Source organism: Leuresthes tenuis, unplaced genomic scaffold, assembly GCF_036924035.1.
Source record: "Leuresthes tenuis unplaced genomic scaffold, fLeuTen1.0.hap1 SCAF_7, whole genome shotgun sequence".
Taxonomy (NCBI): domain Eukaryota; kingdom Metazoa; phylum Chordata; class Actinopteri; order Atheriniformes; family Atherinopsidae; genus Leuresthes; species Leuresthes tenuis.
Window position 1 is genome coordinate 32,114,610 of NW_027325361.1, and position 144,179 is coordinate 32,258,788.

Below are 144,179 nucleotides of genomic sequence, written 5' to 3' on the forward strand. Positions count from 1 at the left end.
GCGCCTCCCTGGGGAGGTGTTCCGGGCACGTCCCACTGGGAGGAGACCCCGGGGGAGACCCAGGACACGTTGGAGAGACTATGTCTCTCGGCTGGCCTGGGAACGCCTCGGGGTCCCCCCGGAAGAGCTGGAGGAAGTGGCTGGGGACAGAGACGTCTGGGTTTCTCTGCTCAAGCTGCTGCCCCCGCGACCCGACCCCCGGATAAGAGGCAGATGATGGATGGATATATCCTCCACCAACCAGACTTACAACCCCCGACTAGGGTAGCAGAATTTCTAAGCATCTGTACCCCAAAACTACTATCAAAAATATATAAATTATTGTCTAAGATAGATGACACAATGTCTCTTCCATCCTCAAAATGGGAGGCAGATTTATCCATCAGTTCTGGTCATAGCTTCTAACCACAAATATGTTTGAACACCTTCATAAAGACTCGAAATCCTAATTTACAGCTCATACAATACAAAATCCTTCATAGAACACACTATACAGGACAAAGGATGTTCAGGATGGGTCTAACACACTCAAACATCTGCTCACATTGCACAGATAACACAGCTGATGATTATGCACACGCTTTGTGGTTTTCTGCGCCTGTCCAGAAGTTCTGGCTTGAAGTCTGTGAGGACCTATCAACATGGCTAAAGTGTAGCATCCCTGCATGCCCCACACTGTGCATACTGGGTGACTTAGACAACATCAACATGGAAATTAACTCAGCACACGTGGTTGTCACAGTGTTATGTATCGCAAAGAAAACTATTCTCATGAACTGGAAAGCGAAGAACAATCTGTGTATTAACCAGTTTAGAAATTTTCTTTTAGATTATATTAGCATGGAAACAATGTCTGCCTCCTCAAAACATCAATTGTCTGAATTTCATTCTCTCTGGTCCCCTCTGATTAGTTTTATCACATAGTGGTGGTGGTGGTGGGTTGCTGGGTGATGGTGGGTCTCAGGCCCGGGCTGCTGCGACTGGTGTGACCGGGTGGTTTGTTTGTTTGTTTTTTGATGTTGTTTGTTTGGTTTTTGTAGAGGTCCTCCTGGGTGGGGTTGGGTTGAGTGGGGTGGGGCGGGATGGGTACCTTCTGGGGGTACAGTAGCTCCCGGAATATGGTCGCTGCAGGCCCCGAGCCTGGTGGACATCAGGCCCTCCTGCCCATTGTTGGCTCCCAGGTAGCGGGGATGCCTATTGCAGCCAGTCCCTGGCTGCCCTCTCTGGGGGAGAGTAGCTCCCCCGGTATATATCCCCATACCCCTCTCCCTTCTGGCTCCTGTACACAGCACACACTCACACATGAAGGGTTTTGGGGGCGTGTGTGTTCGGTGGGGTGTAGTGGATGGGGCCACGTAGGTGGTCCCCTTTGGTTGCACTCTGCAGTTCCCTGCCCCTGTTTTAATTACACCTTAGACATTACTACTTATCAAACACACTCACACACACACATTAGGTCTTGGGGGGTGGTTACACTGAGTGGCATCTGGTGGGCGGGGCTCTTTGGGTATGTAGGCTGCCCAGAGTGCCGCGCTCCCAGTTCTACAAGTTTGGCTGTCCCTCAATTTTAATTGCTCACTATTAGAAAATATTGAAGAGCCAGAAGGGTGAGGGGAGGGGTCTTCTTCGCACACCCCTGCTTCCTGGTGTCTGCTCGGGGCAGGAGGGGCCAGGAGGATTAATTAATTGTTCTGCTGGTTCGGGGTCTGTGGTGGCTGGGGGGTTGCTGGCCTCCTGGTGTGCCCGCTGCACTACGCCCCAGCAGAGTCGAGGGAGGTAGGATGTGTGGATGTGTGGATGTATGGGACGTGAAAGTGTGTGTTTGATTGGGCCTGGATCTGGGACTTGCTGTCGCCTGGCCTGCCTGTGTTTCTCCCGATGGGGCATCAGCGTTGCCTCTCCACACTGCTCGCGACTTCACCCACTTGTGGGCACGTCTTGACTCCCAGGGCACTTGGCCAGGGGCGCTGGGGCAGGCGCTGACCCACTTTGTGGCTGTCTGGGGCGCTTGGCCCTCCTGGGTATTGGGTGGGGCCTCTGCCGGGGGGTTTGGGGGCGCTCGGGCTCCTGGGGCCCAGGTCCAGTGCACGGCCCATGTCTGGGCGGCTGGGGCCTGGCGGGGTCGGTGGGCTGTTACCCCTGGTTCCCGGAGTGCCTCTGCCTTATGATTATGGGGGCTCTTTCCGGGGGCTTCCTCTGCAGTCTTCTGGGTGGATGCGTGGTTTCCCCTGCGGTGGGCTGCCTGGGTTCTGTGCTCTGTGGGGGCTGCTGGTGGCCTGGGTCTTGTGGCCCTCTCTGCCTGCTTCTGATTGCTTGGGGGGGGGGCTGTGGATTGTGGCCCTGTACGCTTATACACTCATAACTAAGCACGGTTATCATGTAGGTCCTGTGCCATGGGTGTTGCATGTTCTCACACACACACACACACATTCATTAGTCCAGTAGCATGGTCACTAAGCAGTTGATGTATTATCATGTCGTCTCAGGTCATCTATATCCACAGCTGTGTTGTATGCGATTGCCGCTTCTTGTGCTTGTTTTTGTTTGTTTGTGTGTTTGTTTTTTCTCTGCTTGTCTGCTTTCAGGTGCTCCTGGTGGCGCTAAGGCTGGATTCCCCTCATAGGCCATGGATTGTTGTCTGTTTTGTTTTTTACAGGTGTAGCAGCTGGTTGTCTGGTTTTTGTTTCTATTTTTGTTCTGTTTCCTCTTCTTTCCTCTTCTTCTTTCCTTGTCCCCCGGTCCGGTTCAGTTCAGTTCATGTCATATATTGTAAACAGAAATAAATAAATGGGCATCAAGGGGAGCTTTACATTTATAAAACTTCCCTTGGCAAAACAAATCTGTTTGGCATCAAAGGTATTCAGACTACAATTCTTCTGACATAATGCTGAACAGGACAAGGGGAAAAAAAAGTAAAGAAGACAGTTCTGCCGAAAGCCAGGGATAGACCTGTTCTAAGTTCTATACTTTTTAAAAGGGGCGTGTTTATCAACTATGGAATTAGTAGATTTACAAAAATGGTCAAGTGCTAGATCTTCATCTGGGATTTTAACAGTGTCATATAACTATTCAACAGATCAGTTAAAAAAAAGCCTGCTCATGGAGATGTTTCAGGATCTGGATACCAAGCGTGGACATAATGTTTTCATTTTTGCAATTCTGATACAGGCTATTGAGCAGTGATAACTAACACCAAGTTCAGATACTGCGGATTTTCTACCTTTGATTTGTTAAGATTGAGCCAATCAGGGACAACCTTGAAGGATCTCTTTGGTTTTGTAGGATCTGTAATTACCTGAGAAAGGTTGATATTGGTACACACCTTTTTTAAATGATCAGAGGCAGAGTTCAACTTGTTTAAATTAAAATTGCCACACAGAGATTGGGTTTAGGCCACATGCACACAGAATGACATCAACAAATATAAGAAATATTAAACATTTACACATAGATTTTTGAATATATGTCGAGGAATGATACTTTGAAATGTGCTCATTGCGGAGTTATGATCAGTTGAGTAATGAAGGTTGAACTATTCTGGGAAAGAGGTTCTATTCCCAGCATCATGATGGACACTCCTTATATAGAAGGTTTCTCTAACGCATTGGAATTGTTTTACTATTTTCATATGCATGTGCAATGAAGAATTGCTTGCTGCTGATAAATGCAAAGAAGAACAGCTTACACATAGATGCTCACATATAGGCTGCTGAATGCAATGAAGACCTGCTTATCAAGTAAAGTTCAATGTCAATGTGTAATATTCAATTAGGATTTGCAAAACAGTGAAGTTAAACAATGAATGGGTCCATAGTCGGTATGAGAAGACTACAGGAATATTTACCTGGGTGTACGTTCAAACAGAGATGAGAAAATTGCGATAAATAATTGTTTGTTTGTTTGTTAGTATGTATAGGAATGTTATGTGTATAAACTGTGTTGAGTTATAGTTACTCAGTAGTGTCTCAGTGAAACAACCGACGGGGGAAGCCTTGCGGTGACAACAAAAGCAGTGTTTTACTGATCAGTCAAGTTGCTCCAGTGTACTCCATACAAACTGGTTGGCTACTGAAGGGATAGAAAATGGGGAATACTTGTTTTAAAGCAAACAAGGAATTAGATGGGAAAAATACATGTTTTAACGGGACCCAGACAATATTAAATACTCAGACAGATGGGAGAAGAAGTGTAGTTTTGTAGGAAATCACAAAATTATTACATAGAATTAGTGAAATCAATTGAAGAATGCCTTTCTGAAGAGCTGTTTACCACAGATGAGCAGCTTTGCGACCAAGCACATTGTAGATCGCTTTACTGCCAAAATGATCTAATTTAATGGATTGGTTTAGACATGCATAACAGCATTTTAAGAACAAAGAGAGAAACAAAAAGGGACAATGCTTCATGGTGGAAGGTGATGTATAAATAACTGTGTATATGATGAAGGGGGTGGTAACACCCATTCCGAAATCCCGCCATTCCGACATCCCGCTATTCCGACATCCCACCATTCCGACATCCCACCATTCCGACATACCACCATTCCGACATGCAAACGTCCCACCATTGCGACATCCCGCTATTCTGACGTTCAAATGTCCCACCATTCCGACAAGGCTTTCCGTATAAGGAAATGTGTGTTACTCAACAGGTGAGTCCCTGAAACGAAAGTTAACTAAAAGAAAGCAAATAAACAGTATGAAGTGGTCAAAATTGGTTTTACGCATGCCTATGTGCGTCTGGCACATGCGTCTTCGGGCTCTCCCACGTTGGTTTGTGGATGAAAGCTATATGTTCAGCTGTAATGTCATGTAAAAACAATCTCTACATGACATTTACTCCCAGGTGTGACCAGTTAGGTCCTTAAGATATCAACAGGCTGTATAAAGCTACAACCGTTGCGGCTGTGTGTTTGTGCCAAATGCGCAAAGCCCATCCGCGCTTCCCAAAATTGGAGTGAGTACTCATAAATCACGTGAATAACATGAATAAACGTTTTTACTGAATTTTGTTGTGTTTTATACGTTCTATGCTGTCATTTTTCTCTTCTCCTATTGGCAAGGCAAGGCAGAGTGCTCGCAACTGTGTCCTGTGCAGTAGCCGTGATATCTGTAATTGCAATTATTACTTTTGCATATGATGACAGCGTGCAAAAGACGCATGGGCTCTGTGGAGAGCTCCGCTCCAGCTGGCTGCTGTGACAGCTCACTGACACTGTATTTCTGCTTAATCAGTTTCAGTCTCGCCAGAGTTACATTAATATCTGTATTTTTATATTTGAAATTCAGGGGATTTTGATAATAGATTATTAAAGTTTGTTTGCGAGGCTGTGGCCTCTGCATGTGCAAAGCTTGTGCGCCAAACTTTAGGGCGTATTTGCGCCAGCATATCATTAGTTCAAAATGTTTTGGGTAAAAAATAGGCTATTAAAAGGAACTGTCGGAATGGCGGTATGTTAAAAAAAACAAAAAACATACCGCCATTCCGACCATAGGAGGAAAAAAGTGTCGGAATGGTGGGACGTTTGATAAAAAATTAAGTGTCGCCATTCCGACAATTGGAGACCCATGTCGGAATGGCGAGATGTCGGAATGGCAGCATGTAACCATGATGAAGGAGAGACCATTTGAGCAGCACAGCCATTTCGCAGCACAGGGACAGCAGTCCAAGTTACAGGATCTCCCACGTGGTATCACCTGTCACATTGTGTCAAGGCATCAAAAGAAGAAAAAATCACCAAACTCAAGGACAAAAAGACAAAGACTCCGGTGAACGAAGACAGAGGACTGACAAACCAGAAATACAAAAGGATTCTCGATATCAAGATCCAGAAGAAGAGGCTAACAATGCCACGAACACTTACGATGCTGGGAATGATGCCAGCAATGAACAGAGAAGAAGATTCAGTGTCATCAATCTGCATTACGTGCCTCTAATGAGGGGGTGAATATAGAATCCTCAACGATTACAACGTCTCTGGGAACTGTGACAACAACAAGGTTTAAACCATTTTGATATATATTGTAACCTATTGTCTAAGGAATAGTGCTGAAAATGAGGTAAATCTAATCCACCACTGTCCTTGGTCTTCTGTAGGGTTTTTAAACTAATACGTGGTGGTTTGTTTTTCCACAGAAATTTGGAGATGCATGAATCTAGTGACTTAAACCAAGTAGCAGATGGTTTTATGGGGATCATTGAGAACAAATAGTTAACTTTTGGTAGTATCATCATTTTAATGGATGTAACTCTCCCCATAAGTGATATAGGTAAGGACTTCCAACGAGAGATCGTCCTCTACTGTCTTTAATAATTGCACATAATTTAGCTTTGTTAGCTCTGAGAGCCTGGAGGAAATGTTTATGCCTAAATATCTAATATTTCCTGACTGTAAAGTGATCGCAGGTATATTATGGACCCTACAGTTAATGGGCAGAACTGTGGTCTTAGACCAGTTGATAGAGTAGTCAGAAAGTGCTGAGAATTTATTTATGAGTGTGATCGTGTGAGTGAGAGACGTCTGTGAGTTCTGAAGGAAAAGTAATACATCATCAGCATAAAGACTTATTTTATGCTCAATATTTTGGGATTAATTACTCACAAACGGGTAAGAAAAGGTAGTATTGCCAGACCATACATGATCAAAACAGGGAGCGGAGGTGGTTCAGCTGCAAGGTGTGAATGTCTGACTATAGTTTGTAAAAAGCGGGTAAGATAAGGTGCGAATGCCCGACAATGTATGATCAAAAGAGGGAGCGGAGGTTTTCGGCTGCAAGAAGGTCTGAATGTCCACCCATAATTCCTGAAAAATGGGTAAAAAAAGGGTGCGAATGCCAAACCATACATCATCAAAAGCAGGAGTGGATGTGTTCGGCTAGAAGAAGGTTTGAATGTCCGACCATAGTTTGTAAAAAGCGGGTAAGAAAAGGTTCGAATGCCCGAACATAGACCATCAAAAGAGGGAGCGGAGGTGTTCCGCTGTAAGAAGGTGTAAATGTCCGACCATAGTTGGTAAAAAGCGGGTAAGAAAAGGTTAAAATACCCGACTGTACACAATCAATAGCGGGAGCGGAGTTGTTCGGCTACAAGAAGGTGTGAAAGTCCGACCACGGTTTGTAAAAAGCGGGTAAGAAAAGGTTCGAATGCCCGAATATATACCATCAAAAGTGGAAGTGGAGGTGTTCGGCTGCATGAAGGTGTGAACGTCCGACCAAAGTTTGTAAAAAGCAGTTAAGAAAAGGTTCGAATATCCAACCAAACATAATCAAAAGCGAGAGCAGAGCTGTTCGACTGCAAGTAGGTGTGAATGTCAGATCATAATTTGCAAAAAGCTGATGAGAAAGGGTGAGAATGCCCGGCTATACACCATCAAATGCGGGAGCGGAAGTGTTCGGCTGTGAGTAGGTGTGAATGTCCGACCATAATTGCTGAAAAATGTGTTAGAAGAGACTAGAATGCCGGACAATACATCATCAAAAGCGGGAGAGGTGGTGTTCGGCTGCAAGTAGGTGTGAATGTCCAGCCATAATTACTCACAAATGGGTAAGAAAAGGTAGTATTGCCAGACCATACATGATCAAAACAGGGAGCGGAGGTGGTTCAGCTGCAAGGTGTGAATGTCTGACTAAAGTTTGTAAAAAGCGGGTAAGACAAGGTGCAAATGCCCGACAATGTATGATCAAAAGAGGGAGCAGAGGTGTTCAGCTGCAAGAAGGTCTGAATGTCCACCAATAATTACTGAAAAATGGGTAAGTAAAGGTGCGAATGCCCAACCATACATCATCAAAAGCAGGAGTGGATGTGTTCGGCTACAAGAAGGTTTGAATGTCCGACCAAAGTTTGTAAAAAGCAGGTAAGAAAAGGTGAAAATACCCGACTGTACACAATCAAAAGAGGGAGCGGAGTTGTTCAGCAACAAAGAGTGAAAGTCTGACCATGGTTTGTAAAAAGTGGGTAAGAAAAGGTTTGTATGCCCGAATATACAACATCAAAAGCAGAAGCGGAGGTGTTCGGCTGCTTGAAAGTTTGAACGTCCTACCAAAGTTTGTAAAAAGCAGTTAAGAAAAGTTTCGAATATCCAACCAAACATAATCAAAAGCGGGAGCAGAGCTGTTCGACTGCAAGTAGGTGTGAATGTCAGATCATAATTTGCAAAAAGCTGATGAGAAAGGGTGAGAATGCCCGACTATACACCATCAAATGCGGGAGCGGAGTTGTTCGGCTGTGAGTAGGTGTGAATCTCCGAGCATATTTTGTAAAAAGGGGGTAAGAATAGATTCGAATGCCCGAACATACACTATCAAAAGAGGGAGCGGAGGTGTTCCGCTGTAAGAAGGTGTGAATGTCCGACCGTAGTTGGTAAAAAACGGGTAAGAAAAGGTTAAAATACCCGACTGTACACAATCAATAGGGGGAGCGGATGTGTTTGGCTACAAGAATGTGTGACAGTCCGACCATGGTTTGTAAAAAATGGGTAAGAAAAGGTGCGAATGCCCGACAATGTATGATCAAAAGAGGGAGCGGAGGTTTTCGGCTACAAGAAGGTTTGAATGTCCGACCATAGTTTGTAAAAAGCGGGTAAGAAAAGGTTCAAATGCCTGACTATACACCATCAAAAGCGGGAGCGGAGGGGTTCCGCTGTAAGACGGTGTGAATGTCCGACCATAGTTGGTAAAAAGCGGGTAAGAAAAGGTTAAAATACCTGACTGTACACAATCAATAGCGGGAGCGGAGTTGTTCGGCTACAAGAAGGTGTGAAAGTTCAACCATGGTTTGTAAAAAGCTGCTAAGAAAAGGTTCGAATGCCCGAATATATACCATCAAAAGCGGAAGCGGAGGTGTTCGGCTGCAAGAAGGTGTGAACGTCCGACCAAAGTTTGTAAAAAGCAGTTAAGAAAAGTTTCGAATATCCAACCAAACATAATCAAATGCGGGAGCAGAGCTTTTCGACTGCAAGTAGGTGTGAATGTCCAGCCATAATTACTCACAAACGGGTAAGAAAAGGTAGTATTGACAGACCATACATGATCAAAACAGGGAGCTGAGGTTGTTCAGCTGCAAGGTGTGAATGTCTGACTATAGTTTGTAAAAAGCGGGTAAGATAAGGTGTGAATGCCCAACATTGTATAATCAAAAGAGAGAGCGGAGGTTTTCGGCTACAAGAAGGTTTGAATGTCCGACCATAGTTTGTAAAAAGCGGGTAAGAAAAGGTTCAAATGCTTGACTATACACCATCAAAAGCGCGGAACGGAGGTGTTCCGCTGTAAGACGGTGTGAATGTCCGACCATAGTTGGTAAAAAGCAGGTAAGAAAAGGTTAAAATACCCGACTGTACACAATCAATAGCGGGAACGGAGTTGTTCGGCTACAAGAAGGTGTGAAACTCCAACCATGGTTTGTAAAAAGCTGGTAAGAAAAGGTTCGAATGCCAGACAATGTATGATCAAAAGAGGGAGCGGAGGTGTTCGGCTGCAAGAAGGTCTGAATGTCCAACCATAATTTGTAAAAACCGGGAAGGAAAGGCTCGAAAGCCCGACTATACACCATCAAAAGCGGGAGCAGAGTGTGAAGAAGGTCTGAATGTCCATCAATAATTGCTTTAAAACATGAAAGAAAATTTTCGAATATCATCCGCACATGATCATAAGAAGGAGAGGTGTTCAGCTGCAAGAAGGTGTGAATGTCCACCCATAATTCCTGAAAAATGGGTAAAAAAAAGGTGCGAATGCCCAACCATACATCATCAAAAGCAGGAGTGGATGTGTTCGGCTACAAGAAGGTGTGAACGTCCAACCAAAGTTTGTAAAAAGCTTGTTTTGATCATGTATGGTCTGGCAATACTACCTTTTCTTACCCGTTTGTGAGTAATTATGGCTGGACATTCACACCTACTTGCAGTCGAACAGCTCTGCTCCCGCTTTTGATGGTATATATTCGGGCATTCGAACCTTTTCTTAACTGCTTTTTGCAAACTTTGGTCGGACGTTCACACCTTCTTGCAGCCGAACACCTCCGCTTCCGCTTTTGATGGTATATATTCGGGCATTCGAACCTTTTCTTAGCAGCTTTTTACAAACCATGGTTGAACTTACAGTGGAACACCTCCGCTCCCGCTTTTGATGGTGTATAGTCAGGCATTTGAACCTTTTCTTACCCGCTTTTTACAAACTATGGTCGGACATTCAAACCTTCTTGTAGCCAAAAACCTCCGCTCCCTCTTTTGATCATACATTGTCGGGCATTCGCACCTTTTCTTACCCGTTTTTTACAAACCATGGTCGGACTGTCACACATTCTTGTAGCCAAACACATCCGCTCCCGCTATTGATTGTGTACAGTCGGGTATTTTAACCTTTTCTTACCCGTTTTTTACCAACTATGGTCGGACATTCAGACCTTCTTACAGCGGAACACCTCCGCTCCCTCTTTTGATGGTGTATGTTTGGGCATTCGAACCTTTTCTTACCCGCTTTTTACAAACTATGCTCGGACATTCAAACCTTGTAGCCGAACACATCCACTCCTGCTTTTGATGATGTATGGTTGGGCATTCAAACCTACTTGTTGCCCGCTTTTCATTAATTTTGGGTGGACATTCACACCTTGTCACAGCCAAACACCTCCGCTCCCTGTTTTGATCATGTATGGTTGGACATTCGCACCTTTTCTCACCCGCTTTTTGCCAACTATGGTCGGCTGCTCACAGCTTCCTCTCCACCATACTTGTATGGTGGGATATTCACACCCACTTGCATCCGAAGACCTTTTGTTGATATTTAGTCGGTCATTCGCAGCTTACCCGCTTTTGGCAAACTATGGCCTTCATGCAGCCAAACACCTCTGATCTCGCTTTTGATGACGTAAGGTTGGGCATTCAGACCTTGCTTCACCTGCTTTTCACCAAATATAGTCGGGCATTCACACCTTCTTGCAGCCGAACACTTCCGCTCCACCTTTTAGTGTTCTATCACACCTTTTTTATCACCGCAATTTATAGATTATGGTTGGAAATTCTCAACCACTCTCATCCGAAGACCTCTCCTCCCGCTTTTGTTAATATATTTGAACTTTAGTCGGACATTCACACCTTCTTGCAGCTGAACCACCTCCGCTCCCTGTTTTGATCATGTATGGTCTGGCAATACTACCTTTTCTTACCCGTTTGTTAGTAATTATGGCTGGACATTCACACCTACTTGCAGCCGAACACCACCTCTCCCGCTTTTGATGATGTATGGACCGGCATTCTTACCTTTTCTAACACATTTTTCAGCAATTATGGTCGGAGATTCACACTTACTCACAGCCGAACAACTCCGCTCCCGCATTTGATGGTGTATAGCTGGGCATTCTCACCCTTTCTCATCAGCTTTTTGCAAATTATGATCTGACATTCACACCTGCTTTTGATAATGTATGGTTGGGCATTCGCACCTTTTCTTACCCATTTTTCAGGAATTATGGGTGGACATTCACACCTTCTTGCAGCTGAACACCTCCTCTCCCGCTATTGATTGTGTACAGTCGGGTATTTTAACCTTTTCTTACCCGCTTTTTACCAAATATGGTCGGACATTCACACCGTCTTACAGCGGAACACCTCTGCTCCCGCTTTTGATGGTGTATAGTCAGGCATTTGAACCTTTTCTTACCCGCTTTTTACAAACTATGGTCGGACATTCAAACCTTCTTGTAGCCGAAAACCTCCGCTCCCTCTTTTGATTATACATTGTTGGGCATTCGCACCTTATTTACAAACTATAGTCAGACATTCACACCTTGCAGCTGAGCCACCTCAGCTCCCTGTTTTGATAGTGTATGTTCGGGCATTCGAACCTATTCTTACCCCCTTTTTACAAACTATGCTCGGAGAATCACACCTACTCACAGCCGAACAACTATGCTCCCGCATTTGATGATGTATTGTCCGGCATTCTAGTCTCTTCTAACACATTTTTCAGCAATTATGGTCGGACATTCACACCTACTCACAGCCGAACACTTCCGCTCCCGCATTTGATGGTGTATAGCCGGGCATTCTCACCCTTTCTCATCAGCTTTTTGCAAATTATGATCTGACATTCACACCTACTTGCAGTCGAACAGCTCTGCTCCCGCTTTTGATTATGTTTGGTTGGATTTTCGAACCTTTTCTTAACTGCTTTTTACAAACTTTGGTCGGACGATCACACCTTCTTGCAGCCGAACCCATCCACTTCCACTTTTGATGGTATATATTCGGGCATTCGAACCTTTTCTTACCTGCTTTTTACAAACCGTGGTCGGACTTTCACACCTTCTTGTAGCCGAACACATCCACTCCTGCTTTTGATGATGTATGGTTGGGCATTTTCACCTTTTCTTACCCATTTTTAAGTAATTATGGGTGGACATTCACACCTTCTTGCAGCTGAAGAACTCCTCTCCCGCTTATGATCATGTGCGGTTTGATATTCGAAAATTTTCTTTCATGTTTTAAAGCAATTATTGATGGACATTCAAATCTTCTTGTAGCCGAACACATCCACTCCTGCTTTTGATGATGTATGGTTTGGCATTCGCACCCTTTTTTTACCCATTTTTCAGGAATTTTGGGTGGACATTCAGACCTTCTTGCAGCCGAAAACCTCCGCTCCCTCTTTTGATCATACATTGTCGGGCATTCGCACCTTATCTTACCCGCTTTTTACAAACTATAGTCAGACATTCACACCTTGCAGCTGAACCACCTCCGCTCCCTGTTTTGATCATGTATGGTCTGGCAATACTACCTTTTCTTACCCGTTTGTGAGTAATTAATCCCAAAATATTGAGCATAAAATAAGTCTTTATGCTGATGATGTATTACTTTTCCTTCAGAACTCACAGACGTCTCTTACTCACACCATCACACTCATAAATAAATTCTCAGCACTTTCTGACTAATCTATCAACTGGTCTAAGACCACAGTTCTGCCCATTAACTGTAGGGTCCATAATATACCTGCGATCACTTTACAGTCAGGAAATATTAGATATTTAGGCATAAACATTTCCTCCAGGCTCTCAGAGCTAACAAAGCTAAATTATGTGCAATTATTAAAGACAGTAGAGGACGATCTCTCGTTGGAAGTCCTTACCTATATCACTTATGGGGAGAGTTACATCCATTAAAATGATGATACTACCAAAAGTTAACTATTTGTTCTCAATGATCCCCATAAAACCATCTGCTACTTGGTTTAAGTCACTAGATTCATGCATCTCCAAATTTCTGTGGAAAAACAAACCACCACGTATTAGTTTAAAAACCCTACAGAAGACCAAGGACAATGGTGGATTAGATTTACCTCATTTTCAGCACTATTCCTTAGACAATAGGTTACAATATATATCAAAATGGTTTAAACCTTGTTGTTGTCACAGTTCCCAGAGACGTTGTAATCGTTGAGGATTCTATATTCACCCCCTCATTAGAGGCACGTAATGCAGATTGATGACACTGAATCTTCTTCTCTGTTCATTGCTGGCATCATTCCCAGCATCGTAAGTGTTCGTGGCATTGTTAGCCTCTTCTTCTGGATCTTGATATCGAGAATCCTTTTGTATTTCTGGTTTGTCAGTCCTCTGTCTTCGTTCACCGGAGTCTTTGTCTTTTTGTCCTTGAGTTTGGTGATTTTTTCTTCTTTTGATGCCTTGACACAATGTGACAGGTGATACCACGTGGGAGATCCTATAACTTGGACTCCTGTCCCTGTGCTGCGAAATGGCTGTGCTGCTCAAATGGTCTCTCCTTCATCATGGTTACATGCTGCCATTCCGACATCTCGCCATTCCGACATGGGTCTCCAATTGTCGGAATGGCGACACTTAATTTTTTATCAAACGTCCCACCATTCCGACACTTTTTTCCTCCTATGGTCGGAATGGCGGTATGTTTTTTCTTTTTTTTAACATACCGCCATTCCGACAGTTCCTTTTAATAGCCTATTTTTTACCCAAAACATTTTGCACTAATGATATGCCGGCGCAAATACGCCCTAAAGTTTGGCGCACAAGCTTTGCACATGCAGAGGCCACAGCCTCGCAAACAAACTTTAATAATCTATTATCAAAATCCCCTGAATTTCAAATATAAAAATACAGATATTAATGTAACTCTGGCGAGACTGAAACTGATTAAGCAGAAATACAGTGTCAGTGAGCTGTCACAGCAGCCAGCTGGAGCGGAGCTCTCCACAGAGCCCATGCGTCTTTTGCACGCTGTCATCATATGCAAAAGTAATAATTGCAATTACAGATATCACGGCTACTGCACAGGACACAGTTGCGAGCACTCTGCCTTGCCTTGCCAATAGGAGAAGAGAGAAATGACAGCAAAGAACGTATAAAACACAACAAAATTCAGTAAAAACGTTTATTCATGTTATTCACGTGATTTATGAGTACTCACTCCAATTTTGGGAAGCGCGGATGGGCTTTGCGCATTTGGCACAAACACACAGCCGCAACGGTTGTAGCTTTATACAGCCTGTTGATATCTTAAGGACCTAACTGGTCACACCTGGGAGTAAATGTCATGTAGAGATTGTTTTTACATGACATTACAGCTGAACATATAGCTTTCATCCACAAACCAACGTGGGAGAGCCCGAAGACGCATGTGCCAGACGCACATAGGCATGCGTAAAACCAATTTTGACCACTTCATACGGTTTATTTGCTTTCTTTTAGTTAACTTTCGTTTCTTTTGGATTCTTGTGCGTGTTATGGAGCCGTTTTGGTCCATGTTTGTAAGCCTTTTTTTCCTGGATTAAATTTTCGGAAGTTAAAACAAGTGGCATTGGAGTGTGTGATTGAAAACCACCGCGGACTGCTTCTCCTCCTCCAGTTGCCGAGACTTTGTGTTTTTAATAACGCTTGTCTATAAACATGTGTTAAACATATAAATTGCATGAACACAAAGAAGGGACTCACCTGTTGAGTAACACACATTTCCTTATACGGAAAGCCTTGTCGGAATGGTGGGACATTTGAACGTCAGAATAGCGGGATGTCGCAATGGTGGGATGTCGGAATGGTGGGACGTTTGCATGTCGGAATGGTGGTATGTCGGAATGGTGGTATGTCGGAATGGTGGGATGTCGGAATAGCGGGATGTCGGAATGGCGGGATTTCGGAATGGGTGTTGCCACCCCCTTCATCATATACACAGTTATTTATACATCACCTTCCACCATGAAGCGTTGTCCCTTTTTGTTTCTCTCGTTGTTCTTAAAATGCTGTTATGCATGTCTAAACCAATCCATTAAATTAGATCATTTTGGCAGTAAAGCGATCTACAATGTGCTTGGTCGCAAAGCTGCTCATCTGTGGTAAACAGCTCTTCAGAAAGGCATTCTTCAATTGATTTCACTAATTCTATGTAATAATTTTGTGATTTCCTACAAAACTACACTTCTTCTCCCATCTGTCTGAGTATTTAATATTGTCTGGGTCCCGTTAAAACATGTATTTTTCCCATCTAATTCCTTTTTTGCTTTAAAACAGGTATTCCCCATTTTCTATCCCTTCAGTAGCCAACCAGTTTGTATGGAGTACACTGGAGCAACTTGACTGATCAGTAAAACACTGCTTTTGTTGTCACCGCAAGGCTTCCCCCGTCGGTTGTTTCACTGAGACACTACTGAGTAACTATAACTCAACACAGTTTATACACATAACATTCCTATACATACTAACAAACAAACAAACAATTATTTATCGCAATTTTCTCATCTCTGTTTGAACGTACACCCAGGTAAATATTCCTGTAGTCTTCTCATACCGACTATGGACCCATTCATTGTTTAACTTCACTGTTTTGCAAATCCTAATTGAATATTACACATTGACATTGAACTTTACTTGATAAGCAGGTCTTCATTGCATTCAGCAGCCTATATGTGAGCATCTATGTGTAAGCTGTTCTTCTTTGCATTTATCAGCAGCAAGCAATTCTTCATTGCACATGCATATGAAAATAGTAAAACAATTCCAATGCGTTAGCGAAACCTTCTATATCAGGAGTGTCCATCATGATGCTGGGAATAGAACCTCTTTCCCAGAATAGTTCAACCTTCATTATTCAACTGATCATAACTCCGCAATGAGCACATTTCAAAGTATCATTCCTCTACATATATTCAAAAATCTATGTGTAAATGTTTAATATTTCTTATATTTGTTGATGTCATTCTGTGTGCATGTGGCCTAAACCCAATCTCTGTGTGGCAATTTTAATTTAAACAAGTTGAACTCTGCCTCTGATTTAAAAAAGGTGTGTACCAATATCAACCTTTCTCAGGTAATTACTGATCCTACAAAACCAAAGAGATCCTTCAAGGTTGTCCCTGATTGGCTCAATCTTAACAAATCAAAGGTAGAAAATCCGCAGTATCTGAACTTGGTGTTAGTTATCACTGCTCAATAGCCTGTATCAGAATTGCAAAAATGAAAACATTAGGTCCACGCTTGGTATCCAGATCCTGAAACATCTCCATGAGCAGGCTTTTTTTTAACTGATCTGTTGAATAGTTATATGACACTGTTAAAATCCCAGATGAAGATCTAGCACTTGACCATTTTTGTAAATCTTCTAATTCCATAGTTGATAAACACGCCCCTTTTAAAAAGTATAGAACTTAGAACAGGTCTATCCCTGGCTTTCGGCAGAACTGTCTTCTTTACTTTTTTTCCCCTTGTCCTGTTCAGCATTATGTCAGAAGAATTGTAGTCTGAATACCTTTGATGCCAAACAGATTTGTTTTGCCAAGGGAAGTTTTATAAATGTAAAGCTCCCCTTGATGCCCATTTATTTATTTCTGTTTACAATATATGACATGAACTGAACTGAACCGGACCAGGGGACAAATAAAGAAGAAGAGGAAAGAAGAGGAAACAGAACAAAAATAGAAACAAAAACCAGACAACCAGCTGCTACACCTGTAAAAAACAAAACAGACAACAATCCATGGCCTATGAGGGGAATCCAGCCTTAGCGCCACCAGGAGCACCTGAAAGCAGACAAGCAGAGAAAAAACAAACACACAAACAAACAAAAACAAGCACAAGAAGCGGCAATCGCATACAACACAGCTGTGGATATAGATGACCTGAGACGACATGATAATACATCAACTGCTTAGTGACCATGCTACTGGACTAATGAATGTGTGTGTGTGTGTGTGAGAACATGCAACACCCATGGCACAGGACCTACATGATAACCGTGCTTAGTTATGAGTGTATAAGCGTACAGGGCCACAATCCACAGCCCCCCCCCCCCCCAAGCAATCAGAAGCAGGCAGAGAGGGCCACAAGACCCAGGCCACCAGCAGCCCCCACAGAGCACAGAACCCAGGCAGCCCACCGCAGGGGCAACCACGCATCCACCCAGAAGACTGCAGAGGAAGCCCCCGGAAAGAGCCCCCATAAGCATAGGGCAGAGGCACTCCGGGAACCAGGGGTAACAGCCCACCGACCCCGCCAGGCCCCAGCCGCCCAGACATGGGCCGTGCACTGGACCTGGGCCCCAGGAGCCCGAGCGCCCCCAAACCCCCCGACAGAGGCCCCACCCAATACCCAGGAGGGCCAAGCACCCCAGACAGCCACAAAGTGGGTCAGCGCCTGCCCCAGCGCCCCTGGCCAAGTGCCCTGGGAGTCAAGACGTGCCCACAGGTGGGTGAAGTCGCGAGCAGTGGGGAGAGGCAACGCTGATGCCCCATCGGGAGAAACACAGGCAGGCCAGGCGACAGCAAGTCCCAGATCCAGGCCCAATCATTACCACACACACTTTCACGTCCCATACATCCACACATCCTACCTCCCTCGACTCTGCTGGGGTGTAGTGCAGCGGGCACACCAGGAGGCCAGCAACCCCCCAGCCACCACAGACCCCAAACCAGCAGAACAATTAATTAATCCTCCTGGCCCCTCCTGCCCCGAGCAGACACCAGGAAGCAGGGGTGTGCGAAGAAGACCCCTCCCCTCACCCTTCTGGCTCTTCAATATTTTCTAATAGTGAGCAATTAAAATTGAGGGACAGCCAAACTTGTAGAACTGGGAGCGCGGCACTCTGGGCAGCCTACATACCCAAAGAGCCCCGCCCACCAGATGCCACTCAGTGTAACCACCCCCCAAGACCTAATGTATGTGTGTGAGTGTGTTTGATAAGTAGTAATGTCTAAGGTGTAATTAAAACAGGGGCAGGGAACTGCAGAGTGCAACCAAAGGGGACCACCTACGTGGCCCCATCCACTACACCCCACCGAACACACACGCCCCCAAAACCCTTCATGTGTGAGTGTGTGCTGTGTACAGGAGCCAGAAGGGAGAGGGGTATGGGGATATATACCGGGGGAGCTACTCTCCCCCAGAGAGGGCAGCCAGGGACTGGCTGCAATAGGCATCCCCGCTACCTGGGAGCCAACAATGGGCAGGAGGGCCTGATGTCCACCAGATTCGGGGCCTGCAGCGACCATATTCCGGGAGCTACTGTACCCCCAGAAGGTACCCATCCCGCCCCACCCCACTCAACCCAACCCCACCCAGGAGGACTTCTACAAAAAACAAACAAACAAACCACCCGGTCACACCAGTCGCAGCAGCCCGGGCCTGAGACCCACCATCACCCAGCAACCCACCACCACCACTATGTGATAAAACTAATCAGAGGGGACCAGAGAGAATGAAATTCAGCCAATTGATGTTTTGAGGAGGCAGACATTGTTTCCATGCTCATATAATCTAAAAGAAAATTTCTAAACTGGTTAATACACAGATTGTTCTTCGCTTTCCAGTTCATGAGAATAGTTTTCTTTGCGATACATAACACTGTGACAACCATGTGTGCTGAGTTAATTTCCATGTTGATGTTGTCTAAGTCACCCAGTATGCACAGTGTGGGGCATGCAGGGATGCTACACTTTAGCCATGTTGATAGGTCCTCACAGACTTCAAGCCAGAACTTCTGGACAGGCGCAGAAAACCACAAAGCGTGTGCATAATCATCAGGTGTATTATCTGTGCAATGTGAGCAGATGCTTGAGTGTGTTAGACCCATCCTGAACATCCTTTATCCTGTATAGTGTGTTCTATGAAGGATTTTGTATTGTATGAGCTGTAAATTAGGATTTCGAGTCTTTATGAAGGTGTTCAAACATATTTGTGGTTAGAAGCTATGACCAGAACTGATGGATAAATCTGCCTCCCATTTTGAGGATGGAAGAGACATTGTGTCATCTATCTTAGACAATAATTTATATATTTTTGATAGTAGTTTTGGGGTACAGATGCTTAGAAATTCTGCTACCCTAGTCGGGGGTTGTAAGTCTGGTTGGTGGAGGATATATCCATCCATCCATCCATCCATCCATCATCTGCCTCTTATCCGGGGGTCGGGTCGCGGGGGCAGCAGCTTGAGCAGAGAAACCCAGACGTCTCTGTCCCCAGCCACTTCCTCCAGCTCTTCCGGGGGGACCCCGAGGCGTTCCCAGGCCAGCCGAGAGACATAGTCTCTCCAACGTGTCCTGGGTCTCCCCCGGGGTCTCCTCCCAGTGGGACGTGCCCGGAACACCTCCCCAGGGAGGCGGCCAGGGGGCATCCTAACCAGATGCCCGAGCCACCTCATCTGACTCCTCTCAATGCGGAGGAGCAGCGGTTCTACTCCGAGCCCCTCCCGGATGACTGAGCTTCTCACCCTATCTCTAAGGGAGAGCCCAGACACCCAGCGGAGGAAACCCATTTCGGCTGCTTGTATTCGCGATCTTGTTCTTTCGGTCACTACCCACAACTCGTGACCATAGGTGAGGATGGGAACGTAGATTGACCAGTAATTAGAGAGCTTCGCCTTCTGGCTCAGCTCCCTCTTCACAACGACGGGTCGGTGCAGAGCCTGCAACACTGCAGGCGCCGCACCGATCCGCCCGTCAATCTCCCGCTCCATTCGTCCGTCACTCGTGAACAAGACCCCGAGATACTTGAACTCCTCCTCTTGGGGAAGGATCTCATTCCCGACCCGGAGAGAGCATTCCACCCTTTTCCGGCTGAGAACCATAGTCTCGGATTTGGAGGTGCTGATTCTCATCCCAGCCGCTTCACACTCGGCTGCGAATCACTCCAGTGAGAGCTGAAGGTCACGGCCTGACGACGCTAACAGAACCACATCATCTGCAAAAAAGCAGAGACCCGATTCTGAGGTCGCCAAATGGGACACCCTCAACGCCCTGGCTCCGCCTAGAAATTCTGTCCATAAAAGTTAGGAACAGAATCGGTGACAAAGGGCAGCCCTGACGGAGTCCAACTCTCACCGGAAACGTATCCGACTTACTGCCGGCAATGCGGACCAAACTCTGGCACCGGTCATACAGAGACCGAACGGCCCCTATCAAGGGGTCCGGCACTCCATATTCCCGGAGCACCCCCCACAGGACTCCACGAGGGACACGGTCGAAAGCTTTCTCCAAGTCCACAAAACACATGTAGACTGGTTGGGCGAACTCCCATGCACCCTCCAGGATCCTGCCGAGGGTATAGAGCTGGTCCACTGTTCCACGGCCAGGACGAAAGCCACACTGCATCTCCTGAATCCGAGGCTCGATTATCCGACGGATCCTCCTCTCCAATACCCCCGAATAGACCTTACCAGGGAGGCTGAGGAGTGTGATACCCCTATAGTTGGAACACACCCTCCGGTCCCCCTTTTTAAAGAGGGGGACCACCACCCCAATCTGCCAGTCCAGAGGCACTGTCCCCGATGTCCACGCGATACTGCAGAGGCGTGTCAGCCAAGACAGCCCTACAACATCCAGAGCCTTGAAAAACTCAGGACGTACCTCATCCACCCCCAGGGCCTTGCCACCGAGGAGCTTTTTAACCACCTCGGCAACCTCAGCCCCAGAAATGGGAGGCCCCGTCTCCGAGCTCTCCGACTCTGCCTCTTCCGAGCACGTGTTGGTAGGATTGAGGAATTCCTCGAAGTACTCCCCCCACCGACTCACAACATCCCTAGTTGAGGTCAGCAAAGCCCCGTCCCCACTGTAAACAGTGTTGACTGTGAGCCGCTTCCCCCCCCTGAGACGCCGGATGGTGGACCAGAATCTTTTCGAGGCCGTCCGGAAATCGTTCTCCATGGTCTCACCGAACTCCTCCCAGGCCCGAGTTTTTGCCTCAGCAACCGCCGAAGCCGTGGCCCGTCTGGCCCGTCGGTATCTATCAGCTTCTTCCAGGGTCCCACTGGCCAAAAAGGCCCGATAGGACTCCTTCTTCAGCTTGACGGCTTCCCTCACCACTGGTGTCCACCAGCAGGTTGGAGGGTTGCCGCCACGACAGGCACCAACCACCTTACGGCCACAACTCCGACCAGCTGCCTCGGCAATGGAGTCACGGAACATGGCCCATTCGGACTCAATGTCCCCCACCTCAAATATGGTTGAAGCTCTGCCGGAGGTGGGAGTTAAAGCTCCTTCTGACGGGGGATTCTGACAAACGCTCCCAGCAGACCCTCACAATACGTTTGGGCCTGCCAGGTCTGATCGGCATCCTCCCCCACCAGCGGAGCCAACTCACCACCAGGTGGTGATCAATTGACAGCTCCGCCCCTCTCTTCACCCGAGTGTCCAGGACATACGGCCGCAAGTCCGATGATACAACCACAAAGTCGATCATCGAACTGCGGCCAAGGGTGTCCTGGTTCCAAGTGCACATATGGACACCCTTATGCCTGAACATGGTGTTCGTTATGGACAGTCTATGACTGGCACAGAAGTCCAACAACATAACACCACTCTGATTCAGATCGGGGGGGCCGTTCCTCCCAATCACACCCCTCCAGGTCTCACTGTCATTGCCCACGTGAGCATTGAAGTCCCCCAGCAGAATGAGGGAGTCTCCGGTAGGAGCATTCTCCAGTGCCTCCCCCAGAGACTCCAAAAAGGGTAGGTACTCTGAACTGCTGTTTGGCGCATAGGCACAAACAACAGTCAGGACTCGTCCCCCCACCCAAAGGCGGAGGGAGGCTACCCTCTCGTTCACTGGGGTAAACCCCAATGTACTGGCACACAGCCGGGGGGGAATAAGTATGCCCACACCTGCTCTGCGCCTCTCACCACGGGCAACTCCAGAGTGGAAGAGAGTCCAACCCCTCTCAAGAGTACTGGTTCCAGATCCCAAGCCGTGCGTCGAGGTAAGTCCGACTATATCTAACGGTCTGATGAAGTTTCAACAATAAACAACAAACTTTGTATTATGAGAAAGAACCAGACTCATTCTTCAGGAATCCGAAAATAAGCTCTATTTTACGAGTTATGCACGAATTCGGATTCTCCTATAAAATGAATTCCTTAACTCAAACCAAGTTAAGACTGCTTTGTCCTTCATATTTATTCATGTCTAATCAAGTTTCAATGATAAACAACGTTGTACTTTGTAGAATGAGAAAGAACTTCTTCAGCAATAAGCATCTCTCGACAAATGACGAAATACAGATTTTGCTATAAAATTAATTGCTATCAGCCTGACTTAAAACTGTTTGTCTTCCTTATTTATCCACTTCAAATCAAGTTTCAACAATTAAAAAAATTTTGTAGTTTGAGAAAGAACAACTTAATCTTGAGCAATCAGTATAAAAAGAGGGTAAGCAAAGGTGCGAATGTCAAACCATACATGATCAAAACAGGGAGCGGAGGTGTTTGGCTGAGACAAGGTGTGAATGTCCACCCATAATTAATGAAAAGCGGGCAACAAGTAGGTTCGAATGCCCAACCATACATCATCAAAAGCAGGAGTGGATGTGTTCGGCTAGAAGAAGGTTTGAATGTCCGACCATAGTTTGTAAAAAGCGGGTAAGAAAAGGTTCGAATGCCCGAACATACACCATCAAAGGAGGGAGCGGAGGTGTTCCGCTGTAAGAAGGTGTGAATGTCCGACCATAGTTGGTAAAAAACGGGTAAGAAAAGGTTAAAATACCCGACTGTACACAATCAGTAGCGGGTGCGGAGTTGTTCGGCTACTAAAAGGTGTGAAAGTCCGACCGTGGTTTGTAAAAAGCGGGTAAGAAAAGGTTCGAATATCCAACCAAACATAATCAAAAGCGGGAGCAGAGCTGTTCGACTGCAAGTAGGTTTGAATGTCCAGCCATAATTACTCACAAACGGGTAAGAAAAGGTAGTATTGCCAGACCATACATGATCAAAACAGGGAGCTGAGGTGGTTCAGCACCAAGGTGTGAATGTCTGACTATAATTTGTAAAAAGCGGGTACGATAAGGTGCGAATGCCCGACAATGTATAATCAAAAGAGGGAGCAGAGGTTTTCGGCTACAAGAAGGTTTGAATGTCCGACCATAGTTTGTAAAAAGCGGGTAAGAAAAGGTTCAAATGCCTGACTATACACCATCAAAAGCGGGAGCGGAGATGTTCCACTGTAAGACGGTGTGAATGTCCGACCAGAGTTGGTAAAAAGCGGGTAAGAAAAGGTTAAAATACCCGACTGTACACAATCAATAGCGGGAGCGGAGTTGTTCGGCTACAAGAAGGTGTGAAAGTCCAACCATCGTTTGTAAAAAGCTGGTAAGAAAAGGTTCGAATGCCCGAATATATACCATCAAAAGCGGAAGCGGAGGTGTTCGGCTGCAAGAAGGTGTGAACGTCCGACCAAAGTTGGCAAAAAGCAGTAAAGAAAAGGTTCGAATATCCAAACATAATTAAAAGCGAGAGAGATTGTGTTCAGCTGCAAGTAGGTGTGAATATCCAGCCATAATTACTCACAAACGGGTAAGAAAATGTAGTATTGCCAGACCATACATGATCAAAACAGGGAGCGGAGGTGGTTTAGCTGCAAAAAGGGGTGAATGTCCAACTAAAGTTCAAATATATTAACAAAAGCGGGAGGAGAGGTCTTCGGATTAGAGTGGTTGAAATTTCCAACCATAATCTATAAAATGCGGTGAAAAAAAAAGGTGTGAAAGAATGAATTTTATAGCAACATCCGAAATCATGCATAACTCCGCAAAAGGAACGTATTGCTCAACCAAAGGGATGCTTCTTTCTCATTCAGGGTAATATGAGGAACTTTATGCTTGATACATTTTAGACATGGATAACTATGAAGGACAAAGCAATTTTAACTTGGTTTGAGCAAAGCAATTCATTTTATAGGAAAATCCGAAATCATGCAGGACTCATGAAAGTAAGCTTATTCTCGGATTCCTGATCCTCCAGTGTTGCTCTTTCCTATACTGCAAAATACAGCCTTGTTCTTTGTTGAAATCGATATAGACATTGATAAATATGAAGGACAAAGCAGTTTCCACTTTGTTTGAGTGAAGGAATTCATTTTATACATAAAATCCCAAATCATGCAGAACGTATGAAAATAAGCTTATTCTCGGATTCCTGATCCTTCAGTGTTGCTCTTTCTACTACTGCAAAATACAATGTTGTTCTTTGTTGAAGTAAATCTAGACATTGATAAATATTAAGGACAAAGCAGTTTTAACATAGTTTGAGTAAAGGAATTCATTTTATATATAAAATCCCAAATCATTCAAAACGTATGAAAAGAAGCTTATTCTCGGATTCCTGATCCTTCAGTGTTGCTTTTTCTTCTACTGCAAAATACAATGTTGTTCTTTGTTGAAGTCGATCTAGACATTGATAAATATGAAGGACAAAGCAGTTTTAACTTGGTTTGAGTGAAGGAATTCATTTTATACATAAAATCCCAAATCATGCAGAACGTATGAAAATAAGCTTATTCTCGGATTACTGATCCTTCAGTGTTGCTCTTTCTTCTACTGCAAAATCCAGTGTTGTTCTTTGTTGAAATCAATCTAGACATTGATAAATATGAAGGACAAAGCAGTTTTAACATAGTTTGAGTGAAGGCATTCATTTATAGTAAAATCAATAATCGTGCAGAACTCATGAAAATAAGCTTATTCTCGGATTCCTAAAACTTTTGATTTGCTCTTTCTTTACTGCAAAGTACAATGCTGTTCTTTGTTGAAGTCGATCTAGACATTGATAAATATGAAGGACAAAGCAGTTTTCACTTGGTTTGAGTGAAGGATTTGCAGCTGAAAACCTCCCGCTCCCGCTTTTGATTGTGTATAGTCGGGCTTTCGAGCCTTTTCTTACCCGGTTTTTAGAAATTATGGTTGGACATTCAGACCTTGCAGCCGAAGACCTCCACTCCCTCTTTTGATCATACATTGTCGGGCATTCGCACCTTGTCTTACCCGCTTTTTACAAACTATAGTCAGACATTCACACCTTGCAGCTGAACCACCTCAGCTCCCTGTTTTGATCATGTATGGTCTGGCAATACTACCTTTTCTTACCCGTTTGTGAGTAATTATGGCTGGACATTCACACCTACTTGCAGTCGAACAGCTCTGCTCCCGCTTTTGATGGTATATATTCGGGCATTCGAACCTTTTCTTAACTGCTTTTTGCAAACTTTGGTCGGACGTTCACACCTTCTTGCAGCCGAACACCTCCGCTTCCGCTTTTGATGGTATATATTCGGGCATTCGAACCTTTTCTTAGCAGCTTTTTACAAACCATGGTTGAACTTTCACACCTTCTTGTAGCCGAACACCTCCGCTCCCGCTTTTGATGGTGTATAGTCAGGCATTTGAACCTTTTCTTACCCGCTTTTTACAAACTATGGTCGGACATTCAAACCTTCTTGTAGCCGAAAACCTCCGCTCCCTCTTTTGATCATACATTGTCGGGCATTCGCACCTTTTCTTACCCGTTTTTTTACAAACCATGGTCGGACTGTCACACATTCTTGTAGCCAAACACATCCGCTCCCGCTATTGATTGTGTAAGGTTGGGCATTCAGACCTTGCTTCACCTGCTTTTCACCAAATATAGTCGGACATTCACACCTTCTTGCAGCCGAACACTTCCGCTCCACCTTTTAGTGTTCTATCACACCTTTTTTTTCACCGCATTTTATAGATTATGGTTGGAAATTCTCAACCACTCTCATCCGAAGACCTCTCCTCCCGCTTTTGTTAATATATTTGAACTTTAGTCGGACATAATCACCTTCTTGCAGCTGAACCACCTCCGCTCCCTGTTTTGATCATGTATGGTCTGGCAATACTACTTTTTCTTACCCGTTTGTTAGTAATTATGGCTGGACATTCACACCTACTTGCAGCCGAACACCACCTCTCCCGCTTTTGATGATGTATGGACCGGCATTCTTACCTTTTCTAACACATTTTTCAGCAATTATGGTCGGAGATTCACACTTACTCACAGCCGAACAACTCCGCTCCCGCATTTGATGGTGTATAGTCGGGCATTCTCACCCTTTCTCATCAGCTTTTTGCAAATTATGATCTGACATTCACACCTGCTTTTGATAATGTATGGTTTGGCATTCGCACCTTTTCTTACCCATTTTTCAGTAATTATGGGTGGACATTCACACCTTCTTGCAGCTGAACACCTCCTCTCCCGCTATTGATTGTGTACAGTCGGGTATTTTAACCTTTTCTTACCCGCTTTTTACCAAATATGGTCGGACATTCACACCGTCTTACAGCGGAACACCTCTGCTCCCGCTTTTGATGGTGTATAGTCAGGCATTTGAAACTTTTCTTACCCGCTTTTTACAAACTATGGTCGGACATTCAAACCTTCTTGTAGCCGAAAACCTCCGCTCCCTCTTTTGATTATACATTGTTGGGCATTCGCACCTTATTTACAAACTATAGTCAGACATTCACACCTTGCAGCTGAGCCACCTCAGCTCCCTGTTTTGATAGTGTATGTTCGGGCATTCGAACCTATTCTTACCCCCTTTTTATAAACTATGCTCTGAGATTCACACCTACTCACAGCCGAACAACTCCGCTCCCGCATTTGATGATGTCTTGTCCGGCATTCTAGTCTCTTCTAACACATTTTTCACCAATTATGGTTGGACATTCACACCTACTCACAGCCGAACACTCCCGCTCCCGCATTTGATGGTGTATAGCCGGGCATTCTCACCCTTTCTCATCAGCTTTTTGCAAATTATGATCTGACATTCACACCTACTTGCAGTCGAACAGCTCTGCTCCCGCTTTTGATTATGTTTGGTTGGATATTCGAACCTTTTCTTAACTGCTTTTTACAAACTTTGGTCGGATGTTCACACCTTCTTGCAGCCGAACACATCCACTTCCACTTTTGATGGTATATATTCGGGCATTCGAACCTTTTCTTACCCGCTTTTTACAAACCGTGGTCGGACTTTCACACCTTCTTGTAGCCAAACAACTCCGCTCCCGCTATTGATTGTGTACAGTCGGGTATTTTAACCTTTTCTTACCCGCTTTTTACCAACTATGGTCGGACATTTACACCTTCTTACAGCGGAACACCTCCGCTCCCTCTTTTGATGGTCTATGTTCGGGCATTCGAACCTTTTCTTACCCGCTTTTTACAAACTATGGTCGGACATTCAAACCTTCTTGTAGCCGAACACATCCACTCCTGCTTTTGATGATGTATGGTTGGGCATTTTCACCTTTTCTTACCCATTTTTCAGTAATTATGGGTGGACATTCACACCTTCTTGCAGCTGAAGAACTCCTCTCCCGCTTATGATCATGTGCGGTTTGATATTCGAAAATTTTCTTTCATGTTTTAAAGCAATTATTGATGGACATTCAAATCTTCTTGTAGCCGAACACATCCACTCCTGCTTTTGATGATGTATGGTAACCCTTTCTTACCCGCTTTTTACAAACTATGGTCGGACATTCAAACCTTCTTGTAGCCAAAAACCTCCGCTCCCTCTTTTGATCATACATGGTCGGGCATTCGCACCTTATCTTACCCGCTTTTTACAAACTATAGTCAGACATTCACACCTTGCAGCTGAACCACCTCCGCTCCCTGTTTTGATCATGTATGGTCTGGCAATACTACCTTTTCTTACCCGTTTGTGAGTAATTAATCCCAAAATATTGAGCATAAAATAAGTCTTTATGCTGATGATGTATTACTTTTCCTTCAGAACTCACAGACGTCTCTCACTCACACGATCACACTCATAAATAAATTCTCAGCACTTTCTGACTACTCTATCAACTGGTCTAAGACCACAGTTCTGCCCATTAACTGTAGGGTCCATAATATACCTGCGATCACTTTACAGTCAGGAAATATTAGATATTTAGGCATAAACATTTCCTCCAGGCTCTCAGAGTTAACAAAGCTAAATTATGTGCAATTATTAAAGACAGTAGAGGACGATCTCTTGTTGGAAGTCCTTACCTATATCACTTATGGGGAGAGTTACATCCATTAAAATGATGATACTACCAAAAGTTAACTATTTGTTCTCAATGATCCCCATAAAACCATCTGCTACTTGGTTTAAGTCACTAGATTCATGCATCTCCAAATTTCTGTGGAAAAACAAACCACCACGTATTAGTTTAAAAACCCTACAGAAGACCAAGGACAGTGGTGGATTAGATTTACCTCATTTTCAGCACTATTCCTTAGACAATAGGTTACAATATATATCAAAATGGTTTAAACCTTGTTGTTGTCACAGTTCCCAGAGACGTTGTAATCGTTGAGGATTCTATATTCACCCCCTCATTAGAGGCACGTAATGCAGATTGATGACACTGAATCTTCTTCTCTGTTCATTGCTGGCATCATTCCCAGCATCGTAAGTGTTCGTGGCATTGTTAGCCTCTTCTTCTGGATCTTGATATCGAGAATCCTTTTGTATTTCTGGTTTGTCAGTCCTCTGTCTTCGTTCACCGGAGTCTTTGTCTTTTTGTCCTTGAGTTTGGTGATTTTTTCTTCTTTTGATGCCTTGACACAATGTGACAGGTGATACCACGTGGGAGATCCTGTAACTTGGATTGCTGTCCCTGTGCTGCGAAATGGCTGTGCTGCTCAAATGGTCTCTCCTTCATCATGGTTACATGCTGCCATTCCGACATCTCGCCATTCCGACATGGGTCTCCAATTGTCGGAATGGCGACACTTAATTTTTTATCAAACGTCCCACCATTCCGACACTTTTTTCCTCCTATGGTCGGAATGGCGGTATGTTTTTTGTTTTTTTTAACATACCGCCATTCCGACAGTTCCTTTTAATAGCCTATTTTTTACCCAAAACATTTTGCACTAATGATATGCCGGCGCAAATACGCCCTAAAGTTTGGCGCACAAGCTTTGCACATGCAGAGGCCACAGCCTCGCAAACAAACTTTAATAATCTATTATCAAAATCCGCTGAATTTCAAATATAAAAATACAGATATTAATGTAACTCTGGCGAGACTGAAACTGATTAAGCAGAAATACAGTGTCAGTGAGCTGTCACAGCAGCCAGCTGGAGCGGAGCTCTCCACAGAGCCCATGCGTCTTTTGCACGCTGTCATCATATGCAAAAGTAATAATTGCAATTACAGATATCACGGCTACTGCACAGGACACAGTTGCGAGCACTCTGCCTTGCCTTGCCAATAGGAGAAGGGAGAAATGACAGCATAGAACGTATAAAACACAACAAAATGCAGTAAAAACGTTTATTCATGTTATTCACGTGATTTATGAGTACTCACTCCAATTTTGGGAAGCGCGGATGGGTTTTGCGCATTTGGCACAAACACACAGCCGCAACGGTTGTAGCTTTATACAGCCTGTTGATATCTTAAGGACCTAACTGGTCACACCTGGGACTAAATGTCATGTAGAGATTGTTTTTACATGACATTACAGCTGAACATATAGCTTTCATCCACAAACCAACGTGGGAGAGCCCGAAGACGCATGTGCCAGACGCACATAGGCATGCGTAAAACCAATTTTGACCACTTCATACTGTTTATTTGCTTTCTTTTAGTTAACTTTCGTTTCTTTTGGATTCTTGTGCGTGTTATGGAGCCGTTTTGGTCCATGTTTGTAAGCCTTTTTTTCCTGGATTAAATTTTCGGAAGTTGAAACAAGTGGCATTGGAGTGTGTGATTGAAAACCACCGCGGACTGCTTCTCCTCTTCCAGTTGCCGAGACATTGTGTTTTTAATAACGCTTGTCTATAAACATGTGTTAAACATATAAATTGCATGAACAGAAAGAAGGGACTCACCTGTTGAGTAACACACATTTCCTTATACGGAAAGCCTTGTCGGAATGGTGGGACATTTGAACGTCAGAATAGCGGGATGTCGCAATGGTGGGATGTCGGAATGGTGGGACGTTTGCATGTCGGAATGGTGGTATGTCGGAATGGTGGTATGTCGGAATGGTGGGATGTCGGAATAGCGGGATGTCGGAATGGCGGGATTTCGGAATGGGTGTTGCTACCCCCTTCATCATATACACAGTTATTTATACATCACCTTCCACCATGAAGCGTTGTCCCTTTTTGTTTCTCTCTTTGTTCTTAAAATGCTGTTATGCATGTCTAAACCAATCCATTAAATTAGATCATTTTGGCAGTAAAGCGATCTACAATGTGCTTGGTCACAAAGCTGCTCATCTGTGGTAAACAGCTCTTCAGAAAGGCATTCTTCAATTGATTTCACTAATTCTATGTAATAATTTTGTGATTTCCTACAAAACTACACTTCTTCTCCCATCTGTCTGAGTATTTAATATTGTCTGGGTCCCGTTAAAACATGTATTTTTCCCATCTAATTCCTTGTTTGCTTTAAAACAAGTATTCCCCATTTTCTATCCCTTCAGTAGCCAACCAGTTTGTATGGAGTACACTGGAGCAACTTGACTGATCAGTAAAACACTGCTTTTGTTGTCACCGCAAGGCTTCCCCCGTCGGTTGTTTCACTGAGACACTACTGAGTAACTATAACTCAACACAGTTTATACACATAACATTCATATACATACTAACAAACAAACAAACAATTATTTATCGCAATTTTCTCATCTCTGTTTGAACGTACACCCAGGTAAATATTCCTGTAGTCTTTTCATACCGACTATGGACCCATTCATTGTTTAACTTCACTGTTTTGCAAATCCTAATTGAATATTACACATTGACATTGAACTTTACTTGATAAGCAGGTCTTCATTGCATTCAGCAGCCTATATGTGAGCATCTATGTGTAAGATGTTCTTCTTTGCATTTATCAGCAGCAAGCAATTCTTCATTGCACATGCATATGAAAATAGTAAAACAATTCCAATGCGTTAGCGAAACCTTCTATATCAGGAGTGTCCATCATGATGCTGGGAATAGAACCTCTTTCCCAGAATAGTTCAACCTTCATTACTCAACTGATCATAACTCCGCAATGAGCACATTTCAAAGTATCATTCCTCTACATATATTCAAAAATCTATGTGTAAATGTTTAATATTTCTTATATTTGTTGATGTCATTCTGTGTGCATGTGGCCTAAACCCAATCTCTGTGTGGCAATTTTAATTTAAACAAGTTGAACTCTGCCTCTGATCATTTAAAAAAGGTGTGTACCAATATCAACATTTCTCAGGTAATTACAGATCCTACAAAACCAAAGAGATCCTTCAAGGTTGTCCCTGATTGGCTCAATCTTAACAAATCAAAGGTAGAAAATCCGCAGTATCTGAACTTGGTGTTAGTTATCACTGCTCAATAGCCTGTATCAGAATTGCAAAAATGAAAACATTAGGTCCACGCTTGGTATCCAGATCCTGAAACATCTCAATGAGCAGGCTTTTTTTTAACTGATCTGTTGAATAGTTATATGACACTGTTAAAATCCCAGATGAAGATCTAGCACTTGACCATTTTTGTAAATCTTCTAATTCCATAGTTGATAAACACGCCCCTTTTAAAAAGTATAGAACTTAGAACAGGTCTATCCCTGGCTTTCGGCAGAACTGTCTTCTTTACTTTTTTTCCCCTTGTCCTGTTCAGCATTATGTCAGAAGAATTGTAGTCTGAATACCTTTGATGCCAAACAGATTTGTTTTGCCAAGGGAAGTTTTATAAATGTAAAGCTCCCCTTGATGCCCATTTATTTATTTCTGTTTACAATATATGACATGAACTGAACTGAACCGGACCGGGGGACAAGGAAAGAAGAAGAGGAAAGAAGAGGAAACAGAACAAAAATAGAAACAAAAACCAGACAACCAGCTGCTACACCTGTAAAAAACAAAACAGACAACAATCCATGGCCTATGAGGGGAATCCAGCCTTAGCGCCACCAGGAGCACCTGAAAGCAGACAAGCAGAGAAAAAACAAACACACAAACAAACAAAAACAAGCACAAGAAGCGGCAATCGCATACAACACAGCTGTGGATATAGATGACCTGAGACGACATGATAATACATCAACTGCTTAGTGACCATGCTACTGGACTAATGAATGTGTGTGTGTGTGTGTGAGAACATGCAACACCCATGGCACAGGACCTACATGATAACCGTGCTTAGTTATGAGTGTATAAGCGTACAGGGCCACAATCCACAGCCCCCCCCCCAAGCAATCAGAAGCAGGCAGAGAGGGCCACAAGACCCAGGCCACCAGCAGCCCCCACAGAGCACAGAACCCAGGCAGCCCACCGCAGGGGCAACCACGCATCCACCCAGAAGACTGCAGAGGAAGCCCCCGGAAAGAGCCCCCATAAGCATAGGGCAGAGGCACTCCGGGAACCAGGGGCAACAGCCCACCGACCCCGCCAGGCCCCAGCCGCCCAGACATGGGCCGTGCACTGGACCTGGGCCCCAGGAGCCCGAGCGCCCCCAAACCCCCCGGCAGAGGCCCCACCCAATACCCAGGAGGGCCAAGCGCCCCAGACAGCCACAAAGTGGGTCAGCGCCTGCCCCAGCGCCCCTGGCCAAGTGCCCTGGGAGTCAAGACGTGCCCACAGGTGGGTGAAGTCGCGAGCAGTGGGGAGAGGCAACGCTGATGCCCCATCGGGAGAAACACAGGCAGGCCAGGCGACAGCAAGTCCCAGATCCAGGCCCAATCATTACCACACACACTTTCACGTCCCATACATCCACACATCCACACATCCTACCTCCCTCGACTCTGCTGGGGTGTAGTGCAGCGGGCACACCAGGAGGCCAGCAACCCCCCAGCCACCACAGACCCCGAACCAGCAGAACAATTAATTAATCCTCCTGGCCCCTCCTGCCCCGAGCAGACACCAGGAAGCAGGGGTGTGCGAAGAAGACCCCTCCCCTCACCCTTCTGGCTCTTCAATATTTTCTAATAGTGAGCAATTAAAATTGAGGGGCAGCCAAACTTGTAGAACTGGGAGCGCGGCACTCTGGGCAGCCTACATACCCAAAGAGCCCCACCCACCAGATGCCACTCAGTGTAACCACCCCCCAAGACCTAATGTATGTGTGTGAGTGTGTTTGATAAGTAGTAATGTCTAAGGTGTAATTAAAACAGGGGCAGGGAACTGCAGAGTGCAACCAAAGGGGACCACCTACGTGGCCCCATCCACTACACCCCACCGAACACACACGCCCCCAAAACCCTTCATGTGTGAGTGTGTGCTGTGTACAGGAGCCAGAAGGGAGAGGGGTATGGGGATATATACCGGGGGAGCTACTCTCCCCCAGAGAGGGCAGCCAGGGACTGGCTGCAATAGGCATCCCTGCTACCTGGGAGCCAACAATGGGCAGGAGGGCCTGATGTCCACCAGGCTCGGGGCCTGCAGCAACCATATTCCGGGAGCTACTGTACCCCCAGAAGGTACCCATCCCGCCCCACCCCACTCAACCCAACCCCACCCAGGAGGACCTCTACAAAAAACAAACAAACAAACCACCCGGTCACACCAGTCGCAGCAGCCCGGGCCTGAGACCCACCATCACCCAGCAACCCACCACCACCACTATGTGATAAAACTAATCAGAGGGGACCAGAGAGAATGAAATTCAGCCAATTGATGTTTTGAGGAGGCAGACAGAGCTAATATAATCTAAAAGAAAATTTCTAAACTGGTTAATACACAGATTGTTCTTCGCTTTCCAGTTCATGAGAATAGTTTTCTTTGCGATACATAACACTGTGACAACTATGTGTGCTGAGTTAATTTCCATGTTGATGTTGTCTAAGTCACCCAGTATGCACAGTGTGGGGCATGCAGGGATGCTACACTTTAGCCATGTTGATAGGTCCTCACAGACTTCAAGCCAGAACTTCTGGACAGGCGCAGAAAACCACAAAGCGTGTGCATAATCATCAGGTGTGTTATCTGTGCAATGTGAGCAGATGTTTGAGTGTGTTAGACCCATCCTGAACATCCTTTGTCCTGTATAGTGTGTTCTATGAAGGATTTTGTATTGTATGAGCTGTAAATTAGGATTTCGAGTCTTTATGAAGGTGTTCAAACATATTTGTGGTTAGAAGCTATGACCAGAACTGATGGATAAATCTGCCTCCCATTTTGAGGATGGAAGAGACATTGTGTCATCTATCTTAGACAATAATTTATATATTTTTGATAGTAGTTTTGGGGTACAGCTGCTTAGAAATTCTGCTACCCTAGTCGGGGGTTGTAAGTCTGGTTGGTGGAGGATATATCCATCCATCCATCCATCATCTGCCGCTTATCCGGGGGTCGGGTCGCGGGTGCAGCAGCTTGAGCAGAGAAACCCAGACGTCTCTGTCCCCGGCCACTTCCTCCAGCTCTTCCGGGGGGACCCCGAGGCGTTCCCAGGCCAGCCGAGAGACATAGTCTCTCCAACGTGTCCTGGGTCTCCCCCGGGGTCTCCTCCCAGTGGGACGTGCCCGGAACACCTCCCCAGGGAGGCGCCCAGGGGGCATCCTAACCAGATGCCCGAGCCACCTCATCTGACTCCTCTCAATGCGGAGGAGCAGCGGTTCTACTCCGAGCCCCTCCCGGATGACTGAGCTTCTCACCCTATCTCTAAGGGAGAGCCCAGACACCCTGCGGAGGAAACCCATTTCGGCCGCTTGTATTCGCGATCTTGTTCTTTCGGTCACTACCCACAACTCGTGACCATAGGTGAGGATGGGAACGTAGATTGACCAGTAAGTAGAGAGCTTCGCCTTCTGGCTCAGCTCCCTCTTCACAACGACGGGTCGGTGCAGAGCCTGCAACACTGCAGGCGCCGCACCGATCCGCCCGTCAATCTCCCGCTCCATTCGTCCGTCACTCGTGAACAAGACCCCGAGATACTTGAACTCCTCCTCTTGGGGAAGGATCTCATTCCCGACCCGGAGAGAGCATTCCACCCTTTTCCGGCTGAGAACCATAGTCTCGGATTTGGAGGTGATGATTCTCATCCCAGCCGCTTCACACTCGGCTGCGAATCGCTCCAGTAAGAGCTGAAGGTCACGGCCTGACGACGCTAACAGAACCACATCATCTGCAAAAAGCAGAGACCCGATTCTGAGGTCGCCAAATGGGACACCCTCAACGCCCTGGCTCCGCCTAGAAATTCTGTCCATAAAAGTTAGGAACAGAATCGGTGACAAAGGGCAGCCCTGACGGAGTCCAACTCTCACCGGAAACATATCCGACTTACTGCCGGCAATGCGGACCAAACTCTGGCACCGGTCATACAGAGACCGAACGGCCCCTATCAAGGGGTCCGGCACTCCATATTCCCGGAGCACCCCCCACAGGACTCCACGAGGGACACGGTCGAACGCTTTCTCCAAGTCCACAAAACACATGTAGACTGGTTGGGCGAACTCCCATGCACCCTCCAGGATCCTGCCGAGGGTATAGAGCTGGTCCACTGTTCCACGGCCAGGACGAAAGCCACACTGCATCTCTTGAATCCGAGGCTCGATTATCCGACGGATCCTCCTCTCCAATACCCCCGAATAGACCTTACCAGGGAGGCTGAGGAGTGTGATACCCCTATAGTTGGAACACACCCTCCGGTCCCCCTTTTTAAAGAGGGGGACCACCACCCCAATCTGCCAGTCCAGAGGCACTGTCCCCGATGTCCACGCGATACTGCAGAGGCGTGTCAGCCAAGACAGCCCTACAACATCCAGAGCCTTGAGAAACTCAGGACGGACCTCATCCACCCCCGGGGCCTTGCCACCGAGGAACTTTTTAACCACCTCGGCAACCTCAGCCCCAGAAATGGGAGGCCCCGTCTCCGAGCTCTCCAACTCTGCCTCTTCCGAGCACGTGTTGGTAGGATTGAGGAGTTCCTCGAAGTACTCCCCCCACCGACTCACAACATCCCTAGTTGAGGTCAGCAAAGCCCCGTCCGCACTGTAAACAGTGTTGACTGTGAGCCGCTTCCCCCCCCTGAGACGCCGGATGGTGGACCAGAATCTTTTCGAGGCCGTCCGGAAATCGTTCTCCATGGTCTCACCGAACTCCTCCCAGGCCCGAGTTTTTGCCTCAGCAACCGCCGAAGCCGCGGCCCGTCTGGCCCGTCGGTACCTATCAGCTTCTTCCAGGGTCCCACTGGCCAAAAAGGCCCGATAGGACTCCTTCTTCAGCTTGACGGCTTCCCTCACCACTGGTGTCCACCAGCAGGTTGGAGGGTTGCCGCCACGACAGGCACCGACTACCTTACGGCCACAACTCCGACCAGCTTCCTCGGCAATGGAGTCACGGAACATTCAATGTCCCCCACCTCAAATATGGTTGAAGCTCTGCCGGAGGTGGGAGTTAAAGCTCCTTCTGACGGGGGATTCTGACAAACGCTCCCAGCAGACCCTCACAATACGTTTGGGCCTGCCAGGTCTGATCGGCATCCTCCCCCACCAGCGGAGCCAACTCACCACCAGGTGGTGATCAGTTGACAGCTCCGCCCCTCTCTTCACCCGAGTGTCCAGGACATACGGCCGCAAGTCCGATGATACAACCACAAAGTCGATCATCGAACTGCGGCCAAGGGTGTCCTGGTGCCAAGTGCACATATGGACACCCTTATGCCTGAACATGGTGTTCGTTATGGACAGTCTAAGACTGGCACAGAAGTCCAACAACATAACACCACTCTGATTCAGATCGGGGGGGCCGTTCCTCCCAATCACACCCCTCCAGGTCTCACTGTCATTGCCCACGTGAGCATTGAAGTCCCCCAGCAGAATGAGGGAGTCTCCGGTAGGAGCATTCTCCAGTGCCTCCCCCAGAGACTCCAAAAAGGGTAGGTACTCTGAACTGCTGTTTGGCGCATAGGCACAAACAACAGTCAGGACTCGTCCCCCCACCCAAGGCGGAGGGAGGCTACCCTCTCGTTCACTGGGGTAAACCCCAATGTACTGGCACACAGCCGGGAGGCAATAAGTATGCCCATACCTGCTCTTCGCCTCTCACCACGGGCAACTCCAGAGTGGAAGAGAGTCCAACCCCTCTCAAGAGTACTGGTTCCAGATCCCAAGCCGTGCGTCGAGGTGAGTCCGACTATATCTAACGGTCTGATGAAGTTTCAACAATAAACAACAAACTTTGTATTATGAGAAAGAACCAGACTCATTCTTTAGGAATCCGAAAATAAGCTCTATTTTACGAGTTATGCACGAATTCGGATTCTCCTATAAAACGAATTCCTTAACTCAAACCAAGTTAAGACTGCTTTGTCCTTCATACATCATCAAAAGCAGGAGTGGATATGTTCGGCTACAAGAAGGTTTGAACGTCTGACCATAGTTTGTAAAAAGCGGGTAAGAAAAGGTTCGAATGCCCGAACATACACCATCAAAGGAGGGAGCGGAGGTGTTCCGCTGTAAGAAGGTGTGAATGTCCGACCATAGTTGGTAAAAAACGGGTAAGAAAAGGTTAAAATACCCGACTGTACACAATCAGTAGCGGGTGCGGAGTTGTTCGGCTACAAGAAGGTGTGAAAGTCCAACCATGGTTTGTAAAAAGCTGCTAAGAAAAGGTTTGAATGCCCGAATATATACCATCAAAAGCGGAAGCGGAGGTGTTCGGCTGCAAGAAGGTGTGAACGTCCGACCAAAGTTTGTAAAAAGCAGTTAAGAAAAGGTTCGAATATCCAACCAAACATAATCAAAAGCGGGAGCAGAGCTGTTCGACTGCAAGTAGGTGTGAATGTCCAGCCATAATTACTCACAAACGGGTAAGAAAAGGTAGTATTGCCAGACCATACATGATCAAAATAGGGAGCTGAGGTTGTTCAGCACCAAGGTGTGAATGTCTGACTATAGTTTGTAAAAAGCGGGTAAGATAAGGTGCGAATGCCCGACAATGTATGATCAAAAGAGGGAGCGGAGGTTTTTGGCTACAAGAAGGTTTGAATGTCCGACCATAGTTTGTAAAAAGCGGGTAAGAAAAGGTTCAAATGCCTGACTATACACCATCAAAAGCGGGAGCGGAGGTGTTCCGCTGTAAGACGGTGTGAATGTCCGACCATAGTTGATAAAAAGCGGGTAAGAAAAGGTTAAAATACCCGACTGTACACAATAAATAGGGGGAGCGGAGTGGTTCGGCTACAAGAAGGTGTGAACGTCCGACCAAAGTTTGTAAAAAGCAGTTAAGAAAAGGTTCAAATATCCAACCAAACATAATCAAAAGCGGGAGCAGAGCTGTTCGACTGCAAGTAGGTGTGAATGTCCAGCCATAATTACTCACAAACGGGTAAGAAAAGGTAGTATTGCCAGACCATACATGATCAAAACAGGGAGCGGAGGTGGTTCAGCTGCAAGGTGTGAATGTCTGACTATAGTTTGTAAAAAGCGGGTAAGATAAGGTGCGAATGCCCGACAATGTATCATGAAAAGAGGGAGCACAGGTTTTCGGCTGCAAGAAGGTCTGAATGTCCACCCAAAATTCCTGAAAAATGGGTAAAAAATAGGTGCAAATGCCAAACCATACATCATCATAAGCAGGAGTGGATGTGTTCGGCTACAAGAAGATTTGAATGTCCATCAATAATTGCTTTAATACATGAAAGAAAATTTTCGAATATCAAACCGCACATGATCATAAGCGGGAGAGGAGTTGTTCAGCTGCAAGAAGGTGTGAATGTCCACCCATAATTACTGAAAAATGGGTAAGAAAAGTTGAAAATGCCCAACCATACATCATCAAAAGCAGGAGTGGATGTGTTCGGCTACAAGAAGGTTTGAATGTCCGACCATAGTTTGTAAAAAGCGGGTAAGAAAAGGTTCGAATGCCCGAACATAGACCATCAAAAGAGGGAGCGGAGGTGTTCCGCTGTAAGAAGGTGTAAATGTCCGACCATAGTTGGTAAAAAGCGGGTAAGAAAAGGTTAAAATACCCGACTGTACACAATCAATAGCGGGAGCGGAGTTGTTTGGCTACAAGAAGGTGTGAAAGTCCGACCACGGTTTGTAAAAAGCGGGTAAGAAAAGGTTCGAATGCCCGAATATATACCATCAAAAGTGGAAGTGGATGTGTTCGGCTGCAAGAAGGTGTGAACGTCCGACCAAAGTTTGTAAAAAGCACTTAAGAAAAGGTTCGAATATCCAACCAAACATAATCAAAAGCGGGAGCAGAGCTGTTCGACTGCAAGTAGGTGTGAATTTCAGATCATAATTTGCAAAAAGCTGATGAGAAAGGGTGAGAATGCCCGGCTATACACCATCAAATGCGGGAGCGGAAGTGTTCGGCTGTGAGTAGGTGTGAATGTCCGACCATAATTGCTGAAAAATGTGTTAGAAGAGACTAGAATGCCGGACAAGACATCATCAAATGCGGGAGCGGAGTTGTTCGGCTGTGAGTAGGTGTGAATCTCTGAGCATAGTTTGTAAAAAGGGGGTAAGAATAGGTTCGAATGCCCGAACATACACTATCAAAACAGGGAGCTGAGGTGGCTCAGCTGCAAGGTGCGAATGTCTGACTATAGTTTGTAAATAAGGTGCGAATGCCCAACAATGTATAATCAAAAGAGGGAGCGGAGGTTTTCGGCTACAAGAAGGTTTGAATGTCCGACCATAGTTTGTAAAAAGCGGGTAAGAAAAGGTTCAAGCGCCTGACTATACACCATCAAAAGCGGGAGCAGAGGTGTTCCGCTGTAAGACGGTGTGAATGTCCGACCATATTTGGTAAAAAGCGGGTAAGAAAAGGTTAAAATACCCCACTGTACACAATCAATAGCGGGAGAGGAGGTGTTCAGCTGCAAGAAGGTGTGAATGTCCACCCATAATTACTGAAAAATGGGTAAGAAAAGGTGCGAATGCCCAACCATACATTATCAAAAGCAGGTGTGAATGTCAGATCATAATTTGCAAAAAGCTGATGAGAAAGGGTGAGAATGCCCGACTATACACCATCAAATGCGGGAGCGGAGTTGTTCGGCTGTGAGTAAGTGTGAATCTCCGACCATAATTGTTGAAAAATGTGTTAGAAAAGGTAAGAATGCCGGTCCATACATCATCAAAAGCGGGAGAGGTGGTGTTCGGCTGCAAGTAGGTGTGAATGTCCAGCCATAATTACTAACAAACGGGTAAGAAAAGGTAGTATTGCCATACCATACTACCTTTCCTTACCCGTTTGTGAGTAATTATGGCTGGACATTCACACCTACTTGCAGTCGAACAGCTCTGCTCCCGCTTTTGATGGTATATATTCGGGCATTCGAACCTTTTCTTAACTGCTTTTTGCAAACTTTGGTTGAACTTTCACACCTTCTTGTAGCCGAACAACTCCGCTCCCGCTATTGATTGTGTACAGTCAGGTATTTTAACCTTTTCTTACCCGCTTTTTACCAACTATGGTCGGACATTCACACCGTCTTACAGCGGAACATCTCCGCTCCCACTTTTGATGGTGTATAGTCAGGCATTTGAACCTTTTCTTACCCGCTTTTTACAAACTATGGTCGGACATTCAAACCTTCTTGTAGCCGAAAACCTCTGCTCCCTCTTTTGATTATACATTGTCGGGCATTCGCACCTTATCTTACCCGCTTTTTACAAACTATAGTCAGACATTCACACCTTGGTGCTGAACCACCTCAGCTCCCTGTTTTGATCATGTATGGTCTTGCAATACTACCTTTTCTTACCCGTTTGTGAGTAATTATTGCTGGACATTCACACCTACTTGCAGTCGAACAGCTCTGCTCCCGCTTTTGATTATGTTTGGTTGGATATTCGAACCTTTTCTTAACTGCTTTTTACAAACTTTGGTCGGACGTTCACACCTTCTTGCAGCCGAACACTTCCGCTTCCGCTTTTGATGGTATATATTCGGGCATTCGAACGTTTTCTTACCAGCTTTTTACAAACCATGGTTGGACTTTCACACCTTCTTGTAGCCGAACAACTCCGCTCCCCCTATTGATTGTGTACAGTCGGGTATTTTAACCTTTTCTTACCCGCTTTTTACCAACTATGGTCGGACATTCACACCGTCTTACAGCGGAACACCTCCGCTCCCGCTTTTGATGGTGTATAGTCAGGCATTTGAACCTTTTCTTACCCGCTTTTTACAAACTATGGTCGGACATTCAAACCTTCTTGTAGCCGAACACATCCACTCCTTCTTTTGATGATGTATGCTTGGGCATTCAAACCTAATTTTTTGCCCGCTTTTCCTTAAGTTTGGGTGGACATTCACACCTTGTCACAGCCAAACACCTCCGCTCCCTGTTTTGATCATGTATGGTTGGACATTCGCACCTTGCTTCACCTGCTTTTCACCAAATATAGTCGGACATTCACACCTTCTTGCAGCCGAACACTTCCGCTCCACCTTTTAGTGTTCTATCACACCTTTTTTTCACCGAATTTTATAGATTATGGTTGGAAATTCTCAACCACTCTCATCCGAAGACCTCTCCTCCCGCTTTTGTTAATATATTTGAACTTTAGTCGGACATTCACACCTTCTTGCAGCTGAACCACCTCCGCTCCCTGTTTTGATCATGTATGGTCTGGCAATACTACCTTTTCTTACCCGTTTGTGAGTAATTATGGCTGGACATTCACACTTACTTGCAGCCGAACACCACCTCTCTCGCTTTTGATGATGTATGGACCGGCATTCTTACCTTTTCTAACACATTTTTCAGAAATTACAGTCGGAGATTCACACCTACTCACAGCCGAACAACTCCGCTCCCGCATTTGATGGTGTGCAGTCGGACATTCTCACCCTTTCTCATCAGCTTGTTGCAAATTATGATCTGACATTCACACCTACTTGCAGTCGAAAAGCTATGCTCCCGCTTTTGATTATGTTTGGTTGGATATTCAAACCTTTTCTTAACTGCTTTTTACAAACTTTGGTTGGACGTTCACACCTTCTTGTAGCCGAACACATCCACTCCTGCTTTTGATGATGTATGGTTGGGCATTCGCACCTTTTTTTTACCCATTTGTCAGGAATAATGGGTGGACATTCACACCTTCTTGCAGCTGAACACCTCCTCTCCCAGTTATGATCATGTGCGGTTTGATTTTCGAAAATTTTCTTTCATGTTTTCTAGCAATTATTGATGGACATTTAGACCTTCTTGCAGCTGAACACCTCCGCTCCTGCTTTTGATCATACCTTGTCAGGCATTCGCACCATGTCTTACCCGCTTTTTACAAACTTTAGTCGAACATTTACACCTTTTTGCAGCCGAACACCACCTCTCTCGCTTTTGATGATGTATGGTCCGGCATTCTTTCCTTTTCTAACACATTTTTCAGCAATTATGGTCGGACATTCACACCTACTCAGAGCCGAACACCTCCGCTCCCGCATTTGATGGTGTATAGTCGGGCATTCTCACCCTTTCTCATCAGCTTTTTGCAAATTATGATCTGACATTCACACCTGCTTTTGATAATGTATGGTTGGGCATTCGCACCTTTTTTTACCCATTTTTCAGGAATTATGGGTGGACATTCACACCTTCTTGCAGCTGAACACCTCCGCTCCTTCTTATGATCATGTGCGGATGATATTCGAAAATTTTCTTTCATGTTTTAAAGCAATTATTGATGGACATTCAGACCTTCTTGCAGCTGAACCACTCTGCTCCCGCTTTTGATGGTGTATAGTCGGGCTTTCGAGCCTTTCCTTCCCGGTTTTTACAAATTATGGTTGGACATTCAGACCTTCTTGCAGCCGAACACCTCCGCTCCCTCTTTTGATCATACATTGTCGGGCATTAGCACCTTTTCTTACCCGCTTTTTACAAACCATAGTCGGACTTTCACATCTTTTAGTAGCCGAACAACTCCGCTCCCGCTATTGATTGTGTACAGTCGGGTATTTTAACCTTTTCTTACCCGCTTTTTACCAACTATGGTCGGACATTCACACCTTCTTACAGCGGAACACCTCCGCTCCCTCTTTTGATGGTGTATGTTCGGGCAGTCAAACCTTTTCTTACCTGCTTTTTACAAACTATGGTCAGACATTCAACCCTTCTTGGAGCCGAACACATCCACTCCTGCTTTTGATTATGTATAGTTGGGCATTCGCACCTTTTCTTACCCATTTTTCAGTAATTATGGGTGTACATTCACACCTTCTTGCAGCCGAACACCTCCGCTCCCTCTTTTGATCATACATTTTCGGGCATTCGCACCTTTTCTTACCCGCTTTTTAGAAACCATGGTCGGACTTTCACACCTTTTAGTAACCGAACAACTCCGCACTCGCTACTGATTGTGTACAGTCGGGTATTTTAACCTTTTCTTACCCGTTTTTTACCAACTATGGTCGGACATTCACACCTTCTTACAGCGGAACACCTCCGCTCCCTCCTTTGATGGTGTATGTTCGGGCATTCGAACCTTTTCTTACCCGCTTTTTACAAACTATGGTCAGACGTTCAAACCTTCTTGTAGCCGAACATATCCACTCCTGCTTTTGATGATGTATGGTTGGGCATTCGAACCTACTTGTTGCCCGCTTTTCATTAATTATGGGTGGACATTCACACCTTGTCTCAGCCAAACACCTCCGCTCCCTGTTTTGATCATGTATGGTTTGACATTCGCACCTTTGCTTACCCTCTTTTTATACTGATTGGTCAAGATTAAGTTGTTCTTTCTCAAACTACAAATTTTTTCTAATTGTTGAAACTTGATTTGAAGTGGATAAATAAGGAAGACAAACAGTTTTAAGTCAGGCTGATAGCAATTAATTTTATAGGAAAATCTGTATTTCGTCATTTGTCGAGAGATGCTTATTGCTGAAGAAGTTCTTTCTCATTCTACAAAGTACAACGTTGTTTATCATTGAAACTTGATTAGACATGAATAAATATGAAGGACAAAGCAGTCTTAACTTGGTTTGAGTTAAGGAATTCGTTTTATAGGAGAATCCGAATTCGTGCATAACTCGTAAAATAGAGCTTATTTTCGGATTCCTGAAGAATGAGTCTGGTTCTTTCTCATAATACAAAGTTTGTTGTTTATTGTTGAAACTTCATCAGACCGTTAGATATAGTCGGACTCATCTCGACGCACGGCTTGGGATCTGGAACCAGTACTCTTGAGAGGGGTTGGACTCTCTTCCACTCTGGAGTTGCCCGTGGTGAGAGGCGCAGAGCAGGTGTGGGCATACTTATTGCCCCCCGGCTGTGTGCCAGTACATTGGGGTTTACCCCAGTGAACGAGAGGGTAGCCTCCCTCCGCCTTGGGTGGGGGGACGAGTCCTGACTGTTGTTTGTGCCTATGCGCCAAACAGCAGTTCAGAGTACCTACCCTTTTTGGAGTCTCTGGGGGAGGCACTGGAGAATGCTCCTACCGGAGACTCCCTCATTCTGCTGGGGGACTTCAATGCTCACGTGGGCAATGACAGTGAGACCTGGAGGGGTGTGATTGGGAGGAACGGCCCCCCCGATCTGAATCAGAGTGGTGTTATGTTGTTGGACTTCTGTGCCAGTCATAGAGTGTCCATAACGAACACCATGTTCAGGCATAAGGGTGTCCATATGTGCACTTGGCACCAGGACACCCTTGGCCGCAGTTCGATGATCGACTTTGTGGTTGTATCATCGGACTTGCGGCCGTATGTCCTGGACACTCGGGTGAAGAGAGGGGCGGAGCTGTCAACTGATCACCACCTGGTGGTGAGTTGGCTCCGCTGGTGGGGGAGGATGCCGATCAGACCTGGCAGGCCCAAACGTATTGTGAGGGTCTGCTGGGAGCGTTTGTCAGAATCCCCCGTCAGACGGAGCTTTAACTCCCACCTCCTGCAGAGCTTCAACCATATTTGAGGTGGGGGACATTGAATGGGCCATGTTCCGTGACTCCATTGCCGAGGCAGCTGGTCGGAGTTGTGGCTGTAAGGTGGTCGGTGCCTGTCGTGGCGGCAACCCTCCAACCTGCTGGTGGACACCAGTGGTGAGGGAAGCCGTCAAGCTGAAGAAGGAGTCCTATCGGGCCTTTTTGGCCAGTGGGACCCTGGAAGAAGCTGATAGGTACCGACGGGCCAGACGGGCCGCGGCTTCGGCGGTTGCTGAGGCAAAAACTCGGGCCTGGGAGGAGTTCGGTGAGACCATGGAGAACGATTTCCGGACGGCCTCGAAAAGATTCTGGTCCACCATCCGGCGTCTCAGGGGGGGGAAGCGGCTCACAGTCAACACTGTTTACAGTGGGGACGGGGCTTTGCTGACCTCAACTCGGGATGTTGTGAGTCGGTGGGGGGAGTACTTCGAGGAACTCCTCAATCCTACCAACACATGCTCGGAAGAGGCAGAGTCGGAGAGCTCGGAGACGGGGCCTCCCATTTCTGGGGCTGAGGTTGCCGAGGTGGTTAAAAAGCTCCTCGGTGGCAAGGCCCCGGGGGTGGATGAGGTCCGTCCTGAGTTTCTCAAGGCTCTGGATGTTGTAGGGCTGTCTTGGCTGACACGCCTCTGCAGTATCGCGTGGACATCGGGGACAGTGCCTCTGGACTGGCAGATTGGGGTGGTGGTCCCCCTCTTTAAAAAGGGGGACCGGAGGGTGTGTTCCAACTATAGGGGTATCACACTCCTCAGCCTCCCTGGTAAGGTCTATTCGGGGGTATTGGAGAGGAGGATCCGTCGGATAATCGAGCCTCGGATTCAGGAGATGCAGTGTGGCTTTCGTCCTGGCCGTGGAACAGTGGACCAGCTCTATAACCTCGGCAGGATCCTGGAGGGTGCATGGGAGTTCGCCCAACCAGTCTACATGTGTTTTGTGGACTTGGAGAAAGCGTTCGACCGTGTCCCTCGTGGAGTCCTGTGGGGGGTGCTCCGGGAATATGGAGTGCCGGACCCCTTGATAGGGGCCGTTCGGTCTCTGTATGACCGGTGCCAGAGTTTGGTCCGCATTGCCGGCAGTAAGTCGGATACGTTTCCGGTGAGAGTTGGACTCCGTCAGGGCTGCCCTTTGTCACCGATTCTGTTCCTAACTTTTATGGACAGAATTTCTAGGCGGAGCCAGGGCGTTGAGGGTGTCCCATTTGGCGACCTCAGAATCGGGTCTCTGCTTTTTGCAGATGATGTGGTTCTGTTAGCGTCGTCAGGCCGTGACCTTCAGCTCTCACTGGAGTGATTCGCAGCCGAGTGTGAAGCGGCTGGGATGAGAATCAGCACCTCCAAATCCGAGACTATGGTTCTCAGCCGGAAAAGGGTGGAATGCTCTCTCCGGGTCGGGAATGAGATCCTTCCCCAAGAGGAGGAGTTCAAGTATCTCGGGGTCTTGTTCACGAGTGCCGGACGAATGGAGCGGGAGATTGACGGGCGGATCGGTGCGGCGCCTGCAGTGTTGCAGGCTGTGCACCGACCCGTCGTTGTGAAGAGGGAGCTGAGCCAGAAGGCGAAGCTCTCTACTTACTGGTCAATCTACGTTCCCATCCTCACCTATGGTCACGAGTTGTTGGTAGTGACCGAAAGAACAAGATCGCGAATACAAGCGGCCGAAATGGGTTTCCTCCGCAGGGTGTCTGGGCTCTCCCTTAGATATAGGGTGAGAAGCTCAGTCATCCGGGAGGGGCTCGGAGTAGAACCGCTGCTCCTCCGCATTGAGAGGAGTCAGATGAGGTGGCTCGGGCATCTGGTTAGGATGCCCCCTGGGCGCCTCCCTGGGGAGGTGTTCCGGGCACGTCCCACTGGGAGGAGACCCCGGGGGAGACCCAGGACACGTTGGAGAGACTATGTCTCTCGGCTGGCCTGGGAACGCCTCGGGGTCCCCCCGGAAGAGCTGGAGGAAGTGGCCGGGGACAGAGACGTCTGGGTTTCTCTGCTCAAGCTGCTGCCCCCGCGACCCGACCCCCGGATAAGCGGCAGATGATGGATGGATGGATATATCCTCCACCAACCAGACTTACAACCCCCGACTAGGGTAGCAGAATTTCTAAGCATCTGTACCCCAAAACTACTATCAAAAATATATAAATTATTGTCTAAGATAGATGACGTGATGTAGTGGATGGGGCCACGTAGGTGGTCCCCTTTGGTTGCACTCTGCAGTTCCCTGCCCCTGTTTTAATTACACCTTAGACATTACTACTTATCAAACACACTCACACACACACATTAGGTCTTGGGGGGTGGTTACACTGAGTGGCATCTGGTGGGCGGGGCTCTTTGGGTATGTAGGCTGCCCAGAGTGCCGCGCTCCCAGTTCTACAAGTTTGGCTGCCCCTCAATTTTAATTGCTCACTATTAGAAAATATTGAAGAGCCAGAAGGGTGAGGGGAGGGGTCTTCATCGCACACCCCTGCTTCCTGGTGTCTGCTCGGGGCAGGAGGGGCCAGGAGGATTAATTAATTTTTCTGCTGGTTCGGGGTCTGTGGTGGCTGGGGGGTTGCTGGCCTCCTGGTGTTCCCGCTGCACTACACCCCAGCAGAGTCGAGGGAGGTAGGATGTGTGGATGTGTGGATGTATGGGACGTGAAAGTGTGTGTGGTAATGATTGGGCCTGGATCTGGGACTTGCTGTCGCCTGGCCTGCCTGTGTTTCTCCCGATGGGGCATCAGCGTTGCCTCTCCCCACTGCTCGCGACTTCACCCACCTGTGGGCACGTCTTGACTCCCAGGGCACTTGGCCAGGGGCGCTGGGGCAGGCGCTGACCCACTTTGTGGCTGTCTGGGGCGCTTGGCCCTCCTGGGTATTGGGTGGGGCCTCTGCCGGGGGGTTTGGGGGCGCTCGGGCTCCTGGGGCCCAGGTCCAGTGCACGGCCCATGTCTGGGCGGCTGGGGCCTGGCGGGGTCGGTGGGCTGTTGCCCCTGGTTCCCGGAGTGCCTCTGCCCTATGCTTATGGGGGCTCTTTCCGGGGGCTTCCTCTGCAGTCTTCTGGGTGGATGCGTGGTTGCCCCTGCGGTGGGCTGCCTGGGTTCTGTGCTCTGTGGGGGCTGCTGGTGGCCTGGGTCTTGTGGCCCTCTCTGCCTGCTTCTGATTGCTTGGGGGGGGGCTGTGGATTGTGGCCCTGTACGCTTATACACTCATAACTAAGCACGGTTATCATGTAGGTCCTGTGCCATGGGTGTTGCATGTTCTCACACACACACATTCATTAGTCCAGTAGCATGGTCACTAAGCAGTTGATGTATTATCATGTCGTCTCAGGTCATCTATATCCACAGCTGTGTTGTATGCGATTGCCGCTTCTTGTGCTTGTTTTTGTTTGTTTGTGTGTTTGTTTTTTCTCTGCTTGTCTGCTTTCAGGTGCTCCTGGTGGCGCTAAGGCTGGATTCCCCTCATAGGCCATGGATTGTTGTCTGTTTTGTTTTTTACAGGTGTAGCAGCTGGTTGTCTGGTTTTTGTTTCTACTTTTGTTCTGTTTCCTCTTCTTTCCTCTTCTTCTTTCCTTGTCCCCCGGTCCGGTTCAGTTCAGTTCATGTCATATATTGTAAACAGAAATAAATAAATGGGCATCAAGGGGAGCTTTACATTTATAAAACTTCCCTTGGCAAAACAAATCTGTTTGGCATCAAAGGTATTCAGACTACAATTCTTCTGACATAATGCTGAACAGGACAAGGGGAAAAAAAAGTAAAGAAGACAGTTCTGCCGAAAGCCAGGGACTAGACCTGTTCTAAGTTCTATACTTTTTAAAAGGGGCGTGTTTATAAACTATGGAATTAGAAGATTTACAAAAATGGTCAAGTGCTAGATCTTCATCTGGGATTTTAACAGTGTCATATAACTATTCAACAGATCAGTTAAAAAAAAGCCTGCTCATGGAGATGTTTCAGGATCTGGATACCAAGCGTGGACCTAATGTTTTCATTTTTGCAATTCTGATACAGGCTATTGAGCAGTGATAACTAACACCAAGTTCAGATACTGCGGATTTTCTACCTTTGATTTGTTAAGATTGAGCCAATCAGGGACAACCTTGAAGGATCTCTTTGGTTTTGTAGGATCAGTAATTACCTGAGAAATGTTGATATTGGTACACACCTTTTTTAAATGATCAGAGGCAGAGTTCAACTTGTTTAAATTAAAATTGCCACACAGAGATTGGGTTTAGGCCACATGCACACAGAATGACATCAACAAATATAAGAAATATTAAACATTTACACGGATTTTTGAATATATGTAGAGGAATGATACTTTGAAATGTGCTCATTGCGGATTTATGATCAGTTGAGTAATGAAGGTTGAACTATTCTGGGAAAGAGGTTCTATTCCCAGCATCATGATGGACACTCCTGATATAGAAGGTTTCGCTAACGCATTGGAATTGTTTTACTATTTTCATATGCATGTGCAATGAAGAATTGCTTGCTGCTGATAAATGCAAAGAAGAACAGCTTACACATAGATGCTCACATATAGGCTGCTAAATGCAATAAAGACCTGCTTATCAAGTAAAGTTCAATGTCAATGTGTAATATTCAATTAGGATTTGCAAAACAGTGAAGTTAAACAATGAATGGGTCCATAGTCGGTATGAGAAGACTACAGGAATATTTACCTGGGTGTACGTTCAAACAGAGATGAGAAAATTGCGATAAATAATTGTTTGTTTGTTTGTTAGTATGTATATGAATGTTATGTGTATAAACTGTGTTGAGTTATAGTTACTCAGTAGTGTCTCAGTGAAACAACCGACGGGGGAAGCCTTGCGGTGACAACAAAAGCAGTGTTTTACTGATCAGTCAAGTTGCTCCAGTGTACTCCATACAAACTGGTTGGCTACTGAAGGGATAGAAAATGGGGAATACTTGTTTTAAAGCAAACAAGGAATTAGATGGGAAAAATACATGTTTTAACGGGACCCAGACAATATTAAATACTCAGACAGATGGGAGAAGAAGTGTAGTTTTGTAGGAAATCACAAAATTATTACATAGAATTAGTGAAATCAATTGAAGAATGCCTTTCTGAAGAGCTGTTTACCACAGATGAGCAGCTTTGCGACCAAGCACATTGTAGATCGCTTTACTGCCAAAATGATCTAAATTAATGGATTGGTTTAGACATGCATAACAACATTTTAAGAACAAAGAGAGAAACAAAAAGGGACAACGCTTCATGGTGGAAGGTGATGTATAAATAACTGTGTATATGATGAAGGGGGTGGCAACACCCATTCCGAAATCCCGCCATTCCGACATCCCGCTATTCCGACATCCCACCATTCCGACATCCCACCATTCCGACATACCACCATTCCGACATGCAAACGTCCCACCATTCCGACATCCCACCATTGCGACATCCCGCCATTCTGACGTTCAAATGTCCCACCATTCCGACAAGGCTTTCCGTATAAGGAAATGTGTGTTACTCAACAGGTGAGTCCCTTCTTTCTGTTCATGCAATTTATATGTTTAACACATGTTTATAGACAAGCGTTATTAAAAACACAAAGTCTCGGCAACTGGAGGAGGAGAAGCAGTCCGCGGTGGTTTTCAATCACACACTCCAATGCCACTTGTTTCAACTTCCGAAAATTTAATCCAGGAAAAAAAGGCTTACAAACATGGACCAAAACGGCTCCATAACACGCACAAGAATCCAAAAGAAACGAAAGTTAACTAAAAGAAAGCAAATAAACAGTATGAAGTGGTCAAAATTGGTTTTACGCATGCCTATGTGCGTCTGGCACATGCGTCTTCGGGCTCTCCCACGTTGGTTTGTGGATGAAAGCTATATGTTCAGCTGTAATGTCATGTAAAAACAATCTCTACATGACATTTGCTCCCAGGTGTGACCAGTTAGGTCCTTAAGATATCAACAGGCTGTATAAAGCTACAACCGTTGCGGCTGTGTGTTTGTGCCAAATGCGCAAAACCCATCCGCGCTTCCCAAAATTGGAGTGAGTACTTATAAATCACGTGAATAACATGAATAAACGTTTTTACTGCATTTTGTTGTGTTTTATACGTTCTATGCTGTCATTTCTCTCTTCTCCTATTGGCAAGGCAAGGCAGAGTGCTCGCAACTGTGTCCTGTGCAGTAGCCGTGATATCTGTAATTGCAATTATTACTTTTGCATATGATGACAGCGTGCAAAAGACGCATGGGCTCTGTGGAGAGCTCCGCTCCAGCTGGCTGCTGTGACAGCTCACTGACACTGTATTTCTGCTTAATCAGTTTCAGTCTCGCCAGAGTTACATTAATATCTGTATTTTTATATTTGAAATTCAGGGGATTTTGATAATAGATTATTAAAGTTTGTTTGCGAGGCTGTGGCCTCTGCATGTGCAAAGCTTGTGTGCCAAACTTTAGGGCGTATTTGCGCCGGCATATCATTAGTGCAAAATGTTTTGGGTAAAAAATAGGCTATTAAAAGGAACTGTCGGAATGGCGGTATGTTAAAAAAAACAAAAAACATACCGCCATTCCGACCATAGGAGGAAAAAAGTGTCGGAATGGTGGGACGTTTGATAAAAAATTAAGTGTCGCCATTCCGACAATTGGAGACCCATGTCGGAATGGCGAGATGTCGGAATGGCAGCATGTAACCATGATGAAGGAGAGACCATTTGAGCAGCACAGCCATTTCGCAGCACTGGGACAGCAATCCAAGTTACATGATCTCCCACGTGGTATCACCTGTCACATTGTGTCAAGGCATCAAAAGAAGAAAAAATCACCAAACTCAAGGACAAAAAGACAAAGACTCCGGTGAACGAAGACAGAGGACTGACAAACCAGAAATACAAAAGGATTCTCGATATCAAGATCCAGAAGAAGAGGCTAACAATGCCACGAACACTTACGATGCTGGGAATGATGCCAGCAATGAACAGAGAAGAAGATTCAGTGTCATCAATCTGCATTATGTGCCTCTAATGAGGGGGTGAATATAGAATCCTCAACGATTACAACGTCTCTGGGAACTGTGACAACAACAAGGTTTAAACCATTTTGATATATATTGTAACCTATTGTCTAAGGAATAGTGCTGAAAATGAGGTAAATCCACCACTGTCCTTGGTCTTCTGTAGGGTTTTTAAACTAATACGTGGTGGTTTGTTTTTCCACAGAAATTTGGAGATGCATGAATCTAGTGACTTAAACCAAGTAGCAGATGGTTTTATGGGGATCATTGAGAACAAATAGTTAACTTTTGGTAGTATCATCATTTTAATGGATGTAACTCTCCCCATAAGTGATATAGGTAAGGACTTCCAACGAGAGATCGTCCTCTACTGTCTTTAATAATTGCACATAATTTAGCTTTGTTAGCTCTGAGAGCCTGGAGGAAATGTTTATGCCTAAATATCTAATATTTCCTGACTGTAAAGTGATCGCAGGTATATTATGGACCCTACAGTTAATGGGCAGAACTGTGGTCTTAGACCAGTTGATAGAGTAGTCAGAAAGTGCTGAGAATTTATTTATGAGTGTGATCGTGTGACTGAGAGACGTCTGTGAGTTCTGAAGGAAAAGTAATACATCATCAGCATAAAGACTTATTTTATGCTCAATATTTTGGGATTAATTACTCACAAACGGGTAAGAAAAGGTAGTATTGCCAGACCATACATGATCAAAACAGGGAGCGGAGGTGGTTCAGCTGCAAGGTGTGAATGTCTGACTATGGTTTGTAAAAAGCGGGTAAGATAAGGTGCGAATGCCCGACAATGTATGATCAAAAGAGGGAGCGGAGGTTTTCGGCTGCAAGAAGGTCTGAATGTCCACCCAAAATTCCTGAAAAATGGGTAAAAAAAGGGTGCGAATGCCAAACCATACATCATCAAAAGCAGGAGTAGATGTGTTCGGCTACAAGAAGATTTGAATGTCCATCAATAATTGCTTTAAAACATGAAAGAAAATTTTCGAATATCAAACCGCACATGATCATAAGCGGGAGAGGAGTTGTTCAGCTGCAAGAAGGTGTGTATGTCCACCCATAATTACTGAAAAATGGGTAAGAAAAGGTGAAAATGCCCAACCATACATCATCAAAAGCAGGAGTGGATGTGTTCGGCTACAAGAAGGTTTGAATGTCCGACCATAGTTTGTAAAAAGCGGGTAAGAAAAGGTTTGAATGCCCGAACATAGACCATCAAAAGAGGGAGCGGAGGTGTTCCGCTGTAAGAAGGTGTAAATGTCCGACCATAGTTGGTAAAAAGCGGGTAAGAAAAGGTTAAAATACCCGACTGTACACAATCAATGGCGGGAGTGGAGTTGTTTGGCTACAAGAAGGTGTGAAAGTCCGACCACGGTTTGTAAAAAGCGGGTAAGAAAAGGTTCGAATGCCCGAATATATACCATCAAAAGTGGAAGTGGATGTGTTCGGCTGCAAGAAGGTGTGAACGTCTGACCAAAGTTTGTAAAAAGCAGTTAAGAAAAGGTTCGAATATCCAACCAAACATAATCAAAAGCGGGAGCAGAGCTGTTCGACTGCAAGTAGGTGTGAATGTCAGATCATAATTTGCAAAAAGCTGATGAGAAAGGGTGAGAATGCCCGGCTATACACCATCAAATGCGGGAGCGGAAGTGTTCGGCTGTGAGTAGGTGTGAATGTCCGACCATAATTGCTGAAAAATGTGTTAGAAGAGACTAGAATGCCGGGCAAGACATCATCAAATGCGGGAGCGGAGTTGTTCGGCTGTGAGTAGGTGTGAATCTCCGAGCATAGTTTGTAAAAAGGGGGTAAGAATAGGTTCGAATGCCCGAACATACACTATCAAAACAGGGAGCTGAGGTGGCTCAGCTGCAAGGTGTGAATGTCTGACTATAGTTTGTAAATAAGGTGCGAATGCCCAACAATGTATGATCAAAAGAGGGAGCGGAGGTTTTCGGCTACAAGAAGGTTTGAATGTCCGACCATAGTTTGTAAAAAGCGGGTAAGAAAAGGTTCAAATGCCTGACTATACACCATCAAAAGCGGGAGCAGAGGTGTTCCGCTGTAAGACGGTGTGAATGTCCGACCATATTTGGTAAAAAGCGGGTAAGAAAAGGTTAAAATACCCGACTGTACACAATCAATAGCGGGAGAGGAGGTGTTCAGCTGCAAGAAGGTGTGAATGTCCACCCATAATTACTGAAAAATGGGTAAGAAAAGGTGCGAATGCCCAACCATACATTATCAAAAGCAGGTGTGAATGTCAGATCATAATTTGCAAAAAGCTGATGAGAAAGGGTGAGAATGCCCGACTATACACCATCAAATGCGGGAGCGGAGTTTTTCGGCTGTGAGTAAGTGTGAATCTCCTACCATAATTGCTGAAAAATGTGTTAGAAAAGGTAAGAATGCCGGTCCATACATCATCAAAAGCGGGAGAGGTGGTGTTCGGTTGCAAGTAGGTGTGAATGTCCAGCCATAATTACTAACAAACGGGTAAGAAAAGGTAGTATTGCCAGACCATACATGATCAAAACAGGGAGCGGAGGTGGTTCAGCTGCAAGAAGGTGTGAATGTCCGACTAAAGTTCAAATATATTAACAAAAGCGGGAGCGGAGGTGTTCGGCTACAAGAAGGTGTGAAAGTTCAACCATGGTTTGTAAAAAGCTGCTAAGAAAAGGTTCGAATGCCCGAATATATACCATCAAAAGCGGAAGCGGAGGTGTTCGGCTGCAAGAAGGTGTGAACGTCCGACCAAAGTTTGCAAAAAGCAGTTAAGAAAAGGTTCGAATGCCCGAATATATACCATCAAAAGCGGGAGCAGAGCTGTTGGACTGCAAGTAGGTGTGAATGTCCAGCCATAATTACTCACAAACGGCTAAGAAAAGGTAGTATTGCCAGACCATACATGATCAAAACAGGGAGTGGAGGTCTTCGGCTGCAAGGTCTGAATGTCCAACCATAATTTCTAAAAACCGGGTAAGAAAAGGCTCGAAAGCCCGACTATACACAATCAAAAGCGGGAGCGGGAGGTTTTCAGCTGCAAATCCTTCACTCAAACCAAGTGAAAACTGCTTTGTCCTTCATATTTATCAATGTCTAGATCGACTTCAACAAAGAACAACATTGTACTTTGCAGTAAAGAAAGAGCAAATCAAACGTTTTAGGAATCCGAGAATAAGCTTATTTTCATGAGTTCTGCACGATTATTGATTTTACTATAAATGAATGCCTTCACTCAAACTATGTTAAAACTGCTTTGTCCTTCATATTTATCAATGTCTAGATTGACTTCAACAAAGAACAACACTGGATTTTGCAGTAGAAGAAAGAGCAACACTGAAGGATCAGTAATCCGAGAATAAGCTTATTTTCATACGTTCTGCATGATTTAGGATTTTATGTATAAAATGAATTCCTTCACTCAAACCAAGTTAAAACTGCTTTGTCCTTCATATTTATCAATGTCTAGATCGACTTCAACAAAGAACAACATTGTATTTTGCAGTAGAAGAAAAAGCAATACTGAAGGATCAGGAATCCGAGAATAAGCTTCTTTTCATACGTTCTGCATGATTTGGGATTTTATGTATAAAATGAATTCCTTTACTCAAACTATGTTAAAACTGCTTTGTCCTTCATATTTATCAATGTCTAGTTTGACTTCAACAAAGAACAACATTGTATTTTGCAGTAGAAGAAATAGCAACACTGAAGGATCAGGAATCCGAGAATAAGCGTATTTTCATACTTTCTGCATGATTTGGGATTTTATGTATAAAATTAATTCCTTCACTCAAACAAAGTGGAAACTGCTTTGTCCTTCATATTTATCAATGTCTATATCGATTTCAACAAAGAACAAGGCTGTATTTTGCAGTATAGGAAAGAGCAACACTGGAGGATCAGGAATCCGAGAATAAGCTTACTTTCATGAGTCCTGCACGATTTCGGATTTTCCTATAAAATGAATTGCTTTGCTCAAACCAAGTTAAAATTGCTTTGTCCTTCATAGTTATCCATGTCTAAAATGTATCAAGCATAAAGTTCCTCATATTACCCTGAATGAGAAAGAAGCATCCCTTTGGTTGAGCAATACGTTCCTTTTGCGGAGTTATGCATGATTTCGGATTTTGCTATAAAATTCATTCCTTCACACCTTTTTTTTTCACCGCATTTTATAGATTATGGTTGGAAATTTCAACCACTCTAATCCGAAGACCTCTCCTCCCGCTTTTGTTAATATATTTGAACTTTAGTTGGACATTCACCCCTTTTTGCAGCTAAACCACCTCCGCTCCCTGTTTTGATCATGTATGGTCTGGCAATACTACATTTTCTTACCCGTTTGTGAGTAATTATGGCTGGATATTCACACCTACTTGCAGCTGAACACAATCTCTCTCGCTTTTAATTATGTTTGGATATTCGAACCTTTTCTTTACTGCTTTCTGACAACTTTGGTCGGACGTTCACACCTTCTTGCAGCCGAACACCTCCGCTCCCTCTTTTGATCATACATTTTCGGGCATTCGCACCTTTTCTTACCCGCTTTTTACAAACCATGGTCGGACGTTCACACCTTCTTGCAGCCGAACACCTCCGCTTCCGCTTTTAATGGTATATATTCGGGCATTCGAACCTTTTCTTACCAGCTTTTTACAAACGATGGTTGGACTTTCACACCTTCTTGTAGCCGAACAACTCCGCTCCCGCTATTGATTGTGTACAGTCGGCTATTTTAACCTTTTCTTACACGCTTTTTACCAACTATGGTCGGACATTCACACCTTCTTACAGCGGAACACCTCTGCTCCCTCTTTTGATGGTGTATAGTCAGGCATTTGAACCTTTTATACCCGCTTTTTACAAACTATGGTCGGACATTCAAACCTTCTTGTAGCCGAACACATCCACTCCTGCGTTTGATGATGTATGGTTGGGCATTTTCACCTTTTCTTACCCATTTTTCAGTAATTATGGGTGGACATTCACACCTTCTTGCAGCTGAACAACTCCTCTCCCGCTTATGATCATGTGCGGTTTGATATTCGAAAATTTTCTTTCATGTTTTAAAGCAATTATTGATGGACATTTACAAACTATAGTCAGACATTCACACCTTGCAGCTGAACCACCTCCGCTCCCTGTTTTGATCATGTATGGTCTGGCAATACTACCTTTTCTTACCCGTTTGTGAGTAATTAATCCCAAAATATTGAGCATAAAATAAGTCTTTATGCTGATGATGTATTACTTTTCCTTCAGAACTCACAGACGTCTCTCAGTCACACGATCACACTCATAAATAAATTCTCAATATTTTCTGACTACTCTATCAACTGGTCTAAGACCACAGTTCTGCCCATTAACTGTAGGGTCCATAATATACCTGCGATCATTTTACAGTCAGGAAATATTAGATATTTAGGCATAAACATTTCCTCCAGGCTCTCAGAGCTAACAAAGCTAAATTATGTGCAATTATTAAAGACAGTAGAGGACGATCTCTCGTTGGAAGTCCTTACCTATATCACTTATGGGGAGAGTTACATCCATTAAAATGATGATACTACCAAAAGTTAACTATTTGTTCTCAATGATCCCCATAAAACCATCTGCTACTTGGTTTAAGTCACTAGATTCATGCATCTCCAAATTTCTGTGGAAAAACAAACCACCACGTATTAGTTTAAAAACCCTACAGAAGACCAAGGACAGTGGTGGATTAGATTTACCTCATTTTCAGCACTATTCCTTAGACAATAGGTTACAATATATATCAAAATGGTTTAAACCTTGTTGTTGTCACAGTTCCCAGAGACGTTGTAATCGTTGAGGATTCTATATTCACCCCCTCATTAGAGGCACGTAATGCAGATTGATGACACTGAATCTTCTTCTCTGTTCATTGCTGGCATCATTCCCAGCATCGTAAGTGTTCGTGGCATTGTTAGCCTCTTCTTCTGGATCTTGATATCGAGAATCCTTTTGTATTTCTGGTTTGTCAGTCCTCTGTCTTCGTTCACCGGAGTCTTTGTCTTTTTGTCCTTGAGTTTGGTGATTTTTTCTTCTTTTGATGCCTTGACACAATGTGACAGGTGATACAACGTGGGAGATCCTGTAACTTGGACTGCTGTCCCTGTGCTGCGAAATGGCTGTGCTGCTCAAATGGTCTCTCCTTCATCATGGTTACATGCTGCCATTCCGACATCTCGCCATTCCGACATGGGTCTCCAATTGTCGGAATGGCGACACTTAATTTTTTATCAAACGTCCCACCATTCCGACACTTTTTTCCTCCTATGGTCGGAATGGCGGAATGTTTTTTTTTTTTTAACATACCGCCATTCCGACAGTTCCTTTTAATAGCCTATTTTTACCCAAAACATTTTGCACTAATGATATGCCGGCGCAAATACGCCCTAAAGTTTGGCGCACAAGCTTTGCACATGCAGAGGCCACAGCCTCGCAAACAAACTTTAATAATCTATTATCAAAATCCCCTGAATTTCAAATATAAAAATACAGATATTAATGTAACTCTGGCGAGACTGAAACTGATTAAGCAGAAATACAGTGTCAGTGAGCTGTCACAGCAGCCAGCTGGAGCGGAGCTCTCCACAGAGCCCATGCGTCTTTTGCACGCTGTCATCATATGCAAAAGTAATAATTGCAATTACAGATATCACGGCTACTGCACAGGACACAGTTGCGAGCACTCTGCCTTGCCTTGCCAATAGGAGAAGAGAGAAATGACAGCATAGAACGTATAAAACACAACAAAATTCAGTAAAAACGTTTATTCATGTTATTCACGTGATTTATGAGTACTCACTCCAATTTTGGGAAGCGCGGATGGGCTTTGCGCATTTGGCACAAACACACAGCCGCAACGGTTGTAGCTTTATACAGCCTGTTGATATCTTAAGGACCTAACTGGTCACACCTGGGAGTAAATGTCATGTAGAGATTGTTTTTACATGACATTACAGCTGAACATATAGCTTTCATCCACAAACCAACGTGGGAGAGTCCGAAGACGCATGTGCCAGACGCACATAGGCATGCGTAAAACCAATTTTGACCACTTCATACTGTTTATTTGCTTTCTTTTAGTTAACTTTCGTTTCTTTTGGATTCTTGTGCGTGTTATGGAGCCGTTTTGGTCCATGTTTGTAAGCCTTTTTTTCCTGGATTAAATTTTCGGAAGTTGAAACAAGTGGCATTGGAGTGTGTGATTGAAAACCACCGCGGACTGCTTCTCCTCCTCCAGTTGCCGAGACTTTGTGTTTTTAATAACGCTTGTCTATAAACATGTGTTAAACATATAAATTGCATGAACAGAAAGAAGGGACTCACCTGTTGAGTAACACACATTTCCTTATACGGAAAGCCTTGTCGGAATGGTGGGACATTTGAACGTCAGAATAGCGGGATGTCGCAATGGTGGGATGTCGGAATGGTGGGACGTTTGCATGTCGGAATGGTGGTATGTCGGAATGGTGGTATGTCAGAATGGTGGGATGTCGGAATAGCGGGATGTCGGAATGGCGGGATTTCGGAATGGGTGTTGCCACCCCCTTCATCATATACACAGTTATTTATACATTCCCTTCCACCATGAAGCGTTGTCCCTTTTTGTTTCTCTCTTTGTTCTTAAAATGCTGTTATGCATGTCTAAACCAATCCATTAAATTAGATCATTTTGGCAGTAAAGCGATCTACAATGTGCTTGGTCGCAAAGCTGCTCATCTGTGGTAAACAGCTCTTCAGAAAGGCATTCTTCAATTGATTTCACTAATTCTATGTAATAATTTTGTGATTTCCTACAAAACTACACTTCTTCTCCCATCTGTCTGAGTATTTAATATTGTCTGGGTCCCGTTAAAACATGTATTTTTCCCATCTAATTCCTTGTTTGCTTTAAAACAATTATTCCCCATTTTCTATCCCTTCAGTAGCCAACCAGTTTGTATGGAGTACACTGGAGCAACTTGACTGATCAGTAAAACTGCTTTTGTTGTCACCGCAAGGCTTCCCCCGTCGGTTGTTTCACTGAGACACTACTGAGTAACTATAACTCAACACAGTTTATACACATAACATTCCTATACATACTAACAAACAAACAAACAATTATTTATCGCAATTTTCTCATCTCTGTTTGAACGTACACCCAGGTAAATATTCCTGTAGTCTTCTCATACCGACTATGGACCCATTCATTGTTTAACTTCACTGTTTTGCAAATCCTAATTGAATATTACACATTGACATTGAACTTTACTTGATAAGCAGGTCTTCATTGCATTCAGCAGCCTATATGTGAGCATCTATGTGTAAGCTGTTCTTCTTTGCATTTATCAGCAGCAAGCAATTCTTCATTGCACATGCATATGAAAATAGTAAAACAATTCCAATGCGTTAGCGAAACCTTCTATATCAGGAGTGTCCATCATGATGCTGGGAATAGAACCTTTTTCCTAGAATAGTTCAACCTTCATTACTCAACTGATCATAACTCCGCAATGAGCACATTTCAAAGTATCATTCCTCTACATGTATTCAAAAATCTATGTGTAAATGTTTAATATTTCTTATATTTGTTGATGTCATTCTGTGTGCATGTGGCCTAAACCCAATCTCTGTGTGGCAATTTTAATTTAAACTTGCCTCTGATCATTTAAAAAAGGTGTGTACCAATATCAACCTTTCTCAGGTAATTACTGATCCTACAAAACCAAAGAGATCCTTCAAGGTTGTCCCTGATTGGCTCAATCTTAACATATCAAAGGTAGAAAATCCGCAGTATCTGAACTTGGTGTTAGTTATCACTGCTCAATAGCCTGTATCAGAATTGCAAAAATGAAAACATTAGGTCCACGCTTGGTATCCAGATCCTGAAACATCTCCATGAGCAGGCTTTTTTTTAACTGATATGTTGAATAGTTATATGACACTGTTAAAATCCCAGATGAAGATCTAGCACTTGACCATTTTTGTAAATCTTCTAATTCCATAGTTGATAAACACGCCCCTTTTAAAAAGTATAGAACTTAGAACAGGTCTATCCCTGGCTTTCGGCAGAACTGTCTTCTTTACTTTTTTTTCCCCTTGTCCTGTTCAGCATTATGTCAGAAGAATTGTAGTCTGAATACCTTTGATGCCAAACAGATTTGTTTTGCCAAGGGAAGTTTTATAAATGTAAAGCTCCCCTTGATGCCCATTTATTTATTTCTGTTTACAATATATGACATGAACTGAACTGAACCGGACCGGGGGACAAGGAAAGAAGAAGAGGAAAGAAGAGGAAACAGAACAAAAATAGAAACAAAAACCAGACAACCAGCTGCTACACCTGTAAAAAACAAAACAGACAACAATCCATGGCCTATGAGGGGAATCCAGCCTTAGCGCCACCAGGAGCACCTGAAAGCAGACAAGCAGAGAAAAAACAAACACACAAACAAACAAAAACAAGCACAAGAAGCGGCAATCGCATACAACACAGCTGTGGATATAGATGACCTGAGACGACATGATAATCCATCAACTGCTTAGTGACCATGCTACTGGACTAATGAATGTGTGTGTGTGTGTGTGAGAACATGCAACACCCATGGCACAGGACCTAAATGATAACCGTGCTTAGTTATGAGTGTATAAGCGTACAGGGCCACAATCCACAGCCCCCCCCCCAAGCAATCAGAAGCAGGCAGAGAGCCCCGCCCACCAGATGCCACTCAGTGTAACCACCCCCCAAGACCTAATGTGTGTGTGTGAGTGTGTTTGATAAGTAGTAATGTCTAAGGTGTAATTAAAACAGGGGCAGGGAACTGCAGAGTGCAACCAAAGGGGACCACCTACGTGGCCCCATCCACTACACCCCACCGAACACACACGCCCCCAAAACCCTTCATGTGTGAGTGTGTGCTGTGTACAGGAGCCAGAAGGGAGAGGGGTATGGGGATATATACCGGGGGAGCTACTCTCCCCCAGAGAGGGCAGCCAGGGACTGGCTGCAATAGGCATCCCCGCTACCTGGGAGCCAACAATGGGCAGGAGGGCCTGATGTCCACCAGGCTCGGGGCCTGCAGCGACCATATTCCGGGAGCTACTGTACCCCCAGAAGGTACCCATCCCGCCCCACCCCACTCAACCCAACCCCACCCAGGAGGACCTCTACAAAAAACAAACAAACAACATAAAAAAACAAACAAACAAAAAAACAAACCACCCGGAGAATGAAATTCAGCCAATTGATGTTTTGAGGAGGCAGACATTGTTTCCATGCTAATATAATCTAAAAGAAAATTTCTAAACTGGTTAATACACAGATTGTTCTTCGCTTTCCAGTTCATGAGAATAGTTTTCTTTGTGATACATAACACTGTGACAACTATGTGTGCTGAGTTCATTTCCATGTTGATGTTGTCTAAGTCACCCAGTATGCACAGTGTGGGGCATGCAGGGATGCTACACTTTAGCCATGTTGATAGGTCCTCACAGACTTCAAGCCAGAACTTCTGGACAGGCGCAGAAAACCACAAAGCGTGTGCATAATCATCAGGTGTGTTATCTGTGCAATGTGAGCAGATGTTTGAGTGTGTTAGACCCATCCTGAACATCCTTTGTCCTGTATAGTGTGTTCTATGAAGGATTTTGTATTGTATGAGCTGTAAATTAGGATTTCGAGTCTTTATGAAGGTGTTCAAACATATTTGTGGTTAGAAGCTATGACCAGAACTGATGGATAAATCTGCCTCCCATTTTGAGGATGGAAGAGACATTGTGTCATCTATCTTAGACAATAATTTATATATTTTTGATAGTAGTTTTGGGGTACAGATGCTTAGAAATTCTGCTACCCTAGTCGGGGGTTGTAAGTCTGGTTGGTGGAGGATATATCCATCCATCCATCCATCATCTGCCGCTTATCCGGGGGTCGGGTCGCGGGGGCAGCAGCTTGAGCAGAGAAACCCAGACGTCTCTGTCCCCGGCCACTTCCTCCAGCTCTTCCGGGGGGACCCCGAGGCGTTCCCAGGCCAGCCGAGAGACATAGTCTCTCCAACGTGTCCTGGGTCTCCCCCGGGGTCTCCTCCCAGTGGGACGTGCCCGGAACACCTCCCCAGGGAGGCGCCCAGGGGGCATCCTAACCAGATGCCCGAGCCACCTCATCTGACTCCTCTCAATGCGGAGGAGCAGCGGTTCTACTCCGAGCCCCTCCCGGATGACTGAGCTTCTCACCCTATCTCTAAGGGAGAGCCCAGACACCCTGCGGAGGAAACCCATTTCGGCCGCTTGTATTCGCGATCTTGTTCTTTCGGTCACTACCCACAACTCGTGACCATAGGTGAGGATGGGAACGTAGATTGACCAGTAAGTAGAGAGCTTCGCCTTCTGGCTCAGCTCCCTCTTCACAACGACGGGTCGGTGCAGAGCCTGCAACACTGCAGGCGCCGCACCGATCCGCCCGTCAATCTCCCGCTCCATTCGTCCGTCACTCGTGAACAAGACCCCGAGATACTTGAACTCCTCCTCTTGGGGAAGGATCTCATTCCCGACCCGGAGAGAGCATTCCACCCTTTTCCGGCTGAGAACCATAGTCTCGGATTTGGAGGTGCTGATTCTCATCCCAGCCGCTTCACACTCGGCTGCGAATCACTCCAGTGAGAGCTGAAGGTCACGGCCTGACGACGCTAACAGAACCACATCATCTGCAAAAAGCAGAGACCCGATTCTGAGGTCGCCAAATGGGACACCCTCAACGCCCTGGCTCCGCCTAGAAATTCTGTCCATAAAAGTTAGGAACAGAATCGGTGACAAAGGGCAGCCCTGACGGAGTCCAACTCTCACCGGAAACGTATCCGACTTACTGCCGGCAATGCGGACCAAACTCTGGCACCGGTCATACAGAGACCGAACGGCCCCTATCAAGGGGTCCGGCACTCCATATTCCCGGAGCACCCCCCACAGGACTCCACGAGGGACACGGTCGAACGCTTTCTCCAAGTCCACAAAACACATGTAGACTGGTTGGGCGAACTCCCATGCACCCTCCAGGATCCTGCCGAGGGTATAGAGCTGGTCCACTGTTCCACGGCCAGGACGAAAGCCACACTGCATCTCCTGAATCCGAGGCTCGATTATCCGACGGATCCTCCTCTCCAATACCCCCGAATAGACCTTACCAGGGAGGCTGAGGAGTGTGATACCCCTATAGTTGGAACACACCCTCCGGTCCCCCTTTTTAAAGAGGGGGACCACCACCCCAATCTGCCAGTCCAGAGGCACTGTCCCCGATGTCCACGCGATACTGCAGAGGCGTGTCAGCCAAGACAGCCCTACAACATCCAGAGCCTTGAAAAACTCAGGACGGACCTCATCCACCCCCGGGGCCTTGCCACCGAGGAGCTTTTTAACCACCTCGGCAACCTCAGCCCCAGAAATGGGAGGCCCCGTCTCCGAGCTCTCCGACTCTGCCTCTTCCGAGCACGTGTTGGTAGGATTGAGGAGTTCCCCGAAGTACTCCCCCCACCGACTCACAACATCCCTAGTTGAGGTCAGCAAAGCCCCGTCCCCACTGTAAACAGTGTTGACTGTGAGCCGCTACCCCCCCCCGAGACGCCGGATGGTGAACCAGAATCTTTTCGAGGCCGTCCGGAAATCGTTCTCCATGGTCTCACCTAACTCCTCCCAGGCCCGAGTTTTTGCCTCAGCAACCGCCGAAGCCGTGGCCCGTCTGGCCCGTCGGTACCTATCAGCTTCTTCCAGGGTCCCACTGGCCAAAAAGGCCCGATAGGACTCCTTCTTCAGCTTGACGGCTTCCCTCACCACTGGTGTCCACCAGTAGGTTGGAGGGTTGCCGCCACGACAGGCACCGACCACCTTACGGCCACAACTCCGACCAGCTGCCTCGGCAATGGAGTCACGGAACATGGCCCATTCGGACTCAATGTCCCCCACCTCAAATATGGTTGAAGCTCTGCCGGAGGTGGGAGTTAAAGCTCCTTCTGACGGGGGATTCTGACAAACGCTCCCAGCAGACCCTCACAATACGTTTGGGCCTGCCAGGTCTGATCGGCATCCTCCCCCACCAGCGGAGCCAACTCACCACCAGGTGGTGATCAGTTGACAGCTCCGCCCCTCTCTTCACCCGAGTGTCCAGGACATACGGCCGCAAGTCCGATGATACAACCACAAAGTCGATCATCGAACTGCGGCCAAGGGTGTCCTGGTGCCAAGTGCACATATGGACACCCTTATGCCTGAACATGGTGTTCGTTATGGACAGTCTATGACTGGCACAGAAGTCCAACAACATAACACCACTCTGATTCAGATCGGGGGGGCCGTTCCTCCCAATCACACCCCTCCAGGTCTCACTCTCATTGCCCACGTGAGCATTGAAGTCCCCCAGCAGAATGAGGGAGTCTCCGGTAGGAGCATTCTCCAGTGCCTCCCCCAGAGACTCCAAAAAGGGTAGGTACTCTGAACTGCTGTTTGGCGCATAGGCACAAACAACAGTCAGGACTCGTCCCCCCACCCAAAGGCGGAGGGAGGCTACCCTCTCGTTCACTGGGGTAAACCCCAATGTACTGGCACACAGCCGGGGGGCAATAAGTATGCCCACACCTGCTCTGCGCCTCTCACCACGGGCAACTCCAGAGTGGAAGAGAGTCCAACCCCTCTCAAGAGTACTGGTTCCAGATCCCAAGCCGTGCGTCGAGGTGAGTCCGACTATATCTAACGGTCTGATTAAGTTTCAACAATAAACAACAAACTTTGTATTATGAGAAAGAACCAGACTCATTCTTCAGGAATCCGAAAATAAGCTCTATTTTACGAGTTATGCACGAATTCGGATTCTCCTATAAAACGAATTCCTTAACTCAAACCAAGTTAAGACTGCTTTGTACTTCATATTTATTCATGTCTAATCAAGTTTCAATGATAAACAACGTTGTACTTTGTAGAATGAGAAAGAACTTCTTCAGCAATAAGCATCTCTCGACAAATGACGAAATACAGATTTTGCTATAAAATTAATTGCTATCAGCCTGACTTAAAACTGTTTGTCTTCCTTATTTATCCACTTCAAATCAAGTTTCAACAATTAAAAAAATTTTGTAGTTTGAGAAAGAACAACTTAATCTTGAGCAATCAGTATAAAAAGAGGGTAAGCAAAGGTGCGAATGTCAAACCATACATGATCAAAACAGGGAGCGGAGGTGTTTGGCTGAGACAAGGTGTGAATGTCCACCCATAATTAATGAAAAGCGGGCAACAAGTAGGTTCGAATGCCCAACCATACATCATCAAAAGCAGGAGTGGATATGTTCGGCTACAAGAAGGTTTGAACGTCTGACCATAGTTTGTAAAAAGCGGGTAAGAAAAGGTTCGAATGCCCGAACATACACCATCAAAGGAGGGAGCGGAGGTGTTCCGCTGTAAGAAGGTGTGAATGTCCGACCATAGTTGGTAAAAATGGGGTAAGAAAAGGTTAAAATACCCGACTGTACACAATCAGTAGCGGGTGCGGAGTTGTTCGGCTACTAAAAGGTGTGAAAGTCCGACCATGGTTTGTAAAAAGCGGGTAAGAAAAGGTGCGAATGCCCGAAAATGTATGATCAAAAGAGGGAGTGGAGGTGTTCGGCTGCAAGAAGGTCTGAATGTCCAACCATAATTTGTAAAAACCGGGAAGGAAAGGCTCGAAAGCCCGACTATACACCATCAAAAGCGGGAGCAGAGTGGTTCAGCTGCAAGAAGGTCTGAATGTCCATCAATAATTGCTTTAAAACATGAAAGAAAATTTTCCAATATCATCCGCACATGATCATAAGAAGGAGCGGAGGTGTTCAGCTGCAAGAAGGTGTGAATGTCCACCCATAATTCCTGAAAAATGGGTAAAAAAAGGTGCGAATGCCCAACCATACATTATCAAAAGCAGGTGTGAATGTCAGATCATAATTTGCAAAAAGCTGATGAGAAAGGGTGAGAATGCCCGACTATACACCATCAAATGCGGGAGCGGAGGTGTTCGGCTCTGAGTAGGTGTGAATGTCCGACCATAATTGCTGAAAAATGTGTTAGAAAAGGAAAGAATGCCGTACCATACATCATCAAAAGCGAGAGAGGTGGTGTTCGGCTGCAAAAAGGTGTAAATGTTCGACTAAAGTTTGTAAAAAGCGGGTAAGACATGGTGCGAATGCCTGACAAGGTATGATCAAAAGCAGGAGCGGAGGTGTTCAGCTGCAAGAAGGTCTAAATGTCCATCAATAATTGCTAGAAAACATGAAAGAAAATTTTCGAAAATCAAACCGCACATGATCATAAGTGGGAGAAGAGGTGTTCAGCTGCAAGAAGGTGTGAATGTCCACCCATTATTCCTGACAAATGGGTAAAAAAAAGGTGCGAATGCCCAACCATACATCATCAAAAGCAGGAGTGGATGTGTTCGGCTACAAGAAGGTTTGAATGTCCGAGCATAGTTTGTAAAAAGCGGGTAAGAAAAGGTTAAAATACCCGACTGTACACAATCAATAGGGGGAGCGGAGTTGTTCGGCTACAAGAAGGTGTGAAAGTCCAACCATGGTTTGTAAAAAGCTGGTAAGAAAAGGTTCGAATGCCCGAATATATACCATCAAAAGCGGAAGCGGAGGTGTTCAGCTGCAAGAAGGTGTGAACGTCCGACCAAAGTTTGTAAAAAGCAGTTAAGAAAAGGTTCGAATATCCAACCAAACATAATCAAAAGCGGGAGCAGAGCTGTTCGACTGCAAGTAGGTGTGAATGTCCAGCCATAATTACTCACAAACGGGTAAAAAAATGTAGTATTGCCAGACCATACATGATCAAAACAGGGAGCGGAGGTGGTTTAGCTGCAAAAAGGGGTGAATGTCCGACTAAAGTTCAAATATATTAACAAAAGCGGGAAGAGAGGTCTTCGGATGAGAGTGGTTGAGAATTTCCAACCATAATCTATAAAATGCGGTGAAAAAAAAGGTGTGAAGGAATGAATTTTATAGCAAAATCCGAAATCATGCATAACTCCGCAAAAGGAACGTATTGCTCAACCAAAGGGATGCTTCTTTCTCATTCAGGGTAATATGAGGAACTTTATGCTTGATACATTTTAGACATGGATAACTATGAAGGACAAAGATATTTTAACTTGGTTTGAGCAAAGCAATTCATTTTATAGGAAAATATGAAATCGTGCAGGACTCATGAAAGTAAGCTTTTTCTCGGATTCCTGATCCTCCAGTTTTGCTCTTTCCTATACTGCAAAATACAACCTTGTTCTTTGTTGAAATCGATCTAGACATTGATAAATATGAAGGACAAAGCAGTTTTAACTTAGTTTGAGTGAAGGAATTCATTTTATACATAAAATCCCAAATCATGCAGAACGTATGAAAATAAGCTTATTCTCGGATTCCTGATCCTTCAGTGTTGCTCTTTCTTCTACTGCAAAATCCAATGTTGTTCTTTGTTGAAGTTGATCTAGACATTGATAAATATGAAGGACAAAGCAGTTTTAACATAGTTTGAGTGAAGGAATTCATTTATAGCAAAATCTGAAATCGTGCAGAATTCATGAAAGCAAGCTTATACTCGATTCCTGAAACTTTAGATTTGCTCTTTCTTTTACTGCAAAGTACAACGTTGTTTTTTTGTTGAAATCTATCAATAGATAGAAATATTGATAAATACCAGCCGAACATCTCTGCTGCCGCTTTTCATAATTTATGGTTGGACATTCTTACCTTTTCTTATCCGCTTTTTACAAATTATAATCTGACATTCACACCTACTTGTAGTTGAACACCTTCTCCGAGCTTATGATCATGTGCGGTTTGATATTCGAAAATTTTCTTTCATGTTTTCTAGCAATTATTAATGGACATTCAGACCGTCTTACAGCGGAGCTCCTCCGCTCCCTCTTTTGATGGTGTATGTTCGGGCATTCGAATCTTTCCTTACCCGCTTTTTACAAACTATGCTCGGACATTCAAACCTTCTTGTAGCCGAACACATCCACTCCTGCTTTTGATGATGTATGGTTGGGCATTCAAACCTACTTGTTGCCCGCTTTTCATTAATTTTGGGTGGACATTCACACCTTGTCACAGCCAAACACCTCCGCTCCCTGTTTTGATCATGTATGGTTGGACATTCGCACCTTTTCTCACCCGCTTTTTGCAAACTATGGTCGGCTGTTCACAGCTTCCTCTCCACCATACTTGTATGGTGGGATATTCACACCCACTTGCATCCGAAGACCTCCGCCCCCACTTTTGTTGATATTTAGTCGGTCATTCGCAGCATAGTTTGCCAAAAGCGGGTACTTTTGGCAAACTATGCTATCTATGCATCTACATGTGTTTTGTGGACTTGGAGAAAGCGTTCGACCGTGTCCCTCGTGGAGTCCTGTGGGGGTTGCTCCGGGAATATGGAGTGCCGGACCCCTTGATAGGGGCCGTTCGGTCTCTGTATGACCGGTGCCAGAGTTTGGTCCGCATTGCCGGCAGTAAGTGGGATACGTTTCCGGTGAGAGTTGGACTCCGTCAGGGCTGCCCTTTGTCACCGATTCTGTTCCTAACTTTTATGGACAGAATTTCTAGGCGGAGACAGGGCGGTGAGGGTGTCCGATTTGGCGACCTCAGAATCGGGTCTCTGCTTTTTGCAGATGATGTGGTTCTGTTAGCGTCGTCAGGCCGTGACCTTCAGCTCTTACTGGAGCGATTCGCAGCCGAGTGTGAAGCGGCTGGGATGAGAATCAGCACCTCCAAATCCGAGACTATGGTTCTCAGCCGGAAAAGGGTGGAATGCTCTCTCCGGGTCGGGAATGAGATCCTTCCCCAAGTGGAGGAGTTCAAGTATCTCGAGATCTTGTTCACGAGTGAGGGACGAATGGAGCGGGAGATTGACGGGCGGATCGGTGCGGCGTCTGCAGTGTTGCGGGCTCTGCACCGACCCGTCGTAGTGAAGAGGGAGCTGAGCCAGAAGGCGAAGCTCTCTACTTACTGGTCAATCTACGTTCCCATCCTCACCTATGGTCACGACTTGTGGGTAGTGACCGAAAGAACAAGATCGCGAATACAAGCAGCCGAAATGGGTTTCCTCCGCAGGGTGTCTGGGCTCTCCCTTAGAGATAGGGTGAGAAGGTCAGTCTTCCGGGAGGGGCTCGGAGTAGAACCGCTGCTCCTCCGCATTGAGAGGAGTCAGATGAGGTGGCTCGGGCATCTGGTTAGGATGCCCCCTGGGCGCCTCCCTGGGGAGGTGTTCCGGGCACGTCCCACTGGGAGGAGAAACCGGGGGAGACCCAGGACACGTTGGAGAGACTATGTCTCTCGGCTGGCCTGGGAACGCCTCGGGGTCCCCCCGGAAGAGCTGGAGGAAGTGGCTGGGGACAGAGACGTCTGGGTTTCTCTGCTCAAGCTCCTGCCCCCGCGACCCGACCCCCGGATAAGCGGCAGATGATGGATGGATGGATGGATGGATATATCCTCCACCAACCAGACTTACAACTCCCGACTAGGGTAGCAGAATTTCTAAGCATCTGTACCCCAAAACTACTATCAAAAATATATAAATTATTGTCTAAGATAGATGACACAATGTCTCTTCCATCCTCAAAATGGGAGGCAGATTTATCCATCAGTTCTGGTCATAGCTTCTAACCACAAATATGTTTGAACACCTTCATAAAGACTCGAAATCCTAATTTACAGCTCATACAATACAAAATCCTTCATAGAACACACTATACAGGACAAAGGATGTTCAGGATGGGTCTAACACACTCAAACATCTGCTCACATTGCACAGATAACACACCTGATGATTATGCACATGCTTTGTGCGCCTGTCCAGAAGTTCTGGCTTGAAGTCTGTGAGGACCTATCAACATGGCTAAAGTGTAGCATCCCTGCATGCCCCACACTGTGCATACTGGGTGACTTAGACAACATCAACATGGAAATTAACTCAGCACACATGGTTGTCACAGTGTTATGTATCGCAAAGAAAACTATTCTCATGAACTGGAAAGCGAAGAACAATCTGTGTATTAACCAGTTTAGAAATTTTCTTTTAGATTATATTAGCATGGAAACAATGTCTGCCTCCTCAAAACATCAATTGGCTGAATTTCATTCTCTCTGGTCCCCTCTGATTAGTTTTATCACATAGTGGTGGTGGTGGGTTGCTGTGTGATGGTGGGTGTCAGGCCCGGGCTGCTGCGACTGGTGTGACCGGGTGGTTTGTTTGATTGTTTTTTTATGTTGTTTGTTTGTTTTTTGTAGAGGTCCTCCGGGGTGGGGTTGGGTTGAGTGGGGTGGGGCGGGATGGGTACCTTCTGGGGGTACAGTAGCTCCCGGAATATGGTCGCTGCAGCCCCGAGCCTGGTGGACATCAGGCCCTCCTGCCCATTGTTGGCTCCCAGGTAGCAGGGAAGCCTATTACAGCCAGTCCCTGGCTGCCCTCTCTGGGGGAGAGTAGCTCCCCCGGTATATATCCCCATACCCCTCTCCCTTCTGGCTCCTGTACACAGCACACACTCACACATGAGGGTTTTGGGGGCGTGTGTGTTCGGTGGGGTGTAGTGGATGGGGCCACGTAGGTGGTCCCCTTTGGTTGCACTCTGCAGTTCCCTGCCCCTGTTTTAATTACACCTTAGACATTACTACTTATCAAACACACTCACACACACACATTAGGTCTTGGGGGGTGGTTACACTGAGTGGCATCTGGTGGGCGGGGCTCTTTGGGTATGTAGGCTGCCCAGAGTGCCGCGCTCCCAGTTCTACAAGTTTGGCTGCCCCTCAATTTTAATTGCTCACTATTAGAAAATATTGAAGAGCCAGAAGGGTGAGGGGAGGGGTCTTCTTCGCACACCCCTGCTTCCTGGTGTCTGTTCGGGGCAGGAGGGGCCAGGAGGATTAATTAATTGTTCTGCTGGTTCGGGGTCTGTGGTGGCTGGGGGGTTGCTGGCCCCCTGGTGTGCCCGCTGCACTATACCCCAGCAGAGTCGAGGGAGGTAGGACGTGTGGATGTGTGGATGTATGGGACGTGAAAGTGTGTGTGGTAATGATTGGGCCTGGATCTGGGACTTGCTGTCGCCTGGCCTGCCTGTGCTTCTCCCGATGGGGCGTCAGCGTTGCCTCTCCCCACTGCTCGCGACTTCACCCACCTGTGGGCACGTCTTGACTCCCAGGGCACTTGGCAAGGGGCGCTGGGGCAGGCGCTGACCCACTTTGTGGCTGTCTGGGGCGCTTTGCCCTCCTGGGTATTGGGTGGGGCCTCTGCCGGGGGGTTTGGGGGCGCTCGGGCCCCTGGGGCCCGGGTCCAGTGCACGGTCCATGTCTGGGCAGCTGGGGCCTGGCGGGTTCGGTGGGCTGTTGCCCCTGGATCCCGGAGGGCCTCTGCCCTATGCTTATGGGGGCTCTTTCCGGGGGCTTCCTCTGCAGTCTTCTGGGTGGATGCGTGGTTGCCCCTGCGGTGGGCTGCCTGGGTTCTGTGCTCTGTGGGGGCTGCTGGTGGCCTGGGTCTTGTGGCCCTCTCTGCCTGCTTCTGATTGCTTGGGGGGGGCTGTGGATTGTGGCCCTGTACGCTTATACACTCATAACTAAGCACGGTTATCATGTAGGTCCTGTGCCATGGGTGTTGCATTTTCTCACACACACACACACACACACACACACATTCATTAGTCCAGTAGCATGGTCGCTAAGCAGTTGATGTATTATCATGTCGTCTCAGGTCATCTATATCCACAGCTGTGTTGTATGCGATTGCCGCTTCTTGTGCTTGTTTTTGTTTGTTTGTGTGTTTGTTTTTTCTCTGCTTGTCTACTTTCAGGTGCTCCTGGTGGCGCTAAGGCTGGATTCCCCTCAGAGGCCATGGATTGTTGTCTGTTTTGTTTTTTACAGGTGTAGCAGCTGGTTGTCTGGTTTTTGTTTCTATTTTTGTTCTGTTTCCTCTTCTTTCCTCTTCTTCTTTCCTTGTCCCCCGGTCCGGTTCAGTTCAGTTCATGTCATATATTGTAAACAGAAATAAATAAATGGGCATCAAGGGGAGCTTTACATTTATAAAACTTCCCTTGGCAAAGCAAATCTGTTTGGCATCAAAGGTATTCAGACTACAATTCTTCTGACATAATGCTGAACAGGACAAGGGGAAAAAAAAGTAAAGAAGACAGTTCTGCCGAAAGTCAGGGACTAGACCTGTTCTAAGTTCTATACTTTTTAAAAGGGGCGTGTTTATCAACTATGGAATTAGAAGATTTACAAAAATGGTCAAGTGCTAGATCTTCATCTGAGATTTTAACAGTGTCATATAACTATTCAACAGATCAGTTAAAAAAAAGCCTGCTCATGGAGATGTTTCAGGATCTGGATACCAAGCGTGGACCTAATGTTTTCATTTTTGCAATTCTGATACAGGCTATTGAGCAGTGATAACTAACACCAAGTTCAGATACTGTGGATATTCTACCTTTGATTTGTTAAGATTGAGCCAATCAGGGACAACCTTTAAGGATCTCTTTGGTTTTGTAGGATCAGTAATTACCTGAGAAAGGTTGATATTGGTACACACCTTTTTTAAATGATCAGAGGCAGAGTTCAACTTGTTTAAATTAAAATTGCCACACAGAGATTGGGTTTAGGCCACATGCACACAGAATGACATCAACAAATATAAGAAATATTAAACATTTACACATAGATTTTTGAATACATGTAGAGGAATGATACTTTGAAATGTGCTCATTGCGGAGTTATGATCAGTTGAGTAATGAAGGTTGAACTATTCTGGGAAAGAGGTTCTATTCCCAGCATCATGATGGACACTCCTGATATAGAAGGTTTCGCTAACGCATTGGAATTGTTTTACTATTTTCATATGCATGTGCAATGAAGAATTGCTTGCTGCTGATAAATGCAAAGAAGAACAGCTTACACATAGATGCTCACATATAGGTTGCTGAATGCAATGAAGACCTGCTTATCCAGTAAAGTTCAATGTCAATGTGTAATATTCAATTAGGATTTGCAAAACAGTGAAGTTAAACAATGAATGGGTCCATAGTCGGTATGAGAAGACTACAGGAATATTTACCTGGGTGTACGTTCAAACAGAGATGAGAAAATCGCGATAAATAATTGTTTGTTTGTTTGTTATATATATATATGAATGTTATGTGTATAAACTGTGTTGACTTATAGTTACTCAGTAGTGTCTCAGTGAAACAACCGACGGGGGATGCCTTGCGGTGACAACAAAAGCAGTGTTTTACTGATCAGTCAAGTTGCTCCAGTGTACTCCATACAAACTGGTTGGCTACTGAAGGGATCGAAAATGGGGAATTCTTGTTTTAAAGCAAACAAGGAATTAGATGGGAAAAATACATGTTTTAACGGGACCCAGACAATATTAAATACTCAGACAGATGGGATAAGAAGTGTAGTTTTGTAGGAAATCACAAAATTATTACATGAAATTAGTGAAATCAATTGAAGAATGCCTTTCTGAAGAGCTGTTTACCACAGATGAGCAGCTTTGCGACCAAGCACAATGTAGATCGCTTTACTGACAAAATGATCTAATTTAATGGATTGGTTTAGACATGCATAACAGCATTTTAAGAACAAAGAGAGAAACAAAAAGGGACAACGCTTCATGGTGGAAGGTGATGTATAAATAAAAGTGTATATGATGAAGGGGGTGGCAACACCCATTCCGAAATGCCGCCATTCCGACATCCCGCTATTCCGACATCCCACCATTCCGACATACCACCATTCCGACATGCAAACGTCCCACCATTCCGACGTTCAAATGTCCCACCATTCCGACAAGGCTTTCTGTATAAGGAAATGTGTGTTACTCAACAGGTGAGTCCCTTCTTTCTGTTCATGCAATTTATATGTTTAACACATGTTTATAGACAAGCGTTATTAAATACACAAAGTCTCGGCAACTGGAGGAGGAGAAGCAGTCCGCGGTGGTTTTCAATCACACACTCCAATGCCACTTGTTTCAACTTCCGAAAATTTAATCCAGGAAAAAAAGGCTTACAAACATGGACCAAAACGGCTCCATAACACGCACAAGAATCCAAAAGAAACGGAAATTAACTAAAAGAAAGCAAATAAACAGTATGAAGTGGTCAAAATTGGTTTTACGCATGCCTATGTGCGTCTGGCACATGCGTCTTCGGGCTCTCCCACATTGGTTTGTGGATGAAAGCTATATGTCCAGCTGTAATGTCATGTAAAAACAATCTCTACATGACATTTACTCCCAGGTGTGACCAGTTACGTCCTTAAGATATCAACAGGCTGTATAAAGCCTTGCGCAACGGCTGTGTGTTTGTGCCAAATGCGCAAAGCCCATCCGCGCTTCCCAAAATTGGAGCGAGTACTCATAAATCACGTGAATAACATGAATAAACGTTTTTACTGCATTTTGTTGTGTTTTATACGTTCTATGCTGTCATTTCTCTCTTCTCCTATTGGCAAGGCAAGGCAGAGTGCTCGCAACTGTGTCCTGTGCCGTAGCCGTGATATCTATTATTGCAATTATTACTTTTGCATATGATGACAGCGTGCAAAAGACGCATGGGCTCTGTGGAGAGCTCCGCTCCAGCTGGCTGCTGTGACAGCTCACTGACAATGTATTTCTGCTTAATCAGTTTCAGTCTCGCCAGAGTTACATTAATATCTGTATTTTTATATTTGAAATTCAGGGGATTTTGATAATAGATTATTAAAGTTTGTTTGCGAGGCTGTGGCCTCTGCATGTGCAGAGCTTGTGCGCCAATCTTTAGGGCGTATTTGCGCCGGCATATCATTAGTGCAAAATGTTTTGGGTAAAAAATAGGCTATTAAAAGGAACTGTCGGAATGGCGGTATGTTAAAAAAAAAAAAACATACCGCCATTCCGACCATAGGAGGAAAAAAGTGTCGGAATGGTGGGACGTTTGATAAAAAATTAAGTGTCGCCATTCCGACAATTGGAGACCCATGTCGGAATGGCGAGATGTCGGAATGGCAGCATGTAACCATGATGAAGGAGAGACCATTTGAGCAGCACAGCCATTTCGCAGCACAGGGACAGCAGTCCAAGTTACAGGATCTCCCACGTGGTATCACCTGTCACATTGTGTCAAGGCATCAAAAGAAGAAAAAATCACCAAACTCAAGGACAAAAAGACGAAGACGCCGGTGAACGAAGAGAGAGCACTGACAAACCAGAAATACAAAAGGATTCTCGATATCAAGATCCAGAAGAAGAGGCTAACAATGCCACGAACACTTACGATGCTGAGAATGATGCCAGCAATGAACAGAGAAGAAGATTCAGTGTCATCAATCTGCAACACGTGCCTCTAATGAGGGGGTGAATATAGAATCCTCAACGATTACAACGTCTCTGGGAACTGTGACAAAAACAAGGTTTAAACCATTTTGATATATATTGTAACCTATTGGCTAAGGAATAGTGCTGAAAATGAGGTAAATCTAATCCACCATTGTCCTTGGTCTTCTGTAGGGTTTTTAAACTAATACGTGGTGGTTTGTTTTTCCACAGAAATTTGGAGATGCATGAATCTAGTTACTTAAACCAAGTAGCAGATGGTTTTATGGGGATCATTGAGAACAAATAGTTAACTTTTGGTAGTATCATCATTTTAATGGATGTAATTCTCCCCATAAGTGATATAGGTAAGGACTTCCAACGAGAGAGATCGTCCTCTACTGTCTTTAATAATTGCACATAATTTAGCTTTGTTAGCTCTGAGAGCCTGGAGGAAATGTTTATGCCTAAATATCTAATATTTCCTGACTGTAAAGTGATCGCAGGTATATTATGGACCCTACAGTTAATGGGCAGAACTGTGGTCTTAGACCAGTTGATAGAGTAGTCAGAAAGTGCTGAGAATTTATTTATGAGTGTGATCGTGTGAGTGAGAGACGTCTGTGAGTTCTGAAGGAAAAGTAATACATCATCAGCATAAAGACTTATTTTATGCTCAATATTTTGGGATTAATTACTCACAAACGGGTAAGAAAAGGTAGTATTGCCAGACCATACATGATCAAAACAGGGAGCGGAGGTCGTTCAGCTGCAAGAAGGTGTGAATGTCTGACTAAAGTTTATAAAAAGCGGGTAAGACAAGGTGCGAATGCCCGACAATGCATGATCAAAAGAGGGAGCGGAGGTTTTCGGCTGCAAGAAGGTCTGAATGTCCACCCATAATTCCTGAAAAATGGGTAAAAAAAGGGTGCGAATGCCAAACCATACATCATCAAAAGCAGGAGTGGATGTGTTCGGCCTGAAGAAGGTTTGAATGTCCGACCATAGTTTGTAAAAAGCGGGTAAGAAAAGGTTCGAATGCCCAAACATAGACAATCAAAAGAGGGAGCGGAGGTGTTCCGCTGTAAGAAGGTGTAAATGTCCGACCATAGTTGGTAAAAAGCGGGTAAGAAAAGGTTAAAATACCCGACTGTACACAATCAATAGCGGGAGCGGAGTTGTTCGGCTACAAGAAGGTGTGAAAGTCCGACCACGGTTTGTAAAAAGCGGGTAAGAAAAGGTTCGAATGCCCGAATATATACCATCAAAAGTGGAAGTGGAGGTGTTCGGCTGCAATAAGGTGTGAACGTCCGACCAAAGTTTGTAAAAAGCAGTTACGAAAAGGTTCGAATATCCAACCAAACATAATCAAAAGCGGGAGAAGAGCTGTTCGACTGCAAGTAGGTGTGAATGTCAGATCATAATTTGCAAAAAGCTGATGAGAAAGGGTGAGAATGCCCGGCTATACACCATCAAATGCGGGAGCGGAAGTGTTCGGCTGTGAGTAGGTGTGAATGTCCGACCATAATTGCTGAAAAATGTGTTAGAAGAGACTAGAATGCCGGACAATACATCATCAAAAGCGGGAGAGGTGGTGTTCGGCTGCAAGTAGGTGTGAATGTCCAGCCATAATTACTAACAAACGGGTAAGAAAAGGTAGTATTGCCAGACCATACATGATCAAAACAGGGAGCGGAGGTGGTTCAGCTGCAAGGTGTGAATGTCTGACTAAAGTTTGTAAAAAGTGGGTAAGACAAGGTGCGAATGCCCGACAATGTATGATCAAAAGAGGGAGCAGAGGTGTTCAGCTGCAAGAAGGTCTGAATGTCCACCAATAATTACTGAAAAATGGGTAAGAAAAGGTGCGAATGCCCAACCATACATCATCAAAAGCAGGAGTGGATGTGTTCGGCTACAAGAAGGTTTGAATGTCCGACCAAAGTTTGTAAAAAGCAGGTAAGAAAAGGTGAAAATACCCGACTGTACACAATCAAAAGAGGGAGCGGAGTTGTTCAGCAACAAAGAGTGAAAGTCTGACCATGGTTTGTAAAAAGTGGGTAAGAAAAGGTTTGTATGCCCGAATATACAACATCAAAAGCGGAAGCGGAGGTGATCGGCTGCTTGAAAGTTTGAACGTCCTACCAAAGTTTGTAAAAAGCAGTTAAGAAAAGTTTCGAATATCCAACCAAACATAATCAAAAGCGGGAGCAGAGCTGTTCGACTGCAAGTAGGTGTGAATGTCAGATCATAATTTGCAAAAAGCTGATGATAAAGGGTGAGAATGCCCGACTATACACCATCAAATGCGGGAGCGGAGTTGTTCGGCTGTGAGTAGGTGTGAATCTCCGAGCATATTTTGTAAAACGGGGGTAAGAAAAGGTTAAAATACCCGACTGTACACAATCAATAGCGGGAGCGGATGTGTTTGGCTACAAGAATGTGTGACAGTCCGACCATGGTTTTTAAAAAACGGGTAAGAAAAGGTGCGAATGCCCGACAATGTATGATCAAAAGAGGGAGCGGAGGTGTTCGGCTCTGAGTAGGTGTGAATGTCCGACCATAATTGCTGAAAAATGTGTTAGAAAAGGTAAGAATGCCAGACCATACATCATCAAAAGCGAGAGAGGTGGTGTTCGGCTGCAAGTAAGTGTGAATGTCCAGCCATAATTACTCACAAACGGGTAAGAAAAGGTAGTATTGCCAGACCATACATGATCAAAACAGTGAGCGGAGGTGGTTCAGCTGCAAGAAGGTGTGAATGTCCGACTAAAGTTCAAATATATTAACAAAAGCGGGAGGAGAGGTCTTCGGATGAGAGTGGTTGAGAATTTCCAACCATAATCTATAAAATTCGGTGAAAAAAAGGTGTGATAGAACACTTAAAGGTGGAGCGGAAGTGTTCGGCTGCAAGAAGGTGTGAATGTCCGACTATATTTGGTGAAAAGCAGGTGAAGCAAGGTCTGAATGCCCAACCTTACATCATCAAAAGCGAGATCAGAGGTGTTTGGCTGCAAGAAGGCCATAGTTTGCCAAAAGCGGGTAAGCTGCGAATGACCAACTAAATATCAACAAAAGTGGGGGCGGAGGTCTTCGGATGCAACTGGGTGTGAACATCCCACCATACAAGTATGGTGGAGAGGAAGCTGTGAACAGCCAACCATAGTTTGCAAAAAGCGGGTGAGAAAAGGTGCGAATGTCCAACCATACATGATCAAAACAGGGAGCGGAGGTGTTTGGCTGTGACAAGGTGTGAATGTCCACCCAAAATTAAGGAAAAGCGGGCAAAAAATTAGGTTTGAATGCCCAAGCATACATCATCAAAAGAAGGAGTGGATGTGTTCGGCTACAAGAAGGTTTGAATGTCCGACCATAGTTTGTAAAAAGCGGGTAAGAAAAGGTTCAAATGCCTGACTATACACCATCAAAAGCGGGAGCGGAGGTGTTCCGCTGTAAGACGGTGTGAATGTCCGACCATAGTTGGTAAAAAGCGGGTAAGAAAAGGTTAAAATACCCGACTGTACACAATCAATAGGGGGAGCGGAGTTGTTCGGCTACAAGAAGGTGTGAAAGTCCAACCATCGTTTGTAAAAAGCTGGTAAGAAAAGGTTCGAATGCCCGAATATATACCATCAAAAGCGGAAGCGGAGGTGTTCGGCTGCAAGAAGGTGTGAACGTCCAACCAAAGTTGGCAAAAAGCTGTAAAGAAAAGGTTCGAATATCCAAACATAATTAAAAGCGAGAGAGATTGTGTTCAGCTGCAAGTAGGTGTGAATATCCAGCCATAATTACTCACAAACGGGTAAGAAAATGTAGTATTGCTTGACCATACATGATCAAAACAGGAAGCAGAGGTGGTTTAGCTGCAAAAAGGGGTGAATGTCCAACTAAAGTTCAAATATATTAACAAAAGCGGGAGGAGAGGTCTTCGGATTAGAGTGGTTGAGAATTTCCAACCATAATCTATAAAATGTGGTGAAAAAAAAAGGTGTGAAGGAATGAATTTTATAGCAAAATCCGAAATCATGCATAACTCCGCAAAAGGAACGTATTATTCAACCAAAGGGATGCTTCTTTCTCATTCAGGGTAATATGAGGAACTTTATGCTTGATACATTTTAGACATGGATAACTATGAAGGACAAAGCAATTTTAACTTGGTTTGAGCAAAGCAATTCATTTTATAGGAAAATCCGAAATCGTGCAGGACTCATGAAAGTAAGCTTTTTCTCGGATTCCTGATCCTCCAGTGTTGCTCTTTCCTATAATGAAAAATACAGCCTTGTTCTTTGTTGAAATTTATATAGACATTGATAAATATGAAGGACAAAGCAGTTTCCACTTTGTTTGAGTGAAGGAATTAATTTTATAGCAAAATCCCAAATCAAGCAGAACGTATGAAAATAAGCTTGTTTTCGGATTCCTGATCCTTCAGTGTTGCTATTTCTTCTACTGCAAAATACAATGTTGTTCTTTGTTGAAGTCAATCTACACATTGATAAATATGAAGGACAAAGCAGTTTTAACATAGTTTGAGTAAAGGAATTCATTTTATACATAAAATCCCAAATCATGCAGAACGTATGAAAATAAGCTTATTCTCGGATTCCTGATCCTTCAGTGTTGCTCTTTCTACTACTGCAAAATACAATGTTGTTCTTTGTTGAAGTAAATCTAGACATTGATAAATATGAAGGACAAAGCAGTTTTCACTTGGTTTGAGTGAAGGAATTCATTTTATACATAAAATCCCAAATCATTCAAAACGTATGAAAAGAAGCTTATTCTCGGATTCCTGATCCTTCAGTGTTGCTTTTTCTTCTACTGCAAAATACAATGTTGTTCTTTGTTGAAGTCGATCTAGACATTGATAAATATGAAGGACAAAGCAGTTTTAACTTGGTTTGAGTGAAGGAATTCATTTTATACATAAAATCCCAAATCATGCAGAACGTATGAAAATAAGCTTATTCTCGGATTACTGATCCTTCAGTGTTGCTCTTTCTTCTACTGCAAAATCCAGTGTTGTTCTTTGTTGAAGTCAATCTAGACATTGATAAATATGAAGGACAAAGCAGTTTTAACATAGTTTGAGTGAAGGCATTCATTTATAGTAAAATCAATAATCGTGCAGAACTCATGAAAATAAGCTTATTCTCGGATTCCTAAAACTTTTGATTTGCTCTTTCTTTACTGCAAAGTACAATGTTGTTCTTTGTTGAAGTCGATCTAGACATTGATAAATATGAAGGACAAAGCAGTTTTCACTTGGTTTGAGTGAAGGATTTGCAGCTGAAAACCTCCCGCTCCCGCTTTTGATTGTGTATAGTCGGGCTTTCGAGCCTTTTCTTACCCGGTTTTTAGAAATTATGGTTGGACATTCAGACCTTGCAGCCGAAGACCTCCACTCCCTCTTTTGATCATACATTGTTGGGCATTCGCACCTTGTCTTACCCGCTTTTTACAAACTATAGTCAGACATTCACACCTTGCAGCTGAACCAGCTCAGCTCCCTGTTTTGATCATGTATGGTCTGGCAATACTACATTTTCTTACCCGTTTGTGAGTAATTATGGCTGGACATTCACACCTACTTGCAGTCGAACAGCTCTGCTCCCGCTTTTGATGGTATATATTCGGGCATTCGAACCTTTTCTTAACTCCTTTTTGCAAACTTTGGTCGGACGTTCACACCTTCTTGCAGCCGAACACCTCCGCTTCCGCTTTTGATGGTATAAATTCGGGCATTCGAACCTTTTCTTACCAGCTTTTTACAAACCATGGTTGAACTTTCACACCTTCTTGTAGCCGAACAACTCCGCTCCCGCTATTGATTGTGTACAGTCAGGTATTTTAACCTTTTCTTACCCGCTTTTTACCAACTATGGTCGGAACTTTACACCTTCTTACAGCGGAACACCTCCACTCCCTCTTTTGATGGTGTATAGTCAGGCATTTGAACCTTTTCTTACCCGCTTTTTACAAACTATGGTCGGACATTCAAACCTTCTTGTAGCCGAAAACCTCCGCTCCCTCTTTTGATCATACATTGTCGGGCATTCGCACATTTTCTTACCCGTTTTTTACAAACCATGGTCGGACTGTCACACATTCTTGTAGCCAAACACATCCGCTCCCGCTATTGATTGTGTACAGTCGGGTATTTTAACCTTTTCTTCCCCGTTTTTTACCAACTATGGTCGGACATTCACACCTTCTTACAGCGGAACACCTCCGCTCCCTCTTTTGATGGTGTATGTTTGGGCATTCGAACCTTTTCTTACCCGCTTTTTACAAACTATGCTCGGACATTCAAACCTTGTAGCCGAACACATCCACTCCTGCTTTTGATGATGTATGGTTGGGCATTCAAACCTACTTGTTGCCCGCTTTTCATTAATTTTGGGTGGATATTCACACCTTGTCACAGCCAAACACCTCCGCTCCCTGTTTTGATCATGTATGGTTGGACATTCGCACCTTTTCTCACCCGCTTTTTGCCAACTATGGTCGGCTGTTCACAGCTTCCTCTCCACCATACTTGTATGGTGGGATATTCACACCCACTTGCATCCGAAGACCTTTTGTTGATATTTAGTCGGTCATTCGCAGCTTACCCGCTTTTGGCAAACTATGGCCTTCATGCAGCCAAACACCTCTGATCTCGCTTTTGATGATGTAAGGTTGGGCATTCAGACCTTGCTTCACCTGCTTTTCACCAAATATAGGAGGACATTCACACCTTCTTGCAGCCGAACACTTCCGCTCCACCTTTTAGTGTTCTATCACACCTTTTTTTTCACCGCATTTTATAGATTATGGTTGGAAATTCTCAACCACTCTCATCCGAAGACCTCTCCTCCCGCTTTTGTTAATATATTTGAACTTTAGTCGGACATTCACACCTTCTTGTAGCTGAACCACCTCCGCTCCCTGTTTTGATCATGTATGGTCTGGCAATACTACCTTTTCTTACCCGTTTGTTAGTAATTATGGCTGGACATTCACACCTACTTGCAGCCGAACACCACATCTCCCGCTTTTGATGATGTATGGACCGGCATTCTTACCTTTTCTAACACATTTTTCAGCAATTATGGTCGGAGATTCACACTTACTCACAGCCGAACAACTCCGCTCCCGCATTTGATGGTGTATAGTCGGGCATTCTCACCCTTTCTCATCAGCTTTTTGCAAATTATGATCTGACATTCACACCTGCTTTTGATAATGTATGGTTGGGCATTCGCACCTTTTCTTACCCATTTTTCAGTAATTATGGGTGGACATTCACACCTTCTTGCAGCTGAACACCTCCTCTCCCGCTATTGATTGTGTACAGTCGGGTATTTTAACCTTTTCTTACCCGCTTTTTACCAAATATGGTCGGACATTCACACCGTCTTACAGCGGAACACCTCTGCTCCCGCTTTTGATGGTGTATAGTCAGGCGTTTGAACCTTTTCTTACCCGCTTTTTACTAACTATGGTCGGACATTCAAACCTTCTTGTAGCCGAAAACCTCCGCTCCCTCTTTTGATTATACATTGTTGGGCATTCGCACCTTATTTACAAACTATAGTCAGACATTCACACCTTGCAGCTGAGCCACCTCAGCTCCCTGTTTTGATAGTGTATGTTCGGGCATTCGAACCTATTCTTACCCCCTTTTTACAAACTATGCTCGGAGATTCACACCTACTCACAGCTGAACAACTCCGCTCCCGCATTTGATGATGTATTGTCCGGCATTCTAGTCTCTTCTAACACATTTTTCAGCAATTATGGTCGGACATTCACACCTACTCACAGCCAAACACTTCAGCTCCCGCATTTGATGGTGTATAGCCGGGCATTCTCACCTTTTCTCATCAGCTTTTTGCAAATTATGATCTGACATTCACACCTACTTGCAGTCGAACAGCTCTTTTCCCGCTTTTGATTATGTTTGGTTGGATATTCGAACCTTTTCTTAACTGCTTTTTACAAACTTTGGTCGGACGTTCACACCTTCTTGCAGCCGAACACATCCACTTCCACTTTTGATGGTATATATTCTGGCATTCGAACCTTTTCTTACCCGCTTTTTACAAACCGTGGTCGGACTTTCACACCTTCTTGTAGCCAAACAACTCCGCTCCCGCTATTGATTGTGTACAGTCGGGTATTTTAACCTTTTCTTACCAGCTTTTTACCAACTATGGTCGGACATTTACACCTTCTTACAGCGGAACACCTCCGCTCCCTCTTTTGATGGTCTATGTTCGGGCATTCGAACCTTTTCTTACCCGCTTTTTACAAACTATGGTCGGACATTCAAACCTTCTTGTAGCCGAACACATCCACTCCTGCTTTTGATGATGTATGGTTGGGTATTTTCACCTTTTCTTACCCATTTTTCAGTAATTATGGGTGGACATTCACACCTTCTTGCAGCTGAACAACTCATCTCCCGCTTATGATCATGTGCGGTTTGATATTCGAAAATTTTCTTTCATGTTTTAAAGCAATTATTGATGGACATTCAAATCTTCTTGTAGCCGAACACATCCACTCCTGCTTTTGATGATGTATGGTTTGGCCTTCGCACCCTTTTTTTACCCATTTTTCAGGAATTTTGGTTGGACATTCAGACCTTCTTGCAGCCGAAAACCTCCGCTCCCTCTTTTGATCATACATTGTCGGGCATTCGCACCTTATCTTACCCGCTTTTTACAAACTATAGTCAGACATTCACACCTTGCAGCTGAACCACCTCCGCTCCCTGTTTTGATCATGTATGGTCTGGCAATACTACCTTTTCTTACCCGTTTGTGAGTAATTAATCCCAAAATATTGAGCATAAAATAAGTCTTTATGCTGATGATGTATTACTTTTCCTTCAGAACTCACAGACGTCTCTCACTCACACGATCACACTCATAAATAAATTCTCAGCACTTTCTGACTACTCTATCAACTGGTCTAAGACCACAGTTCTGCCCATTAACTGTAGGGTCCATAATATACCTGCGATCACTTTACAGTCAGGAAATATTAGATATTTAGGCATAAACATTTCCTCCAGGCTCTCAGAGCTAACAAAGCTAAATTATGTGCAATTATTAAAGACAGTAGAGGACGATCTCTCGTTGGAAGTCCTTACCTATATCACTTATGGGGAGAGTTACATCCATTAAAATGATGATACTACCAAAAGTTAACTATTTGTTCTCAATGATCCCCATAAAACCATCTGCTACTTGGTTTAAGTCACTAGATTCATGCATCTCCAAATTTCTGTGGAAAAACAAACCACCACGTATTAGTTTAAAAACCCTACAGAAGACCAAGGACAATGGTGGATTAGATTTACCTCATTTTCAGCACTATTCCTTAGACAATAGGTTACAATATATATCAAAATTGTTTAAACCTTGTTGTTGTCACAGTTCCCAGAGACGTTGTAATCGTTGAGGATTCTATATTCACCCCCTCATTACAGGCACGTAATGCAGATTGATGACACTGAATCTTCTTCTCTGTTCATTGCTGGCATCATTCCCAGCATCGTAAGTGTTCGTGGCATTGTTAGCCTCTTCTTCTGGATCTTGATATCGAGAATCCTTTTGTATTTCTGGTTTGTCAGTCCTCTGTCTTCGTTCACCGGAGTCTTTGTCTTTTTGTCCTTGAGTTTGGTGATTTTTTCTTCTTTTGATGCCTTGACACAATGTGACAGGTGATACCACGTGGGAGATCCTGTAACTTGGACTGCTGTCCCTGTGCTGCGAAATGGCTGTGCTGCTCAAATGGTCTCTCCTTCATCATGGTTACATGCTGCCATTCCGACATCTCGCCATTCCGACATGGGTCTCCAATTGTCGGAATGGCGACACTTAATTTTTTATCAAACGTCCCACCATTCCGACACTTTTTTCCTCCTATGGTCGGAATGGCGGAATGTTTTTTGTTTTTTTTAACATACCGCCATTCCGACAGTTCCTTTTAATAGCCTATTTTTTACCCAAAACATTTTGCACTAATGATATGCCGGCGCAAATACGCCCTAAAGTTTGGCGCACAAGCTTTGCACATGCAGAGGCCACAGCCTCGCAAACAAACTTTAATAATCTATTATCAAAATCCCCTGAATTTCAAATATAAAAATACAGATATTAATGTAACTCTGGCGAGACTGAAACTGATTAAGCAGAAATACAGTGTCAGTGAGCTGTCACAGCAGCCAGCTGGAGCGGAGCTCTCCACAGAGCCCATGCGTCTTTTGCACGCTGTCATCATATGCAAAAGTAATAATTGCAATTACAGATATCACGGCTACTGCACAGGACACAGTTGCGAGCACTCTGCCTTGCCTTGCCAATAGGAGAAGAGAGAAATGACAGCATAGAACGTATAAAACACAACAAAATTCAGTAAAAACGTTTATTCATGTTATTCACGTGATTTATGAGTACTCACTCCAATTTTGGGAAGCGCGGATGGGCTTTGCGCATTTGGCACAAACACACAGCCGTAACGGTTGTAGCTTTATACAGCCTGTTGATATCTTAAGGACCTAACTGGTCACACCTGGGAGTAAATGTCATGTAGAGATTGTTTTTACATGACATTACAGCTGAACATATAGCTTTCATCCACAAACCAACGTGGGAGAGCCCGAAGACGCATGTGCCAGACGCACATAGGCATGCGTAAAACCAATTTTGACCACTTCATACTGTTTATTTGCTTTCTTTTAGTTAACTTTCGTTTCAGGGACTCACCTGTTGAGTAACACACATTTCCTTATACGGAAAGCCTTGTCGGAATGGTGGGACATTTGAACGTCAGAATAGCGGGATGTCGCAATGGTGGGATGTCGGAATGGTGGGACGTTTGCATGTCGGAATGGTGGTATGTCGGAATGGTGGGATGTCGGAATGGTGGGATGTCGGAATAGCGGGATGTCGGAATGGCGGGATTTCGGAATGGGTGTTGCCACCCCCTTCATCATATACACAGTTATTTATACATCACCTTCCACCATGAAGCGTTGTCCCTTTTTGTTTCTCTCTTTGTTCTTAAAATGCTGTTATGCATGTCTAAACCAATCCATTAAATTAGATCATTTTGGCAGTAAAGCGATCTACAATGTGCTTGGTCGCAAAGCTGCTCATCTGTGGTAAACAGCTCTTCAGAAAGGCATTCTTCAATTGATTTCACTAATTCTATGTAATAATTTTGTGATTTCCTACAAAACTACACTTCTTCTCCCATCTGTCTGAGTATTTAATATTGTCTGGGTCCCGTTAAAACATGTATTTTTCCCATCTAATTCCTTGTTTGCTTTAAAACAAGTATTCCCCATTTTCTATCCCTTCAGTAGCCAACCAGTTTGTATGGAGTACACTGGAGCAACTTGACTGATCAGTAAAACACTGCTTTTGTTGTCACCGCAAGGCTTCCCCCGTCGGTTGTTTCACTGAGACACTACTGAGTAACTATAACTCAACACAGTTTATACACATAACATTCATATACATACTAACAAACAAACAAACAATTATTTATCGCAATTTTCTCATCTCTGTTTGAACGTACACCCAGGTAAATATTCCTGTAGTCTTCTCATACCGACTATGGACCCATTCATTGTTTAACTTCACTGTTTTGCAAATCCTAATTGAATATTACACATTGACATTGAACTTTACTTGATAAGCAGGTCTTCATTGCATTCAGCAGCCTATATGTGAGCATCTATGTGTAAGCTGTTCTTCTATGCATTTATCAGCAGCAAGCAATTCTTCATTGCACATGCATATGAAAATAGTAAAACAATTCCAATGCGTTAGCGAAACCTTCTATATAAGGAGTGTCCATCATGATGCTCGGAATAGAACCTCTTTCCCAGAATAGTTCAACCTTCATTACTCAACTGATCATAACTCCGCAATGAGCACATTTCAAAGTATCATTCCTCTACATATATTCAAAAATCTATGTGTAAATGTTTAATATTTCTTATATTTGTTGATGTCATTCTGTGTGCATGTGGCCTAAACCCAATCTCTGTGTGGCAATTTTAATTTAAACAAGTTGAACTCTGCCTCTGATCATTTAAAAAAGGTGTGTACCAATATCAACCTTTCTCAGGTAATTACTGATCCTACAAAACCAAAGAGATCCTTCAAGGTTGTCCCTGATTGGCTCAATCTTAACAAATCAAAGGTAGAAAATCCGCAGTATCTGAACTTGGTGTTAGTTATCACTGCTCAATAGCCTGTATCAGAATTGCAAAAATGAAAACATTAGGTCCACGCTTGGTATCCAGATCCTGAAACATCTCCATGAGCAGGCTTTTTTTTAACTGATCTAGTTATATGACACTGTTAAAATCCCAGATGAAGATCTAGCACTTGACCATTTTTGTAAATCTTCTAATTCCATAGTTGATAAACACGCCCCTTTTAAAAAGTATAGAACTTAGAATAGGTCTATCCCTGGCTTTCGGCAGAACTGTCTTCTTTACTTTTTTTCCCCTTGTCCTGTTCAGCATTATGTCAGAAGAATTGTAGTCTGAATACCTTTGATGCCAAACAGATTTGTTTTGCCAAGGGAAGTTTTATAAATGTAAAGCTTCCCTTGATGCCCATTTATTTATTTCTGTTTACAATATATGACATGAACTGAACTGAACCGGACCGGGGGACAAGGAAAGAAGAAGAGGAAAGAAGAGGAAACAGAACAAAAATAGAAACAAAAACCAGACAACCAGCTGCTACACCTGTAAAAAACAAAACAGACAACAATCCATGGCCTATGAGGGGAATCCAGCCTTAGCGCCACCAGGAGCACCTGAAAGCAGACAAGCAGAGAAAAAACAAACACACAAACAAACAAAAACAAGCACAAGAAGCGGCAATCGCATGCAACACAGCTGTGGATATAGATGACCTGAGACGACATGATAATACATCAACTGCTTAGTGACCATGCTACTGGACTAATGAATGTGTGTGTGTGTGTGTGTGTGTGAGAACATGCAACACCCATGGCACAGGACCTACATGATAACCGTGCTTAGTTATGAGTGTATAAGCGTACAGGGCCACAATCCACAGCCCCCCCCCCCCAAGCAATCAGAAGCAGGCAGAGAGGGCCACAAGACCCAGGCCACCAGCAGCCCCCACAGAGCACAGAACCCAGGCAGCCCACCGCAGGGGAAACCACGCATCCACCCAGAAGACTGCAGAGGAAGCCCCCGGAAAGAGCCCCCATAATCATAGGGCAGAGGCACTCCGGGAACCAGGGGTAACAGCCCACCGACCCCGCCAGGCCCCAGCCGCCCAGACATGGGCCGTGCACTGGACCTGGGCCCCAGGAGCCCGAGCGCCCCCAAACCCCCCGGCAGAGGCCCCACCCAATACCCAGGAGGGCCAAGCGCCCCAGACAGCCACAAAGTGGGTCAGCGCCTGCCCCAGCGCCCCTGGCCAAGTGCCCTGGAAGTCAAGACGTGCCCACAAGTGGGTGAAGTCGCGAGCAGTGTGGAGAGGCAACGCTGATGCCCCATCGGGAGAAACACAGGCAGGCCAGGCGACAGCAAGTCCCAGATCCAGGCCCAATCAAACACACACTTTCACGTCCCATACATCCACACATCCTACCTCCCTCGACTCTGCTGGGGTGTAGTGCAGCGGGCACACCAGGAGGCCAGCAACCCCCCAGCCACCACAGACCCCGAACCAGCAGAACAATTAATTAATCCTCCTGGCCCCTCCTGCCCCGAGCAGACACCAGGAAGCAGGGGTGTGCGAAGAAGACCCCTCCCCTCACCCTTCTGGCTCTTCAATATTTTCTAATAGTGAGCAATTAAAATTGAGGGGCAGCCAAACTTGTAGAACTGGGAGCGCGGCACTCTGGGCAGCCTACATACCCAAAGAGCCCCGCCCACCAGATGCCACTCAGTGTAACCACCCCCCAAGACCTAATGTGTGTGTGTGAGTGTGTTTGATAAGTAGTAATGTCTAAGGTGTAATTAAAACAGGGGCAGGGAACTGCAGAGTGCAACCAAAGGGGACCACCTACGTGGCCCCATCCACTACACCCCACCGAACACACACGCCCCCAAAACCCTTCATGTGTGAGTGTGTGCTGTGTACAGGAGCCAGAAGGGAGAGGGGTATGGGGATATATACCGGGGGAGCTACTCTCCCCCAGAGAGGGCAGCCAGGGACTGGCTGCAATAGGCATCCCCGCTACCTGGGAGCCAACAATGGGCAGGAGGGCCTGATGTCCACCAGGCTCGGGGCCTGCAGCCACCATATTCCGGGAGCTACTGTACCCCCAGAAGGTACCCATCCCGCCCCACCCCACTCAACCCAACCCCACCCAGGAGGACCTCTACAAAAAACAAACAAACAACATCAAAAAACAAACAAACAAACCACCCGGTCACACCAGTCGCAGCAGCCCGGGCCTGAGACCCACCATCACCCAGCAACCCACCACCACCACTATGTGATAAAACTAATCAGAGGGGACCAGAGAGAATGAAATTCAGCCAATTGATGTTTTGAGGAGGCAGACATTGTTTCCATGCTAATATAATCTAAAAGAAAATTTCTAAACTGGTTAATACACAGATTGTTCTTCGCTTTCCAGTTCATGAGAATAGTTTTCTTTGCGATACATAACACTGTGACAACCACGTGTGCTGAGTTAATTTCCATGTTGATGTTGTCTAAGTCACCCAGTATGCACAGTGTGGGGCATGCAGGGATGCTACGCTTCAGCCATGTTGATAGGTCCTCACAGACTTCAAGCCAGAACTTCTGGACAGGCGCAGAAAACTACAAAGCGTGTGCATAATCATCAGGTGTGTTATCTGTGCAATGTGAGCAGATGTTTGAGTGTGTTAGACCCATCCTGAACATCCTTTGTCCTGTATAGTGTGTTCTATGAAGGATTTTGTATTGTATGAGCTGTAAATTAGGATTTCGAGTCTTTATGAAGGTGTTCAAACATATTTGTGGTTAGAAGCTATGACCAGAACTGATGGATAAATCTGCCTCCCATTTTGAGGATGGAAGAGACATTGTGTCATCTATCTTAGACAATAATTTATATATTTTTGATAGTAGTTTTGGGGTACAGATGCTTAGAAATTCTGCTACCCTAGTCGGGGGTTGTAAGTCTGGTTGGTGGAGGATATATCCATCCATCCATCCATCATCTGCCGCTTATCCGGGGGTCGGGTCGCGGGGGCAGCAGCTTGAGCAGAGAAACCCAGACGTCTCTGTCCCCAGCCACTTCCTCCAGCTCTTCCGGGGGGACCCCGAGGCGTTCCCAGGCCAGCCGAGAGACATAGTCTCTCCAACGTGTCCTGGGTCTCCCCCGGGGTCTCCTCCCAGTGGGACGTGCTCGGAACACCTCCCCAGGGAGGCGCCCAGGGGGCATCCTAACCAGATGCCCGAGCCACCTCATCTGACTCCTCTCAATGCGGAGGAGCAGCGGTTCTACTCCGAGCCCCTCCCGGAAGACTGACCTTCTCACCCTATCTCTAAGGGAGAGCCCAGACACCCTGCGGAGGAAACCCATTTCGGCCGCTTGTATTCGCGATCTTGTTCTTTCGGTCACTACCCACAACTCGTGACCATAGGTGAGGATGGGAACGTAGATTGACCAGTAAGTAGAGAGCTTCGCCTTCTGGCTCAGCTCCCTCTTCACAACGACGGGTCGGTGCAGAGCCTGCAACACTGCAGGCGCCGCGCCGCCCGTCAATCTCCCGCTCCATTCGTCCCTCACTCGTGAACAAGATCCCGAGATACTTGAACTCCTCCACTTGGGGAAGGATCTCATTCCCGACCCGGAGAGAGCATTCCACCCTTTTCCGGCTGAGAACCATAGTCTCGGATTTGGAGGTGCTGATTCTCATCCCAGCCGCTTCACACTCGGCTGCGAATCACTCCAGTGAGAGCTGAAGGTCACGGCCTGACGACGCTAACAGAACCACATCATCTGCAAAAAAGCAGAGACCCGATTCTGAGGTCGCCAAATGGGACACCCTCAACGCCCTGGCTCCGCCTAGAAATTCTGTCCATAAAAGTTAGGAACAGAATCGGTGACAAAGGGCAGCCCTGACGGAGTCCAACTCTCACCGGAAACGTATCCGACTTACTGCCGGCAATGCGGACCAAACTCTGGCACCGGTCATACAGAGACCGAACGGCCCCTATCAAGGGGTCCGGCACTCCATATTCCCGGAGCACCCCCCACAGGACTCCACGAGGGACACGGTCGAACGCTTTCTCCAAGTCCACAAAACACATGTACACTGGTTGGGTGAACTCCCATGCACCCTCCAGGATCCTGCCGAGGGTATAGAGCTGGTCCACTGTTCCACGGCCAGGACGAAAGCCACACTGCATCTCCTGAATCCGAGGCTCGATTATCCGACGGATCCTCCTCTCCAATACCCCCGAATAGACCTTACCAGGGAGGCTGAGGAGTGTGATACCCCTATAGTTGGAACACACCCTCCGGTCCCCCTTTTTAAAGAGGGGGACCACCACCCCAATCTGCCAGTCCAGAGGCACTGTCCCCGATGTCCACGCGATACTGCAGAGGCGTGTCAGCCAAGACAGCCCTACAACATCCAGAGCCTTGAGAAACTCAGGACGGACCTCATCCACCCCCGGGGCCTTGCCACCGAGGAGCTTTTTAACCACCTCGGCAACCTCAGCCCCAGAAATGGGAGGCCCCGTCTCCAAGCTCTCCGACTCTGCCTCTTCCGAGCACGTGTTGGTAGGATTGAGGAGTTCCTCGAAGTACTCCCCCCACCGACTCACAACATCCCTAGTTGAGGTCAGCAAAGCCCCGTCCCCACTGTAAACAGTGTTGACTGTGAGCCGCTTCCCCCCCCTGAGACGCCGGATGGTGGACCAGAATCTTTTCGAGGCCGTCCGGAAATCGTTCTCCATGGTCTCACCGAACTCCTCCCAGGCCCGAGTTTTTGCCTCAGCAACCGCCGAAGCCGTGGCCCGTCTGGCCCGTCGGTACCTATCACTTTCTTCCAGGGTCCCACTGGCCAAAAAGGCCCGATAGGACTCCTTCTTCAGCTTGACGGCTTCCCTCACCACTGGTGTCCACCAGCAGGTTCGAGGGTTGCCGCCACGACAGGCACCGACCACCTTACGGCCACAACTCCGACCAGCTGCCTCGGCAATGGAGTCACGGAACATGGCCCATTCAATGTCCCCCACCTCAAATATGGTTGAAGCTCTGCCGGAGGTGGGAGTTAAAGCTCCTTCTGACGGGGGATTCTGACAAACGCTCCCAGCAGACCCTCACAATACGTTTGGGCCTGCCAGGTCTGATCGGCATCCTCCCCCACCAGCGGAGCCAACTCACCACCAGGTGGTGATCAGTTGACAGCTCCGCCCCTCTCTTCACCCGAGTGTCCAGGACATACGGCCGCAAGTCCGATGATACAACCACAAAGTCGATCATCGAACTGCGGCCAAGGGTGTCCTGGTGCCAAGTGCACATATGGACACCCTTATGCCTGAACATGGTGTTCGTTATGGACAGTCTATGACTGGCACAGAAGTCCAACAACATAACACCACTCTGATTCAGATCGGGGGGGCCGTTCCTCCCAATCACACCCCTCCAGGTCTCACTGTCATTGCCCACGTGAGCATTGAAGTCCCCCAGCAGAATGAGGGAGTCTCCGGTAGGAGCATTCTCCAGTGCCTCCCCCAGAGACTCCAAAAAGGGTAGGTACTCTGAACTGCTGTTTGGCGCATAGGCACAAACAACAGTCAGGACTCGTCCCCCCACCCAAGGCGGAGGGAGGCTACCCTCTCGTTCACTGGGGTAAACCCCAATGTACTGGCACACAGCCGGGGGACAATAAGTATGCCCACACCTGCTCTGCGCCTCTCACCACGGGCAACTCCAGAGTGGAAGAGAGTCCAACCCCTCTCAAGAGTACTGGTTCCAGATCCCAAGCCGTGCGTCGAGATGAGTCCGACTATATCTAACGGTCTGATGAAGTTTCAACAATAAACAACAAACTTTGTATTATGAGAAAGAACCAGACTCATTCTTCAGGAATCCGAAAATAAGCTCTATTTTACGAGTTATGCACGAATTCGGATTCTCCTATAAAACGAATTCCTTAACTCAAACCAAGTTAAGACTGCTTTGTCCTTCATATTTATTCATGTCTAATCAAGTTTCAATGATTAACAACGTTGTACTTTGTAGAATGAGAAAGAACTTCTTCAGCAATAAGCATCTCTCGACAAATGACGAAATACAGATTTTGCTATAAAATTAATTGCTATCAGCCTGACTTAAAACTGTTTGTCTTCCTTATTTATCCACTTCAAATCAAGTTTCAACAATTAAAAAAATTTTGTAGTTTGAGAAAGAACAACCTAATCTTGAGCAATCAGTATAAAAAGAGGGTAAGCAAAGGTACGAATGTCAAACCAAACAGGGAGCGGAGGTGTTTGGCTGAGACAAGGTGTGAATGTCCACCCATAATTAATGAAAAGCGGGCAACAAGTAGGTTCGAATGCCCAACCATACATCATCAAAAGCAGGAGTGGATATGTTCGGCTACAAGAAGGTTTGAACGTCTGACCATAGTTTGTAAAAAGCGGGTAAGAAAAGGTTCGAATGCCCGAACATACACCATCCAAGGAGGGAGCGGAGGTGTTCCGCTGTAAGAAGGTGTGAATGTCCGACCATAGTTGGTAAAAAACGGGTAAGAAAAGGTTAAAATACCCGACTGTACACAATCAGTAGCGGGTGCGGAGTTGTTCGGCTACTAAAAGGTGTGAAAGTCCGACCATGGTTTGTAAAAAGCGGGTAAGAAAAGGTGCGAATGCCCGAAAATGTATGATCAAAAGAGGGAGCGGAGGTGTTCGGCTGCAAGAAGGTGTGAACGTCCGACCAAAGTTCGCAAAAAGCAGTAAAGAAAAGGTTCGAATATCCAAACATAATTAAAAGCGAGAGAGATTGTGTTCAGCTGCAAGTAGGTGTGAATATCCAGCCATAATTACTCACAAACGGGTAAGAAAAGGTAGTATTGCTTGACCATATATGATCAAAACAGGGAGCGGAGGTGGTTTAGCTGCAAAAAGGGGTGAATGTCCAACTAAAGTTCAAATATATTAACAAAAGCGGGAGGAGAGGTCTTCGGATTAGAGTGGTTGAGAATTTCCAACCATAATCTATAAAATGCGGTGAAAAAAAAAGGTGTGAAGGAATGAATTTTATAGCAAAATCCGAAATCATGCATAACTCCGCAAAAGGAACGTATTGCTCAACCAATGGGTAATATGAGGAACTTTATGCTTGATACATTTTAGACATGGATAACTATGAAGGACAAAGCAATTTTAACTTGGTTTGAGCAAAGCAATTCATTTTATAGGAAAATCCGAAATCGAGCAGGACTCATGAAAGTAAGCTTATTCTCGGATTCCTGATCGTCCAGTGTTGCTCTTTCCTATACTGCAAAATAAAGCCTTGTTCTTTGTTGAAATCGATATAGACATTGATAAATATGAAGGACAAAGCAGTTTCCACTTTGTTTGAGTGAAGGAATTCATTTTATAGCAAAATCCCAAATCAAGCAGAACGTATGAAAATAAGCTTGTTTTCGGATTCCTGATCCTTCAGTGTTGCTATTTATTCTACTGCAAAATACAATGTTGTTCTTTGTTTAAGTAAATCTAGACATTGATAAATATGAAGGACAGAGCAGTTTTCACTTGGTTTGAGTGAAGGAATTCATTTTATACATAAAATCCCAAATCATGCAGAACGTATGAAAATAAGCTTATTCTCTGATTCCTGATCCTTCATTGTTGCTTTTTCTTCTACTGTAAAATACAATGTTGTTCTTTGTTGAAGTCGATCTAGACATTGATAAATATGAAGGACAAAGCAGTTTTTACTTGGTTTGAGTGAAGGAATTCATTTTATACATAAAATCCCAAATCATGCAGAACGTATGAAAATAAGCTTATTCTCTGATTCCTGATCCTTCAGTGTTGCTTTTTCTTCTACTGTAAAATACAATGTTGTTCTTTGTTGAAGTCGATCTAGACATTGATAAATATGAAGGACAAAGCAGTTTTAACTTGGTTTGAGTGAAGGAATTCATTTTATACATAAAATCCCAAATCATGCAGAACGTAAATAAGAGTGAAGTGAAGGCATTCATTTATAGTAAAATCAATAATCGTGCAGAACTCATGAAAATAAGCTTATTCTCGGATTCCTAAAACTTTTGATTTGCTCTTTCTTTACTGCAAAGTACAATGTTGTTCTTTGTTTAAGTCGATCTAGACATTGATAAATATGGAGGACAAAGCAGTTTTCACTTGGTTTGAGTGAAGGATTTGCAGCTGAAAACCTCCCAATCCCGCTTTTGATTGTGTATAGTCGGTCTTTCGAGCCTTTTCTTACCCGGTTTTTAGAAATTATGGTTGGACATTCAGACCTTGCAGCCAAAGACCTCCACTCCCTCTTTTGATCATACATTGTCGGGCATTCGCACCTTGTCTTACCCGCTTTTTACAAACTATAGTCAGACATTCACACCTTGCAGCTGAACCACCTCCGCTCCCTGTTTTGATCATGTATGGTCTGGCAATACTACCTTTTCTTACCCGTTTGTGAGTAATTATGGCTGGACATTCACACCTACTTGCAGTCGAACAGCTCTGCTCCCGCTTTTGATTATGTTTGGTTGGATATTCGAACCTTTTCTTAACTGCTTTTTACAAACTTTGGTCGGACGTTCACACCTTCTTGCAGCCGAACACCTCCGCTTCCGCTTTTGATGGTATATATTCGGGCATTCGAACCTTTTCTTACCAGCTTTTTACAAACCATGGTTGGACTTTCACACCTTCTTGTAGCCGAACAACTCCGCTCCCCCTATTGATTGTGTACAGTCGGGTATTTTAACCTTTTCTTACCCGCTTTTTACCAACTATGGTCGGACATTCACACCGTCTTACAGCGGAACACCTCCGCTCCCGCTTTTGATGGTGTATAGTCAGGCATTTGAACCATTTCTTACCCGCTTTTTACAAACTATGGTCGGACATTCAAACCTTCTTGTAGCCAAAAACCTCCGCTCCCTCTTTTGATCATACATTGTCGGGCATTCGCACCTTATCTTTTTTCTTTTTTTTTTTTTTCCCCTTGTCCTGTTCAGCATTATGGCAGCAGAATTGTAGTCTGAATACCTTTGATGCCAAACAGATTTGCTTTGCCAAGGGAAGTTTTATAAATGTAAAGCTCCCCTTGATGCCCATTTATTTATTTTTGTTTACAATATATAACATGTAATAGAACTGAACCGGACCGGGGGACAAGGAAAGAAGAAGAGGAAAGAAGAGGAAACAGAACAAAAATAGAAACAAAAACCAGACAACCAGCTGCTACACCTTTAAAAAACAAAACAGACAACAATCCATGGCCTCTGAGGGGAATCCAGCCTTAGCGCCACCAGGAGCACCTGAAAGCAGACAAGCAGAGAAAAAACAAACACACAAACAAACAAAAACAAGCACAAGAAGCGGTAATCGCATACAACACAGCTGTGGATAGATGACCTGAGACGACATGATAACACATCAACTGCTTAGCGAGCATGCTACTGGGCTAATGAATGTGTGTGTGTGTGTGTGTGTGTGTGAGAACATGCAACACCCATGGCACAGGATCTACATGGTAACCGTGGTTAGTTATGAGTGTATAAGTGTACAGGGCCACAATCCACAGCCCCCCCCCCAGCAATCAGAAGCAGGCAGAGAGGGCCACAAGACCCAGGCCACCAGCAGCCCCCACGGAGCACAGAACCCAGGAAGCCCACCGCAGGGACAACCACGCATCCACCCAGAAGACTGCAGAGGAAGCCCCCGGATAGAGCCCCCATAAGCATAGGGCAGAGGCCCTCAGAGAGCCAGGGGCAACAGCCCACTGACCCCGCCAGGTCCCAGCCGCCCAGACATGGGCCGTGCACTGGACCCGGGCCCCGGGAGCCCGAGCGCCCCCAAACCCCCCGGCAGAGGCCCCACCCAATACCCAGGAGGGCCAAGTGCCCCAGATAGCCACGCAGTGGGTCAGCGCCTGCCCCAGCGCCCCTGGCCAAGTGCCCTGGGAGCCAAGACGTGCCCACAGGTGGGTGAAGTCGCGAGCAGCGGAGAGAGGCAATGCCGCCCCCCCATCGGGAGAAGCACAGGCAGGCCAGGCCAGGCCAGGCGACAGCAAGTCCCAGATCCAGGCCCAATCATTACCACACACACTTTCACGTCCCATACATCCACACGTCCTCCCTCCCTCAACTCCGCTGGGGTGTAGCGCAGCGGGCACACCAGGGGGCCAGCAGCCCCCCAGCCACCACAGACCCCGAACCAGCAGAACAATTAATTAATCCTCTTGGCCCCTCCCGCCTCGAGCAGCAACCAGGAAGCAGGGGTGTGGGAAGAAGACCCCTCCCCTCACCCTTCTGGCTCTTCAATATTTTCTAATAGTGAGCGATTAAAATTGAGGGGCAGCCAAACTTGTAGGACTGGGAGCGCGGCCCTCTGGGCAGCCTACATACCCAAAGAGCCCCGCCCACCAGATGCCACTCAGTGTAACCACCCCCCAAGACCTAATGTGTGTGTGTGAGTGTGTGTTTGATAAGTAGTAATGTCTAAGGTGTAATTAAAACAGGGGCGGGGAACTGCAGAGTGCAACCAAAGGGGACCACCTACGTGGCCCCATCCACTACACCCCACCGAACACACACGGCCCCAAAACCCTTCATGTGTGAGTGTGTGCTGTGTACAGGAGCCAGAAGGGAGAGGGGTATGGGGATATACACCGGGGGGAGCTACTCTCCCCCAGAGAAGGCAGCCAGGGACTGGCTGCAATAGGCATCCCCGCTACCTGGGAGCCAACACAGGGCAGGAGGGGCTGATGTCCACCAGGCTCGGGGCCTGCAGCGACCATATTGCGGGAGCTACTGTACCCCCAGAAGGTACCCATCCCGCCCCACCCCACCCCACCCCACCCCGGAGGACCTCTACAAACAACAAACAAACAACAACAAAAAACAAACAGACAAACAAACAAACCACCCGGTCACACCAGTCGCAGCAGCCCGGGCCTGAGACCCACCATCACCCAGACCATCACCCAGGCCCCCCCACCCACCCCCCCAACAGGGGAAAAGCACCGCCCCCCCCCACCGCACGCCCCAACACCCTGAAAAAAAAAACAACCATCTGCGGACACCTTGGAGGTCCCAGAGCAACAAGCCCGGCACCAGGACCTGCACCAACCCACCCATACTGTGGCGCGTCCAGGACAACCCAGCCCCCCCAGGCACAGGCAGGGCCCCCCCCCCGGGCGCAAGGCAGCGCCCAGCCACCAGGGCCCAGGCCCAGCACCACCACCCATGCCGGAGCGGCCCAGCCACCCGGCATAGAGCCAGCAGCCACCACCCCAAGGCCTCTAAGGGACCCCGCCCCACACCGCAAGACAGTCCCACCCGCAAGCCCCCAAAACTGCCCTCCAAGCCCGACACACAGTCCCCCCCAGCAATGACCAACCCGGTCCCCACGACCCGAGAGACCACCAGACGCACGAAGCCACACAGCCCCCCCCAGCACACACCCAACCGCCCAGAGCGACGGGACAGCAACCCACCACCACCACTAAGTGATAAAGCTAATCAGCGGGAACCAGAGAGAATTAAATTCAGCCAATTGATGTTTTGAGGAGGCAGACATTGTTTCCATGCTAATATAATCTAAAAGAAAATTTCTAAACTGGTTAATACACAGATTGTTCTTCGCTTTCCAGTTCATGAGAATAGTTTTCTTTGCGATACATAACACTGTGAGAACCATGTGTGCTGAGTTAATTTCCATGTTGATGTTGTCTAAGTCACCCAGTATGCACAGTGTGGGGCATGCAGGAATGCTACACTTTAGCCATGTTGATAGGTCCGCACAGACTTCAAGCCAGAACTTCTGGACAGGCGCACAGAACCACAAAGCGTGTGCATAATCATCAGGTGTGTTATCTGTGCAATGTGAGCAGATGTTTGAGTGTGTTAGACCCATCCTGAACATCCTTTGTCCTGTATAGTGTGTTCTATGAAGGATTTTGTATTGTATGAGCTGTAAATTAGAATTCTGAGTCATTCTAAAGGTGTTCAAACATATTTGTGGCCAGAAGCTATGACTAGAACTGATGGATAAATCTGCCTCCCATTTTGAGGACGGTAGAGACATTGTGTCATCTATTTTAGACAATAATTTATATATTTTTGATAGTAGTTTTGGGGTGCAGATGCTTAGAAATTCTGCTACCCTAGTCGGGAGTTGTAAGTCTGGTTGGTGGGGGATATATTTCTTTGTTATTATAGACTTAAGTTGTTGATATTCTAGGAATTTATTGCTGCCTATCTCATGTTGTGATATGAGCTCATCAAATGAAATAAAATTTCCATTTTGGATTATATGTTCCAGATGTTTGATTCCTTTGATCTTCCACAGAGTAAAGTTTAGCATTTTTTTGTTTTGCAGTATGTCAGGATTGTTCCAGATGGGTGTAAGCTTACATGGGACAATTGAAGACTTTGTTATTTTAAGAAATTCCCACCAGGCTGTCAGAGAGGTGCTGATGTTAATGCTTTTGAAACATTTGTGATGTTTTACGTTTTGACTAATAAGTGGCAGGTCAGAGATTTCCAGATTATCACACAATGCTTGTTCTACATTTATCCATGGTTCATCTATTGGGCTAGGTTTAAACCATTTTGATATATACTGTAACCTATTGGCTAAGGAATAGTGCTGAAAATTAGGTAAATCTAATCCACCACAGTCCTTGGTCTTCTGTAGGGTTTTTAAACTAATACGTGGTGGTTTGTTTTTCCACAGAAATTTGGAGATGCAAGAATCTAGTGACTTAAACCAAGTAGCAGATGGTTTTATGGGGATCATTGAGAACAAATAATTAACTTTTGGTAGTATCATCATTTTAATGGTTGTAACTCTCCCCATAAGTGATATAGGTAAGGACTTCCAACGAGAGAGATCGTCCTCTACTGTCTTTAATAATTGCACATAATTTAGCTTTGTTAGCTCTGAGAGCCTGGAGGAAATGTTTATGCCTAAATATCTGATATTTCCTGACTGTAAAGTGATTGCTGGTATATTCTGGACTCTGCAGTTAATGGGCAGAACTGTGGTCTTAGACCAATTGATAGAGTAGTCAGAAAGTGCTGAGAATTTATTTATGAGTGTGATCGTGTGAGTGAGAGACGTTTGAGAGTTCTGAAGGAAAAGTAAAACATCATCAGCATAAAGACTTATTTTATGCTCAATATTTTGGGGTTGGATGCCTTTAATATTTCTTTCTTGTCTGATAGCAGCTGCTAAAGGTTCGATGAAAATAGCAAAAAGTGAGGGAGAAAGTGGGCAACCCTGTCTTGTACCTCTCTGCAGACTGAAGTTTGGAGAGGTTTGATCATTTGTCCTCACACACGCATTTGGGGAGCTATATAATATCCTTATCCAGTTGATGAAGTGTGACCCAAACCCAAATTTGTTTAATGCTGCGAATAAAAATTTCCAGTTCACTCGATCAAATGCTTTTTCTGCATCTAGAGAGACTATTGTGGTTTCCAGGTTGTTGATGTTAGAATAGTCTATGAGATTAATTAGCCTGCGAGTGTTAGTGGATGAGTGTCTACCCTTTATGAAACCTGTCTGGTCAGTATGTATTATAAGTGGAGTTATTTTTTCTATTCTTTTGGCGAGGGCTTTACAAATTATTTTGAGGTCTGCATTTATTAGAGATATTGGGCGGTAGCTGGATGGAAGTATGGGGTCTTTTCCTGGTTTCTGTAGCAAGATAATGTTAGCAGAGTTCATGTGTGGGGATAATCTGCCATTCTGCTTAACTTGTAATACCATTTTGTGAAATGCAGGTGCCAAAACAGTCCAAAATTCTTTGTAGAACTCTGCTGGAAAACCATCTGGTCCCGGGGCTTTGTTACTAGGCATATGTTGAAGGGCTTCATGGAGTTCTCCTATTGAAAGAGGTGAATCCAGAGCCATTGCCTGTTCGGTTTGTAATTTTGGAAGGTTGATATTACTAAGAAACTGATCTATGTTACTATCTGATGGATCATTTTGTGATGAATATAAGGTTTTATAGAAGTCCCTAAAAGCATTGTTGATTACATCGGGGTCATGGGTGACATTTCCTTTTGAGTCTTTAACAGAAGTGATTGTTGTTTTCTCTTTGTTTCTCTTTAGTTGGTTAGCTAGGAACCTTCCAGATTTATTGCCGTGCTCAAAGTTCTCCAAGCGAAGTCTTTGTATGAGAAACTGTGTTTGTTTATCAATAATTTTGTTTAATTCAAGTTTAGCTTTTCTTAATTCATTCAGTGTGTGTTCCTCTTTGGAGGTACTGTAGACAATTTCTAATGATTTATTCCTGAGTTCTAAATCTGATATCCTTGAACTATCCCTCTTTTTCTTATTTGATGAAAAAGAGATTATTTTGCCTCTCATAACTGCTTTTCCGGCTTCCCAAAGAGTACAAGCTGACATTCCTGGCAGGTCATTATTTTCTAAATATACAGACCATTCCCTTTTGAAATAATTAATAAAATCAGGGTCTTTTAGTAATGATGTATTAAATCTCCAATTCCTAGCTGGTGGTGTAACTCTGTTATTCTTCAGTGTGATAGAAACTGGAACGTGATCACTGATAGTGATGGGGTGGATTTTGGTGTCTGAAATATCCCTCAACAAGGAACTGCTAACTAACAAATAATCTATTCTTGAGTATGAGTGGTGTACCGGTGAGAAGAAGGTGTATTCTCTAAGAGTGGGGTGGTGGGAGCGCCAAGCATCACAAAGACCAAAATCTTTCATATACTGTTTAACAATATTCGTGGACTGCCAGTTCCGCTGACTTCCTGAAGTACTGAGTCTGTCTAGTCCTGAGTCTAATACCATGTTAAAGTCCCCTCCTATGATGAGTGTGTTATCTGAGTGATCAGAGAGTGAAGTGAAAAAGGAGTGAAAAAATGAGGGGTCATCCACATTTGGACCATATATATTTGCAATGCATAAATTCATATTTTGAACAGATAAATTAACTATTAGAAATCTACCTTCTGGATCTATAACTGTGTTGTTTACGGTGAAATTTACTCTTCTATTTATCAGAATGGCTACACCTCTTTGTCTGGAGTTGTAACAGGCTGAGTACACATGAGGAAACTGTGCTGTGGTGAGAACATCAGCTACAGTCTTTGATAAATGAATCTCCTGTAATAAAACAATGTCCGCCTGTAAATCCTTCAATTTATTGGAGATTTTTACTCCCAGCTCCATGCACATTCCATGAGATAAACCTCAGTGTGGACATGCTCAGACTAATGCAGTGAGTGCTGGATGCTTGCTAAAAGCATCCCGTGCGTGTGTGTGTGCATATATGCTTCCATGAACATGCCATTGTTGGTGTTTCAGTTGTCAGTATGAGCTTGCTACAATATGTACTTGCGCTGTCGATGCTGTGTGGAACTTGATTATGTGCTCTGCTCAAAACTCTATGTGCGCCGTGCTTGTTAACATTACTTATTAAGGTGGAAACGCAGCGGGTTGGGGAAGAAAGACAGAATAGAAAAACAGTGCAAAAGAGTGGAAGTGTGAGATAGAGAAAGGAAAAACAAAAACAAAAAAACATACCCAAATAAACAAATATGAGCTGCATATATCCTATGCTACTGAGACTGGCAGTGAGCTATATATTTTGCCTTGATAGATAACTAGATATGAATTGGATAGACTATTTCAGAGTTACTTATGTACCATCTATGGTGATATGAATTATACAAGTTAACGAATACAGATCACCTGGAGTTTAGAAGAGCCAAGGAGTGGTTTCCTGGTCGCGGTACAGCTGCCCGTTGATGAATAACTTATCCACCGCAATGACAGCCCGGGAGCCTCCTTCCATGAACTTTCTCCGGATGGGGAACAGAACCCTGCGTCTTTCCAGGATTTCTTTGGGAAACTGGTCGTTGACGCTGAAGTCCGTTCCTCTCAGCTCCCTGCCGCGGCCCCTCACCTGGACCTTCTGTTGGAAATGCTCGAACTTGGCCACAATCGGTCTCGGTCGGCGGGCATCAGGTCTCTTCCCTCCCAGGCGGTGGACTCGGTGAAAAGTAATGTTTTTCACTACATCTCCTGGAAGTTTCAGTTGATTTTGGATGAAATTTTTCACTGTGAGTTCAGGATCCTCGTCTGCCTGCTCCGGGATTCCAGAAAACACCAGATTGTCCCTCATACTACGAGCCTGGAGATCAATAATTGATTCTTTCATCCTCTTGTTCTCGTCAGAGATCCGGCTCATTCCCTCGGTGAGTGTTTTCACCGATCCTCTGAGGGTTGCGTTTTCTGCAGCCAGCGTCTGCACCTGTTGCTGGCTGAACTCCAACGACTCCCGTAATGCCTGGAACTCTCTGTGTAGAATTTCTAACAGAGACATACGGGCGTCGAAGCTGGGTAATTTGTTATCGATCGATGTTAAAATGTCCGTCGAATCATTACCAGCTGGAGACGTCGCTCCGGGTGACTCTTCATTGCGACTTCTCTTTGAAGTTGAAGCCTTGCTGCTAGCAGATGGGGTTTGGTTGGTTTTCCCCATGACGATCCTGTCAAAACACTCGTCGATGAAATCCGTGAGGCTCTCCAGGCTTTCTTCACTGTACTCCAGTGTTTTGTTTTTGTTTCACCCGATAATATATTTATTTAAACAGTAGTTATTGGCGTAATTATAATCTTATTATATTGTTTGCTCTATTTGAGGCGCGCCTTGTTTGAATCTGCCGATAGTCTCACACAATCTCGCGACACTACAGCATCACACCTTACACCTTACACCTTACACACTTACAGCGGAACACCTCCGCTCCCGCTTTTGATGGTGTATTGTCAGGCATTTGAACCTTTTCTTACCCGCTTTTTACAAACTATGGTTGGACATTCAAACCTTCTTGTAGCCAAAAACCTCCGCTCCCTCTTTTGATCATACATTGTCGGGCATTCGCACCTTTTCTTACCCGTTTTTTACAAACCATGGTCGGACTTTCAAACCTTCTTTTAGCCCAACACATCCACTCCTGCTTTTGATGATGTATGTTTGGGCATTCGCACCTTTTCTTACCCATTTTTCAGTAATTATAGGTGGACATTCACACCTTCTTGCAGCTGAACACCTCCTCTCCCGCTTATGATGGTGTATAGTTGGGCTTTCAAGCCTTTTCTTACCCGGTTTTTACAAATTATAGTTGGACATTCAGACCTTCTTACAGCCGAACACCTCCACTCCCTCTTTTGATCATACATTGTCGGGCATTAGCACCTTTTCTTACCCGCTTTTTACAAACCATAGTCGGACTTTCACATCTTTTAGTAGCCGAACAACTCCGCTCCCGCTATTGATTGTGTACAGTCGGGTATTTTAACCTTTTCTTACCCGCTTTTTACCAACTATGGTCGGACATTCACACCTTCTTACAGCGGAACACCTCCGCTCCCTCTTTTGATGGTGTATGTTCGGGCAGTCAAACCTTTTCTTACCTGCTTTTTACAAACTATGGTCAGACATTCAACCCTTCTTGGAGCCGAACACATCCACTCCTGCTTTTGATTATGTATAGTTGGGCATTCGCACCTTTTCTTACCCATTTTTCAGTAATTATGGGTGTACATTCACACCTTCTTGCAGCCGAACACCTCCGCTCCCTCTTTTGATCATACATTTTCGGGCATTCGCACCTTTTCTTACCCGCGATTTACAAACCATGGTTGGACTTTCACACCTTTTAGTAGCCGAACAACTCCGCACCCGCTACTGATTGTGTACAGTCGGGTATTTTAACCTTTTCTTACCCGTTTTTTACCAACTATGGTCGGACATTCACACCTTCTTACAGCGGAACACCTCCGCTCCCTCCTTTGATGGTGTATGTTCGGGCATTCGAACCTTTTCTTACCCGCTTTTTACAAACTATGGTCAGACGTTCAAACCTTCTTGTAGCCGAACATATCCACTCCTGCTTTTGATGATGTATGGTTGGGCATTCGAACCTACTTGTTGCCCGCTTTTCATTAATTATGGGTGGACATTCACACCTTGTCTCAGCCAAACACCTCCGCTCCCTGTTTTGATCATGTATGGTTTGACATTCGCACCTTTGCTTACCCTCTTTTTATACTGATTGCTCAAGATTAAGTTGTTCTTTCTCAAACTACAAATTTTTTTTAATTGTTGAAACTTGATTTGAACTGGATAAATAAGGAAGACAAACAGTTTTAAGTCAGGCTGATAGCAATTAATTTTATAGCAAAATCTGTATTTCGTCATTTGTCGAGAGATGCTTATTGCTGAAGAAGTTCTTTCTCATTCTACAAAGTCCAACGTTGTTTATCATTGAAACTTGATTAGACATGAATAAATATGAAAGACAAAGCAGTCTTGACTTGGTTTGAGTTAAGGAATTCGTTTTATAGGAGAATCCGAATTCGTGCATAACTCGTAAAATAGAGCTTATTTTCGGATTCCTGAAGAATGAGTCTGGTTCTTTCTCATAATACAAAGTTTGTTGTTTATTGTTGAAACTTCATCAGACCGTTAGATATAGTCGGACTCACCTCGACGCACGGCTTGGGATCTGGAACCAGTACTCTTGAGAGGGGTTGGACTCTCTTCCACTCTGGAGTTGCCCGTGGTGAGAGGCGCAGAGCAGGTGTGGGCATACTTATTGCCCCCCGGCTGTGTGCCAGTACATTGGGGTTTACCCCAGTGAACGAGAGGGTAGCCTCCCTCCGCCTTGGGTGGGGGGACGAGTCCTGACTGTTGTTTGTGCCTATGCGCCAAACAGCAGTTCAGAGTACCTACCCTTTTTGGAGTCTCTGGGGGAGGCACTGGAGAATGCTCCTACCGGAGACTCCCTCATTCTGCTGGGGGACTTCAATGCTCACGTGGGCAATGACAGTGAGACCTGGAGGGGTGTGATTGGGAGGAACGGCCCCCCCGATCTGAATCAGAGTTGTGTTATGTTGTTGGACTTCTGTGCCAGTCATAGACTGTCCATAACGAACACCATGTTCAGGCATAAGGGTGTCCATATGTGCACTTGGCACCAGGACACCCTTGGCCGCAGTTCGATGATCGACTTTGTGGTTGTATCATCGGACTTGCGGCCGTATGTCCTGGAAACTCGGGTGAAGAGAGGGGCGGAGCTGTCAACTGATCACCACCTGGTGGTGAGTTGGCTCCGCTGGTGGGGGAGGATGCCGATCAGACCTGGCAGGCCCAAACGTATTGTGAGGGTCTGCTGGGAGCGTTTGTCAGAATCCCCCGTCAGAAGGAGCTTTAACTCCCACCTCCGGCAGAGCTTCAACCATATTTGAGGTGGGGGACATTGAATGGGCCATGTTCCGTGACTCCATTGCCGAGGCAGCTGGTCGGAGTTGTGGCCGTAAGGTGGTCGGTGCCTGTCGTGGCGGCAACCCTCCAACCTGCTGGTGGACACCAGTGGTGAGGGAAGCCGTCAAGCTGAAGAAGGAGTCCTATCGGGCCTTTTTGGCCAGTGGGACCCTGGAAGAAGCTGATAGGTACCGACGGGCCAGACGGGCCGCGGCTTCGGCGGTTGCTGAGGCAAAAACTCGGGCCTGGGAGGAGTTCTGTGAGACCATGGACAACGATTTCCGGACGGCCTCGAAAAGATTCTGGCTCCACCATCCGGCGTCTCAGGGGGGGGAAGCGGCTCACAGTCAACACTGTTTACAGTGGGGACGGGGCTTTGCTGACCTCAACTCGGGATGTTGTGAGTCGGTGGGGGGAGTACTTCGAGGAACTCCTCAATCCTACCAACACATGCTCGGAAGAGGCAGAGTCGGAGAGCTCGGAGACGGGGCCTCCCATTTCTGGGGCTGAGGTTGCCGAGGTGGTTAAAAAGCTCCTCGGTGGCAAGGCCCCGGGGGTGGATGAGGTCCGTCCTGAGTTTCTCAAGGCTCTGGATGTTGTAGGGCTGTCTTGGCTGCAGTATCGCGTGGACATCGGGGACAGTGCCTCTGGACTGGCAGATTGGGGTGGTGGTCCCCCTCTTTAAAAAGGGGGACCGGAGGGTGTGTTCCAACTATAGGGGTATCACACTCCTCAGCCTCCCTGGTAAGGTCTATTCGGGGGTATTGGAGAGGAGGATCCGTCGGATAATCGAGCCTCGGATTCAGGAGATGCAGTGTGGCTTTCGTCCTGGCCGTGGAACAGTGGACCAGCTCTATAACCTCGGCAGGATCCTGGAGGGTGCATGGGAGTTCGCCCAACCAGTCTACATGTGTTTTGTGGACTTGGAGAAAGCGTTCGACCGTGTCCCTCGTGGAGTCCTGTGGGGGGTGCTCCGGGAATATGGAGTGCCGGACCCCTTGATAGGGGCCGTTCGGTCTCTGTATGACCGGTGCCAGAGTTTGGTCCGCATTGCCGGCAGTAAGTCGGATACGTTTCCGGTGAGAGTTGGACTCCGTCAGGGCTGCCCTTTGTCACCGATTCTGTTCCTAACTTTTATGGACAGAATTTCTAGGCGGAGCCAGGGCGTTGAGGGTGTCCCATTTGGCGACCTCAGAATCGGGTCTCTGCTTTTTGCAGATGATGTGGTTCTGTTAGCGTCGTCAGGCCGTGACCTTCAGCTCTCACTGGAGTGATTCGCAGCCGAGTGTGAAGCGGCTGGGATGAGAATCAGCACCTCCAAATCCGAGACTATGGTTCTCAGCCGGAAAAGGGTGGAATGCTCTCTCCGGGTCGGGAATGAGATCCTTCCCCAAGAGGAGGAGTTCAAGTATCTCGGGGTCTTGTTCACGAGTGCCGGACGAATGGAGCGGGAGATTGACGGGCGGATCGGTGCGGCGCCTGCAGTGTTGCAGGCTCTGCACCGACCCGTCGTTGTGAAGAGGGAGCTGAGCCAGAAGGCGAAGCTCTCTACTTACTGGTCAATCTACGTTCCCATCCTCACCTATGGTCACGAGTTGTGGGTAGTGACCGAAAGAACAAGATCGCGAATACAAGCGGCCGAAATGGGTTTCCTCCGCAGGGTGTCTGGGCTCTCCCTTAGATATAGGGTGAGAAGCACAGTCATCCGGGAGGGGCTTGGAGTAGAACCGCTGCTCCTCCGCATTGAGAGGAGTCAGATGAGGTGGCTCGGGCATCTGGTTAGGATGCCCCCTGGGCGCCTCCCTGGGGAGGTGTTCCGGGCACGTCCCACTGGGAGGAGACCCCGGGGGATACCCAGGACACGTTGGAGAGACTATGTCTCTCGGCTGGCCTGGGAACGCCTCGGGGTCCCCCCGGAAGAGCTGGAGGAAGTGGCCGGGGACAGAGACGTCTGGGTTTCTCTGCTCAAGCTGCTGCCCCCGCGACCCGACCCCCGGATAAGCGGCAGATGATGGATGGATGGATATATCCTCCACCAACATGACTTACAACCCCCGACTAGGGTAGCAGAATTTCTAAGCATCTGTACCCCAAAACTACTATCAAAAATATATAAATTATTGTCTAAGATTGATGACGTGATGTAGTGGATGGGGCCACGTAGGTGGTCCCCTTTGGTTGCACTCTGCAGTTCCCTGCCCCTGTTTTAATTACACCTTAGACATTACTACTTATCAAACACACTCACACACACACATTAGGTCTTGGGGGGTGGTTACACTGAGTGGCATCTGGTGGGCGGGGCTCTTTGGGTATGTAGGCTGCCCAGAGTGCCGCGCTCCCAGTTCTACAAGTTTGGCTGCCCCTCAATTTTAATTGCTCACTATTAGAAAATATTGAAGAGCCAGAAGGGTGAGGGGAGGGGTCTTCATCGCACACCCCTGCTTCCTGGTGTCTGCTCGGGGCAGGAGGGGCCAGGAGGATTAATTAATTTTTCTGCTGGTTCGGGGTCTGTGGTGGCTGGGGGGTTGCTGGCCTCCTGGTGTGCCCGCTGCACTACACCCCAGCAGAGTCGAGGGAGGTAGGATGTGTGGATGTGTGGATGTATGGGACGTGAAAGTGTCTGTGGTAATGATTGGGCCTGGATCTGGGACTTGCTGTCGCCTGGCCTGCCTGTGTTTCTCCCGATGGGGCATCAGCGTTGCCTCTCCCCACTGCTCGCGACTTCACCCACCTGTGGGCACGTCTTGACTCCCAGGGCACTTGGCCAGGGGCGCTGGGGCAGGCGCTGACCCACTTTGTGGCTGTCTGGGGCGCTTGGCCCTCCTGGGTATTGGGTGGGGCCTCTGCCGGGGGGTTTGGGGGCGCTCGGGCTCCTGGGGCCCAGGTCCAGTGCACGGCCCATGTCTGGGCGGCTGGGGCCTGGCGGGGTCGGTGGGCTGTTGCCCCTGGTTCCCGGAGTGCCTCTGCCCTATGCTTATGGGGGCTCTTTCCGGGGGCTTCCTCTGCAGTCTTCTGGGTGGATGCGTGGTTGCCCCTGCGGTGGGCTGCCTGGGTTCTGTGCTCTGTGGGGGCTGCTGGTGGCCTGGGTCTTGTGGCCCTCTCTGCCTGCTTCTGATTGCTTGGGGGGGGGCTGTGGATTGTGGCCCTGTACGCTTATACACTCATAACTAAGCACGGTTATCATGTAGGTCCTGTGCCATGGGTGTTGCATGTTCTCACACACACACATTCATTAGTCCAGTAGCATGGTCACTAAGCAGTTGATGTATTATCATGTCGTCTCAGGTCATCTATATCCACAGCTGTGTTGTATGCGATTGCCGCTTCTTGTGCTTGTTTTTGTTTGTTTGTGTGTTTGTTTTTTCTCTGCTTGTCTGCTTTCAGGTGCTCCTGGTGGCGCTAAGGCTGGATTCCCCTCATAGGCCATGGATTGTTGTCTGTTTTGTTTTTTACAGGTGTAGCAGCTGCTTGTCTGGTTTTTGTTTCTATTTTTGTTCTGTTTCCTCTTCTTTCCTCTTCTTCTTTCCTTGTCCCCCGGTCCGGTTCAGTTCAGTTCATGTCATATATTGTAAACAGAAATAAATAAATGGGCATCAAGGGGAGCTTTACATTTATAAAACTTCCCTTGGCAAAACAAATCTGTTTGGCATCAAAGGTATTCAGACTACAATTCTTCTGACATAATGCTGAACAGGACAAGGGGAAAAAAAAGTAAAGAAGACAGTTCTGCCGAAAGCCAGGGACTAGACCTGTTCTAAGTTCTATACTTTTTAAAAGGGGCGTTTTTATCAACTATGGAATTAGAAGATTTACAAAAATGGTCAAGTGCTAGATCTTCATCTGGGATTTTAACAGTGTCATATAACTATTCAACAGATCAGTTAAAAAAAAGCCTGCTCATGGAGATGTTTCAGGATCTGGATACCAAGCGTGGACCTAATGTTTTCATTTTTGCAATTCTGATACAGGCTATTGAGCAGTGATAACTAACACCAAGTTCAGATACTGCGGATTTTCTACCTTTGATTTGTTAAGATTGAGCCAATCAGGGACAACCTTGAAGGATCTCTTTGGTTTTGTAGGATCAGTAATTACCTGAGAAAGGTTGATATTGGTACACACCTTTTTTAAATGATCAGAGGCAGAGTTCAACTTGTTTAAATTAAAATTGCCACACAGAGATTGGGTTTAGGCCACATGCACACAGAATGACATCAACAAATATAAGAAATATTAAACATTTACACGGATTTTTGAATATATGTAGAGGAATGATACTTTGAAATGTGCTCATTGCGGAGTTATGATCAGTTGAGTAATGAAGGTTGAACTATTCTGGGAAAGAGGTTCTATTCCCAGCATCATGATGGACACTCCTGATATAGAAGGTTTCGCTAACGCATTGGAATTGTTTTACTATTTTCATATGCATGTGCAATGAAGAATTGCTTGCTGCTGATAAATGCAAAGAAGAACAGCTTACACATAGATGCTCACATATAGGCTGCTGAATGCAATGAAGACCTGCTTATCAAGTAAAGTTCAATGTCAATGTGTAATATTCAATTAGGATTTGCAAAACAGTGAAGTTAAACAATGAATGGGTCCATAGTCGGTATGAGAAGACTACAGGAATATTTACCTGGGTGTACGTTCAAACAGAGATGAGAAAATTGCGATAAATAATTGTTTGTTTGTTTGTTAGTATGTATATGAATGTTATGTGTATAAACTGTGTTGAGTTATAGTTACTCAGTAGTGTCTCAGTGAAACAACCGACGGGGGAAGCCTTGCGGTGACAACAAAAGCAGTGTTTTACTGATCAGTCAAGTTGCTCCAGTGTACTCCATACAAACTGGTTGGCTACTGAAGGGATAGAAAATGGGGAATACTTGTTTTAAAGCAAACAAGGAATTAGATGGGAAAAATACATGTTTTAACGGGACCCAGACAATATTAAATACTCAGACAGATGGGAGAAGAAGTGTAGTTTTGTAGGAAATCACAAAATTATTACATAGAATTAGTGAAATCAATTGAAGAATGCCTTTCTGAAGAGCTGTTTACCACAGATGAGCAGCTTTGCGACCAAGCACATTGTAGATCGCTTTACTGCCAAAATGATCTAAATTAATGGATTGGTTTAGACATGCATAACAGCATTTTAAGAACAAAGAGAGAAACAAAAAGGGACAACGCTTCATGGTGGAAGGTGATGTATAAATAACTGTGTATATGATGAAGGGGGTGGCAACACCCATTCCGAAATCCCGCCATTCCGACATCCCGCTATTCCGACATCCCACCATTCCGACATCCCACCATTCCGACATACCACCATTCCGACATGCAAACGTCCCACCATTCCGACATCCCACCATTGCGACATCCCGCTATTCTGACGTTCAAATGTCCCACCATTCCGACAAGGCTTTCCGTATAAGGAAATGTGTGTTACTCAACAGGTGAGTCCCTTCTTTCTGTTCATGCAATTTATATGTTTAACACATGTTTATAGACAAGCGTTATTAAAAACACAAAGTCTCGGCAACTGGAGGAGGAGAAACAGTCCGCGGTGGTTTTCAATCACACACTCCAATGCCACTTGTTTCAACTTCCGAAAATTTAATCCAGGAAAAAAAGGCTTACAAACATGGACCAAAACGGCTCCATAACACGCACAAGAATCCAAAAGAAACGAAAGTTAACTAAAAGAAAGCAAATAAACAGTATGAAGTGGTCAAAATTGGTTTTACGCATGCCTATGTGCGTCTGGCACATGCGTCTTCGGGCTCTCCCACGTTGGTTTGTGGATGAAAGCTATATGTTCAGCTGTAATGTCATGTAAAAACAATCTCTACATGACATTTGCTCCCAGGTGTGACCAGTTAGGTCCTTAAGATATCAACAGGCTGTATAAAGCTACAACCGTTGCGGCTGTGTGTTTGTGCCAAATGCGCAAAACCCATCCGCGCTTCCCAAAATTGGAGTGAGTACTTATAAATCACGTGAATAACATGAATAAACGTTTTTACTGCATTTTGTTGTGTTTTATACGTTCTATGCTGTCATTTCTCTCTTCTCCTATTGGCAAGGCAAGGCAGAGTGCTCGCAACTGTGTCCTGTGCAGTAGCCGTGATATCTGTAATTGCAATTATTACTTTTGCATATGATGACAGCGTGCAAAAGACGCATGGGCTCTGTGGAGAGCTCCGCTCCAGCTGGCTGCTGTGACAGCTCACTGACACTGTATTTCTGCTTAATCAGTTTCAGTCTCGCCAGAGTTACATTAATATCTGTATTTTTATATTTGAAATTCAGGGGATTTTGATAATAGATTATTAAAGTTTGTTTGCGAGGCTGTGGCCTCTGCATGTGCAAAGCTTGTGTGCCAAACTTTAGGGCGTATTTGCGCCGGCATATCATTAGTGCAAAATGTTTTGGGTAAAAAATAGGCTATTAAAAGGAACTGTCGGAATGGCGGTATGTTAAAAAAAAAAAAAAAACATACCGCCATTCCGACCATAGGAGGAAAAAAGTGTCGGAATGGTGGGACGTTTGATAAAAAATTAAGTGTCGCCATTCCGACAATTGGAGACCCATGTCGGAATGGCGAGATGTCGGAATGGCAGCATGTAACCATGATGAAGGAGAGACCATTTGAGCAGCACAGCCATTTCGCAGCACTGGGACAGCAATCCAAGTTACAGGATCTCCCACGTGGTATCACCTGTCACATTGTGTCAAGGCATCAAAAGAAGAAAAAATCACCAAACTCAAGGACAAAAAGACAAAGACTCCGGTGAACGAAGACAGAGGACTGACAAACCAGAAATACAAAAGGATTCTCGATATCAAGATCCAGAAGAAGAGGCTAACAATGCCACGAACACTTACGATGCTGGGAATGATGCCAGCAATGAACAGAGAAGAAGATTCAGTGTCATCAATCTGCATTATGTGCCTCTAATGAGGGGGTGAATATAGAATCCTCAACGATTACAACGTCTCTGGGAACTGTGACAACAACAAGGTTTAAACCATTTTGATATATATTGTAACCTATTGTCTAAGGAATAGTGCTGAAAATGAGGTAAATCCACCACTGTCCTTGGTCTTCTGTAGGGTTTTTAAACTAATACGTGGTGGTTTGTTTTTCCACAGAAATTTGGAGATGCATGAATCTAGTGACTTAAACCAAGTAGCAGATGGTTTTATGGGGATCATTGAGAACAAATAGTTAACTTTTGGTAGTATCATCATTTTAATGGATGTAACTCTCCCCATAAGTGATATAGGTAAGGACTTCCAACGAGAGATCGTCCTCTACTGTCTTTAATAATTGCACATAATTTAGCTTTGTTAGCTCTGAGAGCCTGGAGGAAATGTTTATGCCTAAATATCTAATATTTCCTGACTGTAAAGTGATCGCAGGTATATTATGGACCCTACAGTTAATGGGCAGAACTGTGGTCTTAGACCAGTTGATAGAGTAGTCAGAAAGTGCTGAGAATTTATTTATGAGTGTGATCGTGTGACTGAGAGACGTCTGTGAGTTCTGAAGGAAAAGTAATACATCATCAGCATAAAGACTTATTTTATGCTCAATATTTTGGGATTAATTACTCACAAACGGGTAAGAAAAGGTAGTATTGCCAGACCATACATGATCAAAACAGGGAGCGGAGGTGGTTCAGCTGCAAGGTGTGAATGTCTGACTATGGTTTGTAAAAAGCGGGTAAGATAAGGTGCGAATGCCCGACAATGTATGATCAAAAGAGGGAGCGGAGGTTTTCGGCTGCAAGAAGGTCTGAATTTCCACCCAAAATTCCTGAAAAATGGGTAAAAAAAGGGTGCGAATGCCAAACCATACATCATCAAAAGCAGGAGTAGATGTGTTCGGCTACAAGAAGATTTGAATGTCCATCAATAATTGCTTTAAAACATGAAAGAAAATTTTCGAATATCAAACCGCACATGATCATAAGCGGGAGAGGAGTTGTTCAGCTGCAAGAAGGTGTGAATGTCCACCCATAATTACTGAAAAATGGGTAAGAAAAGGTGAAAATGCCCAACCATACATCATCAAAAGCAGGAGTGGATGTGTTCGGCTACAAGAAGGTTTGAATGTCCGACCATAGTTTGTAAAAAGCGGGTAAGAAAAGGTTTGAATGCCCGAACATAGACCATCAAAAGAGGGAGCGGAGGTGTTCCGCTGTAAGAAGGTGTAAATGTCCGACCATAGTTGGTAAAAAGCGGGTAAGAAAAGGTTAAAATACCCGACTGTACACAATCAATGGCGGGAGCGGAGTTGTTTGGCTACAAGAAGGTGTGAAAGTCCGACCACGGTTTGTAAAAAGCGGGTAAGAAAAGGTTCGAATGCCCGAATATATACCATCAAAAGTGGAAGTGGATGTGTTCGGCTGCAAGAAGGTGTGAACGTCCGACCAAAGTTTGTAAAAAGCAGTTAAGAAAAGGTTCGAATATCCAACCAAACATAATCAAAAGCGGGAGCAGAGCTGTTCGACTGCAAGTAGGTGTGAATGTCAGATCATAATTTGCAAAAAGCTGATGAGAAAGGGTGAGAATGCCCGGCTATACACCATCAAATGCGGGAGCGGAAGTGTTCGGCTGTGAGTAGGTGTGAATGTCCGACCATAATTGCTGAAAAATGTGTTAGAAGAGACTAGAATGCCGGGCAAGACATCATCAAATGCGGGAGCGGAGTTGTTCGGCTGTGAGTAGGTGTGAATCTCCGAGCATAGTTTGTAAAAAGGGGGTAAGAATAGGTTCGAATGCCCGAACATACACTATCAAAACAGGGAGCTGAGGTGGCTCAGCTGCAAGGTGTGAATGTCTGACTATAGTTTGTAAATAAGGTGCGAATGCCCAACAATGTATGATCAAAAGAGGGAGCGGAGGTTTTCGGCTACAAGAAGGTTTGAATGTCCGACCATAGTTTGTAAAAAGCGGGTAAGAAAAGGTTCAAATGCCTGACTATACACCATCAAAAGCGGGAGCAGAGGTGTTCCGCTGTAAGACGGTGTGAATGTCCGACCATAAAAAGCGGGTAAGAAAAGGTTAAAATACCCGACTGTACACAATCAATAGCGGGAGAGGAGGTGTTCAGCTGCAAGAAGGTGTGAATGTCCACCCATAATTACTGAAAAATGGGTAAGAAAAGGTGCGAATGCCCAACCATACATTATCAAAAGCAGGTGTGAATGTCAGATCATAATTTGCAAAAAGCTGATGAGAAAGGGTGAGAATGCCCGACTATACACCATCAAATGCGGGAGCGGAGTTTTTCGGCTGTGAGTAAGTGTGAATCTCCTACCATAATTGCTGAAAAATGTGTTAGAAAAGGTAAGAATGCCGGTCCATACATCATCAAAAGCGGGAGAGGTGGTGTTCGGTTGCAAGTAGGTGTGAATGTCCAGCCATAATTACTAACAAACGGGTAAGAAAAGGTAGTATTGCCAGACCATACATGATCAAAACAGGGAGCGGAGGTGGTTCAGCTGCAAGAAGGTGTGAATGTCCGACTAAAGTTCAAATATATTAACAAAAGCGGGAGGAGAGGTCTTCGGATGAGAGTGGTTGAGAATTTCCAACCATAATCTATAAAATGCGGTGAAAAAAAAGGTGTGATAGAACACTAAAAGGTGGAGCGGAAGTGTTCGGCTGCAAGAAGGTGTGAATGTCCGACTATATTTGGTGAAAAGCAGGTGAAGCAAGGTCTGAAAGCCCAACCTTACATCATCAAAAGCGAGATCAGAGGTGTTTGGCTGCATGAAGGCCATAGTTTGCCAAAAGCGGGTAAGCTGCGAATGACCGACTAAATATCAACAAAAGGTCTTCGGATGCAAGTGGGTGTGAATATCCCACCATACAAGTATGGTGGAGAGGAAGCTGTGAACAGCCGACCATAGTTGGCAAAAAGCGGGTGAGAAAAGGTGCGAATGTCCAACCATACATGATCAAAACAGGGAGCGAAGGTGTTTGGCTGTGACAAGGTGTGAATATCCACCCAAAATTAATGAAAAGCGGGCAACAAGTAGGTTTGAATGCCCAACCATACATCATCAAAAGCAGGAGTGGATGTGTTCGGCTACAAGAAGGTTTGAATGTCCGAGCATAGTTTGTAAAAAGCGGGTAAGAAAAGGTTCGAATGCCCAAACATACACCATCAAAAGAGGGAGCGGAGGTGTTCCGCTGTAAGAAGGTGTGAATGTCCGACCATAGTTGGTAAAACACGGGTAAGAAAAGGTTAAAATACCCGACTGTACACAATCAATAGCGGGAGAGGAGGTGTTTGGCTACAAGAATGTGTGACAGTCCGACCATGGTTTGTAAAAAACGGGTAAGAAAAGGTGCGAATGCCCGACAATGTATGATCAAAAGAGGGAGCGGAGGTTTTCGGCTACAAGAAGGTTTGAATGTCCGACCATAGTTTGTAAAAAGCGGGTAAGAAAAGGTTCAAATGCCTGACTATACACCATCAAAAGCGGGAGCGGAGGTGTTCGGCTACAAGAAGGTGTGAAAGTTCAACCATGGTTTGTAAAAAGCTGCTAAGAAAAGGTTCGAATGCCCGAATATATACCATCAAAAGCGGAAGCGGAGGTGTTCGGCTGCAAGAAGGTGTGAACGTCCGACCAAAGTTTGCAAAAAGCAGTTAAGAAAAGGTTCGAATGCCCGAATATATACCATCAAAAGCGGGAGCAGAGCTGTTGGACTGCAAGTAGGTGTGAATGTCCAGCCATAATTACTCACAAATGGGTAAGAAAAGGTAGTATTGCCAGACCATACATGATCAAAACAGGGAGCTGAGGTGGTTCAGCTGCAAGGTGTGAATGTCTGACTATAGTTTGTAAAAAGCGGGTAAGACAAGGTGCGAATGCCCGACAATGTATGATCAAAAGAGGGAGTGGAGGTCTTCGGCTGCAAGGTCTGAATGTCCAACCATAATTTCTAAAAACCGGGTAAGAAAAGGCTCGAAAGCCCGACTATACACAATCAAAAGCGGGAGCGGGAGGTTTTCAGCTGCAAATCCTTCACTCAAACCAAGTGAAAACTGCTTTGTCCTTCATATTTATCAATGTCTAGATCGACTTCAACAAAGAACAACATTGTACTTTGCAGTAAAGAAAGAGCAAATCAAACGTTTTAGGAATCCGAGAATAAGCTTATTTTCATGAGTTCTGCACGATTATTGATTTTACTATAAATTAATGCCTTCACTCAAACTATGTTAAAACTGCTTTGTCCTTCATATTTATCAATGTCTAGATTGACTTCAACAAAGAACAACACTGGATTTTGCAGTAGAAGAAAGAGCAACACTGAAGGATCAGTAATCCGAGAAAAAGCTTATTTTCATACGTTCTGCATGATTTAGGATTTTATGTATAAAATGAATTCCTTCACTCAAACCAAGTTAAAACTGCTTTGTCCTTCATATTTATCAATGTCTAGATCGACTTCAACAAAGAACAACATTGTATTTTGCAGTAGAAGAAAAAGCAACACTGAAGGATCAGGAATCCGAGAATAAGTTTCTTTTCATACGTTCTGCATGATTTGGGATTTTATGTATAAAATGAATTCCTTTACTCAAACTATGTTAAAACTGCTTTGTCCTTCATATTTATCAATGTCTAGATTGACTTCAACAAAGAACAACATTGTATTTTGCAGTAGAAGAAATAGCAACACTGAAGGATCAGGAATCCGAGAATAAGCGTATTTTCATACGTTCTGCATGATTTGGGATTTTATGTATAAAATTAATTCCTTCACTCAAACAAAGTGGAAACTGCTTTGTCCTTCATATTTATCAATGTCTATATCGATTTCAACAAAGAACAAGGCTGTATTTTGCAGTATAGGAAAGAGCAACACTGGAGGATCAGGAATCCGAGAATAAGCTTACTTTCATGAGTCCTGCACGATTTCGGATTTTCCTATAAAATGAATTGCTTTGCTCAAACCAAGTTAAAATTGCTTTGTCCTTCATAGTTATCCATGTCTAAAATGTATCAAGCATAAAGTTCCTCATATTACCCTGAATGAGAAAGAAGCATCCCTTTGGTTGAGCAATACGTTCCTTTTGCGGAGTTATGCATGATTTCGGATTTTGCTATAAAATTCATTCCTTCACACCTTTTTTTTTCACCGCATTTTATAGATTATGGTTGGAAATTTCAACCACTCTAATCCGAAGACCTCTCCTCCCGCTTTTGTTAATATATTTGAACTTTAGTTGGACATTCACCCCTTTTTGCAGCTAAACCACCTCCGCTCCCTGTTTTGATCATGTATGGTCTGGCAATACTACATTTTCTTACCCGTTTGTGAGTAATTATGGCTGGATATTCACACCTACTTGCAGCTGAACACAATCTCTCTCGCTTTTAATTATGTTTGGATATTCGAACCTTTTCTTTACTGCTTTTTGACAACTTTGGTCGGACGTTCACACCTTCTTGCAGCCGAACACCTCCGCTTCCGCTTTTAATGGTATATATTCGGGCATTCGAACCTTTTCTTACCAGCTTTTTACAAACGATGGTTGGACTTTCACACCTTCTTGTAGCCGAACAACTCCGCTCCCACTATTGATTGTGTACAGTCGGCTATTTTAACCTTTTCTTTCACGCTTTTTACCAACTATGGTCGGACATTCACACCTTCTTACAGCGGAACACCTCTGCTCCCTCTTTTGATGGTGTATAGTCAGGCATTTGAACCTTTTATAACCGCTTTTTACAAACTATGGTCGGACATTCAAACCTTCTTGTAGCCGAACACATCCACTCCTGCGTTTGATGATGTATGGTTGGGCATTTTCACCTTTTCTTACCCATTTTTCAGTAATTATGGGTGGACATTCACACCTTCTTGCAGCTGAACAACTCCTCTCCCGCTTATGATCATGTGCGGTTTGATATTCGAAAATTTTCTTTCATGTTTTAAAGCAATTATTGATGGACATTTACAAACTATAGTCAGACATTCACACCTTGCAGCTGAACCACCTCCGCTCCCTGTTTTGATCATGTATGGTCTGGCAATACTACCATTTCTTACCCGTTTGTGAGTAATTAATCCCAAAATATTGAGCATAAAATAAGTCTTTATGCTGATGATGTATTACTTTTCCTTCAGAACTCACAGACGTCTCTCAGTCACACGATCACACTCATAAATAAATTCTCAGCACTTTCTGACTACTCTATCAACTGGTCTAAGACCACAGTTCTGCCCATTAACTGTAGGGTCCATAATATACCTGCGATCACTTTACAGTCAGGAAATATTAGATATTTAGGCATAAACATTTCCTCCAGGCTCTCAGAGCTAACAAAGCTAAATTATGTGCAATTATTAAAGACAGTAGAGGACGATCTCTCGTTGGAAGTCCTTACCTATATCACTTATGGGGAGAGTTACATCCATTAAAATGATGATACTACCAAAAGTTAACTATTTGTTCTCAATGATCCCCATAAAACCATCTGCTACTTGGTTTAAGTCACTAGATTCATGCATCTCCAAATTTCTGTGGAAAAACAAACCACCACGTATTAGTTTAAAAACCCTACAGAAGACCAAGGACAGTGGTGGATTTACCTCATTTTCAGCACTATTCCTTAGACAATAGGTTACAATATATATCAAAATGGTTTAAACCTTGTTGTTGTCACAGTTCCCAGAGACGTTGTAATCGTTGAGGATTCTATATTCACCCCCTCATTAGAGGCACGTAATGCAGATTGATGACACTGAATCTTCTTCTCTGTTCATTGCTGGCATCATTCCCAGCATCGTAAGTGTTCGTGGCATTGTTAGCCTCTTCTTCTGGATCTTGATATCGAGAATCCTTTTGTATTTCTGGTTTGTCAGTCCTCTGTCTTCGTTCACCGGAGTCTTTGTCTTTTTGTCCTTGAGTTTGGTGATTTTTTCTTCTTTTGATGCCTTGACACAATGTGACAGGTGATACAACGTGGGAGATCCTGTAACTTGGACTGCTGTCCCTGTGCTGCGAAATGGTTGTGCTGCTCAAATGGTCTCTCCTTCATCATGGTTACATGCTGCCATTCCGACATCTCGCCATTCCGACATGGGTCTCCAATTGTCGGAATGGCGACACTTAATTTTTTATCAAACGTCCCACCATTCCGACACTTTTTTCCTCCTATGGTCGGAATGGTGGTATGTTTTTTGTTTTTTTTAACATACCGCCATTCCGACAGTTCCTTTTAATAGCCTATTTTTACCCAAAACATTTTGCACTAATGATATGCCGGCGCAAATACGCCCTAAAGTTTGGCGCACAAGCTTTGCACATGCAGAGGCCACAGCCTCGCAAACAAACTTTAATAATCTATTATCAAAATCCCCTGAATTTCAAATATAAAAATACAGATATTAATGTAACTCTGGCGAGACTGAAACTGATTAAGCAGAAATACAGTGTCAGTGAGCTGTCACAGCAGCCAGCTGGAGCGGAGCTCTCCACAGAGCCCATGCGTCTTTTGCACGCTGTCATCATATGCAAAAGTAATAATTGCAATTACAGATATCACGGCTACTGCACAGGACACAGTTGCGAGCACTCTGCCTTGCCTTGCCAATAGGAGAAGAGAGAAATGACAGCATAGAACGTATAAAACACAACAAAATTCAGTAAAAACGTTTATTCATGTTATTCACGTGATTTATGAGTACTCACTCCAATTTTGGGAAGCGCGGATGGGCTTTGCGCATTTGGCACAAACACACAGCCGCAACGGTTGTAGCTTTATACAGCCTGTTGATATCTTAAGGACCTAACTGGTCACACCTGGGAGTAAATGTCATGTAGAGATTGTTTTTACATGACATTACAGCTGAACATATAGCTTTCATCCACAAACCAACGTGGGAGAGTCCGAAGACGCATGTGCCAGACGCACATAGGCATGCGTAAAACCAATTTTGACCACTTCATACTGTTTATTTGCTTTCTTTTAGTTAACTTTCGTTTCTTTTGGATTCTTGTGCGTGTTATGGAGCCGTTTTGGTCCATGTTTGTAAGCCTTTTTTTCCTGGATTAAATTTTCGGAAGTTGAAACAAGTGGCATTGGAGTGTGTGATTGAAAACCACCGCGGACTGCTTCTCCTCCTCCAGTTGCCGAGACTTTGTGTTTTTAATAACGCTTGTCTATAAACATGTGTTAAACATATAAATTGCATGAACAGAAAGAAGGGACTCACCTGTTGAGTAACACACATTTCCTTATACGGAAAGCCTTGTCGGAATGGTGGGACATTTGAACGTCAGAATAGCGGGATGTCGCAATGGTGGGATGTCGGAATGGTGGGACGTTTGCATGTCGGAATGGTGGTATGTCGGAATGGTGGTATGTCAGAATGGTGGGATGTCGGAATAGCGGGATGTCGGAATGGCGGGATTTCGGAATGGGTGTTGCCACCCCCTTCATCATATACACAGTTATTTATACATCCCCTTCCACCATGAAGCGTTGTCCCTTTTTGTTTCTCTCTTTGTTCTTAAAATGCTGTTATGCATGTCTAAACCAATCCATTAAATTAGATCATTTTGGCAGTAAAGCGATCTACAATGTGCTTGGTCGCAAAGCTGCTCATCTGTGGTAAACAGCTCTTCAGAAAGGCATTCTTCAATTGATTTCACTAATTCTATGTAATAATTTTGTGATTTCCTACAAAACTACACTTCTTCTCCCATCTGTCTGGGTCCCGTTAAAACATGTATTTTTCCCATCTAATTCCTTGTTTGCTTTAAAACAATTATTCCCCATTTTCTATCCCTTCAGTAGCCAACCAGTTTGTATGGAGTACACTGGAGCAACTTGACTGATCAGTAAAACACTGCTTTTGTTGTCACCGCAAGGCTTCCCCCGTCGGTTGTTTCACTGAGACACTACTGAGTAACTATAACTCAACACAGTTTATACACATAACATTCCTATACATACTAACAAACAAACAAACAATTATTTATCGCAATTTTCTCATCTCTGTTTGAACGTACACCCAGGTAAATATTCCTGTAGTCTTCTCATACCGACTATGGACCCATTCATTGTTTAACTTCACTGTTTTGCAAATCCTAATTGAATATTACACATTGACATTGAACTTTACTTGATAAGCAGGTCTTCATTGCATTCAGCAGCCTATATGTGAGCATCTATGTGTAAGCTGTTCTTCTTTGCATTTATCAGCAGCAAGCAATTCTTCATTGCACATGCATATGAAAATAGTAAAACAATTCCAATGCGTTAGCGAAACCTTCTATATCAGGAGTGTCCATCATGATGCTGGGAATAGAACCTCTTTCCCAGAATAGTTCAACCTTCATTACTCAACTGATCATAACTCCGCAATGAGCACATTTCAAAGTATCATTCCTCTACATGTATTCAAAAATCTATGTGTAAATGTTTAATATTTCTTATATTTGTTGATGTCATTCTGTGTGCATGTGGCCTAAACCCAATCTCTGTGTGGCAATTTTAATTTAAACTTGCCTCTGATCATTTAAAAAAGGTGTGTACCAATATCAACCTTTCTCAGGTAATTACTGATCCTACAAAACCAAAGAGATCCTTCAAGGTTGTCCCTGATTGGCTCAATCTTAACATATCAAAGGTAGAAAATCCGCAGTATCTGAACTTGGTGTTAGTTATCACTGCTCAATAGCCTGTATCAGAATTGCAAAAATGAAAACATTAGGTCCACGCTTGGTATCCAGATCCTGAAACATCTCCATGAGCAGGCTTTTTTTTAACTGATCTGTTGAATAGTTATATGACACTGTTAAAATCCCAGATGAAGATCTAGCACTTGACCATTTTTGTAAATCTTCTAATTCCATAGTTGATAAACACGCCCCTTTTAAAAAGTATAGAACTTAGAACAGGTCTATCCCTGGCTTTCGGCAGAACTGTCTTCTTTACTTTTTTTTCCCCTTGTCCTGTTCAGCATTATGTCAGAAGAATTGTAGTCTGAATACCTTTGATGCCAAACAGATTTGTTTTGCCAAGGGAAGTTTTATAAATGTAAAGCTCCCCTTGATGCCCATTTATTTATTTCTGTTTACAATAGATGACATGAACTGAACTGAACCGGACCGGGGGACAAGGAAAGAAGAAGAGGAAAGAAGAGGAAACAGAACAAAAATAGAAACAAAAACCAGACAACCAGCTGCTACACCTGTAAAAAACAAAACAGACAACAATCCATGGCCTATGAGGGGAATCCAGCCTTAGCGCCACCAGGAGCACCTGAAAGCAGACAAGCAGAGAAAAAACAAACACACAAACAAACAAAAACAAGCACAAGAAGCGGCAATCGCATACAACACAGCTGTGGATATAGATGATCTGAGACGACATGATAATCCATCAACTGCTTAGTGACCATGCTACTGGACTAATGAATGTGTGTGTGTGTGTGTGAGAACATGCAACACCCATGGCACAGGACCTAAATGATAACCGTGCTTAGTTATGAGTGTATAAGCGTACAGGGCCACAATCCACAGCCCCCCCCCCCAAGCAATCAGAAGCAGGCAGAGAGCCCCGCCCACCAGATGCCACTCAGTGTAACCACCCCCCAAGACCTAATGTGTGTGTGTGAGTGTGTTTGATAAGTAGTAATGTCTAAGGTGTAATTAAAACAGGGGCAGGGAACTGCAGAGTGCAACCAAAGGGGACCACCTACGTGGCCCCATCCACTACACCCCACCGAACACACACGCCCCCAAAACCCTTCATGTGTGAGTGTGTGCTGTGTACAGGAGCCAGAAGGGAGAGGGGTATGGGGATATATACCGGGGGAGCTACTCTCCCCCAGAGAGGGCAGCCAGGGACTGCTTGCAATAGGCATCCCCGCTACCTGGGAGCCAACAATGGGCAGGAGGGCCTGATGTCCACCAGGCTCGGGGCCTGCAGCGACCATATTCCGGGAGCTACTGTACCCCCAGAAGGTACCCATCCCGCCCCACCCCAATCAACCCAACCCCACCCAGGAGGACCTCTACAAAAAACAAACAAACAACATCAAAAAACAAACAAACAAACAAACAAACCACCCGGTCACACCATTCGCAGCAGCCCGGGCCTGAGACCCACCATCACCCAGCAACCCACCACCACCACTATGTGATAAAACTAATCAGAGGGGACCAGAGAGAATGAAATTCAGCCAATTGATGTTTTGAGGAGGCATCCTTTGTCCTGTATAGTGTGTTCTATGAAGGATTTTGTATTGTATGAGCTGTAAATTAGGATTTCGAGTCTTTATGAAGGTGTTCAAACATATTTGTGGTTAGAAGCTATGACCAGAACTGATGGATAAATCTGCCTCCCATTTTGAGGATGGAAGAGACATTGTGTCATCTATCTTAGACAATAATTTATATATTTTTGATAGTAGTTTTGGGGTACAGATGCTTAGAAATTCTGCTACCCTAGTCGGGGGTTGTAAGTCTGGTTGGTGGAGTATATATCCATCCATCCATCCATCATCTGCCGCTTATCCGGGGGTCGGGTCGCGGGGGCAGCAGCTTGAGCAGAGAAACCCAGACGTCTCTGTCCCCGGCCACTTCCTCCAGCTCTTCCGGGGGGACCCCGAGGCGTTCCCAGGCCAGCCGAGAGACATAGTCTCTCCAACGTGTCCTGGGTCTCCCCCGGGGTCTCCTCCCAGTGGGACGTGCCCGGAACACCTCCCCAGGGAGGCGCCCAGGGGGCATCCTAACCAGATGCCCGAGCCACCTCATCTGACTCCTCTCAATGCGGAGGAGCAGCGGTTCTACTCCGAGCCCCTCCCGGATGACTGAGCTTCTCACCCTATCTCTAAGGGAGAGCCCAGACACCCTGCGGAGGAAACCCATTTCGGCCGCTTGTATTCGCGATCTTGTTCTTTCGGTCACTACCCACAACTCGTGACCATAGGTGAGGATGGGAACGTAGATTGACCAGTAAGTAGAGAGCTTCGCCTTCTGGCTCAGCTCCCTCTTCACAACGACGCCTGCAGTGTTGCAGGCTCTGCACCGACCCGCCCGTCAATCTCCCGCTCCATTCGTCCGTCACTCGTGAACAAGACCCCGAGATACTTGAACTCCTCCTCTTGGGGAAGGATCTCATTCCCGACCCGGAGAGAGCATTCCACCCTTTTCCGGCTGAGAACCATAGTCTCGGATTTGGAGGTGCTGATTCTCATCCCAGCCGCTTCACACTCGGCTGCGAATCACTCCAGTGAGAGCTGAAGGTCACGGCCTGACGACGCTAACAGAACCACATCATCTGCAAAAAGCAGAGACCCGATTCTGAGGTCGCCAAATGGGACACCCTCAACGCCCTGGCTCCGCCTAGAAATTCTGTCCATAAAAGTTAGGAACAGAATCGGTGACAAAGGGCAGCCCTGACGGAGTCCAACTCTCACCGGAAACGTATCCGACTTACTGCCGGCAATGCGGACCAAACTCTGGCACCGGTCATACAGAGACCGAACGGCCCCTATCAAGGGGTCCGGCACTCCATATTCCCGGAGCACCCCCCACAGGACTCCACGAGGGACACGGTCGAACGCTTTCTCCAAGTCCACAAAACACATGTAGACTGGTTGGGCGAACTCCCATGCACCCTCCAGGATCCTGCCGAGGGTCTAGAGCTGGTCCACTGTTCCATGGCCAGGACGAAAGCCACACTGCATCTCCTGAATCCGAGGCTCGATTATCCGACGGATCCTCCTCTCCAATACCCCCGAATAGACCTTACCAGGGAGGCTGAGGAGTGTGATACCCCTATAGTTGGAACACACCCTCCGGTCCCCCTTTTTAAAGAGGGGGACCACCACCCCAATCTGCCAGTCCAGAGGCACTGTCCCCGATGTCCACGCGATACTGCAGAGGCGTGTCAGCCAAGACAGCCCTACAACATCCAGAGCCTTGAAAAACTCAGGACGGACCTCATCCACCCCCAGGGCCTTGCCACCGAGGAGCTTTTTAACCACCTCGGCAACCTCAGCCTCAGAAATGGGAGGCCCCGTCTCCGAGCTCTCCGACTCTGCCTCTTCCGAGCACGTGTTGGTAGGATTGAGGAGTTCCTCGAAGTACTCCCCCCACCGACTCACAACATCCCTAGTTGAGGTCAGCAAAGCCCCGTCCCCACTGTAAACAGTGTTGACTGTGAGCCGCCCCCCCCCCCCCCCCTGAGACGCCGGATGGTGGACCAGAATCTTTTCGAGGCCGTCCGGAAATCGTTCTCCATGGTCTCACCGAACTCCTCCCAGGCCCGAGTTTTTGCCTCAGCAACCGCCGAAGCCGCAGCCCGTCTGGCCCGTCGGTACCTATCAGCTTCTTCCAGGGTCCCACTGGCCAAAAAGGCCCGATAGGACTCCTTCTTCAGCTTGACGGCTTCCCTCACCACTGGTGTCCACCAGCAGGTTCGAGGGTTGCCGCCACGACAGGCACCGACCACCTTACGGCCACAACTCCGACCAGCTGCCTCGGCAATGGAGTCACGGAACATGGCCCATTCGGACTCAATGTCCCCCACCTCAAATATGGTTGAAGCTCTGCCGGAGGTGGGAGTTAAAGCTCCTTCTGACGGGGGATTCTGACAAACGCTCCCAGCAGACCCTCACAATACGTTTGGGCCTGCCAGGTCCGATCGGCATCCTCCCCCACCAGCGGAGCCAACTCACCACCAGGTGGTGATCAGTTGACAGCTCCGCCCCTCTCTTCACCCGAGTGTCCAGGACATACGGCCGCAAGTCCGATGATACAACCACAAAGTCGATCATCGAACTGCGGCCAAGGGTGTCCTGGTGCCAAGTGCACATATGGACACCCTTATGCCTGAACATGGTGTTCGTTATGGACAGTCTATGACTGGCACAGAAGTCCAACAACATAACACCACTCTGATTCAGATCGGGGGGGCCGTTCCTCCCAATCACACCCCTCCAGGTCTCACTGTCATTGCCCACGTGAGCATTGAAGTCCCCCAGCAGAATGAGGGAGTCTCCGGTAGGAGCATTCTCCAGTGCCTCCCCCAGAGACTCCAAAAAGGGTAGGTACTCTGAACTGCTGTTTGGCGCATAGGCACAAACAACAGTCAGGACTCGTCCCCCCACCCAAGGCGGAGGGAGGCTACCCTCTCGTTCACTGGGGTAAACCCCAATGTACTGGCACACAGCCGGGGGGCAATAAGTATGCCCACACCTGCTCTGCGCCTCTCACCACGGGCAACTCTAGAGTGGAAGAGAGTCCAACCCCTCTCAAGAGTACTGGTTCCAGATCCCAAGCCGTGCGTCGAGATGAGTCCGACTATATCTAACGGTCTGATGAAGTTTCAACAATAAACAACAAACTTTGTATTATGAGAAAGAACCAGACTCATTCTTCAGGAATCCGAAAATAAGCTCTATTTTACGAGTTATGCACGAATTCGGATTCTCCTATAAAATGAATTCCTTAACTCAAACCAAGTTAAGACTGCTTTGTCCTTCATATTTATTCATGTCTAATCAAGTTTCAATGATAAACAACGTTGTACTTTGTAGAATGAGAAAGAACTTCTTCAGCAATAAGCATCTCTCGACAAATGACGAAATACAGATTTTGCTATAAAATTAATTGCTATCAGCCTGACTTAAAACTGTTTGTCTTCCTTATTTATCCACTTCAAATCAAGTTTCAACAATTAAAAAAATTTTGTAGTTTGAGAAAGAATAACTTAATCTTGAGCAATCAGTATAAAAAGAGGGTAAGCAAAGGTGCGAATGTCAAACCATACATGATCAAAACAGGGAGCGAAGGTGTTTGGCTGAGACAAGGTGTGAATGTCCACCCATAATTAATGAAAAGCGGGCAACAAGTAGGTTCGAATGCCCAACCATACATCATCAAAAGCAGGAGTGGATGTGTTCGGCTAGAAGAAGGTTTGAATGTCCGACCATAGTTTGTAAAAAGCGGGTAAGAAAAGGTTCGAATGCCCGAACATACACCATCAAAGGAGGGAGCGGAGGTGTTCCGCTGTAAGAAGGTGTGAATGTCCGACCATAGTTGGTAAAAAACGGGTAAGAAAAGGTTAAAATACCCGACTGTACACAATCAGTAGCGGGTGCGGAGTTGTTCGGCTACTAAAAGGTGTGAAAGTCCGACCATGGTTTGTAAAAAGCGGGTAAGAAAAGGTGCGAATGCCCGACAATGTATGATCAAAACAGGGAGCTGAGGTGGTTCAGCTGCAAGGTGTGAATGTCTGACTATAGTTTGTAAAAAGCGGGTAAGACAAGGTGTGAATGCCCGACAATGTATGATCAAAAGAGGGAGTGAAGGTCTTCGGCTGCAATGTCTGAATGTACAACCATAATTTCTAAAAACCGGGTAAGAAAAGGCTCGAAAGCCCGACTATACACAATCAAAAGCGGGAGGTTTTCAGCTGCAAATCCTTCACTCAAACCAAGTGAAAACTGCTTTGTCCTTCATATTTATCAATGTCTAGATCGACTTCAACAAAGAACAACATTGTACTTTGCAGTAAAGAAAGAGCAAATCAAAAGTTTTAGGAATCCGAGAATAAGCTTATTTTCATGAGTTCTGCACGATTATTGATTTTACTATAAATGAATGCCTTCACTCAAACTATGTTAAAACTGCTTTGTCCTTCATATTTATCAATGTCTAGATTGACTTCAACAAAGAACAACACTGGATTTTGCAGTAGAAGAAAGAGCAACACTGAAGGATCAGTAATCCGAGAATAAGCTTATTTTCATACGTTCTGCATGATTTGGGATTTTATGTATAAAATTAATTCCTTTACTCAAACCAAGTTAAAACTGCTTTATCCTTCATATTTATCAATGTCTAGATCGACTTCAACAAAGAACAACATTGTATTTTGCAGTAGAAGAAAAAGCAACACTGAAGGATCAGGAATCCGAGAATAAGCTTCTTTTCATACGTTTTGAATGATTTGGGATTTTATGTATAAAATGAATTCCTTCACTCAAACCAAGTGAAAACTGCTTTGTCCTTCATATTTATCAATGTGTAGATTGACTTCAACAAAGAACAACATTGTATTTTGCAGTAGTAGAAAGAGCAACACTGAAGGATCAGGAATCCGAAAACAAGCTTATTTTCATACGTTCTGCATGATTTGGGATTTTATGTATAAAATGAATTCCTTTACTCAAACCAAGTTAAAACTGCTTTATCCTTCATATTTATCAATGTCTAGATCGACTTCAACAAAGAACAACATTGTATTTTGCAGTAGAAGAAAAAGCAACACTGAAGGATCAGGAATCCGAGAATAAGCTTCTTTTCATACGTTTTGAATGATTTGGGATTTTATGTATAAAATGAATTCCTTCACTCAAACCAAGGGAAAACTGCTTTGTCCTTCATATTTATCAATGTCTAGATTTACTTCAACAAAGAACAACATTGTATTTTGCAGTAGTAGAAAGAGCAACACTGAAGGATCAGGAATCCGAGAATAAGCTTATTTTCATACGTTCTGCATGATTTGGGATTTTATGTATAAAATGAATTCCTTTTCTCAAACTATGTTAAAACTGCTTTGTCCTTCATATTTATCAATGTGTAGATTGACTTCAACAAAGAACAACATTGTATTTTGCAGTAGAAGAAATAGCAACACTGAAGGATCAGGAATCCGAAAACAAGCTTATTTTCATACGTTCTGCTTGATTTGGGATTTTGCTATAAAATTAATTCCTTCACTCAAACAAAGTGGAAACCGCTTTGTCCTTCATATTTATCAATGTCTATATAAATTTCAACAAAGAACAAGGCTGTATTTTTCATTATAGGAAAGAGCAACACTGGAGGATCAGGAATCCGAGAAAAAGCTTACTTTCATGAGTCCTGCACGATTTCGGATTTTCCTATAAAATTAATTGCTTTGCTCAAACCAAGTTAAAATTGCTTTGTCCTTCATAGTTATCCATGTCTAAAATGTATCAAGCATAAAGTTCCTCATATTACCCTGAATGAGAAAGAAGCATCCCTTTGGTTGAATAATACGTTCCTTTTGCGGAGTTATGCATGATTTCGGATTTTGCTATAAAATTCATTCCTTCACACCTTTTTTTTTCACCACATTTTATAGATTATGGTTGGAAATTCTCAACCACTCTAATCCGAAGACCTCTCCTCCCGCTTTTGTTAATATATTTGAACTTTAGTTGGACATTCACCCCTTTTTGCAGCTAAACCACCTCTGCTTCCTGTTTTGATCATGTATGGTCAAGCAATACTACATTTTCTTACCCGTTTGTGAGTAATTATGGCTGGATATTCACACCTACTTGCAGCTGAACACAATCTCTCTCGCTTTTAATTATGTTTGGATATTCGAACCTTTTCTTTACAGCTTTTTGCCAACTTTGGTTGGACGTTCACACCTTCTTGCAGCCGAACACCTCCGCTTCCGCTTTTGATGGTATATATTCGGGCATTCGAACCTTTTCTTACCAGCTTTTTACAAACGATGGTTGGACTTTCACACCTTCTTGTAGCCGAACAACTCCGCTCCCGCTATTGATTGTGTACAGTCGGGTATTTTAACCTTTTCTTACCCGCTTTTTACCAACTATGGTCGGACATTCACACCGTCTTACAGCGGAACATCTCCGCTCCCGCTTTTGATGGTGTATAGTCAGGCATTTGAACCTTTTCTTACCCGCTTTTTACAAACTATGGTCGGACATTCAAACCTTCTTGTAGCCGAAAACCTCTGCTCCCTCTTTTGATTATACATTGTCGGGCATTCGCACCTTATCTTACCCGCTTTGTACAAACTATAGTCAGACATTCACACCTTGGTGCTGAACCACCTCAGCTCCCTGTTTTGATCATGTATGGTCTGGCAATACTACATTTTCTTACCCGTTTGTGAGTAATTATGGCTGGACATTCAAACCTACTTGCAGTCGAACAGCTCTGCTCCCGCTTTTGATTATGTTTGGTTGGATATTCGAACCTTTTCTTAACTGCTTTTTACAAACTTTGGTCGGACGTTCACACCTTCTTTCAGCCGAACACTTCCGCTTCCACTTTTGATGGTATATATTCGGGCATTCGAACCTTTTCTTACCAGCTTTTTACAAACCATGGTTGGACTTTCACACCTTCTTGTAGCCGAACAACTCCGCTCCCCCTATTGATTGTGTACAGTCTGGTATTTTAACCTTTTCTTACCCGCTTTTTACCAACTATGGTCGGACATTCACACCGTCTTACAGCGGAACACCTCCGCTCCCGCTTTTGATGGTGTATAGTCAGGCATTTGAACCTTTTCTTACCCGCTTTTTACAAACTATGGTCGGACATTCAAACCTTCTTGTAGCCGAACACATCCACTCCTTCTTTTGATGATGTATGCTTGGGCATTCAAACCTAATTTTTTGCCCGCTTTTCCTTAATTTTGGGTGGACATTCACACCTTGTCTCCCTGTTTTGATCATGTATGGTTGGACATTCGCACCTTTTCTCACCCGCTTTTTGCAAACTATGGTTGGCTGTTCACAGCTTCCTCTCCACCATACTTGTATGGTGGGATGTTCACACCCAGTTGCATCCGAAGACCTCCGCCCCCACTTTTGTTGATATTTAGTTGGTCATTCGCAGCTTACCCGCTTTTGGCAAACTATGGCCTTCTTGCAGCCAAACACCTCTGATCTCGCTTTTGATGATGTAAGGTTGGGCATTCAGACCTTGCTTCACCTGCTTTTCACCAAATATAGTCGGACATTCACACCTTCTTGCAGCCGAACACTTCCGCTCCACCTTTTAGTGTTCTATCACACCTTTTTTTCACCGAATTTTATAGATTATGGTTGGAAATTCTCAACCACTCTCATCCGAAGACCTCTCCTCCCGCTTTTGTTAATATATTTGAACTTTAGTCGGACATTCACACCTTCTTGCAGCTGAACCACCTCCGCTCCCTGTTTTGATCATGTATGGTCTGGCAATACTACCTTTTCTTACCCGTTTGTGAGTAATTATGGCTGGACATTCACACTTACATGCAGCCGAACAACACCTCTCTCGCTTTTGATGATGTATGGACCGGCATTCTTACCTTTTCTAACACATTTTTCAGAAATTACAGTCGGAGATTCACACTTACTCACAGCCGAAAAACTCCGCTCCCGCATTTGATGGTGTGCAGTCGGACATTCTCACCCTTTGTCATCAGCTTTTTGCAAATTATGATCTGACATTCACACCTACTTGCAGTCGAAAAGCTATGCTCCCGCTTTTGATTATGTTTGGTTGGATATTCAAACCTTTTCTTAACTGCTTTTTACAAACTTTGGTTGGACGTTCACACCTTCTTGTAGCCGAACACATCCACTCCTGCTTTTGATGATGTATGGTTGGGCATTCGCACCTTTTTTTTACCCATTTGTCAGGAATAATGGGTGGACATTCACACCTTCTTGCAGCTGAACACCTCCTCTCCCACTTATGATCATGTGCGGTTTGATTTTCGAAAATTTTCTTTCATGTTTTCTAGCAATTATTGATGGACATTTAGACCTTCTTGCAGCTGAACACCTCCGCTCCTGCTTTTGATCATACCTTGTCAGGCATTCGCACCATGTCTTACCCGCTTTTTACAAACTTTAGTCGAACATTTACACCTTTTTGCAGCCGAACACCACCTCTCTCGCTTTTGATGATGTATGGTCCGGCATTCTTACCTTTTCTAACACATTTTTCAGCAATTATGGTCGGACATTCACACCTACTCAGAGCCGAACACCTCCGCTCCCGCATTTGATGGTGTATAGTCGGGCATTCTCACCCTTTCTCATCAGCTTTTTGCAAATTATGATCTGACATTCACACCTGCTGTTGATAATGTATGGTTGGGCATTCGCACCTTTTTTTACCCATTTTTCAGGAATTATGGGTGGACATTCACACCTTCTTGCAGCTGAACACCTCCTCTCCTTCTTATGATCATGTGCGGATGATATTCGAAATTTTTTTTTCATGTTTTAAAGCAATTATTGATGGACATTCAGACCTTCTTGCAGCTGAACCACTCTGCTCCCGCTTTTGATGGTGTATAGTCGGGCTTTCGAGCCTTTCCTTCCCGGTTTTTACAAATTATGGTTGGACATTCAGACCTTCTTGCAGCCGAACACCTCCGCTCCCTCTTTTGATCATACATTGTCTGGCATTCGAACCTTTTCTTACCAGCTTTTTACAAACCATGGTTGGACTTTCACACTTTCTTGTAGCCGAACAACTCCGCTCCCGCTATTGATTGTGTACAGTCGGGTATTTTAACCTTTTCTTACCTGCTTTTTACCAACTATGGTCGGACATTCACACCGTCTTACAGCGGAACACCTCCGCTCCGCGCTTTTGATGGTGTATAGTCAGGCTTTTGAACCTTTTCTTACCCGCTTTTTACAAACTATGGTCGGACATTCAAACCTTCTTGTAGCTGAAAACCTCCGCTCTCTCTTTTGATTATACAATGTTGGGCATTCGCACCTTATCTTACCCGCTATTTACAAACTATAGTCAGACATTCACACCTTGCAGCTGAACAACCTCAGCTCCCTGTTTTGATCATGTATGGTCTGGCAATACTACCTTTTCTTACCCGTTTGTGAGTAATTATGGCTGGACATTCACACCTACTTGCAGTCGAAAAGCTCTGCTCCCGCTTTTGATTATGTTTGGTTGGATATTCGAAACTTTTCTTAACTGCTTTTTACAAACTTTGGTCGGACGTTCACACCTTCTTGCAGCCGAACACCTCCGCTTCCGCTTTTGATGGTATATATTCGGGCATTCGAACCTTTTCTTAGCAGCTTTTTACAAACCATGGTTGAACTTTCACACCTTCTTGTAGCCGAACAACTCCGCTCCCGCTATTGATTGTGTACAGTCAGGTATTTTAACCTTTTCTTACCCGCTTTTTACCAACTATGGTCGGACATTCACACCGTCTTACAGCGGAACACCTCCGCTCCCGCTTTTGATGTTGTATAGTCAGGCATTTGAACTTTTTCTTACCCGCTTTTTACAAACTATGGTCGGACATTCAAACCTTCTTGTAGCCGAAAATCTCCGCTCCCTCTTTTGATCATACATTGTCGGGCATTCGCACCTTTTCTTACCCGTTTTTTAAAAACCATGGTCGGACTGTCACACATTCTTGTAGCCAAACACATCCGCTCCCGCTGTTGATTGTGTACAGTCGGGTATTTTAACCTTTTCTTACCCCCGTTTTACAAAATATGCTCGGAGATTCACACCTACTCACAGCCGAACAACTCCGCTCCCGCATTTGATGGTGTATAGTCGGGCATTCTCACCCTTTCTCATCAGCTTTTTGCAAATTATGATCTGACATTCACACCTACTTGCAGTCGAACAGCTCTGCTCCCGCTTTTGATTATGTTTGGTTGGATATTCGAAACTTTTCTTAACTGCTTTTTACAAACTTTGGTAGGACGTTCAAACTTTCAAGCAGCCGAACACCTCCGCTTCCGCTTTTGATGTTGTATATTCGGGCATACAAACCTTTTCTTACCCACTTTTTACAAACCATGGTCAGACTTTCACTCTTTGTTGCTGAACAACTCCGCTCCCTCTTTTGATTGTGTACAGTCGGGTATTTTCACCTTTTCTTACCTGCTTTTTACAAACTTTGGTCGGACATTCACACCTTCTTGTAGCCGAACACATCCACTCCTGCTTTTGATGATGTATGGTTGGGCATTCGCACCTTTTCTTACCCATTTTTCAGTAATTATTGGTGGACATTCAGACCTTCTTGCAGCTGAACACCTCTGCTCCCTCTTTTGATCATACATTGTCGGGCATTCGCACCTTGTCTTACCCACTTTTTACAAACTTTAGTCAGACATTCACACCTTGCAGCTGAACCACCTCCGCTCCCTGTTTTGATCATGTATGGTCTGGCAATACTACCTTTTCTTACCCGTTTGTGAGTAATTATGGCTGGACATTCACACCTACTTGCAGCCGAACACCACCTCTCCCGCTTTTGATGATGTATTGTCCGGCATTCTAGTCTCTTCTAACACATTTTTCAGCAATTATGGTCGGACATTCACACCTACTCACAGCCGAACACTTCCGCTCCCGCATTTGATGGTGTATAGCCGGGCATTCTCACCCTTTCTCATCAGCTTTTTGCAAATTATGATCTGACATTCACACCTACTTGCAGTCGAACAGCTCTTCTCCCGCTTTTGATTATGTTTGGTTGGATATTCGAACCTTTTCTTAACTGCTTTTTACAAACTTTGGTTGAACGTTCACACCTTATTGCAGCCGAACACCTCCACTTCCACTTTTGATGGTATATATTCGGGCATTCGAACCTTTTCTTACCCGCTTTTTACAAACCGTGGTCGGACTTTCACACCTTCTTGTAGCCGAACAACTCCGCTCCCGCTATTGATTGTGTACAGTCGGGTATTTTAACCTTTTCTTACCCGCTTTTTACCAACTATGGTCGGACATTTACACCTTCTTACAGCGGAACACCTCCGCTCCCTCTTTTGATGGTCTATGTTTGGGCATTCGAACCTTTTCTTACCCGCTTTTTACAAACTATGGTCGGACATTCAAACCTTCTTCTAGCCGAACACATCCACTCCTGCTTTTGATGATGTATGGTTTGGCATTCGCACCCTTTTTTTACCCATTTTTCAGGAATTATGGGTGGACATTCAGACCTTCTTGCAGCCGAAAACCTCCGCTCCCTCTTTTGATCATGCATTGTCGGGCATTCGCACCTTGTCTTACCCTCTTTTTATAAACTTTAGTCAGACATTCACACCTTCTTGCAGCTGAACGACCTCCGCTCCCTGTTTTGATCATGTATGGTCTGGCAATACTACCTTTTCTTACCCGTTTTTGAGTAATTAATCCCAAAATATTGAGCATAAAATAAGTCTTTATGCTGATGATGTATTACTTTTCCTTCAGAACTCACAGACGTCTCTCACTCACACGATCACACTCATAAATAAATTCTCAGCACTTTCTGACTACTCTATCAACTGGTCTAAGACCACAGTTCTGCCCATTAACTGTAGGGTCCATAATATACCTGCGATCACTTTACAGTCAGGAAATATTAGATATTTAGGCATAAACATTTCCTCCAGGCTCTCAGAGCTAACAAAGCTAAATTATGTGCAATTATTAAAGACAGTAGAGGACGATCTCTCTCGTTGGAAGTCCTTACCTATATCACTTATGGGGAGAATTACATCCATTAAAATGATGATACTACCAAAAGTTAACTATTTGTTCTCAATGATCCCCATAAAACCATCTGCTACTTGGTTTAAGTAACTAGATTCATGCATCTCCAAATTTCTGTGGAAAAACAAACCACCACGTATTAGTTTAAAAACCCTACAGAAGACCAAGGACAATGGTGGATTAGATTTACCTCATTTTCAGCACTATTCCTTAGCCAATAGGTTACAATATATATCAAAATGGTTTAAACCTTGTTTTTGTCACAGTTCCCAGAGACGTTGTAATCGTTGAGGATTCTATATTCACCCCCTCATTAGAGGCACGTGTTGCAGATTGATGACACTGAATCTTCTTCTCTGTTCATTGCTGGTATCATTCCCAGCATCGTAAGTGTTCGTGGCATTGTTAGCCTCTTCTTCTGGATCTTGATATCGAGAATCCTTTTGTATTTCTGGTTTGTCAGTGCTCTCTCTTCGTTCACCGGCGTCTTCGTCTTTTTGTCCTTGAGTTTGGTGATTTTTTCTTCTTTTGATGCCTTGACACAATGTGACAGGTGATACCACGTGGGAGATCCTGTAACTTGGACTGCTGTCCCTGTGCTGCGAAATGACTGTGCTGCTCAAATGGTCTCTCCTTCATCATGGTTACATGCTGCCATTCCGACATCTCGCCATTCCGACATGGGTCTCCAATTGTCGGAATGGCGACACTTAATTTTTTATCAAACGTCCCACCATTCCGACACTTTTTTCCTCCTATGGTCGGAATGGCGGTATGTTTTTTTTTTTTTAACATACCGCCATTCCGACAGTTCCTTTTAATAGCCTATTTTTTACCCAAAACATTTTGCACTAATGATATGCCGGCGCAAATACGCCCTAAAGTTTGGCGCACAAGCTCTGCACATGCAGAGGCCACAGCCTCGCAAACAAACTTTAATAATCTATTATCAAAATCCCCTGAATTTCAAATATAAAAATACAGATATTAATGTAACTCTGGCGAGACTGAAACTGATTAAGCAGAAATACATTGTCAGTGAGCTGTCACAGCAGCCAGCTGGAGCGGAGCTCTCCACAGAGCCCATGCGTCTTTTGCACGCTGTCATCATATGCAAAAGTAATAATTGCAATAACAGATATCACGGCTACGGCACAGGACACAGTTGCGAGCACTCTGCCTTGCCTTGCCAATAGGAGAAGGGAGAAATGACAGCATAGAACGTATAAAACACAACAAAATGCAGTAAAAACGTTTATTCATGTTATTCACGTGATTTATGAGTACTCGCTCCAATTTTGGGAAGCGCGGATGGGCTTTGCGCATTTGGCACAAACACACAGCCGTTGCGCAAGGCTTTATACAGCCTGTTGATATCTTAAGGACGTAACTGGTCACACCTGGGAGTAAATGTCATGTAGAGATTGTTTTTACATGACATTACAGCTGAACATATAGCTTTCATCCACAAACCAATGTGGGAGAGCCCGAAGACGCATGTGCCAGACGCACATAGGCATGCGTAAAACCAATTTTGACCACTTCATACTGTTTATTTGCTTTCTTTTAGTTAATTTTCGTTTCTTTTGGATTCTTGTGCGTGTTATGGAGCCGTTTTGGTCCATGTTTGTAAGCCTTTTTTTCCTGGATTAAATTTTCGGAAGTTGAAACAAGTGGCATTGGAGTGTGTGATTGAAAACCACCGCGGACTGCTTCTCCTCCTCCAGTTGCCGAGACTTTGTGTTTTTAATAACGCTTGTCTATAAACATGTGTTAAACATATAAATTGCATGAACAGAAAGAAGGGACTCACCTGTTGAGTAACACACTTTTCCTTATACAGAAAGCCTTGTCGGAATGGTGGGACATTTGAACGTCGGAATGGTGGGACGTTTGCATGTCGGAATGGTGGTATGTCGGAATGGTGGGATGTCGGAATAGCGGGATGTCGGAATGGCGGGATTTCGGAATGGGTGTTGCCACCCCCTTCATCATATACACTTTTATTTATACATCACCTTCCACCATGAAGCGTTGTCCCTTTTTGTTTCTCTCTTTGTTCTTAAAATGCTGTTATGCATGTCTAAACCAATCCATTAAATTAGATCATTTTGTCAGTAAAGCGATCTACATTGTGCTTGGTCGCAAAGCTGCTCATCTGTGGTAAACAGCTCTTCAGAAAGGCATTCTTCAATTGATTTCACTAATTTCATGTAATAATTTTGTGATTTCCTACAAAACTACACTTCTTATCCCATCTGTCTGAGTATTTAATATTGTCTGGGTCCCGTTAAAACATGTATTTTTCCCATCTAATTCCTTGTTTGCTTTAAAACAAGAATTCCCCATTTTCTATCCCTTCAGTAGCCAACCAGTTTGTATGGAGTACACTGGAGCAACTTGACTGATCAGTAAAACACTGCTTTTGTTGTCACCGCAAGGCATCCCCCGTCGGTTGTTTCACTGAGACACTACTGAGTAACTATAAGTCAACACAGTTTATACACATAACATTCATATACATACTAACAAACAAACAAACAATTATTTATCGCGATTTTCTCATCTCTGTTTGAACGTACACCCAGGTAAATATTCCTGTAGTCTTCTCATACCGACTATGGACCCATTCATTGTTTAACTTCACTGTTTTGCAAATCCTAATTGAATATTACACATTGACATTGAACTTTACTGGATAAGCAGGTCTTCATTGCATTCAGCAACCTATATGTGAGCATCTATGTGTAAGCTGTTCTTCTTTGCATTTATCAGCAGCAAGCAATTCTTCATTGCACATGCATATGAAAATAGTAAAACAATTCCAATGCGTTAGCGAAACCTTCTATATCAGGAGTGTCCATCATGATGCTGGGAATAGAACCTCTTTCCCAGAATAGTTCAACCTTCATTACTCAACTGATCATAACTCCGCAATGAGCACATTTCAAAGTATCATTCCTCTACATGTATTCAAAAATCTATGTGTAAATGTTTAATATTTCTTATATTTGTTGATGTCATTCTGTGTGCATGTGGCCTAAACCCAATCTCTGTGTGGCAATTTTAATTTAAACAAGTTGAACTCTGCCTCTGATCATTTAAAAAAGGTGTGTACCAATATCAACCTTTCTCAGGTAATTACTGATCCTACAAAACCAAAGAGATCCTTAAAGGTTGTCCCTGATTGGCTCAATCTTAACAAATCAAAGGTAGAATATCCACAGTATCTGAACTTGGTGTTAGTTATCACTGCTCAATAGCCTGTATCAGAATTGCAAAAATGAAAACATTAGGTCCACGCTTGGTATCCAGATCCTGAAACATCTCCATGAGCAGGCTTTTTTTAACTGATCTGTTGAATAGTTATATGACACTGTTAAAATCTCAGATGAAGATCTAGCACTTGACCATTTTTGTAAATCTTCTAATTCCATAGTTGATAAACACGCCCCTTTTAAAAAGTATAGAACTTAGAACAGGTCTAGTACCTGACTTTCGGCAGAACTGTCTTCTTTACTTTTTTTTCCCCTTGTCCTGTTCAGCATTATGTCAGAAGAATTGTAGTCTGAATACCTTTGATGCCAAACAGATTTGCTTTGCCAAGGGAAGTTTTATAAATGTAAAGCTCCCCTTGATGCCCATTTATTTATTTCTGTTTACAATATATGACATGAACTGAACTGAACCGGACCGGGGGACAAGGAAAGAAGAAGAGGAAAGAAGAGGAAACAGAACAAAAATAGAAACAAAAACCAGACAACCAGCTGATACACCTGTAAAAAACAAAACAGACAACAATCCATGGCCTCTGAGGGGAATCCAGCCTTAGCGCCACCAGGAGCACCTGAAAGCAGACAAGCAGAGAAAAAACAAACACACAAACAAACAAAAACAAGCACAAGAAGCGGCAATCGCATACAACACAGCTGTGGATATAGATGACCTGAGACGACATGATAATACATCAACTGCTTAGCGACCATGCTACTGGACTAATGAATGTGTGTGTGTGTGTGTGTGTGTGTGTGTGTGTGTGTGTGAGAACATGCAACACCCATGGCACAGGACCTACATGATAACCGTGCTTAGTTATGAGTGTATAAGCGTACAGGGCCACAATCCACAGCCCCCCCCAAGCAATCAGAAGCAGGCAGAGAGGGCCACAAGACCCAGGCCACCAGCAGCCCCCAGAGAGCACAGAGCCCAGGTAGCCCACCGCAGGGGCAACCACGCATCCACCCAGAAGACTGCAGAGGAAGCCCCCGGAAAGAGCCCCCATAAGCATAGGGCAGAGGCCCTCCGGGAGCCAGGGGAGACAGCCCACCGACCCCGCCAGGCCCCAGCCGCCCAGACATGGGCCGTGCACTGGACCCGGGCCCCAGGGGCCCGAGCGCCCCCAAACCCCCCGGCAGAGGCCCCACCCAATACCCAGGAGGGCAAAGCACCCCAGACAGCCACAAAGTGGGTCAGCGCCTTCCCCAGCGCCCCTTGCCAAGTGCCCTGGGAGTCAAGACGTGCCCACAGGTGGGTGAAGTCGCGAGCAGTGGGGAGAGGCAACGCTGACGCCCCATCGGGAGAAGCACAGGCAGGCCAGGCGACAGCAAGTCCCAGATCCAGGCCCAATCATTACCACACACACTTTCACGTCCCATACATCCACACATCCACACGTCCTACCTCCCTCGACTCTGCTGGGGTATAGTGCAGCGGGCACACCAGGGGGCCAGCAACCCCCCAGCCACCACAGACCCCGAACCAGCAGAACAATTAATTAATCCTCCTGGCCCCTCCTGCCCCGAACAGACACCAGGAAGCAGGGGTGTGCGAAGAAGACCCCTCCCCTCACCCTTCTGGCTCTTCAATATTTTCTAATAGTGAGCAATTAAAATTGAGGGGCAGCCAAACTTGTAGAACTGGGAGCGCGGCACTCTGGGCAGCCTACATACCCAAAGAGCCCCGCCCACCACATGCCACACAGTATAACCGCCCCCCAAGACCTAATGTGTGTGTGTTTGATAAGTAGTAATGTCTAAGGTGTAATTAAAACAGGGGCAGGGAACTGCAGAGTGCAACCAAAGGGGACCACCTACGTGGCCCCATCCACTTCACCCCACCGAACACACACGCCCCCAAAACCCTTCATGTGTGAGTGTGTGCTGTGTACAGGAGCCAGAAGGGAGAGGGGTATGGGGATATATACCGGGGGAGCTACTCTCCCCCAGAGAGGGCAGCCAGGGACTGACTGTAATAGGCATCCCTGCTACCTGGGAGCCAACAATGGGCAGGAGGGCCTGATGTCCACCAGGCTCGGGGCCTGCAGCGACCATATTCCGGGAGCTACTGTACCCCCAGAAGGTACCCATCCCGCCCCACCCCACCCCACTCAACCCAACCCCACCTCGGAGGACCTCTACAAAAAACAAACAAACAACATAAAAAAACAATCAAACAAACCACCCGGTCACACCAGTCGCAGCAGCCCGGGCCTGAGACCCACCATCACCCAGCAACCCACCACCACCACTATGTGATAAAACTAATCAGAGGGGACCAGAGAGAATGAAATTCAGCCAATTGATGTTTTGAGGAGGCAGACATTGTTTCCATGCTAATATAATCTAAAAGAAAATTTCTAAACTGGTTAATACACAGATTGTTCTTCGCTTTCCAGTTCATGAGAATAGTTTTCTTTGCGATACATAACACTGTGAGAACCATGTGTGCTGAGTTAATTTCCATGTTGATGTTGTCTAAGTCACCCAGTATGCACAGTGTGGGGCATGCAGGGATGCTACACTTTAGCCATGTTGATAGGTCCTCACAGACTTCA